At 36.4% G+C, this 124,930-nt stretch overlaps 8 protein-coding genes, 2 long non-coding RNA genes and 2 pseudogenes across 13 annotated transcripts; 7 read left to right on the forward strand and 5 right to left on the reverse strand.

The window, feature by feature from the left end:
- The first annotated feature begins 7,060 nt into the window (after window positions 1-7,060).
- Window positions 7,061-8,320, forward strand: LOC147495597 (F-box/LRR-repeat protein At3g48880-like). The gene is made up of 2 exons (XM_086566769.1): window positions 7,061-7,546; window positions 7,635-8,320. Exons 1-2 carry the CDS (start codon window positions 7,173-7,175, stop codon window positions 8,161-8,163), a joined length of 903 nt encoding a protein of 300 aa, XP_086422895.1. The 5' UTR covers window positions 7,061-7,172; the 3' UTR covers window positions 8,164-8,320.
- A 2,915-nt stretch (window positions 8,321-11,235) lies between these two features.
- On the reverse strand, window positions 11,236-14,744 carry LOC147495598 (uncharacterized). Of its 2 annotated transcripts, XR_015199235.1 has the most exons (5): window positions 14,341-14,744; window positions 12,529-12,919; window positions 12,170-12,258; window positions 11,613-12,091; window positions 11,236-11,543 (listed from the first exon to the last, which is right to left on the reverse strand). It is a non-coding gene; the product is annotated as an uncharacterized LOC147495598 (long non-coding RNA). The 2 variants fall into 2 exon arrangements; XR_015199234.1 differs by lacking the exon at window positions 14,341-14,744 and having other exon boundaries at window positions 12,529-13,942.
- A 16,390-nt stretch (window positions 14,745-31,134) lies between these two features.
- Window positions 31,135-32,815, reverse strand: LOC147495599 (U-box domain-containing protein 44 pseudogene; annotated as a pseudogene). Its single transcript, XR_015199562.1, has 2 exons — window positions 32,578-32,815; window positions 31,135-31,710 (listed from the first exon to the last, which is right to left on the reverse strand). The product of XR_015199562.1 is annotated as a U-box domain-containing protein 44 pseudogene (transcript).
- Window positions 32,816-32,817: 2 nt separating this feature from the next.
- On the reverse strand, window positions 32,818-33,694 carry LOC147495600 (U-box domain-containing protein 44 pseudogene; annotated as a pseudogene).
- An 18,766-nt stretch (window positions 33,695-52,460) lies between these two features.
- LOC147495601 (F-box/LRR-repeat protein At3g48880-like) lies at window positions 52,461-54,200 on the forward strand. Its single transcript, XM_086564208.1, has 2 exons — window positions 52,461-52,934; window positions 53,028-54,200. The coding sequence occupies exons 1-2, from the start codon at window positions 52,543-52,545 to the stop codon at window positions 53,545-53,547; spliced, it is 912 nt and encodes a 303-aa protein (XP_086420334.1). The 5' UTR covers window positions 52,461-52,542; the 3' UTR covers window positions 53,548-54,200.
- A 636-nt stretch (window positions 54,201-54,836) lies between these two features.
- On the forward strand, window positions 54,837-59,430 carry LOC147495602 (3-oxoacyl-[acyl-carrier-protein] synthase I, chloroplastic-like). The gene is made up of 8 exons (XM_086564207.1): window positions 54,837-55,224; window positions 55,784-56,139; window positions 56,235-56,666; window positions 57,260-57,433; window positions 57,676-57,789; window positions 57,978-58,079; window positions 58,164-58,230; window positions 59,086-59,430. The coding sequence occupies exons 1-8, from the start codon at window positions 55,059-55,061 to the stop codon at window positions 59,151-59,153; spliced, it is 1,479 nt and encodes a 492-aa protein (XP_086420333.1). The 5' UTR covers window positions 54,837-55,058; the 3' UTR covers window positions 59,154-59,430.
- Window positions 59,431-60,067: 637 nt separating this feature from the next.
- LOC147495603 (uncharacterized) lies at window positions 60,068-62,409 on the forward strand. Its single transcript, XR_015197613.1, has 3 exons — window positions 60,068-60,506; window positions 61,665-61,930; window positions 62,060-62,409. It is a non-coding gene; the product is annotated as an uncharacterized LOC147495603 (long non-coding RNA).
- A 29,082-nt stretch (window positions 62,410-91,491) lies between these two features.
- LOC147495604 (cytochrome b561 and DOMON domain-containing protein At3g61750-like) lies at window positions 91,492-95,406 on the forward strand. Of its 2 annotated transcripts, none has more exons than XM_086566776.1 (4): window positions 91,492-91,979; window positions 93,197-93,593; window positions 94,551-94,834; window positions 95,083-95,406. In XM_086566776.1, the coding sequence occupies exons 1-4, from the start codon at window positions 91,755-91,757 to the stop codon at window positions 95,353-95,355; spliced, it is 1,179 nt and encodes a 392-aa protein (XP_086422902.1). In that variant the 5' UTR covers window positions 91,492-91,754; the 3' UTR covers window positions 95,356-95,406. The 2 variants fall into 2 exon arrangements, with proteins under 2 accessions (XP_086422902.1, XP_086422903.1); XM_086566777.1 differs by having other exon boundaries at window positions 91,519-91,979; window positions 94,638-94,834.
- Window positions 95,407-97,307: 1,901 nt separating this feature from the next.
- Window positions 97,308-100,625, forward strand: LOC147495605 (cytochrome b561 and DOMON domain-containing protein At3g61750-like). The gene is given in 5 exon segments (XM_086564209.1): window positions 97,308-97,894; window positions 98,598-98,994; window positions 99,658-99,959; window positions 100,144-100,360; window positions 100,363-100,625. Coding segments are annotated over 5 exon segments (1,191 nt in total). The 5' UTR covers window positions 97,308-97,672; the 3' UTR covers window positions 100,416-100,625.
- A 2,739-nt stretch (window positions 100,626-103,364) lies between these two features.
- Window positions 103,365-105,238, forward strand: LOC147495606 (uncharacterized). Its single transcript, XM_086568425.1, has 3 exons — window positions 103,365-103,512; window positions 103,599-103,752; window positions 103,850-105,238. The coding sequence occupies exons 1-3, from the start codon at window positions 103,365-103,367 to the stop codon at window positions 104,736-104,738; spliced, it is 1,191 nt and encodes a 396-aa protein (XP_086424551.1). The 3' UTR covers window positions 104,739-105,238.
- Window positions 105,239-108,926: 3,688 nt separating this feature from the next.
- LOC147495607 (uncharacterized) lies at window positions 108,927-110,293 on the reverse strand. The gene is made up of 2 exons (XM_086568426.1): window positions 109,913-110,293; window positions 108,927-109,322 (listed from the first exon to the last, which is right to left on the reverse strand). Exons 1-2 carry the CDS (start codon window positions 110,291-110,293, stop codon window positions 108,927-108,929), a joined length of 777 nt encoding a protein of 258 aa, XP_086424552.1.
- Window positions 110,294-110,302: 9 nt separating this feature from the next.
- LOC147495608 (uncharacterized) lies at window positions 110,303-110,917 on the reverse strand. Its single transcript, XM_086568427.1, has one exon. It carries the CDS (start codon window positions 110,915-110,917, stop codon window positions 110,303-110,305), a length of 615 nt encoding a protein of 204 aa, XP_086424553.1.
- Between the last annotated feature and the right edge of the window lie 14,013 nt (window positions 110,918-124,930).

The following is a 124,930-nucleotide window of genomic DNA, read 5'->3' on the forward strand; positions in this document are numbered from 1 at the left end:
GAAACGACAGCTCCCATTGAGTGAATCCAATCTCTTCCCAGAATGACATTGTAGGAGGAGTTACAATCCAAGAGAAGAAAATCAATTGTAACTTCTTTGTTCATTAATGTCACCGGAAGAGAGCATCTACCAACCGATGTTCTTTCTTTGTCCCATCGAAGCCAATGATAGGATTTGGATGGGAACTATCATTTTTCGGGGAGGTTGAGTCCTTTGTAACAACGCTTGTAGATCACACTTGCTTAACTACCAGATCGATCATAATTTTCTGCACACCCGATGAATTCCAACAAAAGCTTGTATTACAATGGCATCATAATGAGGATGGTGCACTCCTATCGGTCATTGTCGTCCAACGAGAGGTCCTTCCTCATAAGTTTCGCATACCCGATTCGTGGAGAAAATCATATCCACTATAAACATAGTGGTGGTGAGATCGATGATCTTGGAGTGATTGAAATTTTCATACTGGTGTTAGACATTGAATCAACTGGCATGACCGACTTTGATTACATTTGTGCGGTAACGACTAAAGCTTGTTTCGTTTTACCCAGCACATAATCTGGAGCATACCCTTCTCGATCAAACCTTGGATTCTACCCTTAGAGATCGGCATTGTTCGGGTTTCATGACAAAAAATCATCGTGAAATTTGCACCGCGAGGGGATTTGTCACGTGTAGCCTTGGTATCTTGGAGAGAGGAAAAGGTGGAGATAAGATATTCTTTCCTTTAATCTTCTCATAGATAACAACGACTTTCGTTGAGGGCGTAAGCTTTAACTCTGGAAGTTTCTTTTGTTCTTTGCCGTTCCATTGTTGTGGCCTACCATCACTCTTGGACTTTTGATCGGTTGTTTGTTGAAACTTTGGTTTTGACTCGTTTCTGGCGGCTTGCTTATTCGATCCCTATCTCGGTGAACTCGTGGACGATGATCATCATCTTCAACTCGAATAAACCGTTGAGTTCGAGAGAAAAGTTCATAACGAGTTGTTGGGACGCGTCTTTTACAATAGAGTTGTAAATGCCGTCCCCTATCATAATTAATGCCTCCTTTGAAGGCATAAATGACAAGAATATCGGATGCATCCGGGATTTCAATGACCGCTTTCGAAATCTCGCAACAAACTTCACCGAAGTTTTTCTTCTTTTGTTGTTTAATCTTGAATAGAGAATCAATATGTTTCGGTTCTTTCCGGTTGTGACAAAAATGCTCGGCAAACTTGTAAGCTAGATCAGTAAAATTGTGGATGGATCTTTCTGGAAGCATGTTAAACCATCTCATCGACTCAATTCTAATGAGTGTGGACGGGAATAACTTGCAAAGAAGAGCATCGTCGAAAGTCCATAAGATCATCTTGTTTATGTAATTAACAAGATGCATCAAAGGATCTCCATCAATCTCATCATACTTTTCGAATTCTGGCTGCTTGAAGTCCTTGTGATGAACAATTGTTTGGATCGAGAGAGAAGAAGGAGAATCGATACCACTCTCGATAGCAAGATTTCAGTATTTTATTTTCTCGTGACTCCTTATCATTTCTGACTTCCGGTATCATTTCGTGTAGGCGTCGTTCAGAAAATGGAACATTCTCTTGACGATGGTCCGTACTTAACCGAACTGGGGGCGTTTTGGCCAAGATTTCTTCGGAGGAGGTGGAGTGAGTTCTCGTCGACCCGATCCATGTAGGTGAAGGTGACCAAGCCGATAGAGGAGTTCGGTTCCTTCGCCTCCTATGGTGAACATCGGAGAATACGGACGAGTCTTTGGACGATCCACAACCATTTTCGGACTGATGCAAGTGAGTCTCCATCTCCATGGCTACCATTGTCAACATACTTTGGCCGACAATGAGCTCTTGGATTGGGACTACAACTTGAGCGACTTGGTTGTGAACTGGAACTGCTTGGTGAATAGTGCTGCTGTCGAGATCGGCGTATACTGCTATTGCGACGAGGACTTGCAGTGGCTTGCCTACCCCTTCTATAGCTTGGGGTAGGAACTTCATTGGTTTTTCGCTGGTTAGGTAGTCTATCTTGCTGACCTATATGAATATTTTGCCGATCTCCCTTAGTACGGTTCGAATCGGTAAAACCGGTTTTCGTCATGAGATCTTTTGTGAGTTGGTGATCCCTGATTTGTGGATTCGCTTACGATTACACTGGAAAGTGTAGGCTTTCGGCGTTGCACATTTTGTTTTGCTTGAAGCCTTTAGTTTAGCGACTTCGCACGGTTTCTCTTGGTGCGCGGGAGTTTATACCGGAGTCTTTGATGATGATGCTTCGGTGTTCAAACGATCCCAAATATTTTTGCCGTAGACTCGAATCATCTTCGGAAGTTGTCGCACTGTTTCTTCGATTGTTATTCTTGCTCCAATTGTCGGAGACGACGGCCTACCCGAATTGATGGATCGGATACATGAATATCCACTCTCGGTCGCGAGATGGCGAGGACCATCGGACTTGGAAAGTGAATTCCCGTGAGAAGGTGAATCTTGAACCCAGCGTAAAAGGGATATTTTCACCGTTGTTTGTTTTTCGAGAAGCCATTGACGTAACTTTTGTTTTGTGGTTGAGGGTAGGAGCACAGACGGCGCCAGATATGTTTCAGCAAGATTTGCCAAAACACACCAGTTGAGGGTTGGAAGTAATGTTTTTTTGGAGATGGTGATTGGGGAATGATGAGACTGGACTTCGGTTTTGAAGTTGCCTACGTACCCAAAGATATTGCTTAGGATCAAGTCTCGATTGCGTAGTTCTGGAAAAATGACGAAGGTTGGATTTTATAGGTAGCATTGGTGATAGTTACTTCCTCGTTCTCCAATATTCCAATCGTGGGATGAAGTTGGAGAACTGGGCGGAGAACTTGTCCAATCATGGGATGAAGTTGGAGAGTTGGGCGACAATCGGCTCGATGGGATGAAGTTGGAGAATTGACGGGACAACTGTCAGCTCGTGGGATGAAGTTGGAGAACTGGCGGGACATCTGTCAACTCGTGGGATGAAGTTGGAGAACTGGCGGGAGAACTGTCAGCTCGTGGGATAAAGTTGGAGAACCGGCGGGGACATCCGGCTCGTGGGATGAAGTCGAGAACCGGGCGGGAGAACTGTCAGCTCGTGGGATGAAGTTGGAGAACTGGCGGGAGAACTATCAGTTCGTGGGATGAAGTTGGAGAACTGGCGGGACATCTGCCAGCTCGTGGGATGAAGTTGGAGAATCGGGGGAGAACCGGTCACTCGTGGGATGAAGTTGGGAAAACTGGCGGGACATCCGTCACCGTGGGATGAAGTTGGAGAACCGGTGGGAGAACTATCACCGTGGGATGAAGTTGAGAACTGGCGAGAAGAACTGTCGGTTGTGGGGGATGAAGTCGAGAACTGGCGGGACATCTGCCAGCTCGTGGGATGAAGTTGGAGAACTGGCGGGACATCTGTCATGGGATGTAGGCTTTGAGTGTGGGCTTTTTCATAGATAAGCTCTGAGCGTGGACTTTTTTGTAGATACGCTTTGAGCATGGGCTCTGAGCGTGGGCTTTTTTATAGATGGGCTCTGAGCATGGATTTGTATTGAATTGGGCTTTTATTAGGCCACATTTGTAAGGGCCGGAACAATAGTTATGTGAGGGTATTTTTGACATTGATTAAGTACTTTTTTGTACACATCTCGCTCTGTTTATAGAAAATGAAGATTCGAGTTTTAATTATCCAAGCAATATCTAAGGTAATGTTTCTAATTTTTTTTGAATTGGGGTTTAGTTAATTTGTGCTTATCTTGTTTACATTGCATGTTAGAATTTCAGCATATGATTGTTTGATTTTAGTTATTTGTGAAATAAGACTTGTTTGAATGTTATGATTTTGATGTTTAAAGACCGTTATCTAGACTATGAGTAAACAATAATTAGGAAATTAATATGGAAGGCAAGCACATAAATTAATAAGGGACTGATTGTTCTAACCGATCAAATTAAAGTCATTTTTCGTATCTCGGTATATTCGAATTTAGATTTATCAAGGGGCTAGTGTATTTATTATTTTATAAGGTTATGATGCACGTTAAGGTGTAATGTAGCTATGTGTGTGGTATTGAACGGAAGAAGACCATTTTACTTCATGCTTAGAATTGTCTAAGAATATGTATTCTAGCTTTTCGTTGCTTCAAATGTGATGAACTCGGCAGGTGCCCTTAGATAACATTTTTTGTTCATTAAATATATCATATTTTTAGATCCTTGAATCAAGTTATATCTTATTAAAATAACTTTTGTCGTTGCAGGTTCTTTATATGCTACACAAGGGCTTATTGAGAATATGGTGCAAGTAATGGAAAGCTAAAGACTATAGTTTGTTATGAAGCTTAGTTAACAACTTTTTGTGTTTTTTTTTTTTATATTTGTTTATTTAAATTGTTGATTGAATGAGCCACTTAGCAAGTAATGCTATTTATAAAATGGAGTTAAACTATGTTTTTTAAATTTGGTATGTGACCAATTCTCTAGTTTGTATGTGAACTATTGTGAGATGAGGGTGGGGATCTCCTACGAATCAACTAGTGTAGCAGTTGCAGGTCATTTGGCCTGCACACATTTTTTTTTTAAAATACTTTTTCTGAAATACGATAGTTTTGTTTGTTTTTGACCTTGCGACGGATACATTAGTCGTTTTCTAATTCCATTTACGACGGTCCTTACCCGTCGCAAATATTAACGACAGGGCAATTAGCGACAGGACCTGGGACACTAAAAACTGTCGCAAATTAGAAAAAACGACGGACTTTGACTATCGCAAATCACAAATTCTGGTGTAGTGTCGAGCGGTAAATTCTTCACTATATATATGTATTAAACACGCAACTCGTCAATATTTGTATTTTTATTTTTATTTTTATCCTATGAATGTAGCACTCCAATTCAAAGGACTCAATGAACACAACATTGTGTTGCGTAGTCGAACAATTTAAAATTAAGACTTATAAAGAGAGAATGCACAAAAAAACAATGCAATGTCTTTTTCCAAAATACATTTTTTTTAATGTATGTTAAGAAAATGTTAGAATTTAGTACATGTCCAAATCTCATTTTTAGGATTTACCCCTCCTGTAATTGGGTAAATTAGGTTTTGGTCCTACTTTTATGTAATTTCAAGTCACGTGATAAACATGCTCTAAGGATATTTTGGTCATTTAAGAAAATCGAAGATGGAAGTATGACTAAAACCTAATAATCGACAATTTTAGGACTAAAGCCTAAATACCTCATAAAAAATAGGACTAAAGCCTAAATAACCCTTTAAATATTTGATGAAAGCAAATAATAAAACCAGTTTATGTAAATAACCAATGATTGAAAGAAAATTGAAATAAGAAAAAAAAAAAAAGATTTTGTATTGAATAAAGCTTGAAGCTTGAAATGATAACAATGAAAAATTACGTAAAACAAATAGAAACTATTTAATTAAGTCTACTCCTAACTAGGGGTGGGCAATGGGCCGGGTCGGGCTAGTCCGGTTCTAAACATTTAAAGTCTTTCAGTTATTAGGACCGGGCCAGCCTGGCCCTAAAGTCCCCATAGGGCCGGGTCGGGCCGGGTCATAAGTCTAAATTTCAAGCCCTGACTCTACCCTAAGCCCTCTTAAACAGTTTAGGGCCGGGTCGGGCCGGGCCTATATATTTTATTCTTTTTACTGCATCAATTTTAAAACTCATTTATATTACAAAAAAATTTCAAAGATTTGCAAACTCAAAGTCCCACCACTTTGAAATTTGAATAACAACCAATCTGGTAATAATTCTTAATAAGTCCAACAATTTAAAATGCATATCCACAATATAATAAACTGAAGTACATAGAAGACTCATATTTATATTTCAAAATTACAGTTAAAATGCACAAGACACATTTTGGAATGAGCTTTCACTGACATAAATCCGTTATTTCTTGTATTCAAATCTCACCAAAATTACATTTAACATTGAAGAACACAAAGACAAATAAGAGTATGGAATGAGTTTTTACTGACGTCAACCTATTTTTCATTAGGCTAGTGTCCAATGCTCATTATTGTTCTTGGCGACTAGGTTAGACGGAGAGTTGTGAGGTGTACGTGAGTTATGAGATATAAGCAATTAGGTTTACAAGTTTTTATGATATAAGACAAGTTATTAGAAATACTCATACGGTAAGTGATAAATTACAAGGACAGTGTTATTTTAATTGAAAATATGTAACAAGGAGTTGAATAGTTTTAGTTGTGTATTTTTTAGTGAAATTATAACTAGGGCTTGGTTGGGGTCGGGCCTATGTTTCAGAACCTTAGCCCTGACCCTGCCTTAGAAGGCATTAGGGCCGGGTCGGCTCTGCCCTAAACTCTGTGAGGGCTTTAGTTGTGAGTGCTTTATAGGGCTTAGGGTCGGATCGGTCAGGGCCGGGTTAGGGTCGTTAGGGCCAAATTCCCACCCCTACTCCTAACTCTACTTTAGATTTATACTCTTAGCTAATGCATTCTCACTCTTTATCTTTTTTTTTTTTGTAGAAAATTTTACATGATTACAAATTTGTCCTCTTTCATTCTACTAGTAACAAATAATTATAAAGATATAGATACGTACATTGGCTTTGAGGTGGTTTGATGATTTTTAAACGGATAACATCGTGTAAGGAAAAGGTGGAAGCGTTGTACACTTGTCCCAAATGAGGACTTGTTTGTTTTCTGCTGCAAAGATCCTCCTGTGTTTATTTTCATCAGGACAAAACCAGGTGGGCCGTTTGAAAAATTTTATGCGTTAGGACTTGTACCGAATGGGTCGGGTTTGAGGTCCAATAAGAACGGACTGCTGCTGATACTTATTCCCAAATCCATATTTGATCAGAGATTTGGAACCTAATGTCGATTCAGTAGTCTCATTTGACTTTTTGAGTCATTTCATAGTATCGTAATCAATGCACACGCCTAGCCAAGCCCATGAGTCATTTCAGTGTGTACTTTCCCTGCATAGAAGAATGCAACAGTATCTTGGTTCAGATATTCAAGATAAACGTGGTTAGTTGATTTCCAATGTGATAAGAGTTCTTGGCTTTCTAAATTCCAGAGGTCATCTTAGTATATAAGTACACCAAAACTGAAGGTTAACTCACATTTGAAAGAAGTAGAGTGAAGAAAGGAGCTTAGGGACATAATGAGTGTTGATGTAAGGAAATGGGAAGATATGAACATAGATTGCCTTACTAATGTGTTTGGGAGAGTGGGATGGGAAGCACTGACACTTCATTTGCCTCTTGTTTGCAAGTCATGGTACAAAGTTTCTCTTTATCCCCAGTTCTGGAAAAACCTTGATTTTAAGTCTCTACGCCCTGATTATATTGTATCCACCAAGTGCATAGTAGACGAAAACGTGTTGCTTCCGGAAGATATAATGGATCCCTTGTCCATTGAAACAAGAGATCTTGACTTGCTCATAGTAAAAGTTGCTATTTCTCGTAGTTGTGGGATGGCAACAAAGCTTGTTGTTCCTTTTCGCTTTATGGATGATTTGGTCGACGACTTCTTGAAGTAAGTTACTCTGAAGTCTCACTTTGTATTCATATCTTTAGTTGAGTTGTCAAATGTTTCATATTTACATGAGTTGTTATTTGCATAGGTCTCAAAGCTTTCTTCAGGGAGATGAAAAAGCCTTCATGAAACTTTTCAGTATGTTGAGAAGTTTGGAGTTTCTGGTGTTGGGTCCTTCTGACGATTATTTGAGGGCAATCTTAATTGGGATCAGTCATCACTGCAAGAATTTTCTCGCACTTAGTACCAACAGTTACATATGTGAGGAAGAAGCATCCGCAATTGTTGAACTCCTGCCATCAATCAAGTACTTGAAACTAAGAGGTAGTTTTATTTCCCATAATAGTCTCATGGTGATATTGGATGGTTGCAAAGAACTAGTATTACTTGACGTTAGTGACTGTACTGGTTTTGATGCTGGAGATGAAGAAATACTGAATTTGGCTTCTCGTATCAAGATCTTTATATCAGAAGGGTCGTCCGTCGATGGCTACTTTCGTTTTTTGGATTTTGGGGATAATTATTATGTTGGCGATTACGATAGCTCTGAAGACAACTTTAGCGATTATTATGTTGGCGATTACGAAAGCTGTCTAACAAATTGGCTATCATCATGAATAAATGCTCCAACCCTTTTATTTAACTTTAGGGATTGCAAGTAGTTTTTTGTATAACGCAATGCTAACAAAGTATAATCAAATGCTAAATGAAGTAGCATGCAAAATTTATCCAAAGAGAAGAGGATATAAGGGGCTCTTTGGGCCTATTTATGAACATATTCGCATAATGATGGCGATTTTATTAAGAACACAGATGGTCAAGAAAGAATTTCAAAACTCTAGGAATGGGTGGAGTCGGAACATTGGAAATATGGTAATACCTATTATTTGAAGTTCCCATTAAAATAACTTACTCGTGCAACTACCCGCTAAACAGTGATTTGTGATTTCAGTGTTTTAGGGCCAAATCAAAGATACTGGCCATTTAAGCCCGAGTTGGTGTTTGGAAACAACAAATAGATACATCTGGGCACAAATCCATTTGTAAAGTAGTGATCATAATTCCCAATTCTTCATTTTACTAGCCATTTGGCCCGGCCTATGGCCGGACTTGCTACATAGATAGCTAATGACTCAAAAGCCTAAAGTCCACTTGAATAAATAATATATGTATATTGATAGCTAATGATTCATTGCATACTTTGTTTGCAGGGTTTATGTTTTTCTATTTTTTTTAAGAAATTGCAAGCTCTCAAACCTTGATCTAGTAAGTGTAATGCGTACATTTTTTCTGGATGATGCATAAGCAGTAGCGAAAGACAAATCGATGTCAATTTCAAATCTAGATGAATATCATGATATAGGTGACAATGAATTTTTGTTTGTACACCATATTGCACCATTTGCAATATTGAAGTATTGAGACAAATAATAGTTATCACAACAAAAATGTAATTTCTTTAGATTCCCAAGTCAATTTGATTATTCAGGTTACCTGCTTTGGATATTGACATTTGCCCCATCAATTCCTTGTACTTAGGACTACTTCATAAAACTGTTATACATGACAGTTGAATTCTATAGTCTTTCGAAGTAGATGTAACTTTAAGAGCTTGTCCTTGAGGCAGTTATTTACTTATTTTTGAGACCGGGTTGGGCTAAGATAAGTCACATTCGATGTTATTAGCTATTTAGACCCATCATAACAAAAAAATAAAATAAAACAAACTAAACTTGTGAGCAAGCATTTTTTGCAACACTCTAACGACCTAAGCTCTCTGACAAAATGAATAAGATGGTCCTCATCCCATCCAGAGTAGTGCCCTGCATTCCAATCGAGTATACCGACAATATAACAGGAAGAATGCCATGTTTCAACATAAATACAAACTACATCAACGACTCTTAGGTTGGCTTCTTCAACTCAATACCATCAAATTAACCAATCTGGTTTTCTATTACCGACAGCAACACCTAAGTCAATCAGACTTGATAGTGATTATGTTTACCATTTTGATGATCCAATGTTAATGCAACCAATCAATAAAGAGGAAATCAATGTTGTCATTGCTTAAACTTTGTTATACACTAATTTCATTACCGAGTAAAGCCTCGTTAAAAACATTTACTTGGGAAAAAAATTCAAACTATTTTGAACCATCTAATAGCCGTAATCAAATTAAATTAATGACTGATAATTAGCAGTCATAGTTAAATTAATGAATCGATAGCATGCCCTCAAAGCTACAACTTATTCACTATTTTGAGTAGTTGCCCTTCCCTATCCTAAGTAGCTAGATGGTAGCTCTTCTTCTTTCTTGTCAGTCTAATGTAACTCAAGCTAAGATCAAAATGTATGATACGTTTAGAAGTTGGTGTGCTTCCCCTAGTGTCTTCTAGTCTTAGTAGTTTCCTTTCTTTATCCTATCAGCTAAATGGTATTAGCTCTTCTTTTAAAAGTTGGTATGCAAATTAGGGAGCTGGTTTAGAACTTAGTTGACTGCTTCCCCTAGTGTTTTCTAGTCTGAGTAGTTACCCTTCCCTATCCTAGCAACTACATGGTAGATTTTCTTTCTTCTTGTCAGTCTAATGTAACTACTGGTAGTTGAGTAAGGGTAGAGCAGCTCAGTCCCCCTTTAAAAATAGGTTTCAATCCAGCAGAAGAGAACCAATTAAGTGGCTATCCTAGTTTATTAGTCTGAAAGTAAGGCCCTACTTTGTTGCCCAGTGAGGCAAGCTTTCTTTAAGAAGCTTCTCCTTCATGTGTACAATATAAGTAAGTAGGATTCTCTTGTAGCTTTCTTCCCATCCCGTCAATGAAAATCAATATGAAAGTGGATTGATTGAGTGTTCTATTAGAAAAGGCCATTTGGTAGACACAATATCTATCAGTACTCGTAATCTTGGGAGCAAAAGAGAGTCAAGTGGCTATCCTAGCTTATTAGTCTGAAAGTAAACCCCTACTTTGCTGCTCAGTGAGGCGAGTATTCTTTAAATAGCTTCTCCTTCAGGTGTACAATATAAGTAAATAGGATTCTCTTGTAGCTTTCTTCCCAGCCCGTCAATGAAGCCCGTCAATGAAAGTGGATTGATTGAGTGCTCTATTAGAAAAGGCCATTTGGTAGACCCAATATCTATCAATACTTGCGATATTGGGAGTACCCAGGGAAATCATAAGGCCTCTACATTGAGGAAAACCCTGTTCTCTGTGTCTAGCTCTGTCTATAGGTGCTACTCTTTAGTCTGTCTTGTAATCCCTACTCCTAAGATGGAATAACCTTTAGTCTGTCTTGTGATCCCTACTCCTAGGATGGAATAACTAATGTGGACGAAGGAGGAGCTATACATTATTACTTTTAGCAGTTGGTTTTCATTATATTTATATAATGTCTGATATCTCTTACTGTTTTCAAAGTTTTGAAATTCAATATTGAAATTAATATACGCACAATATAAGTATGAGTTGGTTTAAGGGAAAGACCAAGAGTCTGAAGACTCCACATTTAAAGTTGTGTGCCAATTTATTCATATCCAAAAAGCATAATGACAATGCACTACGGGAAAAAAAAACTGGATATCTATTATAAATGGTTACAGTAAGTTAGTAGGTAACGTGTTTAAATGAAACCAATTTCAGTTCACCAAGGAGCTGCAATGACACGATTAAACTCTGGATTAGTTTTCAATTTCTTCCTCAAGCTCACGAAGTCTCTTTTGTAATGCAGCAATCACAAAGCCTCTGTTCTTCTTTTCCATCTCAACCATTCGTTGTTTCTTGTTAATGTCACTAACGGATTCTTGAAAGACTGTAAGTCTATCACTAATTTCATCTGCTACAGATTTGTTACAATGGTCTGCAATATTGCTATGTGCTTCGAAGCTCTCGGAGCACTTGGCCAAACAAAATGAATGTTGAACTTCTTGGCATTTCATTGATGCTTCTGTCAAGGTGATGTCCATGTTGGACTGGGTTGTAAGGAGGCTATCAGGTGAAATTCCTGTATACATAATTGATCAAACAAAGTGGCTTCGACTAAAAGGAACTCATAAAAGTTACTTTAACTTACTGATATCCATCCTAGTGGGAGATGACTCCTCAAGCAACACAGGTGAAGTTTGCACATCTTCAATAAAGTTGCATGTTTTTTTCACCAGTATCTCAGATTCTTTAGCTGTTTGAGTAACATCAGTAATTTCTTCGCACGAAGCTTTGTGTTTAGGATATATAGAGTGCCAAACATATCAGCTTATAATCATATTTTGCTTTGATTAGGGAGTAACTAAAGACGGAGTGCAAAAGACTGTTAGGAGATAGATTGGGCATAACAGACACGGAAATCACAAAAATGGTGTCCTTTCAACAATTAGAATTTAACCCAGCATTGGTTAGGTCAGGCATGTTACATGCCAAATTGCCAATGTAAGACTCTGAACTACTACATACCTTTTACTGATGTTCCAGAAACCATTTTTTGGATAGCCCACCTGTTCTTTCCAAAGTGGTAGTTGCATCTTTTCCGACCTCTTGTTTCTGTTGGTTGATCTCCTGTGTTGATAAAATTTCTGACATAATGAAAAGGTCATTCTGTTAATGAGAAACTTTTAAAAGGACGGAATGACTTACATCACCAACCAAGCTTGTTATCCAATGTGGTGTGTAGTCCAAATCAGGATTCTTTTGCGAGTTGTTCGGCGAAGCACATTGCTCTCCTCCTTTGATTTTGGAAAGAGATGCAGTGTTAGAGTCAGAAATTTTCAGGACTGTATTTACACATAGGTTTAACATTCATTGGAGATCTTAAACAAACAGGCAATGTACATAAATCAGGACAGTAATTTTCTTTACTCAAATCAAATTCAGACCCATCACCTGAAACTGACTGCATTGATGAAAAAGAATATTTAATCATTGTATCTCCATTATCAAATGCAGCATTGAATTTGATGATTCAATTAGAAGTTATAGTGTACATACACACTTACTGTTTTGGAAGCCGGCCTTAAGCGATTGTTCGTCAGTGTTACTTTCCTCTGCTATCTCTTTGTGGAATGGTTTAAGGAGATGATCAGAAGTATCACCATTGTATCATTCCACTTCATCCTCTGCCATGGTGACCCCCCTTTCTTCCCTCTACGTGGTTCACCATGCCCATCTACACCACCTTTAGTAAAACTGGGTTCATCCTCATCACTTGTCGTTGTCTTTGCCCTCTCCCCTTTATTTATTCCGCTATGGCCATCATCTGTTCACACTCGTGCATCCTCTCAACTGTGAGGGGAAAAGCATTGTGCATTGGTGGGTGAACCATTGATCCCTGCTGAGAATGCGGGTGCTGTTGTTGTTGATGATGAACGTGCATCGGCCCTTGCAAGTCTACAACTCCATAAGAAGAACTCGAAATCAAACTCCCCGTCGATAACTCAATAAACTTAATCACAACACATCTTCCACAATACCCTTTGGCATAAATCTAAAGATTCTGTGTCATTAAACACTTGGATAGTAAAATCTCTAAAATTTCAACTCAACAATAAAAAGGGGTATGCCAAGTCAGTTAATACACCTCACACAAAAGTTTAACTAACAAAATATGGAAACTTTGCTGGCAATAAATAAAAAACCACGCGAATTAACTTATCTGGAATTGATATCTTGACTATGGCGTTGAAGCTAATGCAGACATAAATAAACCCAAAGCTCGCTTCATTGCGAATAACTAACAAAGAATGAGATGAAAACTCACTAAGTAATAAAAGAAATAAAGAAAATGATGAATATCAAACCTGTTCCTTCATCCTGCAACAACAACAGGTGCCGCTTCATAGTAGCAACTTAAGAATTAAGTGTAGGTTTGCGGTAACTCAACTGTGGAAAGACAGAATCAACACTAACATTGGTAAAAATGGCTTCCAATTAGCAGTAAATATGGTTGCTTTCGATTGAGAAAGAATTTTGTTGGAGAGATGTGCGTGAATTTTTAGTCTCAGACTCTCAGTAAGGCTATAGAAGGATTGGCTAATAGTTTTTCGTGTCTTACGTTTGCTCATGTCTGTGCAGAGACACATACAGAAGTAGACACCTAGCTAGTCTTCACTTGAATCAAGACTGTAATTACTTCTTACCTCCTCTTGATGAGCAAGCAACTTTGTAAAGGGGACAAAGAAGGTACAGTCTACCTCTAATTTTAAAGCAGCTGGCCTTCCTAACCCTAACAAACTTGTAGCACTAAAAAGGAAAAGAAATACTTCCTGTCCAAAATTACCAAAGGATTTGGCTCTTGGTGTAGGATTTTACATGCTGGCGGGTTTGCCAATCAGAGATGCACTCGATTATCATATAGTATCCAATTTATTTCTAGTACATAACTGAAAATTGATGCAACAGTTAGTAAACAAACGACTTACCCAATAAGTTCAATCAATATACACTGCTCACAAACTCATTGTTCCGTGACCAAAAAAAAAAAAAACGGTTTAATTTGGCTAATAATGAATTTAGAATAATAACATGTCTTAAAACCATGAAAATGGTAAAAAAAAAAATCATTTAACATGTCTTAAAAACCATGAAAATGGAAAAAAAGATTCATTTAAGAGATGGGGCTCGCGTCTTACGATTGAGTCTAGAAAGGACTTTGAAGGTGCAAGCGATTAAATCAGTTTCAATTACATCTTGGATAAAGCGTTTTTAAGAACATTCAACTCATAGCTAAACTCATTGCGGTGTGCAATTTATGTTCATTCGTCTATAAGTCAACTTTCAAACACTCAAGAATATAAAAAAAATCAACAAACCTGAAATGTAGGTTCACCATTAGCAGAATTCATGATACTCCAGCCTCCCATGAATGCAAAGAGAAATAACCTTCTCATGATTATTACAGGTAACGAAGTAGATTAATACACACTATCAAAAAGTATAGGCTCAGTGACTTCTGCCTGACTTCAGTCTCTTATGGACGAAATGATATAGAAGAGCAAATGATGGTTGGGGTCTAGAAGAACCTGAATTACTTTCAATGGACTCAGAAAGTATAAACTTCAAATTCGCACACTATGTTTTTTATTAGTAGTCGAAGTTTCAATCATGGTCATCACTCATCACGGCTCTGATACTTATTCTAGTGAGGTATGCTATTCCTTTTTTTTTTTGCTTCTCGGACGTGATTGACAGTTCGTCAATTCATCATCTTCGGAAGAGTGAGTGAAGAGGAAATTAATCAAATTGATCTTAATTCTTAAACCATGAAATCTAGAGGGGTAGGTGTGGTTTTTGCTGTAAGAAGAGGAAATTTAAAGAAGCCAGTCTCAAAGCCTTTGATCTGAAACACGGTACTAAAATGAAAAAGAACTTCTTGTTTTGTTTGGAGATAAGATTTAAGAATGGAGTAAGATAAAATTTAAAAATTGAGATAAGATTTAAGAAAAGTTTTTATCTACTTATCTATGGGCTACGAACAATTGAAATCGCAAAAAAAGGGCGTAAAAATGGGCGTAGAATTCATTTTTTTGGGTAAAATCTGATGTGTCATTCTGAGAGTAAAAAAGGGGGCTGACGTGGGTCACTGGGAGCATTCTCAACTACTCAGTATTAATGGTCTTTGATTTTCTATATTTAAATTAATGACTCTTAATGCAATGAAAAATGCATCGGATTCCATTGAATGAATTTGCCAGATCGAAGATACATCTAAAAAATTTTGTAGAAGCGAAAATACTAAGAGGGCAAAGACCTTTGTCACCTAAATGGCTAACAGCCCAATTAATAGTTGCAACGTTGGGTTTATGAAAAAAATGGAAGCAAAACTTGAAAAAGGTCAAAAAATAAAATAATAATAATAGAAAAATAAAAAATCACGGACCAACTTATGGGTTTTACATTCTAAAGTAAAAAATCACGGACTAATTGTGATTCTTTTCTGTTTAATCCTCTAATACTACAAAATGACTTTTGCAACTATACCTATTACTTCATTTTGAGGTCTACCATGAATAGTAGAAAATAACATATTAAAAACTGTTTGACAATTAAAATTTGAAAATAAAATAATCATTTTATTTTAATGCAATTGAAAGAAAAAAAAAACAATCAAATAACATCTCCATAACAACCCCTAATTAGATTGCGTTATTGGCTTATATAAAGTTTTCCTCAATATTATGGTTTCTGATTTTAATCCAGATCCAAATACTCGAACAAGGCCATCAAAATCTATAACCCATCCAAATATCCAAAACCAGTGAAATTAAAAGGACCAATCCCTTGGTTATATTGTTTTTGATATGAAAAATAAAAAGCCACCTGCTAGAAAAGATAGGGTAGATTGGGAGGACAAAGTCATGTATGAGAATCCATACAAACATTAAAAAATCATCATGCCATTTTTCTGTTTCATGTTTTTATTTCAATAAATAATTAATTTTGGTAACTGGTTGAAGGAGTTCCCAGTTTCAGCAAAGTAACGTGGTCATAAATGATGGTATTTGTTACTGACGGACCCCAATTTGTGTTGGGCAGACTAAAAAAAAACGATTATTACAAGTGTGCCATTAGTCTCAAAAAATCTAAAAAAAAGACAATTATTACAAGTATGCTATTGGTCACAAATAATTGGATTCCAAAACCCCAAACTTAAACGACCCGGCTAGGTCGTTTGGACTAAGTCCCAAACAACTTGGCTACACCGTTTGGGACTTAGTCCAAACGATGTGCCCACACCGGTCAAGAGCCCAAAAAACAGAATTTTATATTTTTCAAAATCCAAATCCCAAACGACATGGCCACACCGTTTGGACTGAGTCCAAAATGATGTGGCCATGTCATTTGGGATTTGAACTTAGAAAAATCCCCAACGACATGGCCACATCGTTTTGGACTCAGTCCAAACAGTGTGGCCATGTCGTTTGGAATTTAGACTTCGAAAAATTTAAAATTCTGTTTTTTGGGCTCTTGACCGGTGTGGGCACATCGTTTGGACTAAGTCCCAAACGGTGTGGCCAAGTCGTTTGGGACTTAGTCCAAACAACCTAGCCGGGTCGTTTAAGTTTGGGGTTTTCGAATCCAACTTTTTTTGGAGCAATGATATGCTTGTAATAATTGTGTTTTTTTAGATTTTTTGAAACCAATGACACACTTATAATAACTAGCCATGCAGCCCGACCTGTGGTCGGGCCTGCTATTTTTCAAATCTATTAAGTGGGTCTGTTATTCAATTTTAATTTAACTTTAACGGGCTAATCGTTTTTCATTTTGGGCTTTAGGCCTTAGTCCAATTTTTTTTTTATGTTATTACGGTTATTACCAATCTTACATCTGTAAGAGAAGATACAGCTAAGATAGCACGTGTCCACATTTTGGACAAATGTGATAAAATAGCACGTGTCCACATTTTGGACAAATGTGATAAGATAGCAATGTTTTGAGCAAAACACCTTCAGTTACTCTTATCCCCCATTTTTTATCTCTTTAATGGTGGTTGAACTATTGGAATTTGGAAATCGATGATGAAAGTTTAAGTAACTTTGAAGAACCATATGCTGGAGAAGGATTTCTCAGCTATCTCGCGTTGTTGATGTTAATCCATGTTTGTTACTACTTGATCTAGGGTGGTTTTAATATTGTTGTTGTTGTGAGTTTGATTGGTGATTAATTATGAGTGGGAGTAGTAACCACTTGATCTCTGTTCATCCTGATGACCTCATATTTCAATGTAAGCCTTTCTATTATTCTAGGATCTCATTTCTTATTCATTTGCATTTCAATTTAGAATTTAGAAGATTGGAATAATTGTTTTGTTCAAGGATCTCTGGGAGTTGTTTAGTTTGTATCTTGATTTCCCAATATTTCATTATAAATGATTGATTGATCTTCTTGTGAGGCAGTAGCATCAATCATTATAAAAAAAGAGTAGTTATGGAAGGCGGAGCATTGAATCGAGAAAATCCTTTACGCACCATTACTCGACCTGACCATAATGCGTGAACCTTTCATTACGGTGAGCTCCTAAGTATTACAAAAATTACCAAATCTTTGGTATATGTGAGAGTTATAACGGTCGGACTTCGAGTTCAACGGTTTTCTCCCCACCTTTTCCCTCTATGAAGTCCGGGGAGTATATATATTATAAGTGAATTTTGATTTGAGGCTCTCTCCTTTATATTTCTCCTTCATAGCAAATCTTGAATAAGATTTCAATATGATGTGTTTCTTTCTTCTTATTTCTGCAGAGTAAAAAGAAGTTATTTCAATCGAATAATCAAAAGCTGCAACTCACGGTTGTCTGTCGAAACAAAGAATTACAAAATGAAGATCTTTGGAATGAAAAGAAGTTTATTTGATCCGAAAAGAAATGATTGGACTCGAGCGGATAGGAAATGAAGTTGATTTGCGAAGTCTCGATTGTGAAACCTTTATGTTTCATTGTCTTTTTAGGAAAGGAGAGGAAAATAAAGATCTTTGGAAAGGAAAGAAGATTATTTAATTCCATGGAAAAGAATGGATTTGAACAAATTGGAAAGCGTGAGATTCACTTTTGTGGCTGATAAGAAGATTAATTTACCGAGTTTTGGTTGTCTTAGCATCGGTGACCTATCATATCTACTTCCCGGAGTTCACATCGATTGGATTGATAATGAAAGCGGAATATGACCGGCATTTCGGCAATGACCAAGAAGGGCCCTTGGCTTTTGTTGTCCGATAATCATGATCAAACCATGTCTTTAATTAGGCCTCATCCGTTTTGAGAAGTCGGAAATATCATTGGAGTCATCTTCATCATTTTCTACTCAGGTGTTAAATGCGAGGAAAATGACATTATAATATCACGAAGCGGTGAGGATGAGTCACATTGTATCAATCAAGAACCTAGTGGAAAAGAATCATCAATTAATGATGCCTGTAAGTACTATAATTTTTTCTTCATTTCAGCCATGAACCTTATCGTGCTTGTATTAAGTTGTTGCGTCTTATAGGTTCGCATTCGGGAGGAGGCTGTGCCAACTTCGGAGATGGAAAGATCAATTATAGCAGCTAGGTTCTCCACATACAACAATCCCGTTTGCGTTGATACTATGAGACTCTCATATGTGCTTGGGAAGTTTAAACTGGTAAGCCCTTGGTCTCCAAACTACATAAATTTTAACAAAGTTACACCGTGATTTCAATATGTAAGGATCAGATGTGGTGGAGGTATTTCTTGGTTCGTCGAGATATAGGAGGGTCTTTTTCAGAGTTTGGTAGTGCCAGAGTGGAATCCAGTTCCTTCGCGAAGTCCTTCTTTGTTGGAGTGATGTTGCTCTTTAGTGCTGATAATAGTGGCGGGAACAATGATCCTTTCATTAAGCTTTTGGAAGGGTAGAAGATGAATGTGAGTTTTCCTTTTCTTTCGACTTCATAATGGTTTTAATAGCGGCACCATTTCCATTTCTGGACTACATAGAGGCATAGAGCTCGTTAATGTAAAGAAGAGGAACTTACATCGTGATATTGTTTCTACTTGAAATTTGTAAATTGTGTTATTTTGTTGCGTGAGAGGGATGGTGGAAGTGGCCAATAGTAGGGGTGATTGTCAATAACTTGTTGGAACTTAAATGTATTTTCTATACTTTAAGAATGCTGAGATGTACCGAAACTTGTTCGAGTGGATCGTTTATTCCTTACTTCCATCAATAACTCTTGTTTATTATCTATCAATCCCTCTTATGTGAATTAAATCATTTTCTTATTTATCATCCATGAATAAGAATCTTTGAGATGTACCAAAACTTGTTAATCCTTACTTACATCTATAACTCTTGTTTATTATCGACAATTCTTCTTATGAGTTATGTGAACTAAACCTTTGTCTTATTTGTCTTCATGAATTTGGGATGAGATTTTTACTTGATTGATCATATATCGATTATCTTGCTTGTTGTGTGTGTTTTTGTGTTTGTGAAATCCACAACTTAAAAGTCATGATTGGCTATATCTTTTATTATTTCCATAGGGCACATAGCATAACTAACGTGACCGGCTCTTTCTATCTCTTAGCATTGTGTCTGTCTTTTCTAGTCACAGTGGCTGCTATATACATCTTCAATTTTGGTCTGAACTAAATCCTGTTAATCCTACAGATTTCTTAGTATTTTGATGTTCCTTAGTACTACTTGATCCATATGTTTGATACCAGCAAACATTCTCTTTCCAATTGGTGATGTTGTGTTAAGGGGCAGGGCATGGAATTGAAGTATTTGATTTTACTTTTTGAAGCATCTAGGACTCTGATTTTGGGACCATACGTTTAATTGCGTTACTTCCTAAAGTGAATTCAAATTCGAAGTTTACACAAAGGGCTCATCTGTTTTGGGTGTCCTCTGAATATTTCAAGTTAGGAAGCCTTAGCAGTGAAGAATTGGAGGTGGGTTTGCTCAAAGTCTGATTGACCAAGTGCCCTGTAAGTTTGGTCCCGAACCTTATTTGACTTCGCAAGTGGATGATATGTACTTGTATCTACTCAATCGAATGAGTCATTCCCAAGATTCTTAGCATCCTTCCCTACGAGGGGCTTCTTTCCACGCATATGGGATTCCATAAGCGTGATCAATCAAAAGGTCGACCCGACCTATAGGTTCTCTATTTCTTGGTCTAGGCTCATTCTGGTATGCCCACTATATTCCAATTCCTCAAGTCGAGTACTACTTCATTTCTTTGTTAATTGAATGTATTTTGAACTTTGCTTGTTTGCAATATCCTTTCTTGTAGATGGGCATGGAGTGTCAACCCCAAAGGCCTGAATTATTACAACAATCTCATCGATCAACTTGTCACTCGGTACATTACTTTGAATATCATTGTTTCCCTTTGTATCGGATAAAGAGTCCACAACTATGAAAGTATTAGTGAAATAACAATGATAGGCTTTCATTCATGCCATTTGTGTATGAAAACTTCTCTTCTTTCGATTGATCCTACGAGGGAATTGAACCTCATGTTACGAAAGTTCATGTAATTATTCTATCACTTGCAATGTAATGACGATTGTCGGTTCAAGGGGTAGTCTAAATGTCTTCTCCTTTATTGTTGGTTCTATTGGGTGAGGATTTCACTGCGCATATGTTGATGTATGTTTCAAAGAATTTGGAGACGAGTAAACACTTGGATGACTTTCAATGGACGAACATATGGACAATCGGTGGAAATAGTGTCGGCATGATGCCACGGGGCCGCCGCTCTTACCCATTTGGTGTTAATTGTACAAAAGGAGACTCAACGATTTAACCGTACATTGGTGCTCACATTATCTTATCACGCGATGCAAAGCGGATGCATTTATACAAAACAACGTGCTGGTTTTACTTCTCTCCCCTTCATCCTCTTGTACATCCTTGGACCATGAGAATTACTAAGAATAGTGATTTTGGTGACTCGCTATTGAAGTAAGAAAGTTGGCATTAACAAATTATGCTTCATTTGTAGGAAAAGCAAAGAGGCCGGATAGGAATAACACTTCTAGGATTTTGGTTTGAGCCTATGACTAATTCACCACGGGACATCATTTGCCGCAAAAGAACACTTGATTTTTCGTTGGTTGGTAAGGGAGATATGCATGAACATAAGCGGTTGAGATTAGTCCTTATTATTATTTTCATCTCTCCCTCAATATTAAACCAATCTCCTTACAGTTTGTAAGCAATGATAACCTTATATCTTCTTAAATCATTTTACCAGGTTTCTGGAACCACTTGTATATGGGAGATACCCTGCTGTTATGAGGAAGATTATTGGATCTCGGTTGCCATATTTTAAAGAAAATGAACAGGGGCAGATAAAGGGATCCTTTGCCATATTTTAAAGAAAATGAACAGGAGCAGATAAAGGGATCCTTTGATTTCATTGGTTTAAATCATTATTGTGGATTTTACGTTCAGGACGTTCTTAAATCCTTGGATAAGTATGGCAGGGATTACTTTAGAGACATGTATGCTAAATCAGCATGTAAGTGAATCTATCAGTTACCATTTATTAAAAGAAAAAGAATATCAATCGATGCTTTTGGAGCAAAAAAAATCAAGTGCATTGAAGTACATTGTCTCATCATAGTCATATAGGAACTTGATTTGGTGATTGTCAAATCATGTCCACTTTATCAATCTTTGGCATTCATGCTTATGATGCGATTCTGATGGATGGGCTTCAACTAAGGCTACGAGGAAGGTTGGGCTCGACATGAAACCCGATGGAATGATTGTAGGATGGGGACTACGAAGATTGATGGACTACGTCAAAGTAAACTACAACAATCCTGCCACTTTTATCCATGAGAATGGTACATTAATACACTTTTCCCTTCACAATTTTTAAACCTGGAAATTTTGAGCTTCATCAACCATTACTTCAGTCTTAATCTTAGTTCCCTTGTGTTTCACCTTACAACAAAGCGGGATATCCAATGAATGTGGATGACTCGCCTAGTAATCGCTTCATGAATGACTTTGAAAAAAGAATTGAGTACTTAAAGATATACATCGAAAATTTGCTTCTATCAGTAAGATATTTTTCATCATTCTCTATGATTAAATTCTCAGGTTAGTCTGCTAAACTACTTATTTTTCTTATTTCTCTAATTGTTACTCTTTTTTTTTTCTGATTCTTGTATTCTATATATTTTTTACTCATTTTTTAATGTAATTAGCAACTAACTAAACCACTAATTGAAGTTCCTATATTCGAAGATACACATACTGATATTGGTTTAAAATATAAACTATCTTCAATATTAAACATATAACATTATAACAGTGTCAGATGGTCATGTAGCTACAGATACACATATTGATTGATTAGTAAATGGCATAATAAAATAGAAGATTGATTTATTTTTACAACAATTGGATTTACCAGGTGGACAGCAGTAAAGGGAGGAGATATTGTCCGAACTCCTGGTGGTTTCACGTTCAGATCTTGAAGAAGAACATATGATCGGTATGACATAGGGAATGACGCCATCTTGGCAATTCGGACCAACGGAAGTGAAAAAGTGACTTCGAATAGCACATCCAATTTATTGCTCTCGTGCCTTTGCGGAGTATCAAGGAACTGATCCGATCAGCGTCGGCGATTAGTGGAATGGGCTTGCTCTTGTTCATTTATCCGATGGTTATTGTTTTCTGATCAAGAACCGAATATCTGTTAGCAAATTTATTAGAGAAACAACTGGAAGTAAATGTGCATTGGAATGATGCATCTGCATAAGCATTTCATCGTTGAGAAGTTCAAGTTATCGTAGGTAGCTAGGCTTTATAAGGCTACCTATAGTTAGCTTAAAGTTACCTTGGTTATCTCTGAAGGAAGCACCATAGCCAGCTTTCAAGGGTATAATGCATCAAAAATTGGGCAGAATAACAGCAAGGGATGAGTCGGAAAAATTGTATATGGTAGTTTCGAACAGTGTAAAGAAGAGGAGGAGTTGCTTCCTTGTTTTCGAATTTCTTTTTTCATGCATTATACCCGTACTTTTCTGCCTTATACCCTTGAAAGCTGGCTATCATGATTCTTACCATAACATAAAGAAGAGGAGGAGTTGCTTCTTTCTTTTATGTTCTTAAATTTTTGATAAATTTTTGATATAACAGCAAGGCCGGGTATAATGCACCATGTACTTTTCTTGCTTCTTTCTTTTATGTTCTTACCATATACATGATTCTGCCCAATAATAATAAAGAAGAAGCATCGAGAATTGGGCGACCAAGTCCACAAAGACTAATCTTACCTACATCTTTGATAAAGTCGGGATCATGCTCCATGGGAAGCACAGCTTTTACACCAATATGGAAAAAATTGTCAAGGTTAGCACATACCAGTCGAATCTCTACTTCTCCTTTTCATGTTTTATCTGATACTTCCATTGGTTGTGCAGCATGGAGGTGGTCAGCTATTCAAGACTCTCCAGTGGTTGGTCCACAATCTCAACAACGGAAGGGTCTCTTTGGGAGCTATAGTAATTGAGGATGAGAATGGTGCATGTCGTCACTTTAGGCACAGTAGTAGCTTTTTCCTGTGTGTTATGTGGACTTCCATCCATATCTTCCTCTTGCTCAACCACTTCAACATACACATTCTGCATGAGACGTGTTAACATATGGCGCATAAGGACCGACTTATATGTACAAAGACGAAAAACTCGAGTGACTCCTCAGTTTAGAATCAATATAGCATCTAGCTAAACTCAAAATTATATAAGGACCTTCGATATGTGCGAGTCGTACCCCCCTCTACTATGTAAAGTTTAATCAGAGTATGCTAATAAGGAATTAGCATCTAGCTATCTTCGATATTTTGAGGGTTGGGTTTTCTTTTTTTTATATTTCATAATTACGAAAAGGAAGAGGGTTTTGTTTCTGTCAAGAAAACGAATGAGAAGAAGAATGCGCGTTACGAAGGGTTGGGTTTTCTTTTTTTTATATTTCATAATTACTAAAATAGCCCGGCCAAATAGAAATAACGGGCGTAGAATTGAAATAACGGACGTAGTTTTATTTTATTTTTTTTTCAACATAGATGAAAAGACAATTTTAACTTATATTAAATTAGAGAAGACACCAAATTCAGGGTTAGTTTGGTAAGAAGGAGAGTAATTATTTTCTAAATAGGGACTTTTTAAAAAAATATGCTGGCGTGGCTCACTGTGAGCATATTGGGAGAAACTGATATTAATATAGGTAGGATTGTTTTTTTTTAGAGTATGCCGAAAACAAATTGGGTCCGGCAGTAATAGGACCCATGATGATTGGGCTGTTAGCCAGGTAAAAGACATTAGCTGTCCCCCGATCACTTTTTTGTAGAATGCTCAATGTAATAAGATGTATGTGTATCACACGGTTCCGCCTACTTTCGGGTATAATTAGCTGCTGGTTCAGTAAAGTCATAGTCATTCAATGACCATATATAATCCGCAATTGAAATTATTGTCCCTCGTTAGTCAAGAGCTTAAGGCAATGTTTTTATCAACCTGTGGTGCACAATGGCAGAATGGACGGTGAACAGTATTGTACATTTGTGCATGTACGCATATTTTTATCTTTTGTTGCAACTCTAAAAATGATGTGGGTGCAACCTCGACTATGGAAATGATCATACCAAAACTCTGCTCGTGTCGTGTGAAATCAATTATTCGTTTCTGGTCCTTTATTTTTCATGAAAATCTTTAACCTATTTAGGCCGCAAATTTGTATACACCAATTAATTTGCTTTTATATTCCACCTGCATGGTGGGACTTAATATAAAAATATGTGCACGCCATCCTTTATTTCACACCAAACAAGGCCGCCAATGCAGTTCAAGGCTTCAAGCAAAACAAAAAAAAGCTAACTAATTATTTGATTTCATGGATTCAAAGTGGTCGCTTGGTTTGGTTAAACCGTTGAACCATGAAACTTGACAGAGAGAGAATGGTAAACAGTTGAAAACATCGCCAGCTTGAACTGGGCGGAAACACTAACGGAAAATAGCACTAAAAACTTTCTTTGTTAACTCCTTCCTTTTTTTTCTTCTTCTAACCCGAAGTTTTGTCTCAGCCTCTTTCTTCTTCTTCTGTCTCTATATTTATCAAGCATTACTTCAATATTCAATGATTGAGGGAGCATTGCTATAAGATGTGGAGCAGAGAGATATACCTGCAATATTGGTGGTTGGCTGTGAAATACAAGTTTGGTGTGCCATGGTTAGATGATGTGATGGAGAATACAATTGATTGTTTCACCGAGAGGTAACAATGGTGCAAGTTAGCAAATCCAGTGAATATGCCGAACTCAGTTCCGCATTCAATTATTGTAATATGAGATAGTCCCTCTGAAAATGTATGAAAATGCAACGTTAAAGGTGTAACACCTTTCGCCTCAATTACACCCAATGAAACTTAGGGGCTATTTGTTTTTTTGGGTTAAGTTATAAGAGGGTCTTATAAGACTATGTGTTATAAGAGGGTCTTATAAAGTGGTTTGTTTTTCATTTTAAGTTCCTCTTATAAAGATTTTGTTAAAAATAGAAAAAAAATACATGACATCTTATAGATATTTATTTGACAAATATAACCCTACTTTATATCACATTTAACTTGAATAGATTAATTTGAAACCAACGTATAATTTGATTTTCGGTTTCAAATCAATTTTGATAATTAGAATATCGATTTTAAAAAACTATCTTAATTGGCGGTGGTGGTGGTAGTAGTGGAGGTGATGATATTGGTTTTAATAGCGCGGTGGTGGTGGTGGTAGTAGTAGTAGAAGTAGTGGATGTCTTAATATCACGGTGGTGGTGGTGGTGGTGATGATAGTCTTAATAGTACGGTGGTGGTGGTAGTGGTAGTGGAGGTGATGATATTGGTCTTAATAACACGGTCGTAGTGATGGTGGTGGTGGTGGTAGTGGAAGTGGAAGTGGTGGTGATTTTAATAGCACGGTGGTGGTGGTGGTGATAGTCTTAATAGTACGGTAGTAGTGGTGGGGGAGGTGATGATGGTGGTGGTAGTGGTGGTGGTAGTGGCGGCAGTGGTAGTGGTGGTGGTTTTAATAGTTTGGTGGTGGTGGTGGTAGCCGGTGGTGGCTAGGGCAATGAAGTTATTTGGAGAATAAGATAATGAAAAGGGAATAAGAGATAAATGAGGCTATGGGTATATGGATGGGGGTGTTTGAGTCATTTTTCAAGTTATAAGACTTATAGAATTTAAGTAGATCCAATTTTGATACTTATAGAATTGGAGCTTCTTATAAGACATTTCTAGTAGAATGCCTCTTATAAGAGGCAAAAAACAAACCAAAAAAATGTCTAAAATCACTGGGTCATATCTTATAAGAGGTTATAAGACCTCAACGTCTTATAAGAGGCAAAAACAAATGGCCCCTTAGAGAACTGAACACACAATTTTGCTGTGAAAATTGAGTTGGATTAAAACTGAGAAATTGTCTTCAACCTCAAGTATTTAGCAGAGAGATACGCTGGGACTTCAGCGTTAACACCTTCGACAATGAAAGTTGGAGAAAATAAGCAGATAACAGGAACATGATCATGGAGTTGTTGTGATATGTTAACAATAATTGAACATAGTAGACAATGAGTAGGCAATAAGCCTCACCCCCTAAATCACAGCGGCAACGTAGATAATTAAATCAAAATGAATATAATGAGCAATTTTTTTTTTTTTTTTTTTTTTTTTTAATTTAATGAGCAACTTGGCTCTGATACCATAATAAATTTTGAATGAAAAAGAAAACAAAATTAACTTTTCCATTAATCAATAATTCACATGCAACAATCTCTTTATATACAAGAGTGTAGCCATATCCAATCCTACAAAAATAGAAACAAATATGCATAAATATTCTCCTTATACAATCTTAAGATTCTTTCCTATATGAGATGCAATATCTTGAGAGTAGCATAACTAAAAATATTCTAGAGGATTCTCAATAGTTAGCAAGCGTGATATAATGGATATGATTGGTTGCGTATTATGATATGATGCATATAATTTTTTACGAAGGAATGTGAATATGGTTAGCGTGATATGATGGATATAGTGTTGTGATATGAATGTTAGTTAATATTGGTGATATATTATGATATGATGCATATAACTTTTGTATGAAGGAATGTATGTGAATGTGGTTGACGTGATATGATGAATATGGTGGTGGGAACGTTAATATTGGCGATATATTATGCTAGATTATGTATACTCGTGATGGTTGCAGTGAAAGTGAAATAAATATATACTTTAAAGGATTACGTTTGGTAAATCTAACTTTGTTTTGTAGGAGGGTAGGACTTATTAACTTTTTATGCAGAGACGCTGTCCTATCCTAACACGTAAGCGGTTATAAATAAGATTTTAATTAAGTTAATTTACTAGATATTGAGATTGAAATCTTACTTGGAAAGAAACTACACACCATTTTGAAAAATTGAACTATCTTGTCTTCCAAGTTAAAATGATTGGTAATGTTATATTTATTTATTAGAAGATTGAATGTAGTATTGTATATTTTATTTTAGTCTTACTCATACCATCAAATTCAATTTGCTGACCCATGTTTGCTTTGTTTTGCAATGTATACCTGTGTGTTCTTGGAAATATAGATGGTAGAATACAGTAGATGATGACGTTTGATTTGGATTCGTTTTTGGAGCCTTACTGGTTTAAGTTTTCTGAAGTGGAAAGTTTTGATTTGAAACATATATAATATAGTTGGTTAGTAATTTTTATTTATGAATGAAGAGTTGTTCTTTCGGTTTTAATTTGATCTCATTTTTCTATATCATGTTTAGTAATTGGTTATTAGAGTTTCGTTTTATCCTGGGTTTTCAGAAGATGGAATAAGGTGATAATTGAGATAATTATATCTTGGATAATTCCCTATTTTAATTTTCTGGAAATTTGGGGTGTGACACAAACTTTTAGTGAAATAAGGTTTGGACTGTACCATTAATGTCTCTAATGACTGCATACATAACAAAATAAGATTGTGGACAGGCAATTGTTTGCTGTCTACAAGACCTCAGCTGCTGATTGGTGGAGTGGCTGCTCAAAATAACTGTTTTATCGCCCAAAAAAACTGTTAAACTACCCAAAAATGGATTTTACCAATAGAAAGATGATGTTTGTGGACAAGTCTGTCCACAAATTCGTTCTCCATACATAATCAGCAAGGGGGCGACTTTGATTTAAGTCTGAGAGGTGTTAAAAGTTTGTAATATTATCCCATTGTTATCTAATATATGCAAAAATGAGCATGTAAGTGAGGCACCTCTTTAATATTTGTTGTTAGGCATTACTTGACATCACTTAAAGACTCAGAGGGTGGATTGGGTTTTAGAAAGGCCAAAGAAATGAACCAAGCTATGATCTCCAAACATTGTTGGATATTATTACAAGAGGAAGAGACTATTTGGTCCAAGACTTTCAAGAGTATTTATAAATGGCCGGTTTGGGTTAGTGGTGGTAAAGAAGAAAAAAAGTTGTATTTGTTTTTATTTATGGATAGGAATTAAAAAAACTATGGATGCCATAAGAAGAGGTTTCATATGGAAGTTAGGGGATGGGATGGCTCCAATCTCTTGCAGGTGCCGACTAGCAAAGTCGGTAAAACCTTTGGGTGATGAATACCATAGGTCTGGAGCTCAAACTCCGCCAACATCAAAGAGTTATTGATCTCATTTAAAACAGGCTTACCAATCAAAAAATAAAAAATAAAATAAAAAAATGGCTCCAATCTTGATATATACACTCAGCCTTGGTTCTCTTTCATGAATAAATCTGTTTGTCTTAAAGAGTTGGTAAGCCCTATTTGCAATACAAAACCTAACTACACTCTTGTTAGCTATCTTATAAACCAAGACACCTACAGTTGGGATCAAAATAGGTTAGGAGAATTGTTCCCTTCCTCTGTTGTTAGTAGCATAAACCAAATCATCATCAATCCTAATTTTGCAAATAAAATTGTTTGGTTTAGCAATACTAATTATATCTACACCATAACATGATATTACTAACGACCAAAAACTATAATACTAATTATACTAATTTATTTTTTTTTCCTACACCATTATATCGGGACACCCTGAACCTGCACAAATGACACTCTTGGTTTTATATAGAAGCAAAAATTTGAACTTATCTATTTCCCAATGCCTTTTCATATCATTTGACAAGTAAATGATGGTAAATAAACACAAATAAAAGGCTAAAAAAATACGTTGTTCATTAAACAAAATATATAACCTCAAAAGAGTTTTAAGAGTTTTGAGGGTTACAAATTCAGATTTACTAAGGGTTACAAATTTCCATGCGATTTTCCGAACAATCCCAAATCTTCAAAATGCAATTAGAAGCATTAGTGATGGCTTCACTCAATATAAATCTTAGTGCGGCTCCACAAAGTCCATCTAATTCCAAAAAAAATCACAAAACAAATAATGAACTCATAAATACAATCATACTAATTAAATTCATGCAATTAATTAAATCTTTGAAAGATTTGTTGTCTACTCCCATATCCCAAAGACAAACAATGATTACATAAAATCGGTGCATATATAAAAAAGAAAAATTTATAGTAACAAGTTGAAAAATGAGAAAATTGAGGGTGGGGTTTAAGATTTTACCTCGATGAGGAGCTTGAGGTAAGCATGCCTCTTGCTTTACCCTACACAACACACCAAACGACAAAAAATGATCTATCAAGCTAAGAAAGAACTTGCCCATCGTGAAAAAAGTAATTAATCGAGCTATTCTAGAAGGCTTTAAAATACTTTAGAAACCTATATTACATAGATCGACACGCCATATGAAAAAATATCAGTGTCGGATACGTATCCACGTGTCCATGTCGGACATGTATCAGACACATTTTGTATGTGATTTACTTCAATTTTTGATATTTCGCCATGTCAGACACTTCATATTCATGTCGAAGACACACACCTATCTGTGTCAATGTAACTTAGTTAGAAACAAAAGCACCACTTCTACAAACTTAGGACTGTCCTTGATAACTTCATAGTCATTTATCTCTCATGGACTTGGTGCTACAATAAATAGATACACTATTGGAGAAAAGAAGCTCAACAAATGCTATAAAAATGACTCCATAGCATTTTACAAATGCTATCTATTGGCATGCTATCCACAAGAAACTCACAGAGCACATGCACATCCACACGAACCCGCCCCCCATATGGAAAAAAACTACTTCACATATTATGGCAAAAAAAGCTAGTATTACCTTGTAGAAAAAAGAATACAAGGCAGGCAGTACAAAAAATAAAAAGTATTACGTGACGCCAACCAACAAAGTACAAAAAATAAAAAGTATTACGTGACGCCAACCAACAACTGAATCAAAGTCAACAGAGTATACATTCGGTAGTAAAAATGGGAAGTAAATGTGAACATCCGTTATGAATGGACATTAACAATCAGTAGAATCTTTCCATACATGGATAAAAACAGCATACAATAATCAACAAGTAGCCAAAATAACAATACACAAAAAAGTTCACTGATTAATTATATACAATGTTACCTAAGGTTCTAGAAAAAGGACTTTTGATGTCGGCTTTTAGCCGTCATGAAACAGGTTTAATGACATTTTTTTCGTTTTAAAAACAGCCGTCATTATAGAGCCCGTCATAAAAGTTAACAAAAAACGTCATAAATTTGATGACGGTTCTAGAGAAACTGACATCAAAGCTCGAATTTAATATGACAAAAATTCATTTATAAACGTCATAAGCTGGATCCTTTTGCATAATATGTTTTACTTAACCGTCATAGTTTATTATAAAAAGCGTCAAGAACTAAACCTTCGTTTATGACTGTTTTTATTTAAGCGTCACCCTGAGAAACAAAATCATCAAGAAATTAACACTAAAAATTGTCAAGAATTGGTATGTAGCACGACAATTCTTTGGAAGCCGTCATAACTTTTTTTTTTCCTGTAAATCTGAAAATAAATTCCTGTAATTTTGAAATTCCTGTAAACCAATACATTCAGACACCTAAAGTCCATTACGAAAACAATAATCATACTTTTATTACCAACATAAATCATTCCGAGAACTTGTTCATATTACATGATTTATTCACGGATAAAAAAAATTAAATAACTCAAGCACTTGATTCAAAATCAAGTATCATAATCCAACAACAATGCAATTTACATAACCCATCCAACAAATTGCTAATCAACCGATCCATCTCATACAAACTTAATTGAGCTACTATGTTATCTCACTTATAACTTAAAAAACAATATAAAGAAGAATGTGTTAGTTTGTTTAATAAGTAAACTAAAAATATAATCATATAACGACTTCTACAAGAGAAGATTAGTAAGAATTGTTGTAGAGACCTCTTTCAGCCGCGCGGGAAGCTGATTTGCACCAACAGTGAAAAGGTCCTTGACAAGTGGGGGCAGAATCCCTGCTTCTATTAACACCTTTGCACTTGTATCAGAAGATGATATCTGATTCAAATCCATCAGTGCAGCTTCTCTTGACTGCATGTTGCCACTTCTCATGTCGTTCACCAGTGAAGAACCCACCCTTCTAGCAACAACCTTTACATCATTGCTAAGAACCAGCTCACCAAGATATGCAGCCATTGCTAACTTGGTTTCAGGTGGACCTGCACCAAATTTCAACTGCTAAGACGGGTATAAAAACTTTATGATATATATCAATATAAAAAATTATGTCGTATTAACAAACTAAAATGACATTCAGGATGCTACTGGTGTACCTAAATCATTTAGGCAAAAAAAAAAAAAGGAGTCAACAAGATAAACAAACACAACAAAGTCAAGTCAAGGCCAAGCCACATCTAAACAAGCCATTGACATAAATGTTGAAACAATGTAACTTTTTGATGTTTTATACCCAAGTGTTGAAAAAATCATAGTGGGATATACAACACTGAAAGAGGGAAAAAAATGAAGGAAGCAGTGAAGTGAGATACTTTGATAAACAGATAATAACAAAGTGATTATTACATAACTATGACAAATGTAACCGAAATACTACAAACAACCCAGATACAAGGAAAAAAAAAGATATATATGTATTTTGAAAGTGAACATTGCAACTAAAACCATAGAAAATTCAAAATAGAGATTTTGACAGAAAAGGTGTCATACTATGATATGTGATAAAAAGAGACAAGTTTGAAGAGCATGGAAATTATTTTTGTTCAAGCATTATGATGAGCTTCAGCATAACCTTATTATTGTTGTCGTAGCCACAAGCAAAGAGAAAAACATATTTTAAGAGCTTGTAACCATATAGGGAGAGCATTTAAAGAATCAGCAATATTGTTATGCCAAGGAAGAATATCTTCCTCCATCTTTTACTCTCCCTCCTTTTCATCTAATCGGTTAAAAAAGATTGTTCTTTGCTACCTCCTAGCATGCTCTATAAAATGAGATTATAACTAAGCGCAATTCAGTTTGAAGGAATAACCATGTAAAACAGAAAGTACTGAAGAGGGAAAAAGCACCTTCAAGTAGGAGAGTGAGAAGAGGCTGAAGTCTTCCAATTTCAGCCATATGTTGCACATTTCTTTTGCCTTCTCAACAGTCAAAACATTCTCTGAGTTACTGCTGGTCATCCCAACTAATATAAGGATTGCCCCATTGACAACACCAATCTTTTTTCACACGAGCTTCAGATTTTGAGAGCTCATACAACAATGCCACGGCTTCCTCCATCTCCTTTGATTGCTCATGAGACAAGAATTTCACAATCGCATTATAGTGTCACCTTCAGCTATTACTTCACGCAAAGCAAGAAAAAGTTCGGACACCCTATTAATTTTTTTCTTGTAATGGCGTGCGACTCTTGACAAAGGAAATAAGCAAACCTCGCAAACAACCTTATTATCTACATCTTCTTACGCAACAATGCACAATGTTTCCAGGGTTTTACACCGAACTCTCCTGCTGATGCTCTTTAACATATTAACGATAATTGGTACTAAAATCTGCACTACTGAATAAAATGTCTATTCGATGCTTTTTTCGACATATGTCTTTGGATGTACTTCAACGCCTTTAGAACATCCTGTTCAGAACTTCTTGGAGTCAAGGACCTATGTGCAATATCAAGTTGTGCAGCTTCGTTCCTTGCAATCCATTATTCGATTGTGTTTCTCAGAGCTATACTAGGATTTAGCTCGGTAGCTTTTAGCTCTTTTCGAGGTCGAGCACAAACTAGCTTCCTTCCACTCTTTTTGCATTCCTTAAGCCACTTTTCAATTGCTTCTCACTCGTAACTTTGCCCATTCTCCCAGGTAACAGGATCACGTATTACTTGTTTTGTAAGAGGGCAAACAAATGCATCATAAATAGGTTCAATATGTGTTCTTTTGAGGCAAAAGCTATCATCTGATTGGCTACCGGTGTCAAGACTTCCATCCCAGCTTCCTTCCATCTCTCTATACTAGGAAAGCCTGCTAAGGAAAAAGATATATATGTGTGTTATAATTAGACTAATTCCAAACAAAGAATTGGAGAATGGCGGATAGGGTTGCTATAAGATGAAGAATAATATGTGAAGATGGATAGGCGGTGTACTTTGAAGAGGATAAGGGAGAGGTTGGGTGTTCGATATTTCAAAATTTCGTTGGTTTCCTTACGATATATTCGTCATTTTGCATAAATGAACGAGGAGTTCCTATTTTTCAGTTTAACTGGAATTTTTGGTGGACCACTTTTTGGCCTATTTGGAGACCAATAGAATTGGTTAAGCCAAGTGTCTTTGTATTGATTACTAGACTTGAGTTTTTATTTCTAATCCTTATTCTTGTTGGGCTGCAACCAAACACATTAATTGAAGTAGGTGAAATGATTTTTTTTTATTTTTGTGAATCAAATTCTATTTAAAGATTTTATTCCAATGGTTCAATTAGTTTCTAGAGGTCAACAACTTGTGCTAAAAATTGTGAAATAAGGTGTTGACCGGTTTATTATTCTTTTACCTTGACTAGTTTAGGAAACCCGTGACAAAATCATCATATTTTCTTGACACTTGTGTTACACATGACATAATGTTACAATAGCTGTCATAAAACCATCATATTTTCTTGACGCTTGGGTTATACACGACATAATATTACAACAGCCGTCATAAAACCATCATATTTTCTTGACACTTGTGTTATACACGACATAATGTTACAACAACCATTATAAAATTTTTACCAAAATACATATCATAGATCTAAGTAGTGCGCTATTTCAACAAGGATACTCGAGAAAGAACTTGTTAAATTAGATCTAAGTGCTTATTGAACTTTAAAATGGATGAGAGTCCGCACACTACAAGCTTCTTTAGTAGAAAGCTTACAATGACATACTAATCTACAGATTGGAGTGGGCTACTCACAATTGAATCTAAACCAAAGAACTATTCATTATTCCTTTCAATTTCCATGGAACCTCCATGTTTCATATTTGAATTGGTGTCAACCTACACATCACATAGTAGTCCACTAAATAATCTATCCACTATGAAAAAAATAAGCATTAGAGACATATACCTATCACCTTAGCAAGGTCAAATCACTTTTGTATCGAAAATTGAGCTCAAATCAATCACTTAATTTGCATCTTTAATCGACCTCAAAGTTAGATCACTCTGTATCTATTATCCGACCTAAAAGTTAGATCACTTGGTAGGGAAAAAAGTGCATCTTAAGCTAAGAAACCAAATTCATCTATACAAGTTGTACGGAAAAAAAATCAATATATAGGAAGAACCACGGAAAAAAGAGTAGCAAAGTAGTGAAAAACCATCTATTATTAGTTAGACAGTGTATTAATAACTCATGTGCTTAAATGGTTTAACATACCATGTACATTTCATAGGAACGACCAAACATCACAGGCCATGAGTGTCTCGTATATATGTGTCTTGTAGGAAACTTATTCCAAAAATATACTTATTGTTAAGTAAACAAGAAAATCAAATTGATATAACAAATATATCATGAACAAACCTTTTAGTTCAACTAATGAATTTAATTTACCAATGATTAAATCCGAGCCTAGTGAAGATTTACTATGTCCTTAAGACATATTTTCCCCCTCACGGTGCTTGAAGGTTGATGGGAAACTATCTCCATCCCAAGATAAAACGAATTTTTTTCTATAGAAAGCTAGCACTTCAATTCTATAGACTAAGCGAACACAACATAAATATTTGACTAAGAACAGAGGGAGAAGATAAAGATAAGAACTCTGTGTGATCTGGTGTGTCTTTCTCTCCAAATTCATCCACTATTTATAGGTGAGTGGTGCATCTTTGAAACAACACAGTGACTCTTGGGAAAAAGTAAGCAACTCTTTGAAAAGTCACATGTTTCGAAAGGACACACCATTTCGGCATAAAGCACTGTTTCGAACCGGTGCCTATTTCGAAAGGTCACACCTTTTCGGCATGATGCACTATTTCAAACCACTGTACATTTCGAAAGGTCGCACCTTTTCGGCATAATGCACTGTTTAGAACCAGTGCATCCTTTCGAAAAGGTTTTTCTCACTTTACGTACTGTTTTAAGATAAACCCATTTCATCTCAATTTGGGATAACTTGGGAGACAAATTACTCATTCATATCTCAATGAATTTGTGCAAATCCATTTTTCTAACATACCTTGCGTTTGTAAGGTATTCCTACAAAATCTAGCAACGTTTGGGTTATTCTCAATTTAAATAGCACAAGTGGTACTCTAGGTAAATCTGCCCCACCAAATAAACTTGTAAAGAAATTAAATAACTATTATAACAATTAATTTCAGAAAGTGTAGTGTTGATACCAAAAAATATAGTTAAACGTGAAAGTGTTGATCTTTAGAAAGGGAAAGCAACCCAATTCATTAAAAGTGTCATGGCTACTAAACATTTGAACGGAAAACTACCTTGTTCCTTATGCTAGTTACTTCATGCATGGATCATTTCTACAGGAGTCCCACCACCGGAAAATAACCTAAAAAATTCAATTTTTCACAAAGAAACTTAGATAAATTCAATAATATATGAACGGCCGGTTATTAACCTTGTTTTTAAACAGAAAAAACATTCATAGATTGTGAACATATTATGTGGTCATAGATTATTTATTACTCATGTTAAAACAGACCACACATGCAGAGAGTCATTTTCGCGCGTCAAGACAAATCAATCACTTAAATATCATTGAATGTAAACAAACTTATAATCAAACAAATACAATTTACATAACCACACTCATATACACAATATCGTAAACAAATAGTTCATTAGCCCAAATTCAAGTCCACACACACTAATGTCCAAAACAGATCCACATATACTAAAGTTTATATTCATATACAACTTCTATCTCACACACATATATTTATGTAGTCTCAAAACAACAATAATTTCTAACACAATCGCATAGTTATCACACAAACTAATATATAAATTATAGATATAGTGGCTGCACTTTTGTCCAAAACTGCCTACGTAATCCAAATCTTTCAGGATTGGAATCAAGCCTTCGTAGTTCATAACCAATATTAATAGGCTCGTTTTCTATGCTGCCTCGACAAATAACCTACCGTTGGATTGCTCTGAAATTTTAAAGTATAAAACTAATGTGTGTGATAAATATACAGATCAAATTTTACATCTATCCGACATTGGATTGACTTCCGTCAAATCAGAAGAAAAAGACTACACACTGCAGTTTTTCTGGTATAGAAAAACTACTAACAACCACGCTTGTGCGTGCCTCGACAGAAATCCAACCGTTGGATCTGTCTATAATTTTAATATGTCATACTACCATATGTTATACAACTACATATTAAATATAACCTCCATCCAGTATTTATTCAATCTCTATCTAAGCAAAACTTTACAACTGCACACTGCAGTTTTCTATAGTGAGTTAAACTAGAAACCAGTCTTGCTAATAAAAGCCTCGACACATATCCGACCGTTGGATCTTGCTTAAAATTAAGTATGTCGTACTTCAATGTGTCAGGACACTATGGTTTAAATTTTACAAACATCCGTGGAAGGAAAGATCTCCATCTAAGCAGAAACTAAATACTGCGTCAGAGAAGTTTTGTGGAGTAAAGTTCACTGTACTCTATTCATCTTCTTCAAATATCACTCTACAGTTTATTAATGGCTCATACTACCAATAAAGATTCATATGAACAATACAAATAGTAAGAACACATCATGTTACTACATAAATCATAAAATCTAACTCATAAATTAAATTGACCGAAGTTAAAATTTGCTTCTAACATAACAAGTTGAAATAATGCAAGTATATTACTGCACATATCATGTATCTAGCACCAATGAAAGCATATAAATAAACAAATTAATACCATTTTAATCTTGTGTATAACAATCTTGCTGAGCATGCATAACCAACATAGCTTAGTATAAGTCCTTAATTAGCAATTTAACAAGGCGTGAAACTTTAAAGTTAATTGTGCACCTACCATATATATACCAAGTCCACGTATGAGTATTTACACATTCCTTATTCAATAGAAAGGTTCACGCACATGCATGATCTTTGTACAGAAAGAAAATTTATAAAAGGGTTCAAAACTAAATTTATGCTCATGTCCACTAAAGTTTGACTCATAGTCTGTGTGTAATTATTAGGTGAGGAAATTCAAGGGAGTACGGTATACCTCCTCATGTGTAACCAAACCTATTTCTTGTAACTACATCACATGCATGTCATATATGGTTTCTACTTAGCTTATAGCCTTATAATCATTCGCATATTCAAATTTCGTTATCGAACCTTAGCAAAAACAATAATAATAATTCAACCAATGTCAAACAACTATGAGGTCTGACCACCACTAGCTTAGGTAGGCAGGTCAACACACATGAATATAACAATTGGAAAACTTACGTGTACTATTCATAATAATTTCTACTCAAGAAATCATGTTAAATGATACTCAAGCAATAGTTGTACCTCTGACCATTATCTTAAAGAACGAATTCAAGGATTGAATATACATAAAGAAATAAATATAATAAATCACTCAATATTGTTAGATCTACTCACTTGTGAATTGATCAGAAAAGCAAAAACCAACAAAAAGAAATGAAACCGAAAGTCACACCATTGCGCGTATATGAAGGTTGTCTTCTCCCTCCGGTTTTTTCTCTCTCTCTCTCTCCCTTTTAGAGCACGTCTCTTTTCTTTTTGTTTTCTTTTTTTTTAAAAAAAACTCTACCCCAAAAACAAGAATGAGTGTTTGGTAAAACCAAAACACCTGAAACCCCCATCCCTTATTTCCAGCAACTACTCATCCCACTTCCCACGTTTTTATGATTCTATCTTTATCTTTATCCTTTCTTTTTATTATTATTTAATTATATATATATATATATATATATATATATATATATATATAATTAAAAAGGAGAATAAAAATAGGGTTGTTATAAATTGTGAGATGGATTGTGAAAAAAGAAATTCCATTTACAACCGCCGAATGCCCCGAATTTGAAAAGATGGTACGTAAATCTTTATGTTCTCAATTTGTAAAATTTTCACGTAATACGGTTAGAGCGGATGCTATCAAAACTTTTATAGAGGAAAAAGAGAAATTAAAATCTAATTTAAGAAACTTGAATGGAAAATTTTGTTTGACTTTGGATATGTGGACATCAAACCAAAATATGGGTTATTGTACAATTACGACTCACTATATTGATTTTGAGTGGAAATTGAACAAAAGAATTGTTTGTTTTGCTCAAATAGATTATCCACATACGGGTGAAGAAGTTGCTAGTTATATTGTTGAGAAACTTCATAGTTTGGGCATTCATGATAAAATATTTTCCATTTCTTTAGATAATGCAAGTTCAAATAATAGTGTCGTTAATATTTTGAAACATTCATTGAAATTGCCTTTAGATGGTTCATTTTTCCATGTTCGTTGTAGTTGTCATATTTTAAATTTAATTGTTCAAGATGGTTTAAAAATTCTCGAAATTCATAGAGTAGTAACTTTTATTAGGGATAATTTGCAATTCATTTTCAATGCTCCATCAAGATATCAAGCATTTCGTGAAGTATGTAGTGTTGCAAATCTAATTCCTAAAAGACTTCCTATTGATGTCCAACATAGATGGAATTCTACTCATAAAATGTTAAAAGGGGCTATTCCTTATTATGGCACAATTAAAAAATATTTGAATGATAAAAGATGTCCACAACCCGCATATGATGAGGATTAGAATATGGCTTAAATGATTAGAGATTTTTTAAGTGTGTTTAATGATGCTACTGTTTTCTTTTCTGGTATTTATTATACAACTGTTAACATGGTAATACATCATTTGGCTAGTATTAGTTTGATTTTTGATACTTATAGAGGTATTAGTGGGTTTGAAACCATTGTTGAAACAATGGAAAAAAAATTTGTGAAATATTGGGGGAAAACTCCGACATTATATGGAATTGCTTATATTTTATATCCTAGGGCAAAATATGATGGACTAGATATAATGCAATCAATTATTCTACGTAATTTTCAAAATTCTACTGAAATTGCTAAATGCTTTGATACTAGTACTGTTATTAAAGATGAAATTGTCAAACTCTATGAAGAATATGTTCAATACCATATTGATGCTGACAATGCAAATATTAATACTAGTACAAGTAGTGGTAGGCCTAGTAGTTCTAATTTTGGCCAAAGAGGTACATGGGCTCTTATACAAGGTCATATGAAATCTACTAGTTCAACTGGATCCGAACTAGTACGATATCTATCCGAACCCACTATTACAAAATTTGGAGATGATTTTAATGTTTTGGATTGGTGAAAAATGAACAAACAAAGGTTTCCAATACTCTCAAGAATGGCGCGTGATGTATTAACAGTTCCAATGAGTATAGTTGCATCGAATCGGCATTTTCTACCGGGGGACGAGTTTTTAGTGATTATCGAAGTCGACACTAGTGCCACCATTAGTGGAGTCTCTTGTAAGCCTTGAAGATTGGTTTAGAGCGGAAGATGCCACAATCGTAGAAGAAGATGACGATGGAGAGATTATCGGAAAGGAAATAGAATTTTTAAATCTAGATTAGAAGTCACTCTGTAATTTTGCTTTCCCTTTTGTAATTTTGCTTACCACTTTTGTAATCCGACCGGCGTTTCTGAACAATGGGTCTTGAGTTTTCTTATAATCTTGTAATCCGACAATTTATTTTCTTATAATCTCATGAAATTTTGTTAGTTGTAGACTTGTAGTTGGGAAGTTACAACTTACAAGCAAGTAGACCTGATTAACTCAAGATCAAACATCAAAATAGTTCAATAATCATAAGTTCGGTTAACAATAAAAAAAAAAAAGAGGATTGGTAGCATTCTACCTCCTTAATGGGTAGGATCGTAGGACCATCCTAACTCACATACATAAAAAATAAATGACTTGTTCACCTCTTCAATAAGTTACACCTTAAACCATTTAGAAAACAATGCATCAGTGAGTTAAACCCCAGTCATCTTCTCCAAAGTGTAAACCAAGAACACATCACATGAACCACCTTCTGAAGCACATGGACGACTCTCACCTCAACCAATCAGTTTCCATCTGCTGGAGACTCCAACAACATCAAGCTGAACCAGCCGCAAGTTGCCTATACATTGTCGAAATCTTCATTTTTATGCTATTACATACGTTTTTAATCAATTGTTCATTTTGCTACCTTTAATTTGTTGAATCGGTTCAATTTGATGGTTTCACATGAATTCTTCATGAAATATAAACATTTCACATTTAGTGGATGGTAAATTGGTATCTTGGCGGTTTTTCTCATATCCATTCGTGTTTTTCTATTTTTTTCCCATATTTTTTAAGAAAAATGGGTGGAGAAGGTGTTGTTTATCCATTTTAGAAAATCAGCCCGTTATCCAACCCAAGACCTACCCCAACAGGTTGGGTGACGGTATGGACCTTGACACTTTTTCCCGCCCTGCCGGACCTTCAACCCCCAGACCCGCCCCGTTATTATTTGACCTGCGGATGACCCGACCTGCCCCATTTTACACCCCTAGATCAAAGTGTTAACAAAAAAAGTTAGTTGCCTATTATGTGAAATTGGTCTTAGTTTGATGCCCATAAATTCATTTTTTCCTCCAAATCCCTCTCTTCCCAAGGTTAGAGTTTTCTTATCTTTTCTCTTACTACTTTCTTTTTCTTCAATAACAAACAAATACACTTTAAATTTTGAGAGGTGTGTTGAAATTAATTAATTAATAATAATGGCAGAAGATCTAGTTTTAGACACAACAATTAGAGATTGGGTATTAATCCCACTCTCACTAGTCATGGTACTAATCGGAATCCTCCGTTACTTTGTCTCAAAACTTTTGCGTTCTTCTAAGTTACCAACTGATCCCAAAATCGTCGAAGAAGGGTATTTTTTTTATTATTTAATTCTTTCAATTTTGTTGTTATTAGTCTAAAGTTTTGATTTTTATTGTTGTTTAAGAGACAGATTGTTGTTAGGGCGAGGAATTTAAGAGCTTATGCTAATTTGATACCTGTTAAGTCTTTTCACAATCGGAGAGCTTATTTCAATAACGAGGTTTGTTTTTGTTTATTTATTTTTTCTATATTTAGGATGAAACTATAAATTAGACTTTAATTAGGGGGGTAGTTTTGTTTTATTTGGAGAATTTTCTAGGTTGGTTTTGGTATTATAATTTGTGATAAAGGCTATGAGGGAACTAAAGTGTATTTGTTTTCAAACTTGGTTATTAAAGTTTAAGAGACCAGTGTTCTTAATTTGGTTATTTTTATTAAATCTGTTGGTCGCCACAAGCTGGCTTCATCGGTTGAGGTATGTCTATCGCCCATCTCTCAATTTATAACCATCTTGCTGTTTTAGCTCATTTCTAGTTAATTTGGTTGAGATATTGTGTTATGGATTTTGTTTTCTTTCATAACATTTTCATTGATTATTGTTGAGAAACACAAGGTTTGATTGCTCTTAATTTATGTGAATGTTGATGAACTTTCTACTGCTTTAGTCTAATTAGTGCCGAATTTATTGTTCAATGTGATCTAGAATATCTAGTTTTAGGTTGTAGTGCATAGTGAAATTACTTGGACTTATATTTGAAGAAGCAAATGAATTCAAAATTTTGAGTGTTAGCTTCTGTTTTGAGAGGCTCTAATAACTGCACAATTGAAATATGTATGAATTGTTTTGTAGTGACATTGTGAAAATGTGTTCATAATACTTCATGTCATGCTCTCTTGTCTATCTACTGTTCATGTGAAGAAACAATAAGGTTATCTAATGTAATTAGATGTTTGTATCCATGTGTGCATTGTGGATTTGCTTGAAAGTATGAAGAAACATGTCATATTTGGCTTGGTGAATTGTATTTATATGGTTTATCTTCATATTAAGGTTCCATTAAGCCGTGGTGGTAAATGGTAAAGACCAATAACTTTGTGCTAACTTTGATGTCATACCATAAGCTAGTCTAGCTTGATTAGCTATTGTCTTTCTGTTTTGTCTAGTTCCATAATTAACGAAGTGACTAAAAGTCCCAACTAGAGCTATGGGTGTTAGAATTTATGTTGTTAGTCATAGTGAACATAATTGTCTGCGATAGTACTGAACTACTTAACAGATCTACCTAACCTTAACTTGCTTCATGCACAACACAAAATAATATTCAGTTACATGTTTAAGTTCATGTTATAGTAGTGACTAAGAGCATCTTTAGGTGTGATATCAACCTAGCATAAAACACCAACTTCTCTACAAATTAACCAAGTGAAACGGTGGCAGGATCCAAAATGATATAGAGAAAAAAGATATGATATTATTGTTGGAGTTATCCCTCACATGAGGAGAGGCTGGAGAGAAAAGCGGCGACGAATTCGCGATCGCAAAATGAGGTATAGGCGCCTCACGATAAAGTTTTCGAGTTCAATAACATAGATGCATGACCAAAAACCCTTCGGCTTCAGTCTTAGCGACTCGCCTCGAGTGAGCGCCAGCTAGTCTATTTTTGTGGCTTGCTTTCAACTGATATCCGCGAATTTGGTTTTGGAGATAAAACCAAAAATCAAGGTTTTGGAAAACCTAACCTAACAAAACCAAACAAGTCGGAAGGATTGGAATCCGGACTAAAACAAAAGAGAAACCTTTGAGAGAGACAAACAGAAAAGAGATAATAAAGTGATCTAGTAAGGTGAGAGGACCGTAGGAGAGATTGTAATCTTCCTTCCTACTTTATTAACCGGCTCTTGTGGAAGTAGGCATCATTGGCGAACCACGGTAACTCTTTTGTGTTGTGGTTTGCTTTTCTTTGCTTTACATTATTATCACATTTGTTAATAGTTGTTTAGCGAGTTGGGCATGTTAGTATAGGTTGTAGTTGATATTTGAGATTTATCCGAGTTGAAGTGTGTTCATACAAGTTATCGTGTAGTGGGAACCGATTGGTATTGGTATAATCCCCAACAAGTGGTATCGAGCCTTGGTTAGAATAGCTGGGGTGTTATCGAATCTTAATTCAGGGGAAGGTGTTTGACGAAATTCCCGAGAGAAGATTTGAGGTTAAATAACTTGTAGAGATGGACCATTCAGTGAACACTCATATGATGAGTCCGAATAGGAAGAACTACACCATCCGGAAAGCCAAGATGGAAGACTTGCTATCTTTGCAAGGACTTGGCACTTCCCATTGAGAATGAGGGAGTAAAACCGAAAAAGACCGATGAAATTTGAGTGGAAAAAGCAAAATAAAAAAGACGATTGGATACATTTGGATTGACGCGGTGTGTTTTCACCATGTGGCCCCAAGAGACTAAGCCTTCGGTCATGGAAGAAACTTCAAGACCTTTATGAGAGGAAGTTGGAAACAAGGTGCTGGTCGTTAAGAAGTTTGCGCATGAAGCACCAAGAAGGTTCTTCAATGTCCGAGCATCTTAATGAAGTATGAGAATATCATCAATCGATGCATTTGATGAAGATCAATTTGGGAGGCGAAGTTGAGGCTTTGTTTCTATTAGGCTCTCTACCCGAAAGTTGGGAGACATTAGCGGTTTCTCTACATGGGATAAGGATGGAATTGTTACCATGGAGATGGCTACCACGTCTTTGTTGAATGAGGAGACTAGAAAGGAGTGCAATAAGCAGACTCTTCTAATCAGGAGGTTTTTCACGAGAAACGGGGAGAGGTGGGCAGAAAACCATCTCGTTCTAGAGGTGATGGACAGAAAAAATTAGGGGTGAAGCTAGAACTGCGGAGAGGCAATGTTACTATGTGCCACCAAAGGCCACTTCGTGATATGAGTCTGCGAGAACTTTGAAGAGGGATGAGAAGAATAAGTTTATGTACATGAAGACATGGTGCGGAGGAACGGAAACACAGATATTCATTGAATGATGACCTGAATGAATTGTGTCGAGATTGGTGTGTCTTTTTGATGTCGAGGATCTGAGTGGGTGATTTGAGCATCCTATCACGCCACATCAAGAGGGGATTCTTCACTACCTACGGTTTGTAAAGTGAATATGGTGAAGTGAGGATGGGTAAATGGAGTCTCAAGATTATAGGCATTGGAGATGTTCATGTAGAAACCAATCGGCTACACCTTGACACTCAAGGATGTAAGACATGTCCCGACATACGGCTAAGCCTGAATTTCTAATTTGGGAAATTAGATGATGATGGCTTTGTAAACTCGTTTGGTAACAGGGTATGGAAACCGGAGGAGGTTCCATCATGAGGAAAGAAAACTTGCTCTCTTTACAAAACACGGCTAGTTTGTGTAAAGCGTTTAATATTTTGGGCAAGAAGATTCATCCGAATCTGTGGCAAATTTTGCGTGGTCACATGGGCATAAAAGGGATTTAAGCAAAAGGCCATGCCGGACATTAAAGGTACACATTTAAATACATGTACTCATTGTTTGGTAGGAAAGCAACACAGGTGTCTTTCCAAAGATTCCCGATCTCATTCATCCTTGAACTAGTGTGGACTTATGTGGTCCTATGATGAGTGAAGTCCCAAGGGGAGCCGTACTTCTTGACATTCATTGATGATCGTCCAAGAAAGATATGGGCCTATAGTCTGAAGACCAAGGATGAAGTACTTGGCGTGTTTGAGAAATTCCACAAAGATGGTGGAAAAGAGTTTTGGGAAGTTGTTGAAGTGTATCGGATAATGGGGCGAGTACATTGGGCCATTTGAAGAGTATTGCCGAGTCATGGGATGCATGAGCGCACCGTATGGATGAAAGAATGGAATATTTGAGAGAATGAACCGCACTACCATTGTAGAGGATAAGATGCATGCTATCTCATAAGCTACCTAGAAGCTAATTTGGGTAGAAGCAATGCGCGTCTGGTAGTGCATGTGATCAACTGTCACAATGAAGAAAATGATTACGAATAGTGATTATCCAAAGGAGAGTATGGTGGCAGAGATGTTGATTATGGATACTTGGGGTATTTGGGTGCGGGGGCATTTGTGCATATTCCGAAGGATGAGATTCAAGCTTGATGACAAAGCCAATGCATTTTTTTGGGTTATGGAGATGAAAAGTTTGGTTACAAACTCTATGATCCGATTAACAAGAAGGTAATCCCGAAGTCGAGATGTTGTGTTCTGGAAGACCAAACCATACAAGACTTTTGAGGAGGGTGAGAAGCTACAAGCTTTCACCAATGATCTTGTTGATTGAGAACCGTAAGTTCCTACCGTGGAACGTCGTAAGGCATTGAGAATGAGAACCATGAGTTTGAAGCTCATGATGAGAATCCTATTGCTTTCATGATGGGATAGAACCTATTGGTATAGAAGATGCAGATGAGATGCATGAACCACCACCGAGAAATAAGCAGAAGTACATCCCCGAGGCACGGCCAGATGGGGGCAAGGAGGTCCGAAGAGAGAGACTAGCTTCAACCGGTATCCACCCATAATGCACGCGTCTACTATCGGATGGTGGAGAACCTATGTACTATCAAGAGGCACTTGAAGGTACAGACAAAGAAAAATGGTTGAAGGCCATGCATGACGAGATGGATTCTTTGCATAAGAATCACACTTATGAAGTTAGTTGAGAAACCCATGGGAGAAAAGTTCTCAAGAATAAGTGGATATACAAAGTCAAGCATGGGGAGAACAATCTACCCAAGGCACAATTTTCGCCTTGTTGTGAAGGGATTGGTCAAAGGAAAGGAATTGACTTTGATGAGATTTTTTCCTGTAGTGAAGATGACTTCTATCCAGGGTGGTATTGGGTATGACCATGAAAGTATGAACCTAGAAGCAACTAGATGTGACTTTTCTTCATGGAACCTTGAAGAAGATGTCTACATGGACTAGCCGAGGGTTTGAGGTCAAAGGCAAGGAGCACCTAGTATGCAAGTCGATAAAAGAGCTTGTATGGGTTGAAAGCAAGCACCGAGACATTGGTACATAAAGTTTGATTCCTTTATGAAGCAAGGATACAAGAAGTCCTTCCGATCATTGTGTGTTTGTTCGAGTGGAGATTTCGGATGGGGATTTCATGTGTTATTCTTTGTATGTGGATGATATGTTGATAGTTGGCCCAAACATCAACAAGATATTGAAGAAAGACTTGAGTAAGTCCTTTGAGATGAAGGATTTGGGTCAAGCAAAGCAGATACTTGGGATCACGGATCACCGTGACGTAAAGAGTGGAAAGTTGTGGCTTTCTTACATCGAGAAGGTGTTGAAGAGATTCAACATGGATCGCCGTTCCCGGTCGGTTTATAAATTTTGGTGGCGGTTCCGCATGACCAAAGAGATGTGTCCTAAGGGTGAGCATGAGCGAGTCAGATGGAAAAGATTCCTTATGCATCAGCCGGGTTTTTAATGTATGCCATGGTGTGTACTAGACCGGATATTGCTTTTTGGTTGGGGTTTAAGCGATTTTCAAACCGGGTAAAGAGCATTGGGAAGGTGTTAAGTGGATATTGAGATATCTCAAAGGCACTTCCAAATCATGTTTGTGCTTTGGTGGAAGTAAGCCCCTTACTTGAAGGCTACTGTTCGATGCAGAACATGGCGGTGATGTTGATTTCGATGAAGTCCACCTCGGTTATCCGGTTACTTTTGCGGGGGGGGAGTTTCTTGGCAATCTAAGTTGCAAAGATGAGGTTTAGTATATTAGTGTTGCAAAGAGTTGCTATGGATGAAGAGTTTCTTGACGAACTAGGGCTTTAAGTTTGTAGTTCTATGTGGCGGTGGCGCCATCCATAGCAAGAATCCGAGTTTTCATTCTAGATCCAAGCACATACACGCGTCGTTATCATTGGATTAGAGAAGTGTTTCAAGACAAGCATTTGTGTATCGAGAAGATCCATACCGACAAGAACGGGTCGGATATGATGACCAAAGTCTTACCGAAAGGTAAGTTTGATGTTTGTTGTGCTATTGCGGAATGGCGACACTCCTCCGTTGATTTGGCAATTGCATGGAGGTATCCCCCATTTGTTGGGAGGGGAGATTGTTGGAGTTATCCCCACATGAGGAGAGAAACCGAGTCGATTCAAACGGCGAATTGGCATCGCGACAAGTCGAAGGCCACCAAGATAGATGTATCGAGTTCCAATAACATAGAAAATGACCCTTCAAAGTGGCCGAATTCGGCTTCACTTCTTGAAGAAGCGACTTAAGGTTATCAGAGTAATTAGCGTTTGGCCAGTCTATTTTTCGTGGGCTTGCTACGGTATCCGCGAATTTGGTTTTGGAGATAAAACCAAAAATCAAGGTTTTGGAAAACCTAACCTAACAAAACCAAACAAGTCGGAAGGATTGGAATCCGGACTAAAACAAAGAGAGAACCTTTCTGAGAGACAACCTAGTCAAAAGAGATAAGAGTGATCTAGTAAGGTATGTAAGGAGAGATTGTAATCTTCCTACTTTTTAAGAACCGGCTCTTGTGGAAGTAGGCATCATTGGCGAACCACGGTAACTCTTTGTGTTGTGGTTTGCTTTTACTTGCTTTACATTATTATCATTGTTAATAGTTGTTTCGAGTTGGGCATGTTAGTATAGGTTGTAGTTGATATTTGAGATTTATCTGGAGTTGAAGTGTGTTCATACAAGTTATCTGTGTAGTGGGGGAACCGATTGGTATTGGTATAATCCCCAACAATTATCAGGGTACATATATGCAAAGGTGCAATTATCTATTTCCCTCCTATAAATTTCTTTATATAAATTAACACTAATAGCTTCAACTTAGGTTATCTCTTACAGGTTTATGAAATTTCATAAGGTCGTCAAGTTCACATATTACCTCGTGCAATACTCCTGCTAGTTGGCATAAAAACAATAGGACAATTTTAATCTCGTACACTAAAAAGATACAAGCTTATGAGTTTGGACAAGGGTTAGACCATAGTCTGGACAAGGGGCTGTTTTGATATCCTTTTTTTTAAAAACTCTTTCTTATAATTATAAGTGATAATAATGTTTTAATGTGTCGCCCACATCTTTAGAATTCTCCACGCCTCAGGATTTGGTAATGAGATATTATGACTTGTGATGTCATGTGATAGATGGGTATTCATTGAATATGCCATGAATGACCTGGGTATTCATTGAATGTGCTATGAATGACCCAATAGTTTGGACTACCCTAAAGAGGAACTAAGGTATTCGCCTTGCAGGTTGGTCGTATTCCTTGAATGTACGAGAATGTAGGTTTGGGTATTCCTTGAATGTGGTAGGAATGACTTAGGGCATTCATTGAATGTGCCATGAATGGCCCGTTAGTGTTATGATGGGTATTCCTTGAATGTGGTGGGAATGACCCAAGGTATTCATTGAATGTGCCATGAATGACCTGAGATTTTATGGCCAAAGAGGCTGTGATTATGTGTATGGAAAGCCCAGAGATGGTTGTGATATAGTAATACTCGGTGGGAGAGAGGCACACGTGTATGTGTGATTTGGCAAATGTGTGGAGTGCAAATCGTGGAGTAGGAACTAAAGGTTGGGTTGAGTTTGTTTATAAATGAGTCAACAAGATAATTAATAAGCAAACTGAAATATTGATTTTACGTATGAGTGAGTTAGTGCCTATGAATATTTATGTATTATGATGTATATGCTTTCTTACAAAGAAATATAGAGGTGGTTTGTGTGAGGTTATGGATGTGAAGTGTGACTGAGAATAATATTATTGTATGCTTGTGATATTTTCTGTGATTGTGGAATGACTCTAAAATGATATGTTATTATGAAAGCATTAATGACTTGTAATAGTCTGAGATATATAGTTATGCACTTGGAAACTTTATGACGTAATGATGTCATGTGAATGACTACCCTTGATATAGGTGGTATGATAAGTAGTATTCTCCGAATATGCGGGACGAACTATGTTGTATTAATTAGACTTCAATGTCTTAAATGAGGTTTGATTATGAATGAAAATTTGGATGAGATAAATCCTTTTATAGTGCTGTCTAACTCTGTTTTTGCAGGAGGGTAGGATCTGTTAATCTTTTATGCAGGAACGTAAATATCCTACCCTGAGACATCGTGCTGGCTTAAAGGTAATGTGTATCAAACCAATATTTAATTAAGTTATCATATGTGTATGTAATAAGTGGTATTTCTGTTGTGAGTTATCTTGGAAATGTATATTGGGATTGAAATCTTACTTAGGAAGAAGCTACACGCCGTTTTGGAAAACGGAACTATATTGTCTTCCAAGTTGAAATGGTTGGTAATGTTATATTTATTAATTTGAAAGATTATTATATATATTTTGTTGTTAGTACTCATACCAGCAAATTCAATTTGCTGACCTATGTTTGCTTTGTTTTGCAACATAACTGTGTTCTTGGGAACATAGATGGTGGAATGCAGCGGATGAAGACGCTTGATTGGGATTCGCTCTTGGAGTCTTACTGGTATAAGTTTTATGAAGTATAAAGTCTTGATTTGAAACAAATGTAATAGAGTGGTTTAGTAAATTCTTGAATTTGTACATTAAGAGTTGTTCGTTTGGTTGTAATTTGATCTCATATTTTAATATCGTGGTTGTTAATGGGTTATTAGGGTTTTGTTTCATCCTGGATTTTCAGAAGATGGAATAGGGTGTGGATAATTCCCTATTTTTAATTTTCTGGAAATTTGGGGTGTGACACAATTTTTCTTCTAGCCACATCTTGAGCAAAATTAAAAGCAATAAGTTGACCATTGGGGATCCTAGTTAAACTTGGTTGACTAAGATCAAGTTTTCTTTTTTTAACACAAGCTAATGTATGATCTCTAAGACTACTAGTACCATAATTTGCATTTGCACCCAATAATTTTGCACACATATGACATCTACCTTTTTTGTTCCATACTTTATTTTTATGATCATAAATTTCTAAAAGATCATAATTTTGCCAAACCGGTGATTTTTTTTTTTTTTTGTTCTTCTACTAACTCCCTAGGTTGGAAAGGATCCGCCAACGTTTCAAGACTATTAGGAGTTTGTAATGTAGTCGTTTCACCAATTGAGGAATCAAGATTTGGAAAATACCCCGATTGGTAAGTTGGATCACTCTCATGAATATTATCATTAACACTATCTCCACCTTCCATATTAAAATTTTAGTGAGATAAAGAAAACTTGACTATGAAAATTAAATATTAATACTAATACACATGCATTATATTATAAATAATAATAAAGGGGTTTTTGGAAGAGATATATAATAAATGACAATAGTTATAAAAAAAAAAAAAATGAAGAAATAACTAACCGGAATATAATTGTAACTTATGAAGTCCAAATTAACTTAAGAATATATCTTGAAAGAGTAACTTGATTGTTTGAAACTTGAGTGTTGAGTACTTGAGTGTGAGAGCTTGAGAATAATATTTAAAATTGAGAGAGTTAGAGAGTTTGTGAATTTGTAAGAAAAAAAATACAAACAAGTGGTTATTTATAGTTTTTTTTTCATTGGAAATTGACAATTTTAACATTAAAATATAGTTGTTGGGGGTTCCAACTACCATATATTAAAGCCAAGAGAGTCATTTGCTCAAAATGTAGTTGTTATAGACTTATTGTTTTGAATGTTGAGTAATTTATAATTGTAACCTCAAAATATAGTTGTTTGAGGGTCTAACTGCTATATATTAATGCCTTATAATCATTTACTCAAAATATATTTTTTGAGAGTCCAATTGCCATATATTAAGAATTTAAGACCAAAAAAATCATTTGTGATTTGTGATATCTATTTCACTAAAAGTTGCATTCCTAGACTCCTACTATCCTAGTTTGATGTTTGGACGTCCACATAATTAGTTAAAAATCAAACCATAGTAGTAACCCACGTGTCACATGTGAGGAGATCCTCTTAAACTTATAGTGCGGGATTTCAAAATCGTCCCAAATCGATTTTGGCGACAATTCAAAAAACTGCCGGGTTGGGTCGGGTCAGGTCTTATTTGACCATTGGGGAGGGTCAACGAGGTGGAATAAATATCTTTTGGAACGGTGCAGGTCGGGTTGGAAGACAATATCTACACCCATACCCAGACCGCATAAAAATGGGGGCGGGGGGGGGCAGGTCAATTTTTGGGTTGGTCCGAGTTTGGGTGGTGGGTCAAAGATGGTTTATCTGCTGGGTGATGGGTCAACGGTTTTTTTTTACACCCTACTTTGATCATCTAACTTTTCAATTTTAACAATGTGGGAATTCAGCTAGTTTTCCATCAAAATATACTTAACAGTTGCATTTTTTTTAAAAAAAATCATCACAAATTAATAAATCATTAAAAAATCACCAAAAAATCATCAAAAATTATCCAAACTTACAGCCTCACTTTTTTTTTTTAAGATTTGTGATGATTTTTTTTTAAACGGATAACATCGTGTAAGGACAAAGTAGAAGCGTTGTACACTTCTACCATGAGTCTAACGACATGTTTTCCAACAAATGAGATTTGTTTTGTTTTGTGCTGCAAAGATACTCTTGAGTTTATTTTCATCAGGACAAAACCAGGTGGGCCGTTTGAAAAAATTTATGCGTTACGACTTGTACCGAATGGGTCGGGTTTGAGGTCCAATAAAAACGGACTGCTACTGATACTTAGGCCCAAATCCATATTTGATCAGAGATTTGGAACCTATTGTCGATTCAGTAGTCTCATTTGACTATTTGAGTCATTTCATAATATCGTAATCAATGCACACGCCTAGCCAAGCCCATGAGTCATTTCAGTGTGTACTTTCCCCTGCATAGAAGAATGCAACAGTATCTTGGTTCAGATATTCAAACATAAACGTGGTTAGTTGATTTCCAATGTGATAAGAGTTCTTGGCTTTCTAAATTCCAGAGGTCATCTTAGTATATAAACTACACCAAAACTAAAGGGTTACTCACATTTGAAAGAAGTAGACTGAAATAAGGAGCTTAGGGACATAATGAGTGTTGATGTAAGGAAATGGGAAGATATGAACATAGATTGTCTTACTAATGTGTTTGAGAGAGTAGGATGGGAAGCACTGACACTTCATTTGCCTCTTGTTTGCAAGTCATGGTACAAAGTTTCTCTTTATCCCCAGTTCTGGAAAAACCTTGATTTTAAGTCTCTACACCCTGGTTATATTGTATCCACCAAGTGCATAGTAGACGAAAACGTGTGGCTTCCGGATGATATAATGGATCCCTTGTCGATTGAAACAAGAGATCTTGAATTGTTCGTAGATCCAGATGTTATTATGGTAAAAGTTGCTATTTCTCGTAGCTGTGGGATGGCAACAAAGCTTGTTGTTCCTTTTTGCTTTATGGAAGATTGGGTCGAAGACTTCTTGATGTAAGTTACTCTGAAGTCTCACTTCGTATTGTTGATATATCTTTAGTTGAGTTGTCAAATGCTTCATATTCACATGAGTTGTTATTTGCATAGGTCTCGAAGCTTTCATCAGGGAGATGAAAAAGCCTTCATGAAACTTTTCAGTATGTTGAGAAGTTTGGAGGTTCTGGTGTTGGGACCTTTTGACGGTTATTTTTGGGCAATCTTAGTTGGGATCAGTCATCACTGCAAGAATTTTCTCGCACTTAGTACCAACGGTTACATATATGAGGAAGAAGCATCCGCAATTGTTGAACTCCTGCCATCAATCAAGTACTTGAAACTAAGAGGTAGTCGTATTTCCCATAATAGTCTCATGGTGATATTGGATGGTTGCAAAGAACTAGTATTACTAGACGTTAGTGACTGTACTGGTTTTGATGCTGGAGATGAAGAAATACTGAATTTGGCTTCTCGTATCAAGATCTTTATATCAGAAGGGTCGTCCGTCGGTCGCTATTTTGATTATTTGGATTTTGGGGATGATTATTATTTTGGCGATTACGGAAGCTTTGAAGACAACTTTAGAGATTATGTTGAAGATTACGAAAGCGGTCCAATATATTGGCTATAATCATTAATAAATGCTCCAACCCTTTTATTTAACTTTAGGAATTGCAAGTAGTTTTTTGTATCACGGCAATCCTAACAAAGTATAATCAAATGATAAATGTAGTAGCATTCAAAATTTATCCAAAGAGAAGAGGATACAAGTGGGCCAATTTATGAACATCTGTTCCCATAATGCTGGCCATTTTATTAGGAACACAGATGGTCAAGAAAGAATTTCAAAACTCTAGGAATGGGTGGAGTCGGAACATTGGAAATATGGTAAATCAAATTATTTGAAGTACCCATTAAAATAACTTTTACTCTTCCAACTAAAACATTTTGATGCTCAATTTTCCCTAATTCTACAACTTCAATATGTAGCCGAATTGGACCTCGACTTCCGTTGGTGTTTTGGAAACAACGATAGATGGCCACAAGTCCATTTGTAAAGTAGTGTTAATAATCAAAATAAATTCCCAATTCTTCATTTTTTTTTTCTAATTTTAAATTAGACCCTTAATGAAATGCATTAGATTTCTTTGAATGAATTTGCCAGATCAAAGATACATCTCAAATTTTTAGTAGAATGATCAATGTAATAAAATGTATGTTTATCACACGGATCAGTCAAAGATCTTCCATCTGCTTTTGGGAATAATTAGCTGCTTGTTCAGTGAAGTCATAGTCATTCAATGACCACAAAAAGTTCTTCACATTGGATTTATCGGATCCGCAATTGAAATTATTGTTCCTCGTTAGTCAAGGGCTTAAGGCAATGTTTTTATCAACATGTGGTGCTAGACCTTTCTGGTATTTGACAGTTCCCTTTTGTAAGTACTACCTTTCTACTTGCCTTTTGGAGTTGTATGCACAATAGCATAATGGACGGTGAACAGTATTGTACATTTGTACATGTACGCATATTTTTATCTTTTGTTGCAACTCTAAAAAAGTAAAAATGATGTGGGGTGCAACCTCGACTATGGAAATGATCCTACCAAAACTCTGCTCGTGTCGTGTCAAATCAATTATTTGTTTCTGGTCCTTTATTTTTCATGAAAATCTTTAACCTATTTAGGCCGCAAATTTGTATACACCAATTAATTTGCTTTTATATTCCAACTGCATGGTGGGACTTAATATGCAAAATATGTGCACGCCATCCTTTATTTCATACCAAACAAGGCCGCCAATGCAGTTCAAGGCTTCAAGCAAAACAAAAAAAGCTAACTACTCATTATTTGATTTCATGGATTCAAAGTGGTCGCTTGGTTTGGTTAAACCGTTGAACCATGAAACTTGACAGAGAGAGAATGGTAAACAGTTGAAAACATCGCCAGCTTGAAGTGGGCGGAAACACCAATGGAAAATAACACTAAAAACTTTCTTTGTTAACTCCTTCCTTTTTTTTCTTCTTCTAACCCGAAGTTTTGTCTCAACCTCTTTCTTCTTCTTCTGTCCCTATATTTATCAAGCATTACTTGTTATAGGCAGTAGTTAGTGAAGTGTGTGAAGAGAGAGAGAAGGAGAAATATGGTAGCTATTACTGCTCCTTGTTCTTCTAATCTTGTTATTATAAATGGAGAATTGAGGAGCAACAGTGGAGTTTCTTCTGTTCAATATAATGGACTTAGACCATTGGAAACAAAGCAAATGGTATCAGATAAGAGTAAGCAAACAGGGTTCCTCTGTTCATCAAGTGAGTTTTCTTAAACTCCATTTGTTTTATTATTATTATTGTTTTGTTTTTTTGTGGTTATGTGTCTGATAGGGGTACTGCTTGAAATGATCTGTGCTCTAACACCAATGTGTTTCTTTTTTGGAAAAAAAAAGAACGTGATCTGCTGAGACACTAATGTATATTTTTTTTTCGAAAAAAAGTGTCCCTTAATTTCATGGTTTAAGTCCCTGTCTGTATACGTTTCTGTTGTTTATCATGTGGTGATTTATTTCTTCTGATGAAAAGGGGTAGTTCAGTAGTTGAGAGTTTCATTGTTGATGATATTCTGAACACCTTAAATGATTTCCAAGAATGTAGGAGTGGCTATATAACAAAGTGAATCAATAATAAGAACAAGCATATGTTTATTTTGTAAAGAGATTCTTATTGTCTGCAGTGAATCAAATATTTTAGCGGTAGAAATAAGCTTAAGTGAATGTGGGTAATGCTTTTGAAATTAAAAAGTTTTGAATATGCAATTCAGAAGTTGTGTTGTTTTACAACCATGTATGGTCTCAAGGTGGATTTTCTTATGCAGCTCGAAGAGCTAGGCCAGTCCGAGCTATAAATTCAACAACTTCAGCTCCCAAACGAGAGAAGGATCCCAAGAAACGTGTTGTGATAACGGGGATGGGCCTTGTCTCCGTATTTGGGAATGATGTTACTACATTCTATGATAGGCTTCTTGCAGGAGAGAGTGGTATCAGTCTAATTGATAGGTTCGATGCTTCTACCTTCTCGGTTCGGTTTGCTGGACAGATACGTGATTTCTCCTCAGAAGGATACATTGATGGGAAGAATGACCGTCGCCTTGATGATTGCTGGAGGTACTGCATTGTTGCTGGAAAGAAAGCACTTGAAGATGCTAGCCTTGGGCCAGGAGTCTTGGACACAGTAATTTTACACCTTTTATCAACATTAATTTTGTATTACACTAACACCATACTGATCAAATACTGATACAAATTATTGATTTGTATGGTATTTAGATGGACAAATCGAAAATTGGAGTACTGGTTGGTACAGGCATGGGGGGCTTATCAGCTTTCAGCAGTGGAGTTGAATCCCTTACACTAAAAGGGTTCAAAAAGATCAGTCCTTTCTTCATTCCCTACTCCATCACCAACATGGGATCAGCGCTATTAGCCATTGACACGGGAGTAATGGGTCCTAATTATTCCATCTCAACAGCTTGTGCAACTGCAAATTACTGTTTTTATGCAGCTGCAAATCACATTAGAAGAGGGGAAGCTGATATCATGGTAACAGGGGGGACTGAGGCTGCAGTCATTGCTACTGGGGTTGGTGGGTTCATAGCATGTAGGGCTTTGTCTCAAAGGAATGATGAGCCCCAAAGAGCTTCAAGGCCTTGGGATAAAGATCGCGATGGTTTTGTCATTGGTGAAGGTGCTGGTGTGCTGGTAATAGAATACTTTCATTCTCTGTCTTGAATAATATTGCGTACTAGTGTTGTTTCTATATTTTCTTATGATGGTAATAGCCAGCCCTCTGTTTATCAATTTGTGTTCTAATAGTCACAATATGATTAAATTACGTCCACCTAGAACTCCCCCCTCGCCCAAATTAGAGGCACTAGTACAGTTGCCAGTACACTAGATTATGTATCATCGATTCCGGATTTATAACTTTATAATAGTTATGACATGAAACATGAGATATAAAAGAATAATTGGGATATGGATGAGGTTCACCTTGATAGATCAGTTTTCTTTTCTTATTTTTTTCTCCAAAGAAACACATATAAATTTGGGCAGCTAGATTTTCTTTTGACTCTTATATGCTTCTATCAACTGTATGTGTGCAAAAGCATTTATATCCACTTCATTAGCAAAGTTGGCAATCCGAAGTGCTTTTAATCTGAGGGCCTTGGTGATTTAAATTAAGAAACAAAGGGCATAATCATATTTAGACACAATGTGCATGTTTATGTAGAGTTGTTTTTCAACTAGATGCTCACTAGTTCATGAACTTTTACTCTTGGTTATGAGACAAGATCATGGAGAGCTTGGAGCATGCAATGAAACGGGGAGCAAATATTATAGCAGAATATTTAGGAGGTGCCGTTACTTGTGATGCCCATCACATGACTGATCCTCGCAAAGATGGGCTTGGAGTCTCTTCATGCATTAGCAAGAGCCTTGAAGATGCTGGTGTTTCCCCTGAAGAGGTGAGATATCACACTGTTGGTCTGTTACCTCTTGAACTTTATAATGGTTTAACCAACATTAATCACTTCCTAGTACATAAACTCTCTAAGAGCGATAAGTACTATATTTTTCCTCTAGCAAGACCATGCAAGTTCTTGTCTATTCAATACCATCGTATGAAAATAGGTAAGAATCAACATATTGTATATACCTTCACTTGACCTGGATTCTGATCAATGGCTGAAACTTATGAAACTTGCAGGTGAACTACGTGAATGCTCATGCAACATCCACACTTGCAGGAGATTTAGCAGAGGTTAATGCCATCAAAAAGGTTTTCAAGGACACTTCTGAACTGAAGATGAATGGAACAAAGGCAGGAATTCTAGTTGATATTAATCTTCTTACAGGAAAAATATATTCTTGTTGTAGATAATGTTTCTAATTTGAATTAAGTGTTTGCTTGAAATCCCAGTTCTATTGAAAGATTGCAGAGACCCTGGTTCTTGATTTTTTTTTAATTGGCATTAATAGCTTGAGTTGGATCTTTATTCTTTGTTGCAGTCAATGATTGGACACGGTCTTGGTGCCGCTGGTGGATTGGAAGCGATAGCAACTATTCAGGCAATCAACACTGGCTGGCTGCATCCAACCATAAACCAGGATGTATGAGTTATATCCCATACAGTTTCCTATATGTTTCTTCTAATTGCTTAACTTGTTCCTAATGAATTACAACTTCTTCTACAGAACTTGGAGTCACAAGTTACAATTGATACTGTTCCAAACGTGAAGAAGAAGCATGAAGTCCATGTTGGTAAGTACTAAGTGAAATCTCCTTATGTTACACTAAACAAAAAACGGTGAGTCAATGTTATATAAACTGACTTGAACATGCCAATTTGAAGTACAGTCAAATTGAACTATTCGACGCTGCAAACTGATAGAGAGCTGTTATGTAGCCTGAAATCACCAAACAAATCTAATGGTTGTTCGAAACTTAATCAGAAGTAAAAGTAAAAATCGAGTGGTCTTGTTGTTGTTGTTGCTGTTGCTGTTTTTTAGAATAAAACTCTACTGGTCATGCTGTGATGTTTGCAGTGAGACCCATTGCGAAAGAAACAAAACCCTCTGCTGAACTATAAAGAATCCATATATGCAACGTGACACATCTATCCCACTTGCAACCATCATGCTAGTTAATTAGTTGATTGCACAAGAAAACATTTCCCTGGTAAATTCACATCCTTGGGAGAAAATTTCGTTGTGAGAGCTTCAAAGGAATTTTTCTTCACCCGTAAGGACAATTTTAATGGGAAAATATACAGAGAAAGGCACCTGATTTTTCCTTTGGGCATCTCAAGTAGAACTCTTGAATTTGTTGACCTTTCACTTGTATGCTTCTCTGCCATGAAAATTATATTCTCCACTGAGAACTGTGCTTACCTGAGAAAAAGTTCCATGTATATATTATGAAACACACACTCTTTATGGAATAGCCCTATTAGAAGTTGACAAACTCCAGGGCCGGGGTGGCTTGGTATTTAACTTCACCATTTGAGGTGCTGTCAGAAAAAACAAAAGCATCATTCTTTTGGTAAATGTATTAATATATATGACTTATTGACATTCTATTGTCTTTAACTCTTTTTTGCTTTGGTGTTAATTTCAGGTATATCTAATTCTTTCGGCTTTGGCGGGCACAATTCTGTGGTCGTTTTCGCACCATTCTCCCACTAAACAACGCTCAAGATAATGTTCATCTTTCTTCTATGCATTCAAGCCAAAACTTCTGGAGGGTGATAAAATGAATGTTATGCCAGATGAGGTCAATTGTTGTTATCGGAACTATATTCGTTTTGATGAGCTTTAGGGACAGTGTAGAAGTTGGCATGATATGATCATTTTATCATCTTGGTGCTAATGGATAAATTTGGTCTGCTGGAATCGAATTCTCCTAATTGTATACCAACTTTAAGGCATTGAATAAATTTGGATGCGTTTTGTCTATGGAAAACCCTTATGGTTCTGGAATTATAGGCACTGATTTAACTTGTCTGATCACTGTTGTGGCCTTCCTTTCGTAAATGAAATTCACGGAAAGCTTATGTATGCTATTATGGCATTTTAAGGCAAAGATTAAAATGACCAATTGCATTAACAATTTCAGCTAAATTGAGATATTTAATCAGCCTACAAACTAAAGCATGAAATAGTACAAGATAATAGAGAATTTTTCTTCTTTTATAAATTCCATCTTCCAAAGAGAACACGGAATTGTGTATAAAGGAGACATTTGTTCTATAAAATCATTCTCCCAAAGTCCAGAATCTTTTCAGCATATACAATGGCAAGTTGGAACATCTGTATAGCCCTTGGGATCACAAGTTGGATTTTCATTGCAGCTCCAGTCTACCCATCTAAATCTAAACCCCTTTAAAGGAGCGTGCACAAGCTGTTAAGCCTGGCTTTAGCCGCCGTTACATAGAGGCTTTAACGAGCTAGCCTTCCACCGCCATACCATCTTACCACTTTCGAACACCTGGGCTTTTTAGCCTTCTAAGCCTTTGAGCTGTGATTCCGTTGAACTATCCAACCGGAATGTAACACGTTTTCTCTTAGCTACTTAAGCCTGGAAGCCGTAGTTCTACGCTGTTCTTATCTTCTGTGCTTTTAATCATCGTAATATAATATAGAAACCAAATCTCTTTTCTCGCTAAACTCAAAAAACCCCGAAAAAAAATCAACTATTCTTCTCTTATCAGGAAACCCACAAATCTCCTCCACTCTTCCTTTCCTCGCTAAACCCAAATTACCCAAACTCTATTGTCGATGGATTCATCGCCTACTGTGTGTTTTTTTTTTTTTTTTTGTTCAATAGGTTGTTGCACTATAGCTAAGTGGAACTTTTTTTGTTGTTTTACTCTTTGCTGGATTTCTTTGAAGAAGAACAAACAAAGTCAGAATTTACAACTTGGGTGCTCTGTTCTTTGATTTTTGTGCGATAAATGCAAACCCATCCATTCTGTATCGATCGAACAATTTGTTCTTTTTAAATTACAAAATAAGCAGAAGAAGAAAGCAAGTAACAAGGTAAGAAGACTGTTTCTTTCATTGCTTATTGTTGTGTTCTTATTTGATTCATTATTTGATGTTTGTTGGAATGTTAGTTTTTTTTTTTTTTTTTTTCTTCATTTTTTTTACAAGGAACCATTCCGGACAGTCTATTGAGAATGAGTGATAGAAATGTCAGCTTTTTCCAATTTTTTTGCTGTTGGTTTTGAAACCCACTTCACGGCAATTTGAGCCACTGCTCTCTTGCCACATCCTAACATGTGAGGATTTCGTCTTTGTCGTTAGGGTGTTCTGTCTTTACTGTGCTTACAGCAGGGTAATTAGAATACATAGCTACCAGTTCTAGAATATTCACAAGTTTGATGCAAGGTTAACTTTTTAATCCTTCTTCCATCGGTAGCTGTAGAATTGTTTGTACTGTGGAAATGGACTTTCTAAGTGGTTGGGGGTTCATGAGTGATAATGGTTTTCGGTTGTCATTTTGTAGCACGTGGGTTTTTGATTTTGTCATTGCATCTGACTATTTTGGTTGAGCCAAAGAAGTACATGAATGCTTAAGCTGAATCCCTTCTTAAAATACATTACAATTAAAGTTTTAATCCCCACTGCCTAGAGAGTACCTCCTTTTGTTTAATCATAAGTTTTTAGATTTGTTCTAGAAGTTATTATGCTTCTTATAAGAGGTGTCCGTGTGCAATGCTGCTTATGGTTATTAATAACGTCTGATTTACACTGACTATTTGTGGTGGAACAGGATATTGGCAACTGTGACATTCAAATGTTGGAAATATACTTTTAATTGTTTTTTTTCCCTGCTGAAAGTACATTCCAATTAATTAAAGTTTTCGTCCCAACTGCCTAGAGAGTACCTCCTTTTGTTTAATCATAAATTTTTAGATTTCTTTTGTTGGTAATTAGGCTTTCAACAATTGACCCTTTTATTATTATTATTATCCTCTTTGAATAAAGAACGATATGTTTATTTACTTATGAATGTTTAGTTTATCTAATAAGTTTACATTTGAAAATAAGATACTCGATTCTTGAATTTCACTTTGTGGATTTCGAAATCTGACACTAGAAGTGATTATGCTTCTTATAAGAGGTGTTCGTGTGAAATACTGCTCATGGTTATTTAAAATGTGTAATTTACACTGACTGTTTGTGGTGGAACAGGATATTGGCAACTGTGACATTCAAATGTAGGAAATATCTGAAGCTGTGGAGTTACCTTTGACGTATCATGATCTATACAAGTAGATCGGTATAGATCCTTCTCGAGGCGTGTCGTTGGGTCAGAGGTTGTGCAGAAGTATTTGGGCGAGGTACGATTTTAAGGGTGCAAAAATGGTCTGTCCACCTGTAACTGCTTTTGGCGTACCTCTAAATTCTTTATAAACTTTTGAAGAAAGGCTTGATCAGTTGGAGATCCAGAGTCCCAGGTTAGTCATAACACCCTCAGTTTACTTATCTCATCACATTATTATCAAACTTCATTAAAAAGTAATAATGTTAGAATGTATAACACACATGCAAGGTAATGAACCTGCTCTTTCATTACCTTGGTCCAGGAATTTGCCTGCTTCATCAATTGTCCTTCTCAATGTGCTTACCGGAAATGTGGAATTGATGTTAGTTTATTTATTTATTTCATATATTCATCTTCAAGGCATTGGTGCTCCCAAGCCTCAGAAAAAATCTTCTAGAACTGTACGTACTACCATATGTTGATGTAGTTTGATTGGGAGCTATTTTGTTTGCAAGGTCTATTCATTTCTTGGCCAAAGGACTACTACAAACACAGGATATATTTGTTTTGATTCTCTTTAGATCCACTGAATGGTGTACAGTTTTCTTTTTCTTTTTTGTTTTGTTTTGTAAACACATTAGTATCAATAAACCTATATTCAAGGATACATAAGCATGACAATGCCTTCAAGGCCGATCACCGGAATTTCAATCAGTTACAAACTTACAAAAATACTATCAAGCCTAATGTTCCAACATAAGGTTCATGACACACCCACGCCCAAAGGTTAGCTTTACAATTGCAAATTATTTGCTGGAAAACACAAAATCTGTTTTCAAAAGCTTTGGTTTCTCTCAAACCAGATACACCAAGTGACAGTGGGTGCTATGATTTGGCTGAGAAGCCTACAGTACAATATAAATTAATGGCTTCCAGCTCTGCAACTCAATATAAATCTTCATAGAATCTGAACCATACATGATATTGCAATTCATCATATACAAGCTAACAATAACGTGCGTAGCACGTGCACACACCTAGTTCTTTTAAAACGATCATCGAGTTGCGTCCTTATTGCCTCTACATTCAATGTTAATGATGCAAAAAGCAAAAGAACTAATATGAAATTTAACTTAGTTGAATCCATTTTCTATGTAATGTAGTTTGGAAATTTGGATCTCAAGTATGAGATGTGTTTTTTTGGATTATATTCAAATAGCTTATTTTATTAGAATTAACCCGATTTGGAGAGAACACCACACTAACTTAATACTAACTTAACATGTATTGAATCATTGAGAGAATGAAATAGAGAAAATTCTTATTCATTGAGGTGAGTCTTAATGGGAGGAGGTTACTTTTATATACAAGGTAACCTCCTTTCCAAGATAAATGATTACTAGGATAAACACCAAGATAGAGGATTATCATGATAAACACCAAGATATAAGATTATTAAGATAAACACATATCAATAGTGGGCATCCATATAAGCCCACGGATTTCATAACACTCCCCCTTGGATATCCACCATTCATGTGGAAATTATGGTGGATGCATCTTTTGTAGCATTTTTCTGGATGTTCTATAACTATCCAATGACAGTTGCCTCATTAAAACCTTGCTAAGGAAAACCCAGTGGGAAAAACCAAAGCGATGGGAAAAAGAGTACAACATTACTCAGAATCATTGTGACTTGCTTTATACTGCCTCGTTAAAACCTTTACTTGGAAAACCCAGTGGGATAAAACCTAGATAAGGGAAAAGAGTACAGTGCATATGTCCTTAGACACATTCTTTAGGATGCTCCCCCTGTTCTATTACTCCCCCTGATAAAGACAAGTATTTATATGGCTTGGTGGTGAACTCTGCGCATGCCGATCTCATATGCAAGTTTTTGAAATTTATGTTTGGTAGTGATTTAGTGAAGAAATCAACAAGGTTGTCACTGAAACGAACTTGCTCGACCTTAATTTGCTTCTTCTTCTTAAGCTGATGAGTGTAAAAGAATTTTGGCGCAATGTGTTTTGTCCTGTCTCCTTTTATAAATTCTTCTTGAATCTGGGCTATACAAGCTGCATTATCTTCATAAATAATGCTGGGAACACCTGTTATAGAAGGTAATTGACAAGAATTACGAATATGCCCAATTAATAACCTTAGCCATACACATTCACGACTAGTTTCATGAAGAGCTAAAATTTCAGAGTGGTTAGAGGAAGTTGCCACTAAAACAAATAACAGCATTACCACTAAGAAATACATACTTGTTTGGGAGTGACCCTTCTGAGGGTCAGATAGATAACCAAAGACTGCATAGCCAACTAGATCATAGTCATTAGTGGAACCATAATAATAAAATAGTTTCATACAAGTTATTCCATAAAAATATCTCAATATGTGTTTGACATCATTCCAGTGTCTAAGTATATGTGCACAATTATATCTTGATAAGAAACTAATAGAAAATGCAATGTATGATCTTGTGCATGTATTGTGCTAGATACATAAATTCTTCAATATCACTCAAGTAGAGTATTTTTAAGACCAAGAACTTCCTCATGTTCTTCCTTTAGTCGAAATGGATCTTTATCCAAATCCAAGTTCCGCACAACCATGTGTTTTGTCTATTTCATTTCAAAAATCTATAGTCAGCAATTTTCTCTAATTCCTTAAGAGTCCCAATCAAGTTTATACCAACCAAACTTGCTGCTACTATATTGAATCCAACCTCGGATTTTACTATAGGTCCACACCATGTTTTTCAAAGAGTTTAATTATGCATGAATAGCAAATTCCAGATTGACCAATCTTTCCTTTGTCGACAAAACACGTGGTTCATTTATTTTTCAACATTGTCCTTTGATGTTCCAATAGCTATACCATAGCTAAATATGTTATCTATGACAAGTGCTTTCCTATCCCACAATTCACCTGAACATGCATGAAATATTGAGATCGATCTTTTCATTTTCAGGTACCTGTGCCTCTCCATGGGCAACTATAGACATTTCAGTGAATTTTGGATATTTGAACATTTTCATTATTTGTTTATGGAGCTCCAGCCATTACCTGGTTATTATTTGGACAAGATGGTTCCTCAGTTCTCCTCTCCTAGGAGCATGCTCTTTGGATCCTATATGTTTACCGCACTTTTAGCGTATAGTAGATTTATTTGCCGCCATGTTTGGACCCGTCCAAATGGAACATCAATTCTGGCTGGCACATTCATGGTTACTTTTACCATATCATTAAATGCTTAGGCATTTTCTCTGCAACCACTTGCAAGTATATCATTCTCCTTATCTCATATAGTCACATTCATTGTTTGGATTCTTAATGAGAAAGAGGACGTGATCCAAGTTGCTTCACGTCGTTCCTTAGAGCAACCATTGCATGCTCTTCTCCCCCTAATGACGGGAATATTGTCTCAGTAAATTGACAATTATGTAATACAGACTGTCTAAGTGAGCTTCTTGCTCCCAACGTTAGATATGATACACAATGTCTTCCTCATTTATGGGTATAGTCTACCGGACATATATCCATATATAATACTTTTCTCCATTTATATATACATAAAGCAAAATAAATTTGTAAAGATTTATACTAGCACAAGTATATTAAGAAAAATAAAACTTGAGATTCATAATAAGGAAATTCAAAATATTAGCGACAATTCTGGTCTAGACTTTCCATGAAGAAAACACAATATTAACGGTAAACGTTCTATAAATTGGTAATAAAAATATAATTAACTAAATAAATCATTCCAAGGATGAAAGTTTGCTCATCAAACTTTTCCATTGCTATTTGGATCCTCATACTGAACCTCAAGGAAATCAGAACAATCCAAATGAGTACCATCATTAAAGTGGCCACTCTTCCAATTCTCTATCACATTTGTTTCCATTTTCTAGAGGCTTTATACTTTTCAACCTCTTCTATAGGAGCTCGGCAGTATTTATGTTAGAACTTAAAGTTCTTGAAAACAAAATAACTATAAAAACGAATTGGGCCTACATAAATGACCACTGTAATGGGCCAAAACCGGACCAGTCCTTATGGGTTGAACCTGACCAAGTTGATATAGTCAACCAGACGATCTTGGAACTTCAGGTTCCTAAAAATTGAATCTTTGGAACTTCAAGTTCTTTTAAAAAAAATAGATCTTGGAACTTCAGGTTCCTAAAAATTCAACCTTACAACTTCTGGTTTCTAAAAATTAGATCTTGGAACGTCAGGTTCCTAAAAAAAAAAAAAAAAAAAAAAGATTTTGGAACTTCGGGTTCCTAACAATTTAATTCTTGGAACTTTAGGTTCCTAAAAAAAATAGATCTTGGAACTTCGGGTTCCAAATATATCGTAGAACTTTAGGGTCTACATCATTGTTCAATAGTATACATAAAAAAAAAACAAAATGAAAAGAAAAAAAAATTTCTTTAAATTGAAAACCCTAGCATGTAATTCTATGTTTTAATCCATCTCACAATATAAAACAAAGAATTGCATAGATTTGGTAAGGAATACGATGCCTATCTGATTGAAAAATCAGATTACCACGTTTCTCTATTCAATGAGAAATTGACCCATAAAGAACTGTAAAACTGAATCAGCTCTAGATGAATTAGGCTCCAAGCCATACACCGTTGGAAACATCTCTGAGTTAGCTTTCTAATGCAATAAGCGGATTGCAAAACCGATCACCGAGTAGAAAGTTACAACTGTTTTCGTCAGAAGTGTCTTTCTATTCCAAATTTCGAACTGTTTTTCTTTTCCGGTAATCTGTGAACCTCGAGCTCAGACGTTGCTCACATGCAGGTGAAACCAATTAAGAGAGTTACAAAATAAATAATCATATCATCAAATAAAATAGACAAATTCTACCCCGCATCTCCACCATCCGTGGGCTTTGACCTTTAAAAGTTATTAGGCCTTTTATCCAGCAAAATATAACATGTTGTTATTATCGGTTTGCCAACTGTGTTTTACAGCATCGCATTCGCCTAGCTAAATATCCTACCAAAAATGTCTTGAATAGCAGTACAATGCATAAAATTGGCAATTAATAATCCAGACAACCAAAGTTGAGTGTTGACCTCATTGATTTGATCAACAATATGATATTTGGCCAATATAAAGTGATAAACAACAACATAAGAGTACATGATGTGGTGATGTGGATTACTTTGTGATCCACGTTGTGACTCGAGGCACATTGCACATAGTGATCAGGCTTTCACCGATTGAAGGTTTTACCTGATTGTGTTTGCTCAGATGGCTTGTTCAGATCAACGAAAAGTTTGGGTCAACTCTACTAAGGATTTTCCACATTTGTCCAAGGACTCTTTCAGTTAAATACAATATATTTTGGGAAAGTTTTCAACCATGCACTGTATAGGTGAAAGTTTTCAACCATTATTCTAATAAACACGGTAGGCCTACCTCCTGTCTGATCTTTCTTTCATAACAAAGAAGTCTGATCCATAAACACTTACTCATTTACATCATAGCTAATTAACAAATTACACCTGACTAAAAACTGAAGAAACGAGAAAATTTAGCATTGAAGAATTTAAGCACAACTTATCATGATATATCAGAAAGTATGCACTTAAAACTCGTTCTTTTGTAGTAAAGTTAAATTCGACAGTAACGAATTTAATACCAAAATACGAATTTAAATTCAATAGTATTGATTACGATTCATAATAACAAGTTAAATACATACCATTAATCGTAAGTAAAACACATACCTTTAATCCAAAGCTAGAGACTATCGTGCTGATAATGTATTAGAATTAAACCAATTTGGAGAGAACACCACACTAACTTAACATGTATTGAATCATTGATAGAATGAGGTGGAGAGAATTCTTATTCATTGAGGTGAGTCTTAATGGGAGGAGGTTACCTTTATATATAACTAGGTAACCTCCTTTCCAAGATAAAGGATTACCAGGATAAATATCAAGATAGAGGATTATCAATGATAAACACCAAGATATAAGATTATTAGGATAAACACATATCAAAGGTGGGCATCCATATAAGCCCACGAATTTCATAGCATATTTGACATTTTGAAGATTTCTTATCAGATTTAGTAGAGCTTACAAGGACCACGCAGCTTTGCTATTCAAAACTTTGAAGGCGCGGTTTTGCGGGACTTGCAATGCAATTTGTAGTACGGTTGACATATAAAATCAAATAAAATATATACTTGACTAAAACAAAATTTGAAAAGAAAAGACCATCTCACTTGCAAGATCATCTAATTGAATTGAGGAGATAACCAATTACATAGTTTAATCACTCCAAAAAGCGAAACAAAATAGTACGTATAATATATTAGCTAGCGAACTTTCGTTGGATCTTTTATCAATTCTATATTCAAAAGAGAGTATAAAATTACATAAATAGATAACTATATATTCCAAGAAATCATTCTTCCAACTTTAGGATCTTTTCAACAATCACAATAGCAAACTTTTATATTTGAATAGCACCTAGGGCAACCTTGATTTGCATTGTGGCACCAACCTTCACAATCGTCATACGTCTTACAAAATCCTTTAAGACAATTGATGTCGACTTGCATTATTGCTGTTTCTACATTCACACAATGATGCAATAATCAAAAGTATTACTATACTACGAAATCCAACTTAATGGAATTCATTGATGCTATACTTGTTATAGTTTGGAATTAGGATTCTCTTGAAGTAGGAGAATTATTTTCTAGGATTCTCTTAATGTTTGGAAATTATAAGAGCTTCTATTATAGAATGAAATAAATAATATATATAGTGAGATTTGTTAGAAGTAAATGACACCGTGATATTTGTTGAAGTAAATGATTAGAGAAATATTGGATCATTATTTGATCCAGGTATTAGGTATATATGTTCGAATAGATAATATATACAATTATCTCTCCATAATAGGCATATCAATAAGTATCTCTATAGAATATTTATTGGATCTAAAATATATCCCGATTATAGAATAAAATGTGAGAAATATATATACATATATAAGTTAAGAATAGAATGTGGAAACATGCATCATCAATAAAGTATATCTAGATTATGGAATGTATGTCTCTATATACTAGAATTATTTTACGTTTGTATCTTTACACGATTTATTTCCATGTCAAGGTAATTAATGCAATACTCTATTTTATTATTTTGCAGATTTCTTGTTGAATTTCTTATGAGAGTTAGTAGATTATTTCGTATCAAATTTAATAGGTTTTTAATTTGACACTTCTCGTACTCATAATCTACGTACTATGTAATGTGTTCTAGTGCTGACATGATATGACCAATATATCTGGTTTTCAATATTAAAATTGCACTTCATGAGTTCATATTACTCTATAATGACAATTCTCAAATAAATAACGTGTCGCCAAGGGGATGCATCTCCTACCATTTTATTCAACTAATGAGCAAAAGAACTACTATACAAAATTCAACTTAATGCTCCCCGTTGCCACTGTATATGCTGAAAAATCCTAGACCTGGAAGAATAATAATTTATTAGAACAAGTATCTCTTTTGTACAAGTCTATGTTCTCTCAAAGCATAAGTTGTTTTTTCTTGTATTATTGTTCTTGTAAAGTCTGTAAATTATAAGAGTTTGTTTTATAGGACAAACATTAATATTTTTTTGTTGGTATTTGTTTATTATTTTGTATCAGATTTTATTTTCTAATAAGATTCATTAGATTATTTTGTTAATATATTTAGTAGGTTTGTAATTCTACAATATAATATTCATAACCAGAATTAAATGTAGGTTGTGGTAGGGCAGACTATGCCCAAAACACACTATGTACTGATTCAATAGAGAACCTCGTCATTATTGTGTAATGTTTTGCTTAGCTTAGCTAGCTTGTTCCAATTTTATCAACCTAACCACTCAAATCATGGTTATATATCAACATGCATTTGATAAATATATCGATCTCCTAATAAACTATGTAATTGGTTATACCAACTTAATTAAGCCATTGAATAAATTTGGATATGTTGTTTCTATATGGAAAACCCTTGTTGGTTCTGGAGTTATAGGCACTAATTTACTCCTTTGATCATTGTTGTGGCTCCCTTTCGTAAATGAAATTCATAGAAAGAGTATGTGTGTATGCTATTATGGTAGTTTAAGACAAAGATTAAAATGGCAATTGTATTAGCAATTTCAGCTAAATTGAGATATTTAATCAGCCTACAAACCAAAACAAAAAATACTAGAAGATAATAGAAAATTTTCCTACTTTTATAAATTCTATATATAAAAAAGATGTTTATTCCAAAAAATCATTCTCCGTAAGTTTAGGATATTTTCAACATAAACAATAGCAAGTTGGAACATTTGTATAGCACTTGGGATCACAGTTCCAGCCCGGATTTTCATTGCGGCACCAGTCTATACAATCATCATCCTTAGTACATAATCCTTTCAAACGATCTTCGATTTGCATCTTTGCTATGCCTCTACATTCACTGTCAATGATGCAATTAATGAGCAAAAGAACTACTACAAAATTCAACTTAATTGAATCCATTTTCCTTGTATGTAATAGTTTGGAATTTCAGATCCTCTCAAAGTATAAGTTGTTTTTTCTTATATTCTTGTTCTTGCAAAGTCTGTAAATTATAAAAGCTTGTTTTATAGGACAAACATTAATATTTTTTTCGACATTTGTTTATTTTGTATCAGATTTTATTTTCTAATAAGATTCAGTAGATTATTTTGTTATCATATTTAGTAGGTTTGTAATTCTACAATATAATATTCCTAACCAGAATTAAATGTAGGTTGTGGTAGGGCGGACTATGCCCGAAACACAATATGTACCGATTCAATAGAGAAGCTCGTCATTATTGTGTAATGTTTTGCTTAACTTAGCTAGCTTGCTCCAATTTTATCAACCTAGCCACTCATATTGTGGTTATATATCAGCATGCATTTGATAAATATATCGATCTCCTAATAAACTATGTAATTGGTTATACTAACTTAATTAAGCCATTGAATAAATTTGGTTGTGTTGTTTCTATGGAAAACCCTTGTTGGTTCTAGAGTTATAGGCACTGATTTAACTCGCGCGTCTGATCACTGCTGTGGCTCCCTTTCGTAAATGAAATTCACAGAAAGTGTATGTATGCTAGCTATTATGGCAGTTTAAGCCAAAGATTAAAATGACAATTGTATTAGCAAATTGAGATATTTAATCAACCTACAAACCAAAACACAAAATACTAAAAGATAATAGAAATTTTTACTACTTTTATTTCAATATATAAAAGAGATCTTTATTCCAAGAAATCATTCTCCGAAGTCTAGGATATTTTCAACATAAACAATGGCAAGTTGGACTATTTGTATAGCATTTGGGATCACAGTTCCAGCCCGGATTTTCATTGCGGCACCAGTCTGCACAATCTGCATCCTTTTTACAAATGCCTTTCAAACCATCATCGACTTTCATCCTTATTGCCTCTATATTCACCGTCAATGATGCAACAAACAAAAGAACTACTACAAAATTCAGCTTAACATAATCCATTTTCTTTGTACGTAATAGTTTAGAATTTTGAATCCTCTCAAAGTAGAGGTTGTTTTTCTTGGATTCTTGTTCTTGTAAATTGCAAGAGCTTGTTTTATAAGACAAACATTAATATTTTGTTGATTTCTTGACACATTTGTTTATTTTGTATCAGATTTAGTAGATTATTTTGTTATCATATTTAGTAGGGTCATAATTGCACAATATTCCTAACCAAAATTAAGGATGGCATGACAAACTATTTCCAAAACACACTCTGTATATATAGGCTAATAAATATTTGAATTACTGCCCCTGCACTCTTCCCTGAAAGAAAAAAAAAAAAAAGGTAAATATATCTCTTAATGAATTTTCGAATTAGTAAGCTCCACTCAAATAAACAAATAAAATAGATAGAATTACAACCACTAATGATCAGTGGCTTTCTAGCTCCCACTCGTTGGGGCATTTTATTTTCGTACTCTTGAAAAAAAAGTGTGTCATAATGTTATAACTTGACTCATACCTAGCTAGGTGCATGCATGGGCCCTAAGTGAAGCCTTCTACCATTGTCTTTAAATGATAATCAATGTTATCTAATTATGGAAACAATTCAGTTGATTGGATTCGATAGGCTACATCATTCTGCAGCACGTCATGGTATTATGAGGTGTCGTTTCTTACTAATGCGATGAGAGATGCCTTTTCAATTGGAATACATTATTGTCATGGAGCATATTTAGTTTAACAACCAGGATGGAATGACATGTTTTAAAAGCACGGGGTTTTTTTAATTAACCCCCCAAAGTTTGTACCCCTTGTGTGAATACTCTCCATTTTCAAAAAATTTAGTGATTGCTTCCCATTCTGTCAATTTTCTATGTAACTGACGTTGGTATTTTGTATATTGGCAAATTTGCCCCTATTGTAAAAACTCCCCATTTTTAACAATCAAATTTGTAAAAATTTCCCATTCAAATTTTCTCCATTTTACAATCTCCGCCTCCAGTTCACTCACCTCCACCACCAGTATATTTCCCTCCACCTCTAGTCCACTCACCGCCACCCACCCCCAGTATTCAAACTTTCAAAAGATGTCAAGTTCTGTAACCCATTTTCCGGCAAAGACAACAAGTCATCGTAGGAAGAAATATCCAAATATTTCATATTGGCAAGAGAAGAAGAATTGGGTAAGGAGGAGGTTGGTGCTTTCTTTTCTAGTTCACTTTGAGCAATGACACCATCAGCTTCTCATTACATTTCTCTATTGTCAATTCTTCAAGTGATGGGAGCATTGGCATTGTACTTAATTTGGAGAAATTGCGAACATACAACACAACAACGCTATGAAGGGACACTTCTTCTTCTTATTTTACCCAACTCTCGAGGTTAGGGTTAGCAAAAAGGTAAATTCTTTCAAGTGATGGGAACCATTCTATTTGTCTTCTCACCATGCTACCACCTTCAATGAACTAGAGAGCATCCAATTCCTCCAACTGTACATCCTTAAGAGATGGGAGTTGTTGTAAATAATCAACTGTGGAAACAACGTTATCCACTCCAAATCAATCAACCCCACACAAGGATTGATCATTCTCTCTAGACAAGACTTCAACACCCTCAAAGTACTATCCTAACACTTCTCAATATCAATTAGCTAACATATAAAATAAAGAGACTAATGCAAAAGAAAAAACAAACCACAAGACACGGATATAACATGGTTCAGCAATGTGTCTACGTCCACCGGCGAGTTCCAAGTTTTACTAGATATCCAGAGTAACAGATTACAAGAGCTCTCAATTCACTCACAAAGAATGAACACTCAACTCACTAAGAATTCTCTCTTACAATCTCTTTCTTTTTTCTGGTTTTGGTTAGGTTAAGTTTTTAGAAAAAAAACTTATGTTTATACTGTTTCCGAAAAAGATCGAAGTCTGAGTGAAAACGGTGGAGCGCTGCGTCGCACCTTGAGCCAGGCATAGTAGAGCGCGCGCGCTTGACAAACTTTTCGTGAGAAAAGTCCAATACTATTTTTCTTTCTCTCGACCCGAATTTTGGCTAAGTAAGAAAAATGCAAACACCCTTTTTTCTCCTTTTTTTCTCTACATTCTCTACCTCGGTGATGTTATAACACATAAAACTAAGCCGAACACATCCAGCAAGAAGCACTAGTCTTCAAAGCATATCTCGAAACTCGCCGTCTGCCCCGAAGGGCCATGCCCACAAAGGGCTCTAATCAAACATGTAGGATTTGGAGCAAGTCCAAACAGTGTTGGAACTTAACTCCTGTGACAACCTTCGTCAACATATCAGCAGGATTGTCATGGGTGTCCACTTTCTCAAGTGCTACATCACCATCCTCAATGACATCCCGTACAAAGTGATATCGGACATCAATATGCTTGGTTTGAGCATGATGAACCTAGTTTTTCGCCAAATGAATAGCACTCTGACTATCACAATATAAAGCAACACTGTTCTGCTCAATACCCATATCATCCAGAAGACCTCAAAGCCATATTGCCTCTTTCACTACCTCTGCCACTAACATATACTCTGCCTCTGTAGTAGATAGAGCAACTGTAGCCTATAACATAGACCTCCAACTAACCGGTACACCATGCATCATAAACACATAACCAATAGTCAATCGTCGTCTATCTAGATCACCAGCATAATTTGAATCCACATAACCACTGACATAACAAGTACCTCCACCATAAACTAATCCCACATCCAAGGTACCCTTCAAGTACCTCAATACCCATTTCACTGCCTCTTAATGCTGCTTCCCAGGATTTGTCATATACCTGCTTACTATACTGACTGTCTGTGAAATGTCTAGGCGTGTGCACACCATAGTATACATCAAACTGCCCACTGCACTAACATAAAGAACATGAGCCATATGCTTTTGTTCCTTCACTGAACTAGGAGAGAACTTAGCTGAGAGCCTAAAATGCCCAGCTAAAGGAGTAGAAACTGACTTTGTATTCTCCATACTGAATCGAGAAATTATTTTCTTAAGGTATTTCTTCTGAGATACAACTATCCGTCGCTTCTTCTTATCTATGTCAATCTCTATGCCCAATATCTTCTTGGCTCTACCCAAGTCCTTCATCTCAAACTCAGAGCTAAGTTAAGATTTCAACTTGTCTATCTCCACCATGCTTTTGAAAGCAATAAGCATGTCATCTACATAAAGCAAGAGATAGATTAAGTCATTACCACGAAGCCTACGAAAGTAAACACAACAGTCATACTTACTTTGGGTATACTCATGTTGCATCATGAACGTGTCAAAACGCTTGTACCATACCATTGCCTTGGCGATTGCTTTAAACCATACAATGACCGATTCAACTTGCACACATGATCTTTTTTCTTAGCAACAACAAAACCTTTAGGTTGTCTCATATAGATCTCTTCCTCCAAGGCTCCATGCAAGAAAGTAGTTTTCATATCAAGTTGCTCTAACTCCAAGTCGAAGTGAGCAACTAAACTCAATAACACACGAATGGAAGTATGTTTGACCACCGTGGAAAATGCCTCATTGTAGTCTACTCCTTTCTTCTGTGAGAAACCCTTTGCTACCACTCTTGCATTGTACCCAGTACTGTCAGACTCAGGAAGGACCTCTTTCTTTCTGAACACCCATTTACTGCCAATAGTCCTTTTGCCCTTTGGCAATAAAATAAGGTCCCATGTGTGATTTTTATCAAAAGATTTCATTTCTTCCTGCATAGCAACTAACCAATCTCTGTAATGAGCATCTCTAACAGCTTCTTTGAAGCTATCTGGCTCATCATCTTCAATATTCAGTACATATGCCACTAAATCTACCTGACTATAATGTTTCACCGGCTTATCGTGCCCATCCTTGTGCACTTCCTTAACTTGTCTCTTTGGCCTAGGGTTAGCCACTACAAGTTGCGGATGCTCATGCTCTACTTCCTGTTATTGTATGGTTCCATGATCTAGTACCTCATCATGAACCAACCAGTCATCTGCTGCATCAGACAACTCAAGCTCAGTAGCTTGAACTTCTATAAACTTACCATTTTGCCCAGTTTTTTCTGGCTTACTGAAAGATAACACGGAAGTCTCATCAAAGGTAACATCTCTGCTGACCAGGAACTTGTGGTCTTCTAGACACCACAATCTGTATACCTTTACCTTATTTGCGAAGCCCAAGAATATTGCCTTCTTAGCTCTAGGATCTAGCTTGCTTTCCTTCACATAGTAGTAAGCAGCCGATCCAAACATTCGCAAAATACTATAATCAGCTGGGTTACCTGACCACACCTCATAAAGCGTCTTGCAATCTATAGCTGGAACTGGTGCCCTATTATACATGTAACACGCCATGGACACTACATCTATCCAATACTATTTGCCTAGACTAGCATTAGACAACAAACATCTCGCTCTTTCAAGCAAGGTTTTATTCATTCTCTCTACTATCCCATTCTGTTGAGGCGTGCCCCCGACTATCCAGTGTCTGGCAATACCCTTTCGCATATAAACTCTTGGAAAGGCCCATATAGGTATACTCAGTACCATTGTCAGACCATAGAGTCTTTACCTTCCTATATGTGCGATTCTAAACCCTTGCCTTCCACTTCTTAAATATCTCAAACACTTCATCTTTCGTTTTCATCATATACACCCACACATAACGAGTATGTTCATCATTGAATGAGACATAATAACGGTTACCTCCTTTTGAAGCCACTCTGGATGGTACCCAAACATCCGTATGCACATAATCAAGAATGTCTGTTGTCGTGTGCTTGCTTGAACTGAACTTGACTCTGCATTGCTTCCCATAGACACAATGCTCACAGAAACCCATACTTGGCTTCTTCAAGTCCTTCAAGATCGCTTGCACAACTCAGACAAACTCTTTTCACTCATATATCTTAAACGCATATGCCACATCTTAGTGCACTCAGAATCATCACTACATGCACCCACTGCTACATTACCAATCACCGTACTACCCATCAAAGTATACAAGGTCCTATGTCTTTGACCCTTCATAACAACTAAAGAGCCACTAAAAATCTTTAGGACTCCACCTTCTCCCACAAACTTATGGCCTTTGGAATCCAAAGTACCAAGAGAAATAAAATTCTTCTTTAGCTCAGGAACATGCCTCACATCAATTAAAGTCCTCACTACACCATCATGCATCTTGACCCGTACAGTTCCAATTCCTACCGTCTTACAAGCAACGTCATTACCCATCAAAACGGAACCACCATCAATGCTCTCATAAGAAGTAAACCACTTTCTATTCAGGCACATATGGTAGGAACACCCAATATCAGGAATCCACATTTCGGCCATATAGTCTTGTGTTGACACACAGATACTCACATCGTCTCCTTTAGAGCCTGAAGCAAAACTTGCCTCAACTTTAGCCTTATCTTTTTTCTTACCATTGTTCTTGTTATCTTTCTTCGGCTGAGGACAATTACTTACGTAATGTACCTTTTCATCGCAATTGTAGCACTTCACATGTTTCAACGACTTTTTTGACTTGGACCTAGACCTCTCATTGCTTGTAGATGCCTTTCATACGACCTTCCTCTTGCCACTAATCCTTGTCCTGGATCAATATTATTCTCAACTCGTTTCTTCTTCATCAACTCATAAAAAAGCACACTTTGAACTTCATCAAGATCAACATCTTCTCTGTTCATAAATGTAGTCATTAGATGCTCATAGCTTTCGGGCAAAGAGAATATTAAACATGCCGCTTGATTCTCATCATCCATCTTCATACCAACATTCAAATAATCTGCTAGGCGTCGATGGAACTCACTAACGTACTCTTGTATCGTTGAACCATCTACCATCATGTACCGATAAAGACGCTTCTTAAGGTACATCTTGTTCGTTATGCTCTTGGTCATATACATAGATTCTAGCTTGAGCCAAATACTGGTAGTGGTATTTTCTCCCATCACATTATATATAACCTCATTAGCAAGACACAACCGGATTGATGAACAAGCTGTAGGAACCGTTATGGTTGCATGTAATCGACTACAAACCGTGAAAACCCATGCGCAGCGGAATAAGGGTGTTCACGATTTTAGTTAGGAATCATACCTTTGAACAGCTGTGATATCTCTGAGAATCTAAGCTCTACGAATCAGCAACTTCTTGATCTTCTGTTGTATTCCTAACCTTGGAATGGACATTGTGTGGGCCCTTTCTTTCTCTCTTTGCCTCTCTTGAGCAATCACTGAACTTCGGCCAAGAGAAAAGGGTTTCTTTATATAGGTTACAACAGGGACCATGAGGAGAAATTAGGGCTAGGTCTCCTGATGGGCTTGGGCTTCCCATGTTTGCCCAGAACACACGGCCCAAGTCCTTCAACAAATGGCTTATTCCACTAAAAGCCATTGTTGCACTACCACCCTAATCCCAAATTACATGTATTACGGTTATGGGCTCCATATTATATGCTCGTTGATCTCCCCGTGTTAAGATATCGAATGCCCATTGATTAAGTCAAGTTACTGAAAACTACATTAATCAACTTCTTATGTCCTTGAGTAGTACCACTCAACCTCATTGTCATGTCGGATTAAATCCACCTGTAGGGTTTACATGACAATCCTTATGAGCTTCTCAAGGGGACATCATCAACCCGACTTCTTGCGGGTCACATATTCCTTCTATAATCAACAGGACACCTTACATACAATGTCATTATCCAATCCATCGAGTTTGTTGATTCACAAATGAATCTCACTCATTGATGATTTAAAGCAATGTACAATGTACGTAAGTGCCCATTATTATATCCGGATTAAGAGGACAAACATCCATAATAACAGAGGTGTTTGTTCTCTTATATAGTTAGTATAAAGAAAAACAACCTCACTTGGTCCTATTCAATACACACAAAGTGTACTAGTATAATCCTATAGTCAAGATAGACTAATACCAGATTATACTACAACCATACCAATGGTTTGTCCAAATCCATCTAGGTTGTGAACATTTACTTATACTTTATAAGGTACTGATGATATAATCTTCTATGTGTCACCACACACCATATCATCTACAACATAAAATATTAGACGTATGCATATAACTAATAACATATATAATATGCATAACATTTGCTCATATGATTCTCATTCAAAATATAAAGAATTAGAGTTAATACAAAAGTAATGCTTTTAGTATATAACCCTATCACAAGCCTATAGATCGAACTCTTCCCAATCATCATCACTCATACTCGCCGCCTTTAATTTAATCCCCTTTAAAGCCTTGTGCAAATCTTGTTGGATGAGGACGTCCTTTACTTGGACTTGCCAAATCCCAAAGTTATTCTTTCCTTTAAATTTCTCCATTTCAAACCTAGCATTTGACATCTTGGGAGCCATTTTTCAAGTCACACACAATAACCCAAAAAAATATTTCACTCAGGAATTTTATCGAACACCTTGTCTATAGAAATTTTGAGCACTATGGTTTTTCACCAAAACTCAAAATCCTAGGTCGTATACCTTGCTCCGATACCAATTGTTGTGAATAATCAACTACGGAAACAACGTTATCCACTCCAAATCAATAAACCCTACACAAGGATTAATCATTCTCTCTAGACAAGACTTTAACACCCTCCAAGTACTATCCCAACACTTCTCAATATCAATTAACTAACATATAAAGTAAATAGACTAATGCAAAAGAAAAAACAAACCACAAGACACGGATATAATATGGTTCGACAATATGCCTACATCCACCGGCGAGTTCCAAGCTTTACCAGATGTCCAAGTAACATATTACAAGACCTCTCAATTCACTCACAAATAATGAACACTTAACTCACTAAGAATTCTCTCTTACAATTTTTTTTTTTTTTTTTTTTTTTTGGTTTTGGTTAGATTAAGTTTTTAGAAAAAAAAAAACTTATGTTTATACTGTTTCTGAAAAAAAATCGAAGTCTAAGTGAAAACGGTGGAGTCTTGGCGGCGTCTTTGCTTGAGAGCATAGTAAATGGCGTGCATGACAAACTTTTAGTGAGAAAAGTCCAGTACTGTTTTTCTTTCTCTCGACCCAAATTTTGGCTAAGTAAGAAAAACGCAAACACCCTTTTTTTCTCCCTTTTTCTCTACAGGATTTGACCATGTGCAGGGAGATTTTGACAATTTCTACATTGTACGAGAATAATCGCGACTAAATTTGGGAGCAATGGATCCGTCATCCACCGTGGGAACCTGTTATCTCTGTAACCTTTTATGCCCAACGCTTTAAGATTTCAATGTGGCTCAAGGTTTCCCAGCACATCAAAATCAATTTTCACTCTGTTAGTGCCTTCATCATTTCATACTAATTGTAACCTTACAAGGTTGGGCTAACGTTTTAGATTCGCTTCCACGCAACCTCTAGCACTGCTCACATTTTCAAGATTGAAAATTCTCAACATGCCTTTGAGATGTATTAGTTCATTCAACTCATTCAATTTGCATCCAATCCCATTCCCCACAAAAAAATATTTTTTCTTCATTATCTGGCCATTATTCACCTGGATGTTTCTTCTGGTAACATATTTTTGGATGCTCCGCACGTGATGGTTGTTTTGGAGGTGGAGGTGTGTTGGGGTTTATAACAATATCAATCGATTCCCCCACTGCACAGATTACTTGTATTTGAACTCAATTCAACTCCAGACAAATTCTAAATATCAACTACAACCTATACTAACATGCCCAACTCGCTAAACAATTATTAACAACATATAATAATGTAAAGCAAAATTAAACGCATACCACAACACAAAGATATACCGTGGTTCGACCAATGATGCCTACTTCTACAAGAGCTAGTCCTTTTATTAAGTGGGAAGGAAGATTACAATCTCTCCTGTCAGTCTCTCACCTTACTAGATCACTCATCTCTTTACAGGGTTGTATTTCTGTAAAGGTTATCTCTTAATCTTGATAGCTTTCAAGATTGGGTTTCTCTATTTGTTCTTGTATATTTTCGTGTCTCTTCTGAGTATTAGGTTTTTCCAAAAACTCTAACTCTTATTGCAAACTCGCGGTCCACAAAAATAGATTTCTTCTGAAAATAGACTTGGGTGCGGGGTGCGCCTCGAGCAAGAATAAGATGAGCACGGGTCGCGCTGAAGGTTTTGGAGGTCGACCAAGGCATGAGCGTGGGTCGCGCCTCGAGCAGAACAAACTGAGCGCATGGCGCGTTGAAGTGTTTGGAGGTCGAGCAAGACATGAGCGCGTGCCACGCCTTGTGCAAGACCAAACTAAGCGTATGGCGCACTCAGCCTTCTTCATGCAGACTGAACTTCAGCTTCTCCTCATGTGAGGGATAACTCCAAAAATCTCCCCCTCCCGAATAGTGAGGGGGGATACCTCCATGCAATTTCCAAATCAACAGGAGGAGTCTGCTACCATTCCAGCGGTAGCACAACAAATATCAAACTTACCTTTCGTTAAAACTTTGGTCATCATATCCGACCCGTTCTTGTCGGTATGGATCTTCTCGATACACAAATACTTGTCTTCGAGTACTTCTCTAATCCAATGATAATACACGTGTATGTGCTTGGATCTAGAATGAAAACTCGGATTCTTGCTCAAATGGATGGCGCTCTGACTGTCACATAGAACTACAAACTGTTTCTGCTTTAGCCCTAGTTCGTCGAAGAACCTCTTCATCTATAATATCTCTTTGCAACACTCAGTGGCTGCAATATACTCGGCTTCTGTAGTGGAGAGGGCAACACACTTTTACAACTTTGATTGCCAAGAAACTGCTCCCCCCTGCAAAAGTAACCAGATAACCGGAGGTGGACTTCATTGAGTCAATATCACATGCCATGTCTGCATCAGTGTAGCCTTCAAGTAAGGGCTTACTTCCACCAAAGCACAAATATGATTTGGAAGTTCCCTTGAGATATCTCAATATCCACTTAACACCTTCCCAATGTTCCTTACCCGGATTTGACAGAAAATGACTTACAACGCCCACGGCGAAAGCTATATCCGGTCTTGTACACACCATTGCGTACATCAAGCTGCTCAGTGCGGATGCATAATGAATCTTTTCCATTTGACTCTGCTCATGCTCACCCTTTGGACACATCTTTTTGGTCATGCGAAATTGGCCAACAAGCAGACAACTGACTGGCTTCGCTTGATCCATGTTGAATCTCTTCAACACCTTCTCAATGTAGCTTTCTTGAGAAAGCCACAACTTTCCAATCTTTCTGTCTCAAGTGATCTGCATCCCAAGTATCTGCCTTGCTTGACCCAAATCTTTTATCTCAAAGGACTTACTTAAGTCTTTCTTCAGCTTGGATATCTTGTTGATGTTTGGGCCAACTATCAACATATCATCCACATACAACAAGAGTACTATGAAATCCCCATCTGGAAATCTCTGAACAAACACACAATGATTGGAAGCAGACTTCTTGTAGCCTTGCTTCGCTATAAAGGAATAAAACTTTATGTACCACTGTCTCGGTGCTTGCTTCAACCCATACAAGCTCTTTATCAGCTTGCATACTAGGTGCTCTTTGCCTTTGACCTCAAACCCCTCTGGCTGGTCCATGTAGACATCTTCTTCAAGGTCTCCATGAAGAAAAGTTGTCTTAACATCTAGCTGCTCAACCTCTAGGTTCATACTTGAGGTCATACCCAATACCACCCGGATAGAAGTCATCTTCACTACAGGAGAGAAAATCTCATCAAAGTCAATCCCTTTTCTTTGACCGAATCCCTTCACAATAAGGCGAGCTTTGTGCCTTGGGTGATGATTGTTCTCCTCATGCTTGACTTTGTATATCCACTTATTCTTGAGAATTTTTCGTCCTTGCGGTTTCTTAACTAACTTATAAGTATGATTCTTATGCAAAGAATCCATCTCGTCATGCATGGCCTTCAACCATTTTTCTTTGTCTGTACCTTCAAGTGCCTCTTGATAGTATATAGGTTCTCCACCATCTGATAGTAGCACGTACGTATGTGGTGGATACCTGGTTGAAGCTAGTCTCTATATGTTTGACCTCCTTGCCCCATTGCTCTGGTGGTGGTTCATGCATCTCATCTACATCTTCTATACCAATAGGTTCTATTCCATCAGGAGCAATAGGATTCTCATCATGAGCTTTAAGCCCATGGTTCTCTACATTCTCAATGCCTTCTGCACGATCCACAGTAGAAACTTCTGGTTCTGAATTAACAAGATCATTGGTGAAAGCCTGTAGCTTCTCACCCTCCTCAAAGTCTGCTATGGTTTGGTCTTCCAAGAACACAACATCTCAACTTCGGATTACCTTCTTGTTAATCGGATCATAGAGTTTGTAACCAAACTTTTCATCTCCATAACCCAGAAAAATGCACTGCTTGGCTCTGTCATCAAGCTTGGATCTCTCCTCCTTCGGAATATGCACAAATGCCCTGCACCCAAATACCCTAAAGTATCCATAATCAACATCTCTGCTTAGCCATACTCTTTCTGGATAATTACTATTCAGAGGCTTTAACGGCAATAGATTGATCACATGCATGGCTGTACGCATTGCTTCTACCCAGTAGGTTATAGGTAGCTTAGAGTGAGACAACATGCATCTCATCCTCTCTACAATGGTACGGTTCATTCTTTTTGCTATTCCATTCTATTGTGTGTCTTGGGAACGGTCTGCTCATGACGAATCCCATAACTCTGGCAATACTCTTCAAACAGCCCAATGTACTCACCCCCATTATCTGAGTGAATACACTTCAACAACTTCCCAGTTTCTCTTTCCACCATGCTGTGGAATTTCTCAAACACGCCAAGTACTTCATCCTTGGTCTTCAAATTGTATGCCCATACCTTTCTTCATGCATCATCAATGAAGGTCACAAAGTATAAAGCTCCCCCATGGGACTTCACTTTTATAGGACCACATAAGTCTGTGTGCACTAGTTCAAGGACATTGTCCTTTCTATGAGACAGGGAATCTTTGGAAAGACACCCTGTGTTGCTTTCCTACCAAACAATGAGTACATGTATTTAAATGTGTACCTTTAATATCTGGCAAGGCCTTTTGCTTACCAAGAACTTCCATCCCTTTTAAGCCCATATGACACAGTCTCTTGTGCCACAGTTCGGAGGAAGCTTCTTCTTCTGCCGCATTCACTTTTGCTTTATACAAACTAGCCTGCATTTTGTAAAGAGAGCAAGTTTTCTTTCCTCTGGCTGCTACAATGGAACTTCTGCTCAGTTTCCATACCCCGTTACCGAACGAGTTTACAAAGCCATGTCATCTAATTTCCCAACCGAAATTAGGCATAAGCTGAATGTCAGGGACATGTCTTACATCCTTGAGTGTTAAGGTGTAGCCGACATTGGTTTCTACATGAACATCACCAATGCCTATAATCTTCGAGACACCACTGTTACCCATCTTCACTTTACCATATTCACCACAGCTGTAGGTAGTGAAGAATTCCCTGTGCGGTGTGACGTGATAGGATGCTCCTATATCTATCACCCACTCTGTATCCTGACATGAGGTACTAAGACAGCACTCACCACAATCTGACACAATTCCCACTAGGTTGTTGACTAGTGCGGTAATATCTCTGCCTGTGTTTCCGTTCCTCTGCACCATGTCTTCATCTACACAGTTATTTTTCTCATCCCTCTTCAGTGTTCTGCACTCATATCTGAAGTGGCCCTTGGTGGCACAATAGTAACATTGTCTCTCTGCCTTAGGAGTTCTAGCTTCACCCCTAGATTTACTTCTGTCATCACCTCTAGAACGAGATGGTTTTTTGTATCTACCTCTCCCCCGTTTCTTTGTGACAAGGATCTCTGAGCGAGAGGAGCTGCCTTTTAAACTCCTTCTAGTCTCCTCATTCAACAAAGACGCGGTAGCCATCTCCATGGTAACGATTCCATCCTTGGCTGCTCTGTGTAGAGAGACTACTAATGTCTCCCAACTTTCGGGTAGAGAGCCTAATAGAAATAAAGCCTCAACTTCGTCTCCCAAATTAATCTTCATCAAATGCATCTGATTGATGGTATTCTGTAATTCGTTAAGATGCTCAGACATTGAAGAACCTTCTTGGTACTTCGTGTCGGCAAACTTCTTAACGACCAACACTTTGTTTTCGCTCGACTTCCTTTCATAAAGGTCTTCGAGTTTTTTCCACAAGCCAAAAGTTGTAGTCTCTTGGGATACATGGTAAAAGACACTATCGTCAATCCACTGTCGAATGTACCCAATTACTTTTCTGTCAAGCTTGCTCCACTCAGCCGCAACAACTGTTTCCGGTCTTTCTCCTCCATTCTCAATGGGTTGTGCCAAGTCCTTGCAATAAAGCAAGTCTTCCATCTTGGCTTTCCAAATGGTGTAGTTCTTCCTATTAAGACTCGTCATGCGAGTGTTCATGGAATGGTCCATTTCTACAAGTTATTTAAACTCAAATCTTCTCTCAGGAATTTTGTCTAACACCTTCTGACCAAGATTTGGATAACACCCTAGGCTAATCTAACATAGCTTCGATACCACTTGTTGGGATTTATACCAATACCAATCGATTCCCCCACTACACAGATAATTTGTATTTAAACTCAATTCAACTCCAGACAAATTCTAAATATCAACTACAACATATACTAACATGCCCAACTCGCTAAACAACTATTAACAATAGATAATAATGTAAAACAGAATTAAACGCATACCACAACACAAATATATACCATGGTTCGGCCAATGATGCCGACTTCCACAAGAGCTAGTCCTTTTATAAAGTGGGAAGGAAGATTACAATCTCTCCTGTCAGTCTTTCACCTTACTAGATCACTCCTCTCTCTTTACAGGGTTGTATCTCTGTAAATGTTATCTCTCAATCTTGATAGCTTTCAAGATTGGGTTTCTCTCTTTGTTCTTGTGTATTTTCGTGTCTCTTCTGAGTGTTAGGTTTTGCCAAAAACTCTAACTCTTATTGCAAACTCACGGCCCACAAAAATAGATTTCTTCTGAAAATAGACTTGAGCGCGGGGTGCGCCTCAAGCAAGAACAAGATGAGCGCAGGTCGTGCTGAAGGTTCTGGAGGTCGACCAAGGCATGAGCGCGGGTCGCGCCTCAAGCAGAACAAACTGAGCGCATGGCGCGCTGAAGTGTTTAGAGGTCGAGCAAGGCATGAGCGCGTGCCGTGACTTGTGACTTGTGCAAGACCAAACTGAGCGCATGGTGCGCTCAGCCTTCTTCATGCAAACTGAACTTCAGCTTCTCCTGATGTGAGGGATAACTCCAACAAGGTGAATATACTGGGGGTGGGTGCCGGTGAGTGAATTGGAGGTGGAGGGAAATATATTGATGGTGGAGGTGAGTGAACTGGAGGCGGAGATTGCAAAATGGGGAAAATTTAAATAGGTGGTTTTTAGAAATTTGAATGTTAAAAATGGGGGGGTTTTACAATAGGGGCAAATTTGCCAATATACAAAATACGAACGTCTGTTACACAGGAAATTGACAGAGTGAGGGGCAATCACTAAGGATTTTGAAAATGGGGGGTATTCACAAAAAGGGGTACAAACTTTGGGGGTTAAGTAAAAAAACATCTAAAAACATTGGGTATTTTACATTTTGGTCCTACTATTAATAGTGAATTTAGGGTTTGGACTACAATTAATCGTTTATTACACTTTGGTCCCAAATTGCCATTAAAGTGTGTTGACTATGAGTTGACCGAATGGCCTACGTCTATTGTCACACCCCGAATTTCAACAAAATTGGAAAAATAATATTTGTTCCCGACTCTTCGATTTTTGAGGTGTGATGCACTCTCCACTTCCAAAAACCCATCATCTATTTAATTACGTGGATAATTCAAAATCAATAAAAAATTTTTAAATAAACAAAAGTCCTCTTCATAACCAAAAATTCACAAATAAGATTAAATTACAAATCTCCTTTCAACAACTCTTTAATTATGATTACAACTGAAAATACAAAACAACATTGTCTCCACTAAAATCTATTACACCTTAAGGGAAAAAAAAAACATATCTTAAATGCAACGCTAACGCAAACCACAAGCAGCAACCAACCTTCTTCAACACTAATCCTGTCAAGACTTATCAACTATGTTCATTTAATGAACACACCCGATAATGAACACACCCGATAAGCAAACATGCAAATCGGGTCAGCATTATAAACAATGCTGGTGTGAGCAGCCCTAAAACACAAATTATACTTATACATATATATATACAATCCATAAGGTATTTAGTTCCCCACCGAGGCGCCTTAACTTCCAACGACTAATATAACATTCTTAATTACAAAAATTTAGGCAGGTAGTTCCTCCACTGAGGCGCCTTAACTTCCCACTAACCACACAACAAACCATATACATAATAAATAAGGCATGTAGTTCCTCCATTAAGGCGCCTTAGCTTCCCAACCATAATACAAAGGCATTTAGTTCCTCCACCGAGGCACCTTAGGTTCTAACTAAACTAAAAACCAGCCAAGCATATTTTATACTTATCGCATTTCATGCTCAATTATAGAGTGGGTCGTCTCTGCACAAGTAATTAGTTTGACCCTTCTGCAAAACTATATACAATCTATATCATATATTTAAAGATATATCATTAACCAACATATTACCATAATTATATTATTTAAGGCTTTCTTTGTGTGTCCCTAAAATCACGTCGTATCTATGTCTTACCTAGTTTTCCTAGCTACCACAATCGCTACCCAACGCTGAACATATACATCCACATGCCTCCCCTCACATAATGAACCACTCCGTGCATAGCTACCTTAAGCGGGATATCGCATACCAGGTAACCTTCACACAAAAGCCATTATGTGAGTACTGTCACTATTCGGCATAAAATATCGCGCGTCTCGTTCTAATTTTGTGAACGGAATAATCAAGCCACTATTCAGCTACGCCAAAAAGGCCATTCAGATTCACTGAAACGGCAGAAGGGCCATTCAGATTCACTGAAACGCCTGAAGGGCCATTCAAATTCACTGAAACACCAGAAGGCCAATCATATTACATACGCCCTTCACATGGGCCAATCACATGAGTTGTGGTAGATAGGTTCCAAGATTTTCGTTACGTAATTTATTCAGGTGTCATACATTCATGTCTCATAAAAATTCTTGTTCTATCTCATGCCAGTATACTTAATTGTACTGAAGCTCAACGTTTCTCGTTATAATAAAATCCACATTATCTCGTGCCAATACTATTCATTGCACGATATCCAAGCATCTCTATTTCAAATCTCAAAATTTATTATTTCACGTGCCAATCATATATTGTACTACACCATATGAAATATCTCAAGCCTTCATAAATACTACAATTCATTTAAGTAACAACTCATAATAGTAATCAATCATGTAATGTATTCGTTCAATATGTGAACTCAATTCACCATCAAAGGCAAGCATTATTTCCATTTGTGCACAATAGAAATAATATATAAATAATCAAAATATATGTCCATTCTACCAATGTCAAAATGAAACGACTTTAAAAAGAAAGAACAACTCAGGTCCAAATATCACGTATAATTATTCGAGTCCAAATCACAAGTCAAGTCAAACTGATCAACCGTCAAAAGCCCAATACTAAAGTCCATGAATCTTAGTCCGTATGTAGTTTAATTCTCATAAAAATGTATATATCCAAGTCTTATAAGAATTTCCCCTTGTGTTACGTGCTAATCTTTATATGCGTTACACACTACTCACGTCAAATCTTAATTAGAAAATGATAAACAAGGTTATACAATTTTCGACAACATTTTATTATTACATTTGTCCATAAAATTAAATATGTGAAAAATCTGGAAATAGTCAACATTCCACCGTCAATAGTCAACGGTCAAAGTCAAAGTCAACACGTCATTTCCATGTTCAACAGGTTCATGGCCATAGCCATGGTTCATGGCTAAGGTCATAGTTCATGTCATGGCTAAGGTAAAGGTGCATGACTCATGGGCTCATGGCTAAGGTCATGGTTCGGACCCAACTAGCCAAGCCTATGACTCAACCAAAGATTCAAATAATGTTAGCCGGATCCAACATAAAAGCCAAACCAGAAACCGGCCCAACAATAGATTTAGCCCAACTAGAAATATCTAAAAGAAACAGATCCACTTAAAACAACAATGGCCCAGCCCACAAAAATAAAAGAAAACCGGCCCATGTAAACAAAATTAGAGCTGACCCCAACAAAAAATAGAACCGGCCCAACTTAAAACTAAAGACTTTGGCCCAAAGCCCAAGCCCAACCGCCCAACAGGTCGTCTTCCTCACCAGCTACCACCACCGGATCAGCTCAAGTCCGGCTACCACTTCTCCCTTCCCCATAATATCGGTTTTGCTCCCTGACAAAAACCCAATAACTTTAATAAAAGCCCCAACTCGATTTCCTATATTGCTAAGCCTCCCTTTAAATGGGATCTGGGTCGTCCGCCATTAACAGCTTGCTTCAAGCTTCTAACAACACCCATTTACAGCCCTCACACACACTACACTAGCTACCACCCCATCACCAACAACCCATCCCAATCACAATTTAATAGTTCAAAAGCATATACCAACAGAACAACATAACAGTTCAGAATAAATATACAAGACCGATTTCTAATGGGGCTGGCGCTTCCATTAACGACTTTTTGAGTTTTCCAACAGCACCCACCCAACCATTAATAACCAACATCAAACATATAACCCCCGACATCAAACAACCAATTCAAAACCACAACAAAAGAAGAGGTCAAACAAAACAGCAGTACCTTTTCTTTATCTTGGGCTCGAGACGCCATTAACGGGCCCAATCAAGCTTCGACAGTTCAATTAAGAATTTCAACAGTTTCAATAAAAACTAAAAGATATCGACAGACATAAATAAGTAGAACAAAACTAATCGGAAACATTCGGCAGTAAAGGTTTTTATTCATAGACGTAAGGCTCTAGTTTCGATGAAAAAAAACATAACTACTCACCTTAATTAAAAGCTCCACGAATCCCTCATAGTCCGAATCGTTGGCTCCAACTCTCTAGCAAACGAGTTTCCTTATCTCCGCCTCCATTTTTATTTTATTTTTTTTATCTAAAAATCATATTCTCTAGAAAAATATGAATATATACCTGGGTTTGAAATCTAAGCCCAACATAGACTCGGGCCTGGAAATCAAGCCCACATATCCCAAATCCAATCCAACAAATTTTAAATAAATAAATAATAAATAAATAAATAAATAACTACAAATTACAAATACAGGCGTTACATCTATTCTGTCCATATATTTTCTAAAATGCCCATAATACCTTACACATGTCGTACACGTGACTTATTTGAGGACCAAACTGCAAATATTGCTATTAAAAGTAGGACCAATTACTAAAAACTACACATGATATCATCTCATTCATTCAATCCAACGGTTTTAAACAACTAATATTTTTTTAAAATGGGGGGTTTTTACAATAGGGGCAAATTTGCCAATATACAAAATACCAACATTTGTTACACATGAAATTGACAGAGTGGGGGGCAATCACTAAGGATTTTGAAAATGAGGGGTATTCACAAAAAGGGGTACAAACTTTGGGGGGTTAAGTAAAAAAAACATCTAAAAACATTGGGTATTTTGCATTTTGGTCCTACTATTAATAGTGGATTTAGGGTTTGGTCCACAATTAATCGTTTATTGCACTTTGGTCCCAAATTGCCGTTAAAGTGTGTTGACTGTGAGTTGACCGAACGGCCTACGTTTATTCCGTTCATATATTTTCTAAAATGCCCATAATACCCTACATATGTCGTACACGTGACTTATTTGAGGATCAAACAGCAAATATTGCTATTAAAAGTGGGACCAATTACTAAAAACTATACAAGACATCATCTCATTGATTCAATCCAACAGTTTTAAACAATTAACATTTTTTTCTTGAACACCGCTCCACCACCACCTTCGCCCTCCATAACAATCTGAATCGCCACCACCACCACTATCTAAAAGCAATGGCCGCCATTAACACAATCAACTACCAATCAAAACCCCATTTCTTATATTTTCACTTTACGATCATATTTTCAAGTTTGTCGGCAATCTTTGAACATTCAAGTTTGTTGCTGATCTTTGATACTCAATTTTTTTTGGATTTCGGGTTAAGATAAGGTTTATTAAGATTTTTGTCTCATTTATTAGGGGAGTTTAAGTTGAAATTTCAAATACCCAATATATATATATATTTTTTTTTAATTCAAAATTAATTTTTGTAGTCCTATAGTATTTTAAGTTCAATAGGACAAATGATTTTGATCTTTGTATAAAGTTGAGAAAGCTAGATGACGGTGATTGTAGAATGGTAATAATTGAGTGATGGAGGAGAAGGTGGTGGTAGTTGTGGTAGTAAGATATGAAGAATATAAAATGTAAGTTTGGGGCTTGGTTAGTTGAGATACACATAGTGTAAGACGAGTCGTTGATTAAAATCAAATTATTAAATGATGGCTAATGATTTTAAGGGTAAATATGGTATTATTAAATTTTAGATGGATTGACGAGGCCAAAATGCAATAAACGATTAATTATGGACTAAACCCTAATATCACTATTATCACTAGGACCAAACTGCAAAATACCAGTTAAGTGATGGTCGTTGATTAGTTTCACGTGCAGTACACGTGTTTGGGTAATTTGGGTATTAAGAAAGTATAGACGGAACTCTGTCAATTTGGGCCCAAAATGCAATAAACGATTAATTGTAGACCAAACCCTAAATTTGTTATTAATAGTAAGACCAAAAATGCAGAAGACCCAAAAACATTTGTAACATTAATTTAACTATCTATAGATCAAAATGCCTCTAATTAGATATAAACCAATCACCACCTTTGACAAAACAAAGGCTAAATGAGCAAGTTGTTTGAAAAAAAAAATAGAAAGAGCTAGCTGTTTGCCTATGCTATATTGCTATTTGGAACATTCAATTTTAATCAGTGCTTATCCCATGACTTAAAATGAGTTGTTTGCTTGATTTAGTGATTAAAAACGGTCAGCTATAACCCGATTGACTGGTTCTACCCGAAATAAGCTGTCCCCAATCAACATCGTCAAATATCGGATACGTTTCGTACCAACTTAACTGTAAAAACTGTAAAACTAAAACAAAAGAAAGAAAGAAAATGAAAAAAATGTCATAGATGCAGAATTTGTTGTATAGGATATGGAGATGTAGTGGATATTGGCGGGAGATTCCGTTATCCTGCATTATCGACCACCTCCATATCCTACCACCTCCATCCCTACCCCAACCCTGCACCATCATAATAACTTGGATCCAAAGCAACTGGAACCTTTCGATAACCACTTGGAGACGTACTATAGCATTAGGGAAAAAGATCGAATGGCGGGTTCAAATGAGAGCAATGTGTTTTGTTCAAGGGCTTACTACGTATTTATTACCATTATTCTGTTTTTGCACACATGGAATTTCTCTGTTGTTGCCAAGGCAGAGAATATTGCGGCTATGAATATGTGTGATTCCAATGTATCGAGTATTCTTCCTGTTCCGTATGGCAATATTTTTGATTATAGTTGTCTTCCTGTCTGGAAAACTTTCGCCTTGAGGGTAAGTTTTCGTGTAGTTTTGATTATTTGTGAGCATAATGCACGTTCTCTTAGTTTATTAGTCCTTCTGCGACATTGCATTTCAATTTAATTATAGATTACAATGTATAATGGTAAACTTCACCTCTTTCTTGGGCTGATTGAACCCTTATGAGTAGGCACGTACGCATCTGTCTTGCTCTCTCTCCTCTATTTCTCTCTTCTCTCTCAAATACTAATGATATTTGTAAGAATACGTAAACCATTGCCTCAAATACTAATGATATTTGTAAGAACTCGTAAACCATTGGCGATACCGAAATTGGATATAGTGTTAATCTGTTAGAGCAAGCACGCAATAGGACTTGGGGTTGTTTTGAGTACTGTCTAGGTTAGTCTTACTGAATCAGTGAATTAGCCTTGTCTTAAATTGCTAAATCTTCGTTCGTTTTGCTTTCATGGAACAGAGCACTTTGTGGCATTGATGAAACATATAGTCTACACTAGTAAACAAGCACTTGGAAATGATTTTGATATACTTCTGTCATAATTTTAGTGTGTGGGCAATTATTTTTTTTTGTAAATGCTCCGATGCTCAAGATAATATTCGAGTGAAAAGAGTTACATTTCAATTTTATATTTGGTCGAGGATCTTCCATTGACATGGAAGTACAGGTCATTGACTTTATCAAGTTGGCTGTTGGAGTTTTCCCACAAGCTGTGTTTAAGTGCTTCCAACTTCGCTTTGGGAAAGGAATTTGATGGTGAAAACATGGCTTTCCTGATACAGAATGCAGGGACTGGATACAGTCCTCCATTGAAATAGCATCATTTTGCTAGTGGCCGCGGAAGATATATGGCTGCAAACAGCTAGGACATAGGGGTAGAAAATATTAGGGCTTTTGATTGTCGTACAGATGATAGGAAGAAAATGGAAGTCCACGAATACAAAAAGATATTGAAAACCCAGAAATGATGAGTGCTGGTTTAGTAGCAGTATTCTCCTATGATGAATTTCCTTCCTTTAGCAAAAAAAAAATCCTTCCTGCTCGGGATTCAGTAGGCGGTGTTAAGAGTGTTAGGACCTTTATTTATTCAGGGGATCTGGGCTCTCTAGCAACTTCTTATCATGTCTAAATATGTGTTTGTACTTGGATTTTTTTTTAACCTTTTTTATAATCATTATCATATTTGTCAATTAACCTTAGTTTTCTAATATTCTGCTGTTAGCTTCTGCAGATCTTTCGAAGTAACAATCATGTGATGACCTTTGTACTGTCTGCTGGATATACAAGTGGATGGGTTGGTATGGGATTTTCAAAGGATGGATTGATGGTTGGTTCTAGTGCTATGGTAGGTTGGGTAGACTCAGAAGGCCGAGCAAGTATCAAACAGTACTATTTACGCGGTTTTACTCCAGCAGATGTTTTACCTGATAAAGGAGAATTGCAACTCACTAAAGTTCCACCTGCTGTTGTCCTAAATGGAAAAACCATTTACTTGGCGTTTCAATTGAAGGTTCATGACCTAACCAAGGCTCAACCAATTTTGTTATCTTTTGGAACAAAGTCCCCTGTCCACAATAAGCTATCAATACACGATGATGAAACTACCATTCTTTACGACTTGTCTGCAGGTAAGTTTTTCCCACTTTTCCTTTCTTTAGTGCCGCACGGAAATAATATTCTGACACACTTTTTATACAAATAGTTGACACAGATGGTTGTTATTAATTTATTTTACTTTTTAGAACAATAAAAGCGGCGACATGAAGTTGATTGTTTAAAATTGTATCCAGTAGTGGAGAGTTGTTTAATGACTCCAATGGTTATGTCTATCCTCCAATTAGTAACTCTATGTGAGACCAGAGACCGACAGTCAGTTGATCACGATTTTGAAGTAATAACATGAAAACAATATTTTCCTAACTACTCATGTTCCTTATGCACAATATGAGAGTTTGCCCATCCCCATGAGACTCCTAATCAGTTTCAAAATTTCCCATCATCTAGAATTCAAAACCAATATAATTCAAGTCCCATCTTCAAAGCAACAGATTTAACTTGTAGGTGCTTCCAAATCCCATTAATTTATGGATTGTTGATCACATATTTCTCACTTTAGGAATCCTATAACATTGGAAAGGTTAGTGATTTATAAATTGTCCATCATATATTACACACACCAACACATTATCTTACATGTGATAGGCAAAAGGACCACAATCCTCATAGTAATACCCCATTTATGAACTTGATGATCCCTTCCCCTGGCCTGCTTCAAACTTGCATGTGCTACACCAAAGCACTCTGCTTGCCGAACATTTCCCAGGTGTACCCTGACACTTATGCATGGGGATCACTCCTTTGTCCATTAACCACTACACAAGGCTTGCTGTATGGATACCCATCAACTGGTGCTTTTGCATCTTTTCAAGAGTCGTTCTTTTCGTATCATAGAATCCTGGTGGACTGAACAACCCATGTGGCCTAATGGATATAAGATTATATTTGGGGGCCCAAATTTTATGAATGGCAAATGAATGGCAAATGAAGATGGAAATACAGCTAATGTCAAAATATCAACCTGTCAGGCACTCTGATCTATTCATTTAATAGTATTGATCTGAAGAAGAACCATGGAGTACTAGCAATAACTGGATTTGGTGTCCTCCTTCCAGCTGGAGCGATTGTCGCGAGATATTTGAGGCACCGTGATCCATTATGGATTTATCTTCATGCTTCTATTCAATTTATCGGATTCGTTGTTGGGCTTTCTACTGTGGTGGCTGGGAAGGTTTTATATGAAAGAACGCACGTCATGCTACCAGTACATAGAGACATCGGACTCTTTATTGTAGCACTTTGTATTCTCCAGGTTTTTTGGGTTCTCAATTTGTGTACCTTTTAATGCATATTATGTCGCAATCTTTTAGACTGTGTGCTCTTGTAAGTTTAATATAAGATGGAGGGTAGCAAGCTTGTGTTCCATAGGAAGACCATGGAAGTCTTATCAGTCCACATACGAATCCAATTAGACAGGGAATGCGAGATTATGCATAGGCATGCATTAGATTTTATTGTATCCAAAACTGATCGTATATATGTCTTGTTTTAATGTTTCAGACAATGGCTTTCTTTCTACGGCCTGACAAGGATGCCAAGATACGTAGGTGCTGGAACTTGTACCACAATTGGTTAGGCAGGCTAGTTCTGTTCCTTGCAGCTCTGAATATTTTACTTGGGATAGAAGTTGGAGGCTCTGGCTCTACATGGAAGATTGGCTATGGTTTTATTCTTGCAATCAATCTTTTAACTGTTATCATTTGTGAAGTTTTATTACGGAGAAAAAAATCTGAGGAAACACGTCCATCGGCCTATCAGTTTAATATACTTTGACCATGTGGATCATGTATTATAGTAAAAAGTCTCATCATCTAACCTTTCTTCTACAATGGACTAGACAATTTTAAATAGGTTTTTCTTTTAATTTATTTTCCCTGGGAAACTTAGAAAGCAATTAACTTCATGAAGGTCTTGTTTCAAGTTATCGGTGTACCCAAAAACCGATATATATCGGATATATATTGGATATATCTATTTTTGTTGTGACCGGTCCAAACTATTTAAATTATCGAAAATATCGGAAATATAATATTAGAAATATCGGATTTATATAAAAAAATGGTTAAAAAATCAAATGATATATATCATAAATATCAATTATATCGGCAATATAAAGTTTTATATTGGAAAAAAAGAGTTTAATGTTAAGTGGATATATGTCAAAAATATCGATATCGGTGTACCAAAAAAACGATATATATCGGATATATCGGCGATATTTTGATCCTTGTTCAACACAACCCAGCTTGCTAACACAGGTTCTTGTTTGAAAATTGCGGAAACTTACTCACACATGGCGGGAAGCCAATTTCGGTCTGATGCTGCACCTAGAAGAGGAACCAACTTGAATGAAGGAGAATTAATTTGCAGTGACACTTGACCAGATTTTGTTTGTAGAATAGAAAATCCTCTCATGACCTACTATAGGTTTGAGTAAGAAAAACTTGGTTGTAAATGTCACGTACTCACGTCCATAACTGTAACATTTTTCCTCTAGAATTTTGGTATGGGAATGGTGCCGGAACTCATTTGTTTGTCTAAAATTATTTTGTATTCAATAATTGGATGACTCCATTTGATTACTTGTTATCGTGTTGTATATGCCATTATATTTCTGACCAAAGTACTGCCACGTTGGAGAAGGGATGTGCATCGTTTTTTGTCGTCCTTGTCCCTATAGTTACAACTAACAAGCACAATTGCGCCTTTTGTATTTGCGAGCATTTGTGATTTCCGTGCATTCATTTTTCTTTTTTTTTGTGGTTTGTCTGTGTGTGCATAGCAGACTCCCATGTCGCATATCCAAAGCAAATTGTGCATAACTGCATATACTGTACGTACCGTTCTGCCTGGCGGACAAAAGACGTGGCAACGTGTTTTTAGGCGTTACAGCCGTTCCCCCTCCCCCCTTTTTTTCCCCCAATTTAGTCGTGTCTCTTAGCCTAAATGAGCCGCTCCATAATTAATTTTGACCCATTCTCTACAACTTAAATTTGAAGATTTTGTAGATGTCGTATAAATGTTATGGTACGGCGGACAATTCCAAAATAAAGAGCTGCACATTTGAATGTTGAGATTTTTAGTCCCACATGAAATATGTTAAGCTAGGCGTCAAAATATATAAACCTGACTTGAATTCCCATTTTTGTTCTTTTCGGACTAGCTAGCGGAAGATATATATTAGTTGAAAAATAAAACAAAAAATAAATAAAAAACAAAACACAAAGACAAAAAAAGATCCAAAGAAATTTTCAGTAAGAACATTTTTTTTGTTCTTTTCGAACTAGCTAGCGGAAGATATATATTAGTTGATCTTGAAACAATTCTTTTTTTTTTTTCTTTTTCTGAAAAGAAAAGTAATTGCAATAAAAAAAAAATCAAATTTGAAGAAAACAAGGAAAAAAACAATTTTCTATAATACTTTATTAAGCTGAATAGCATAATTTTCTCGGAGTATTATTTTCAATTTTCATATTCACAAACATCCCTATTGGAAACTCAAATAACCAAATGGCAAAATTTTGAGAAAACATTGGGAGCATAATTTTTCTTTCTCATATTCACAATCTAACCAAATGGCATTTTACCATTGGGAAAATGGCTTTAGTTAGGTATAGATTCACCATCACCTTTGCTAAAACAGAGGCTGTCTTAAAACATATAATTAGTTGTTTGCTTGATTTTCAAGTGACTAAAAACCATCAACCAGAAACAGACATGATATATTGACCTGCTCCAACCAAATTCCTAAACTGAAATGAACTGTCCCCAGTAAATACAAGCCAACTTAGCTGTAACAACTGTCCAACAAATGCAAAACAAAAGAAAGACAAACAAGAAAAAGGTTCTACAGTGGCGGATTTTTTGTGTTGTTGGGACTTGGGACTTGGGGATATGGAGATGTAGTGGTAACTGGCGGGAGATTCCGTTACCCAGCATATATTACCAACTACCTCCACCCCAACCACCATCATTATCATAACTTGGACTCAAAGCAACTGGAACCTTTCAACCATCTAGAAACTCTAGCAATATCATTTCATCTTCCTAGGAAATTCATACACATACAATTAGCTTCTATTGAGAAAGAATGGCAGATTTGAATCGGAGACGTGCCATTGGTTTGAGTGTCTACTATGTCCTTGTTTATATGATTCTTTTTTTGAATACTCGGAGCTTCTCTGTTGTTGGCCAAGGAGAGAATGTCGTTGCACAATTGTGTGCAAATGATTTATCGAGTTTTCTTCCTGTTCCATATAGCAACCTTTCTGATTATAAATGCCGAGCTGTTTGGAATACTTATATTCTGAGGGTAGGTATGACTTAATTATTTGCAGTTGTATTCACTTTGATCTCTTTTTTAGTGTTAATTTGTAAAAAAATTGCAAATAATCTGTTTTATGTGGTTTCCATTATGATTTTAAATTCAGTCAGAGTTTGTTACTTATTCGCTGAGCTACGTCAATCGGGGATAATCTGAGGACAAAAATAAATTTGAAGGTTTATATTTAAGGAATATATTATTATATACATTCTAAAGTTATCATAAGCATTCTACAAAATAACATTTAGATTTAGTGGCCAGGGAAGAAATGTGGCTGCAATGAGGGGTATATGAGATAATCGAACATAATGAAAATTTAGAATTCATTCATGACTTCATGAGTGGGAGTTTAGCAACCTTACCTCTTATCTTGAGTTTCCACGCCTGCTTGCAATCCAGTAGGTGTTCTGAATTAGGACCTTTTCAAGTTAGGCGACATGACTAAATATGTTAATTGCAGGTGCCTGCTAGTCGGTAAAATTTTTGGGTGATGATACCAGAGGTCTGTGGCTCAAATCCCGCCAGCATCAAAGAATTACTGATCTCATTTAAAACAGGCTTGCTAAAAAAAAAAAAAAAAAAAAAAAAAAAAAAAAAAAAAACTAATTAAATATGTTAATTTCGTTGGAATTGCCCTGATTTGTAAACAGTTGGACACAATATTCTTATACTTTGATGTTAGCTTCTGCAGGTCTCTCGGAGTGCCGATAATGTCCTCACCTGTGTACTATCCGCTGCATATACAACTGGATGGGTTGGAATAGGGTTTTCAAAGGATGGAATGATGATTGGTGCTAGTGCTATGGTGGGTTGGATAGGTAAAGAAGGTCGCGCAAATATTAAACAGTACTATTTACGCGGATTTACTCCATCAAATGTTATACCTGATAAGGGAGAATTGCAACTCACTAATGTTCCACCTGCTGTTGTCATAAATGGAGCCACCATTTACTTGGCATTTCAGTTGAAGGTTGAAGAAGTTCAAAAGTCTCAACCAATTTTGTTAGCTTTTGGAACAAAAACCCCTGCCCACCATCAGTTATCAGTACATGATGATAAAACAGCTATCCTTTACGACTTCTCTGGAGGTATTTAACACTTCTCCCTTTAGTACCATATACAATTTACAATGACATGGTGAATTGGTGAGTCACACTCTCGTACAATTAATAGCCACATAAAGTTTTTTTTTTTGTTCAGTTTATAATAAGGGGAACCATGAATGAAGTGACTCTCATGCTCATGATGTCATGATCTATCCTCCAATTTCTAGCCATGTCTGTGAGGCCAGAGACTAGCTACCATTCACTTGTCCATGATTTTGAACTACTAACGTATTGTTACTCTTTATCTACAATACTAGAGTATACACATGCCCATGAGACTCCTAATCAGGTTCAAAATTTTAAACCATCTATGGTTTTGAGAGCAATATACTTTTCAGACAACTACAATTCCTGGATGTTACGCTAATGCAGATAATATATTGGAAAGGGTAGGGACCGGTGATTAGGAGGGAAACAAAGACTCGAACTAATCTAAATTGGGTCATTTTTTATTTATAGAGCTCACAGAAACATAAAGAGTACTGTTATCAACTTATCATGCTAAGACGCATAAAGGGTCCTAGTGGTTATTTTTTATGTATTGATCAGAACTTATATGGATATTGAATCATGAAAACCTACCGTTGTTTTGCGGTTAATGAAGACAGTGGAAATATAACTAACATTGAAATTGTAATCTTGCAGCTTCTTGGGACAATATAAATACACCGTCTTCAGTTGACAATGTTTTATATCTGAGGAGGAACCACGGAGTATTAGCAATTATTGGATGGGGAGTGCTCCTTCCTGCTGGAGCGATTGTAGCGAGATATTTGAGGCATCGTGATCCATTATGGTATTATCTTCATGTTTCTATCCAATTTGTCGGATTCATCATTGGGCTTGCTACTGTGGTGGCTGGGAAGGTTGTATATGAAAGAATGCACGCAATGGTACCAACACATAGAGGCATTGGATTCTTTGTCCTAGTGCTCAGCATTCTCCAGGTTTTTTGAGTTATCGATTTTCTATTATACCTTTTAATACTTGTTTTGAAGAAAGTTTTTTAAATGCTTGCCTACAGGAAGAACTGTATACCACTAAAAGAAGGCAAATATATATGCATATCAGCATATGCACAATATTTAGTTGTATCAAAAGCTGATCATACATCTTGTTTCAATGTATCAGATAATGGCCTTCTTTCTACGGCCAGACAGAGATTCCAAAATTCGTAGGTATTGGAACTTGTACCATCACTGGTTTGGGAGACTTGCTCTGTTCATGGCAGCTCTAAATATTTTACTTGGGATTCAAGCGGGAGGTGGTGTCCGTTCTTGGAATATAGTCTATGCTTTTATTCTTTCGGTCATTCTTGTTACTGTTATTATTCTTGAAGTGTTGTTGCAAAGAGAAAATCTGAGAAACCACATCCACCAGCATTTCAGATGAATACAGTTTGATAGGTGATATGAAGTATAGATAAGAAATTTTATCTATTTGTTTTATTTTATTTTTTTAACTTTTATTTCATAGGTTAATTTGTTTTCTTAGAAGCAACTTATAAAGTCCTTTTTGAAAATTGATTTCTGTGTTCATAGTTCAAAGTCTACAAGCAAAATCATGTCTGTTTGTTAACGTTGTTGGTAAAATATTCTTTCTAGGTTTGTTTCTCCGAATTTCTACATTTTTCTTGAGCTTTTTTAGTATTACTGTATTTTGAAGTACATTGTTGAAGCAAAAACCATGAGTATTGGATCTTGAAAAAGTCAACTTTGGCCTTAAAACGGTTATGGTAGTTGGGTTACAATATAATTACGATTCTCCTTACATAGCTCAAGCGGTTTGAGTCTGCGTTAACGAGTATCGTCCTTGTTCAGGTTACCGTGGGGACATGGTGCACGGACTTATCAATCTGTCGTCTAAAATTCGATACCTGATGAATGGATATTAATCATTGTATTTTGTATTTTGACCTCAATACTACATGGGTCTTACTATTGACACCTCCGGAATTGTGTTGGGTAGACCCCGCCTTAACTCAGCCCAACTTGGGTCTGTAGTTATGTTGGGCACAACACACAAAAACATAACCCACCCACCCCACCCCCAAGAACCGAGAAACCTAAAAACTGGAAAAGCCAGTTACTAGCCCTTACTTGCCAGCCTTCGTCTCCAACCTTCGTCTTCAACTTTCGTCTCTTTCACCTATAATTTCTAGATTACACCACCACATTGCACTTAAATTCACCTCATTATTCTAGATTGCATTCTCCAACATTCTCAAATTGCACTAAAAAAATCGAATTCTCTACAAGACTACATCATCCAATTGCACGCTTCAATACCAATTTCAAAGTGAGTTTCTTTTTTTCATTAAATATTATATGTTTTGATGCATTGTAGTTTGTAAATATTTTACTGTCATTGAATTGTATGAAGTGTTAAGTTTGTATGCGGTATAGGTGAAGTGTTAAGTTTGCATTGTATGTCATGACCAAGTTTGCCAATGAAAAATGAGGTTTCCATGTGTTATATAGTTAGTTCATTTTACCAATAACGATCAATCCTATTTTTGGTTTTGAGTTAGATTTCTTGTTGTTGCAGCAAATTTATTGTATTCTATTATTTTAATTGTATCACTATATTAATTGTAACAATTTTTTAGCGAAATGGAATTATTGATGCATTATAGTTTTGTAAAATTTTAAACAAATATAGATAGTAGAGTACGATATTCATTGGTTTCGTATGCATTGTAGTTTTGGTTTTTAAATTAGATTATCGACTCTCTCTAATTGATTATGTTTGCTTTTCGTTTTCGTTTTGTCGATGAAGCTTGTTTTCATATATTATTATATTGAAATTTTTGGTTACTAATATTTGTTAATTATTAATTTTTTTTTATAGCAATGCCTCCTCAATCAAAGAATGTGAAGAATGTACATAGCGAAAACCATCTACACAGGTACTAAGAAATTGCTTAGTAGCAAGAGTAGTAGTTCGGGTTGCAGTGACCCGCCTGAGAAAAAAGGAGAAAGGGGAATGGGCACCTCGGCATCCGTCCGTAGAGGGGATCGAAAAGTAGATGATGCCAATTGATCCGAATATTGTAGGTGTAGGTGATTTAGAGTTAGTAGAGAGAAAAAAAATGTGGAAAGAGAAAAATGTTCTAATGTTCCGAGTATTGTATATGAGGATGTAGGTTTAGATATGGATATGATATAGATTTAGATGAGGATATAAATTTAGATGAGGATGTGGCCGGATGTAAATATGGTTCTTGGGGAGAATGTAGATGTAGGTGATGGTGGTGATGATGAGGAAGAAGAGGGTGATAGTGAAGGCGAAGAGGAAGAGGAGGATAGTGAAAAAGAAGGTAATGACGATGATGTTGATGATGAGGAAGAGTCGGGTGATGAGGATGAGGAGGATGACGGAAGAAGCGGTGGAGGAAATAGTGGAAGCACCGGTGGAAGTACGTCCAGTGGGAAATATTGTGAGAAAATCTAAGAAAGACAAGAATTACCAACTAGTTGTATATGGTGGTGACCCTTATAGAGTGCATAGACGTGGAACGGAGCAGCTTTTGTATGACTATGGGGTGCACGTGGCTCAGTGTTCTAAAAAAACGGCCTAGGTAGTGCCTAGCTGTACTGTATTTGACTCTAATCGGTTGATAAAATGGTGGACCGTTTAATCGGGCTTAGGTGGTGGATTAATCGGCCTAGGCGAGACTGGACGGTTTAGAAGGTGTAGTTTGTTTGTTTTTTTTTTGGCTCAATTTGTTACAAGCCCAATTTAAATTTAGCTAAAAAGCCCGATAAGGCTTAGAAACAAACAATCGTCCTTTCGTCCTCTCCTGCTCTCTCCTCTCATCGTCTTGTCAAATGCCCAATAGGATTGATAGTAGAAACAAACAATCGGGCATTTGCCTCTCTCTCACTCTGATCTTCTTCAACAAACCTCTCGTCCTCTCTGTTCTCTCTCACTCACCAGCTCGGTCAAGATCAGCCTCTCTCTCTCTCCTGCTCTTCTTCTCTGCTGCTCTCTCCAATTCTGCTCTCTCTCTCTCTCCAGTCTCCAGTTCAAGCAACCATTTCGGTATGTATTTCTTTTCTTAATCTTCTTTTCACCTTTTTTTTCTTCTCTTTTTGCTTATTAATACAAGTACAACTGTGAGCTTTGGTAGGCTGCAATCCAGCAACCAAAATAAATTTATAACATGGACGTTGATGGACGTGGACCACTTCAATCACAAATCATGCATTAAGCTAATCTAGCTCCTAGTTTAGTAGCTTCCACTAGAATACAGTCACTAGAATACTAGACTTTCAGCTTGTAGACTTCATTTATTTTATACATACCTATTTGATTCATTTATTTTATACATACCTATTTTATACAGTTCAATGGCGGGAAATACGGGAAATGTGGCTTCTTCCACGGCGTCCAATGCCACTGAGTCCGATCTCGATAATCTTTTGAAACGGGATTCCAATGATGTTGGTTGGGAGTATGGGAAGTTGTTCAATAAAGATAACCTAGATAAATGGAAGTGTAAGTTGTGTGGAAAAGAATTCAATGGAGGTGTTTATAGAATAAAGCTACACATAACGAACATTGCTCAAAGTCTATTGATGAAGATAAAGTTAAGTGTAAAGCCGCATTAGATGGAGTGAAAAAGAAGAAGAGTAATAAAGAGAAGCAACAACAAGAAGTGAGAGAAGAAGTTCACATTACTAATGAAATAGATGAAGAGGTAGTGTCAAGGAAAAGGCCACACACTCTCGGGCCTATGTATAAGTTTGCTTCTATTATCAGTCCTGGGATCTTCAATTGATGCAAATAAAAAGATGCGACAACAAAATATCAATGATGCACTTTGAAAAGAAAGGACACATGATGTGCATCGATATTTGGCTCGATGGGTATATGAAAATGGTGTTGCATTTCATGCTACGGATAATGATAGCTTCAGAAGATTTGTTGAAGCAGTTGGTCAATTTGGTCTGGGATATCAGCTTCCAAGCCAATACCAATTGAAGGAGCCATTGTTGAAAGAAGAATATGAGCGAACTACAGACACACTCAAGAAGCAAAAGGAGGAGTGGGCTAAGAATGGTTGTTCTGTTATGACCGACGCTTGGATTGATCGAAAAAGAAAAAGCATCATGAACTTATGTGTCAATTGTAAGGAAGGCACGACTTTTCTTTCTTCATATGAAGCTTCGGAGGATGCACACAGCGGAGATTTCATCTTTAAATATGTTGACAAGTGTATTGAAGATATTGGGCCACAATGTGTAGTACAAGTTGTGATGGACAATGCCTCGAACAATATGGCTGCGGCAAATTTGATGAAGATAAAGAGACCTCACATATTTTGGAGTTCATGTGCCACTCACATGTTGAACCTTATGCTTGAAGGAATTGGTAAGCTGCCTAGGTTCAAAGGAGTGATTGATAAAGCAAAGGCCTTCACTATATTTATTTATTCACATCATAACACTTTGTCAATGATGAAGAGAGCTACGAAAAAAAGAGACATAGTGAGGCCAGGAGTCACTAAATTTGCAATTGCATTCCTAACTTTGCAAAGTTTGATGGACAAAAAAGAAAAGTTGAGGAAAATGTTTACTAGTGATGATTGGGAGAAGTCCAAATGGTCCAAGACTGAAGGGGAAAATGGTGTATTCCACTGTTTTAAGTATGGCATTTTGGAATGGAGTAACACTTTGCTTGAAAGTGTTTGCTTCTTTAGTGAAGGTACTTCGCCTTGTTGATGGGGATTGAAAGCCACCAATGCCCTTTTTACATGGTGAATTGTTGCAAGCAAAGGAGGAGATTAAAGAGGCATTCAAGAATGTGGAGGATAACTACAAACCCATTCTTAATATTATTAAGGACAAAAGCAATGGTCGGCTTGATGGTCCATTACATTTGGCGGCCTACTTTTTAAATCCTTACTTCTTCTTCAAAAATTTAGACATTAAAGATGATCCATTTGTCAATGATGCCTTTTTCACATGTGTTGAGAAGTTCTTCGCCGATGACTTTGATATGCAAGATCGTGTCTCCAATGTCAAGTTGATGAAGTATAAGAACAAAGAGGGTGGGTTTGGAAGATCCTTAGCTGCGGTGGGATGTGCCAAGAATGATGATAATTATGATCTAGGTAAGATCGTAAGAGTGTAAGACTATATGTTATTATGCTTATCTAAATAGTATTACCTAGTTATTCATTTGCATTATGTGTTATTAATTATTAATTAATACTAACTTTTACGTGCTATATATATATATATATATATATATATATATATATATATATATATATATATATATATATATATATATATATATATATATATATATATATATATATATATTGTGTGTGCTTATCTACTGACTAGTTGGATGGTGGTCCAACTATGGCACTCTTACACCCAATTTGCAAAAAATGGCTTCAAAGATACTCTCGTTGACTACTAGTTCATCGGGATGCGAGAGAAATTGGAGCACTTTTAAGGGGGTATGTACTGACTATGACATATATAGTGTGGATCACTTAAAAGTGTACTAACATTTTTTCAAACTTCTCTTTTATGTAGATACATACATAAAAAAGGAATAGACTAGATACAGAGAGATTGAACAATCATGTCTATGTCCAATTCAATGCTAGGATCATCAACAAGAATAGAAGGCAAAAGGAAAAAGAGGTAGATGTACTACTAGCTAGTGAAGCTAATACCGCACAAGGATGGATTGTTAATGGTGGGGATGATGATGATGAAGAAATTGCACCTGGTTCGGGGGTTACTTGGGGAATGGTTGGAGAAGCATCCGGAGCGGATGATGTCTTAGAGCCTCGAAGAAGTGCTAGAAATGCTGAAGTTAGAGAGCTCCATGAAGAGGATTTTGTATAAGATGAGGACACTAGGGATGAAGGAGAACAGGACTATGAGTTTGAATCCGATGAAGAGATCGTGTTAGAAAGATATGGAGAGGAAGAGTAGTTAGACAAATAGTGGAATATTTCCACCCTTTTGTTAAAGCATTACTTGCTGCAAGTCCATGAAAGATATTAGATCAAAAACAACATTTGTTTTGCTAAGTGTATTTTCTGTTAACTTGGTTTGTTACTCTGTTTTGCCAAGTTTATTTGACTATTTGAGTATTTCAGATGGTAGACTCTATGAGTCTATGTACAATTTGAATGAAGTATTCAATTTCTTATGTTTGTTAGTTTCAGGTGGTAGTCTCTATGTATTTCAGTGGGAATCGGTGTGTGTTTTGTGAATACAGACGAGGCATTCATGTGGAATTCAACTGGAAAAAGGAAAATATTGATTTCATTAAAAGTAGTTCATCCCATTGCAATCAATTCATGCAGTTTACAATACAATACAATTACATAAAAAACAATCACTTCAACCAAGAGAAACAGATGAAAGAAAGAAGAAAAACGGTTACCCATTTTTCCATTTCGTTTCGCCTTTTCAATTCCAACAACTTTGATATCAAGCTAAGTCTTTCCACGTATCAAATAACTTGTTCTATCCGGAGAAAATAATAATAATTATATATATAATTAATTAATTAAATAAATAAAACCACCTAGTGCCTAGCCCGTTTAGGCGCCGCCTAGAAGGCCTAGGCACTAGGCGCTCCCTTACCGCCCGACTACCGCCTAGCGTTTTTTAGAACATTGCCTAAGGATAGCTGCAAGAGAAGGCTTCCAACTGAGGATGCATAAGAACTTTTCAAAGCGAGATCCATCTGGTTTTGAACATTCCCAACATGAGTATGAATAGTGGGTCTCATCGCAACAATCAGAATGTACGCCAAAGTCCAAGCCTTGTCGTAAACCAACACCATCGAAATCTGATATTCCAAACCCGCCGGTGGAGAAGTCTTCTCCGAAACCACATTTACCACAAAAAACAAACCCACCGACGGAGAAATCTCGGGTAAGAAATATTTGGACGGCATGGTTGGGTCGTTTAGGTGTATACCCAGACGGTCTGAAGAGATTGTTTAGACTATACTGAAGCGATCTGAAGAGGTTGTTGAGGGACCTGAAGTAGTATGACAAGGTCGTTAAGACACAAAACCTCGGGTAGCGACATGGTCATGTCATTTTGGATGGTTTTGTGCTACCTGGCTAGGTCGTCTGGACCAAAATCCAAACATTTTTAATTTTTTTTTTTTTTATTTTGTTCACTTCATATCTAAACCAAATTCAAACGACCAAATAAAAACTAACTATACATCCTAATAAAAACTAATAATTCATATACAAATAACTTCAAATTTCATACATTTATATAGCATTCGCAAACTAGATTTCCACCAAAACCATACACTAAATCCATCAAATTACACAGTAAACCCTAATCCATGCACCAAATCCTAATCCACATATCAAAACCATACACTACGTACCAAATCCATCAAATTACACAATAAACCCTAATCTATACATACAACCTTAATCCATATACCAAATCCATACACCAAATCCATCAGACACAATCACGATGGTAATACCCACCAATAAACTTGCATCAGGTCAACTTTTCCGCATTGAGGAACTCGGTCCTTGCTTCCTCGAGAATCACAGGCCCACCCAATTGCAGACCTCTCTCCCGCATACGACTAGTTTTGTCACCTCATACTCGCGTCCGCAAGTAGTTCTCATCGCGATGGTTGGCTATGAAGGATTGGCGGGTATAAACTGCACGTGACCCAACTGACACAACATCTTACAAACAGCGTTAAGTTCAACGACACCAACGCAAGAAAACATATAAATCCATCAAAATAAGCAATCTCATCTACCGGGCATGTAGCTCTGACATTATTGTAGGGCCACCATTCAACTTGTCATATGAGAAAATCAATCATTAATCACATACTCTAATGATCAATTAATCAATAAAATATTAAACAAATCCATATATACTTACACTTAAACAATTTGTATCATTAAGAAACTTTCGATAACACTGCAATGTATGTTTTGTGTTAGCATAGTGAGGAGCGGTAACTGAGTGCCTACGACATCGAGATTAGGCCAACTCATGCTGGAGGTTTGGGATTGGCCTAAAGCACAAGAAGTACTCGTAGATCCACGCCTAGATTTATATACACATAGTTAAGATACTAATAAATAGATAAAATTAATATTGAAAAGATAAACGAAAATACTAAAGATTGACATGTAAGAGAGTGAAATAACCTAAAATGTCTTTCACTTTGGCACCTGTGGCAGCACTAAGACCGCGGTATAAATATGCAAGTATTGTTGCACCCCACGCATAGTCTTTGATCTTGATCAACTTCAACAACAACTTTAAGTAACAAACAGGCACTGAGTCCCAGACTTGTCGGGGAAAAGCGTACATCCAAAGAAGCTAAGAATAACAAATAACCTCTAACCTTAGTTTTGATATGAAATGGTTGGCTTGCAACTATCATGCACCTTCCCGGCCATGTGATGCTTCAAGAATTCTAACCTTAGTTTTGATATGAAGTGGTTGGCTTGCAACTCCGTCTTAATCCCTCCCAGAAATATATCAAGAGTGCGGTTTACTAGTTTCTTAGTCTGTTTTAACTTCAAATCAATGTTCCCTTGCACGACTCTTCATTTTATCGAGACTCCTAGGATTTGAGAGACTTCATCCAAAGTGATAGTCATTTCCCACTGAAATACATAGAGTCTACCACCTAAAACTAACAAACATCAAAAATTGAATACTTCATTCAAATTGTACATAGACTTATAGACTCTACCATCTGAAATACTCAAATAGTCAAATAAACTTGGCAAAATAGAGTAACAGACCAAATTAACAGAAAATACACTTAACAAAACAAATGATGTTTTTGATCTAGTATCTTTCATGGACTTGCAGCAAGTAGTGCTTTAACAAAAGGGTGGAAATATTTCACTATTTGTCTAACTACTATTCCTCTCCATATCTCTCTAACACGATCTCTTCATCGGATTCAAACTCAGTCATGTTCTCCTTCATCCTCGGTGTCCTCATCTGGTATAAAATCCTCTTCATGCAATGGAGCTCCCTAACTTCAACATTTCTAGCACTTCTTCGAGGCTCTAAGACATCATCCACTCTGGATGCTTCTCCAACCATTCCCCAAGTAACCCCCAAACCGGGTGCAATTTCTTCATCATCATCTTTCCCACCATTAACAATCCATCCTTGTGCGGTACTAACTTCACTAGCTAGTAGTACATCTACCTCTTTTTCCATTTGACTTCTATTCTTGTTGATGATCCTAGCATTGAATTGGACATAGACTAGATTGTTCAATCTCTCTGTATCTAGTATATTCCTTATCTACATAAAAGAGAAGTTTGAAAAAATGTTAGTAAACTTTTAAGTGATCCGATTAGTTAACCACACGTCCATACTACATATGTCATAGTCAGTACATACCCCCTCAAAAGTGCTTCAATTTCTCTCACATCCTGATGAACTAGTAGTCAATGAGAGTATCTTTGAAGCCATTTTTTGCAAGTTGGGTGTAAGAGTGTCATAGTTGGACCACCATCCAACTAGTCAGTAGATAAGCACACACAATATATATATATATATATATATATATATTATATATATATATATATAACACAAGTTAGTATTAAGGGTTAGTTAGACTGACCCCCCCATTACCAGTTGCAATTAGTGTTACTCCCCCCCCGTTTTTCAAAAATATTAGTGATACCCCCCCAATTGCAAGATCCAACGGTTACGAGATGATTTTTTTTTTCAGATGAAGAAATATGACCGTTGGATCACTGAAATGGGGGGGGGGGGGTAAGTCTAACTAACCCTAGTATTAATTAATAATTTAATAACACATAATGCAAATGAATAACTAGGCAATATTATTTAGATAAGCATAATAACATATAGTCTTACACTCTGACGGTCTTACCCATATCATAATTATCATCATTCTTGGCACATCCCGCCGTAGCTAAGGCTCTTCCAAACCCACCCTCTTTGTTCTTATACTTCATCAACTCGACATTAGAGACATGATCTTGCATATCAAAGTCATCGGCGAAGAACTTCTCAACACATGTGAAAAAGGCATCATTGACAAATGGATCATCTTTAATGTTTGAATTTTTGAAGAAGAAATAAGGATTTTTAAAGTAGGCCGCCAAATGTAATAGACCATCAAGCCGACCATCGCCTTTGTCCTTAATAATATTAAGAATGGGTTTGTAGTTATCCTCCACATTCTTGAATGCCTCTTTAATCTCCTCTTTTGCTTGCAACAATTCACCATGTAAAAAGGGCATTGATGGCTTTCAATCCCCATCAACAAGGCGAAGTACCTTCACTAAAGGAGCAAACACTTTCAAGCAAAGTGTTACTCCATTCCAAAATGTCATACTTAAAATAGTGGAATACGCCGTTTTCCCCTTCACAGTCTTGGACCATTTGAACTTCTCCCAATCATCACTAGTAAACATTTTCCTCAACTTTTCTTTTTTATCCATCAAACTTTGCAAAGTTAGTAATGCAGTTGCAAATCTAGTGACTCCTGGCCTCACTATGTCTCTTTTCTTCGTAGCTCTCCTCATCATTGACAAAGTGTTATGATGTGAATAAATAAATATAGTGAAGGCCTTTGCTTTATCAATCACTCCTTTGAACCTAGGCAACTTACTGGTTCCTTCAAGCATAACGTTCAACATGTGAGTGACACATGAACTCCAAAATATGTGAGGTCTCTTTATCTTCATCAAATTTGCCACAACCATATTGTTCAAGGCATTGTCCATCACAACTTGTACTACACATTGTGGCCCAATATCTTCAGTACACTTGTCAACATATTTAAAGATGAAATCTCCGGTGTGTGCATCCTCCGAAGCTTCATATGAAGAAAGAAAAGTCGTGCCTTCCTTGCAATTGAACATAAGTTCATGATGCTTCTTATTTTCCGATCAGTCCAAGCGTCGATCATAACAGAACAACCATTTTTAGCCCACTCCTCCTTTTGCTTCTTGAGTGTGTCTGTAGTTCGCTCATATTCTTCTTTCAACAATGGCTCCTTCAATTGGTATTGGCTTGAGGCTGATATCCCATACCAAATTGACCAACTGCTTCAACAAATCTTATGAAGCTATCATTATCCGTAACATGAAATGCAACACCATTTTCATACACCCATCGAGCCAAATATCGATGCACATCATGTGTCCTTTCTTTCCAAAGTGCATCATTGATATTTTGTTGTCGCATCTTCTTATTTGCATCAATTGAAGATCTAGGACTGATAATAGAAGCAAACTTATCCATAGGCCCGAGAGTGTGTGGCATTTTCCTTGACACTACCTCTTCATCTATTTCATTAGTAATGTGAACTTCTTCTCTCACTTTTTGTTGTTGCTTCTCTTTATTACTATTCTTCTTTTTCACTCCATCCAATGCAGCTTTACATTTAGCTTTATCTTTATCAGTAGACTTTGAGCATGGGGTTATTTGTCCTCTAATGTTCGCTATGTGTAGCTTTATTCTATAAACACCTCCACTGAATTCTTTTCCACACAACTTACACTTCCATTTATCTAGGTTATCTTTCTTCAACAACTTCCCATACTCCCAACCAACATCATTAGAATCCCGTTTCAAAAGATTATCGGGATCGGACTCGGTGGCATTGGACGCCGCAGAAGAAGCCATATTTCTTGTATTTCCCGCCATTGAACTGTATAAAATAGGTATGTATAAAATAAATGAATCAAATAGGTATGTATAAAATAAATGAAGTCTACAAGATGAAAGTCTAGTATTCTAGTGACTGTATTCTAGTGGAAGCTAATAAACTAGGAGCTAGATTAGCTTAATGCATGATTTGTGATTGAAGTGGTCCACGTCCATCAACATCCATGTTATAAATTTATTTTGGTTGCTGGATTGCAGCCTACCAATGCTCACAGTTGGACTTGTATTAATAAGCAAAAAGAGAAGAAAAAAAAGGTGAAAAGAAGATTAAGAAAAGAAATACATACCGAAATGGTTGCTTGAACTAGAGACTGGAGAGAGAGAGAGAGCAAGAGAAGAAGAAGAAGAGAGGAGAGAGAGAGAGCAGCTGATCTTGACCGAGCTGGTGAGTGAGAGAGAAAGCTGGAGAGGACGAGAGGTTTGTTGAAGAAGAGAGAGTGAGAGAGAGGCAAAAGCCCGATTGTTTGTTTCTACTATTAGTCCTATCGGGCATTTGACGAGAGGAGAGAGCAGGAGAGGACGAGAGGACGATTGTTTGTTTCTAAGCCCTATCGGGCTTTTTAACTAAATTTAAATTGGGCTTGTAACAAATTGGGATTTTAAATTTAATTGGGCTTGTAACAAATTGAGCCAAAAAAAAAACAAAATGGACCTTCTAAACCGTCCAGCCCCGCCTAGGCCGATTAATCCGCCGCCTAGGCCCGATTAAACGATCCACCGTTTTATCAACCGATTAATGTGAAATACAGTACGGCTAGGCACCGCCTAGACGGCCACCTAGGCCGTTTTTTTGAACACTGCCCTTTGGTTGACCTTTTGTTTTCGCCTCCTCACGAGGCGGTTTTAGCCATGTACTTTCTTGCACAACAATCTCCATAAGCTTCCTAATCATAACCTTTTGTTGTTCTTTAGAAGCCATTTCATACATTTTCATAAACATATCCAGCGAATGTCTACAATTGAGGCCAACACCCTCTGACACATTTGGAGAAATAGACAAAGTTTTCCAAAAGGGATTAGTAGCATTTAAAGGGATGGGATGCTCTTGTTTTTAAAGAATAATGATTTCGTGAGCACATGAAAATCTATGGCTGGTGCGCAAATAACATCCACAAATGAACTTATAGTCCTTAGCAACACGACTTACACAGATATTCAGTTCTTCGTAAAGCAAGTCCAAACATTTTATAGAGACTAGGTTTCTGAGTTCACGAAATAACAGAATCTGGTGGTGGTGCTTGCTTACAATCAAACTCTTCTCGAACGTACCTCTAATCTAAGACATCTGGATCTCTAAAATCGGGTGGATCAAGTAAAACATACCCAAAAAATCATGCCTATTTGAGTTTCCTAGGACACGTTTCACTTGAGCATAAGACCCTTCAACCCTAATGGTCATTGTACTCCCAAAGCGAAGGTGTTGGTCAATCCAACAATATACGAATCGATCCCTCAAAGACCACCAAGTCTCTCGCAGATAACTGACAAAATTGGAGTAATCAACCCTATAATGCTTTTCCAGGGTAGCAAATCTACGTTTGAAGATTTCCATAGTCCTCGATTTCACTACAATATTCCATGATATGAGAATTGGCCTTTCTCTATAAATTCTGTGGTTGGAAAAAAATTTGGCATTTCACAAGGACGCACATAGCGATATGCCATCTACAGATATGCTTGTGTGCGTCAGGGAACACAATATCAGCGGCACACACTCATCATGGCCAAGTCCCTGTTAGACACGATCACGAATGACCTTTTGTCACCCAGCAAGCTGTTAAAATGATGCAAAACTCACTCATAGTCTTTTGTTGTTTCGGACCGAAATAACACTTGACATTTGGGCAGGGAATTGGGTCGAGTTTGACCTGAATTTGACCCGACCCAAATCCGAATAGTTCGGGTTCTGGTCGATTTTCATATTCTTTTATTTATGAGAGTGAATTTGTGGACAGACTTGTCCACAAATAGCAGCTTCTCATTGGTCCAAACACTTTGTGGGCCAGATAAACAATTTTTTCAAGCAGGTAAATAATTTTTTGGGTAGCCTCTCCACCAATTAGCACATGAGGTATTGTGGACAACAAATAGTTGTATGTCCACAAAATTATTCTCTTTATTGATTTGGGTCAAGTTCGAATTCGGGTCTATCGGATTTGGGTTCGGGTTCGGATATACTTTTTGGGCTTTTTTGAATTTTTAGTGTTATCCGATCAGGTTGGTCGGGTTTGGTTTGGGTTTGGGTCGAAGATGGTTTGATTCATATTCGGGTTCAGGTTTAGATATTGTCAAACTATTCGGATTCGGATATAGCCATATCCGACCCGAACCCGACCCGTTCCCTACCCTACTTGACATACTGTGAAAGACTTTCACAAATTATACGAAAGATCACCGATACCTATTGGTTTTGTAGGTGACATCTATCATGAAAACTTTTGGAAAAGTCTGAGCCAACTTAACACCCTATGGATGGGCCCAAAACAACCTTGTTACCTCATCCGTATTTATATCCTCTCTCACCTCCTCTAAATACTTTTGTTTTGCTAATATCTCACGCAATCTCTACATTTGTGTGCGACCATTCATATCCAACGTCCTCGCCTTGTGCCTCACATTGTAGACTTGTTTTATGCTGGATATGTTATCAGAATACCTATTTTTGATGGACTTTATAACTTCTTTAGGCTTAACTCCATTTTGAGTCAACTCTGACACGTACTCGAATTGTGGAACGGTTAGACAAGTATAATAGCAAATGCATGTCCTTCAAGGGTCTTCAGCAATGGATGATTGTGGAAACCATTAACAACGACAATTTTCCAACTATTGTCAGTGCCACACTGGAAAAAACATCTTAACTGAAATAGACATCCACATTTTCTGCTGCCCGTCTTTCTCTTAGCTTATTAGCTTTCTTTTAACCTACCTTCTTGTGTGACCGATACACACCTAAACACTAGCAATTCAAGCTAAATCCAGCCTTGGTAGTTGGTTCCTATCAACATTCTATGACTTCTTAATTACCACAACCATATTATATTGTTTTCCTCTAGTGGTTGCCCAACCAATTACCTCATTACGTGTATGAAATACCTAAAAACATGAAATAAACCAACAATCAATAAACTAATATATTTTCATTTAGTAAATAAGAACAAATGAAATCAATGCCCACTCCGTACCTCTTCCGTGGTAAATATTTCCCTTGTATCCTTTAAAAGTGGTTGAATATCATCCGCGTCATTTAAGTTTACAGGGTTCTCAGATCGCAGCAAAGGATCCTACAAGAAGATTGATTGGTTAGTGATGTATTATATTCCAAACGACCCAATAACGTTGCGTGCAAAATGTTCTAAACGACCCAACCACGTTGTTTGGTTTATAGCCTGGACGATCTAACGGGGTCGTTTAAGAAATGTTATTAACGACCCAGCAAGATCATTTGGTATAAAGTCGAGACGATCTTGCCAGGTCATTTAAACCAATAATGTATCGGGTGTTTTACTCTTTTTTTGGCGAACTAGAGAGATTCAGTAGTATGGGCAATTTCGAGGGCAATAACAACTTCTAAAAACATAATATAGTAGTAGGTTTACCTTATTAATTGGTTATCTTTGTAATCGACGATTTCTTGGCACCTCATTTTCTTTCTCGTCTACTTATTCAATTTGTGAAAAGACTATTCAAGAAAGAATAAATAAAATGTTAGGATCAATTTTGACAATAATTGTTATATTCTAAATTTTTTGTTATATAAAAAAAAAAATGTTTGTGGGGAGACTATTCAAGAAAGAAAAAAAAAATGTTAGGATCAATTTTTACAATAATTGTTATCTTCTAAATTTTTTGTTATAAAAAAAATGTGTTATAAAAAAAATGTCTGTAGGAGAGACTATTCAAGAAAGAAAAAATAAAATGTTATGATCAATTTTTACAATAATTGTTATATTCTAAATTTTTTGTTAAATAAACTAAACGTTTGCATTCATATGAAATAACGTAAACAAATCATATCGATATATAAGATATAACAATTTTATTGGAACTTTGCTTAGGGCCCCCGATTGCCTTGAGCCTCCCCTGATCATGCAATAAGACTATCTTAATTCATAATCCAACTGTTGAGATATGTGTTCTGTTAGTATGTTGGGTTAGTCCCACATAGGTTAGAAAAGAAGTGTTCCTCTCCTTTTATATGGAGAGAGTTCTTTGTATTATTCATTCAAGTTAATAACATATCAAGTATTTAGACTTTTACATGGTATAATAGTTTTAGGGTTCAAACCTAGGGTTGTACGTTTTCAGGTCACCGGTGACCTGATTTTGGCAACCGATGACCGGTAGGTGGCCGGAATCCAACTAAAAAAATTCCGGTCAGTTTTACTATTCTTTTCCTCTTCTATTTTTTGTGGTCCTGTTTTTGGGTCAAGCTTTCTGGCTACGACTTCTTTAGTAAAGATATGGTGGTATTCTAGTATGTTCTTTATGTTGTGATATGTGATATGTTCTTTCTGTCCTTTTATATGGAGAGAGTCATTTGTATTATTTATTCAAGTTAATAACATATCAAGTATTTAGACTTTTACACCAACTTATTTAATTATGCTTGTTAATTTTTTTTTTAAATCCTTCATCTCCAACAGGTTTTACCTGCTACGGACTACCACCTGTGGTTGGGACCTGTTGGCCCGGATTGGTTTGTGTCTCACACTGATGCGACACACAAGAATGGAGATGGGGGTATCGCAGGTCTTCTACAGACATCCAGCTCCACACTCTGGATTTTCATCCAGAGTGTCCACTTCAAAAATTACACGAAGCAGTACGAGCTTGAGGCTGTATTAACAGGCGTTTGCTTGGCGCTCACGAAGCATCTACCCTCAGGTTTTATATTTACTTCATGTTAAACCATTTTTACATCATTAATATCCAAATGTTTTACAAAACAAAACCATATTATTTGCTTCCTTACAGGGCCGGTTCTACCCTATAGCAAAATAAGCAGCCGCTTAGGGCCCACAATTCAAGGGGCCCAATATATCCTAGCCCACCTACAGTCATAAGTCTATTATTGTTTTATTGTGAAAAAAAAAAACTCACTATTTGTTTTTCATTTATTTTAATCTGTTAGATAAACGGTTTTATATTGGAAAATTGGAAATTAGAAAATCGCATTAAACCCCTTCGTTTCCCTAGCATTTTCGCCTTCTCCAATAAATAAATAGACACGCCTCCATAACTAATTAAACTTCTTCAACACCCTATGACAATTTATCAAATTGAAGCCAACACTTTAATATTATTTATATAATTCTTTTGCCTTATTTGGTTTTTATATATTGTTTAATTTAGTGTAGAATCTCTCTCTCTCTCTCTCTCTCTCTCTCTCTCTCTCTCTCGTGTAATTATTTGTTAAATAAATCTATTGAAATTTCAAGTTTGTAACATTGTTGTTTGGCCATGATCTGCTATGATGTTATAGGCGTAGGATTTTTTTTTCTTCCACTCTTCCTCATGTATTTATGGTGTTTTGTCTTAGATCTCTCTGTATGTGAGGATCTCCCTCACAACACTCCTATGTTTCTACTTCACTTTGTATTTTTGTTTTTTTTTTATCAATAAAATTCAATTAAAAAAAAATTGTGGAGAGACTATTCAAGAAAGAATAAAGAAAATGTTAGGATCAATTTTGACAATAATTGTTATCTTTTAAATTTTTTGTTATAAAAAAAATAATGTTTGTAGGGGAGACTATTCAAAAAAAAAAAAAATGTTGGGATCAATTTTTACAATAATTGTTATCTTCTAAATTTTTTGTTATATAAAAAAAATGTTTGTGGGGGAGACTATTCAAGAAAGAAAAAAAAAAAAGGTGTTAGGATCAATTTTAACAATAATTGTTATCTTCTAAATTTTTTGTTATAAAAAAAAATATATTTGTGGGGTATTCAAGAAAGAAAAAATAAAATGTTAGGATCAATTTTTACAATAATTGTTATCTTCTAAAATTTTTGTTATAAAAAAAATGTTTGTGGGAGAGACTATTCAAGAAAGAAAAAATAAAATGTTAGGATCAATTTTTACAACAATTGTTATCTTCTAAAATTTTTGTTAAATAAACTAAGTGTTTGCATTCATATGAAATAACGTAAACAAATCATATCGATCTATAAGATGTAACAATTTTATTGAGACTTTGCTTAGGGCCCCCGATAGCCTTGAGCCGCCTCTGCTTTCTTACTGGTGAGAAGGATGCACAACCTTGGATATAGATTTCCTGAATTTCTTCATCTGAAGGACTCTATTTCAAGGGCCTCAAGGGGAAGTGAGAACTCACAAAAACTGTATGCTGTCAAAGGTGTAAGGCATGGGGCGGTAAAGCAGTTTTAAGTAGCGTTGGATGCCTTGGCACTACGTTTGACAAGTCAACCATACAGTTTGACCCAACAAAAATCCTACATTTTAGAGCATATACTACATGTTAAACTCCCAAAGAAATACACATTTATGGCAGTTTGTTTTCTAAAAGCTTATGAAATATTGTTCAAGTAATAAATCATACTGAACACTAAAATTGTTGGAATGCCCAAGAAATTAAATTACATAGAGATAAACGATGCAAACTTTCATTAGCTTTCACATAGGAAGTCTTTTTCTTTTCGAGTTCTTGGATTCATTTTGAGCTTCTTTTCTCAAGGTTTTTGGGATTTTAATTTTGGGCATCATGTTTTTGGTTCTTCATATAATGTTTTTAACATTGATTATTTTTAGGTTCCTCTAGTTTTAATTCCGAATATAAGTATTTTTGGTGTCTAAATTTACGAGTTCTTTTAGTCTATATATTGAGTTGTAGGACTTTGGCAGAGTAAATTATCTTTGTATTTGTACAAGAAATGTTTTGTCTTTGTGTGTATGTTTGTTAGTTAGTTTGTTAGTTATATATATATCCATCATTATCTTCCTCACATGGTTTGTATTTTTATATGGGATAGTCTTATTAAACGTTATTTTATTATTATGTGGGCTTTCTTATAAAAAATATTGTGCTTTCCCCTTTAAAAAATACCCAGGGATGCAAATCTTTTCTCCATCCACAGGGGACCCACTGAAGCCCACACATTTATAAAAAAAACTATTTTTAAAATAGCAAAATTACTATTTTATCCCTCCAAAAAAACAAAAAAAATATTAAAAAATTTAAAAACTGCAAAATGACAAAATTGCCCCTGTGACGTACGTGAAACACTATTCATCATACCCCATCTTTTTCTATATAGTAAGATATTGTGCTTTCCCCAAAATCCAGGGATAACACGCCCCAACCTTAACCGCCCTTGGCTTCGCCCACACTTTGGGGATGATCGTGTGGGTTCTTGAAATTTCAAATTCAAGACATGTTTTTAAATAAGAGGAAAATGATAGAAATTCAAGTCAATTTTTTATAAAGGAGTGGAGAATGATGGAGTAATGATAATAGAGACCTAATTTAACTAGAAATTAGTATTCTAATAGGATTTCAGGTGGGGTCAGCCTCATGCCTCATCCCAGCTTAACATTTCAAAAAAAGTAGAGTTTCGTTTAGCCCTAGTTTACTATAGTTGTTCAATTGAAGTTGCGTCCTCTTTTAAGAGCACATAAGATAACTTGTCAAACGAGGAGTTTGTAGAAAGGGCTAATCTCCGCATTAATTCCTTAAAACATAAAAAATTGGTTGAAGCCACAAATTTAGAAGCCAAATGGCCACTTATGGAGAGGACAACACTAACTTTTTACATAGAACTGCGAATATGAGAAATTGGAATAATAGTTTGTCTTGTTTATTGACTGATGGCCACGGGATGAGCAAAGAACAAGGAGCAAATAATGAAGCAATGAAGCAAATAATGAAGGAACAGAATCAAGGAGCATATAATGGGGTTCTACACAAGCTTTATAAAGACCACCATGTCATGCTGGACTTAGATGATTTATACTTTGATGAGCTACACTAGTGTGGGCGAGTTGCTAGAAAAGATTCCTTAAGACAAAAAGTGTTGTTGCCAGTTATATCACAGTTAGATTTTGGAAGGACAGATAGGTAGGAGATTGTGTAGAAGTATTGGGATCATGAAATTGGTGGTCAATTCCTGCAGTTGTAGACTACATATGGGTGAAGCCTTCGGAGAGGTATCCTCGGCCTCCAAATCATTTTCCTTCAAAGGCATTTGACATTGTATTGTGTTGGTACGGGAGAAGATACCATTTCGAATCAACAAATGGTGTGGAGACAACCCGCTTTCGAGAAAATTTCAAAATCTCTATAGGTATACGGTATACCTCTCTCAAAGAAGGAACGGTGAAGGACCACATGTCTATTGTTGCAACACGTCTAATGAAGCCATTCGGATCCACCTATGCGAAAGTGTAATTTCAGGGGAAGTGAAGCTAACTCTCTCAAAGCCCTAGCTAATGTGCAACACGATGATGGTGAACACACTTGGGAATGGAGATGGTCTAAGGAAAATCATTATACTCTTAACATTTTCTACCTTAAACTCATACTTTGCGTAAGGGTAATTATTTTCCCTTTTCCTTATAAGATTGTCCAGTCTATTAAGGTTCCTTCCAAGATCAAGTTCTTCTTCTATTGTACTCTTTCGGGGAAGAATCCTAACTGTGGATATCTTGAGGATCATGGTATGAAAATTTCTGTGGAAAGAAACCATAGAACATTTGTTCATGTCTTGCCTCGTTATTACCCATGTTTGGTCTTAACCTTGGGATCTCACTTCCCTTTGTTTGTGAGCTGCTCAAACAATGACCTGTTACTAATCGTAACGGTTTCATTGCTCACTTGTGGTCTCTCCTACAATATGCTGTAATATGGGGCGTGTGGAACACTAGAAATCTTGCTACCATCAGTAGCGCCGCGATCTTTACTGAAATGGTGCAAGCTATAAAGGGTAAACTCTTGTTCTTGATGGTGGTGCTCAAGGGACAGCAAACTACCGTTTTGCACTTCTGACGGTTAATGGAGCATAATGCTCACAAGAAGATAAGTTGCAAACAGGATACACACATTTGTAATCACCATAGCAGCACAACATTTGAAATCATGTTGATTATATGACATTAGTAAATGAATTCATGCTTATTTCATGACAACATTTGAAATCATGTCGACTATTTGGAATGACATTAGTAAATGATTTCATTCTTATTTCAAATGGTAATTTTCAAGGTGATTTCATAGAAGTACACCTCCTTGTATTAGGACACAGGCACACCGATATTGTCCCCCACTTAACCACCCATGGGCTTGGGCCACATCCACCATGGGTGTGGGGTTTTACAACAAATGGGTACTAGTTCAGTGAACTTCCCAAGCTATCCATGATGAACTCCTTTCTTGTTCAATGTGGGACTATTTCTCTTTTCGGTCCACACACTCTAACAATCTCCACCTTGGACCGAACTCCAAGGGACTCCATTTGTTCATCATCGAGCACGATCCAATGCCAAAGCTCTGGTGTGTCTGGGCCTCTGAGGGAGGTGCCTTTTTTCTCAACCCCAGAGCATACTCCACCTCGAACATCATTCTATGTTATTAGATTCACCTCAAGTTACACCCTCTCAAATCTCCACAACATCGAAGAGACACCAATCTTTGGTGTAACGGGCACGCTTCCCAGAACCTACTCCACCTCGAACATCATTCCATGTTGTTAGATTCACCTCGAGTTACACCCTCTCAAATCTCCACAACATCCAAGAGGCACCAATCTTTGGTGTAACGGGCAAGCTTCGTTAAGCAACTCCACCTGAATTGGCCTTCGCTGGCGCTATAGCTTGAATGATTTCATCTCTTGATTCTCTGCATAATCAGTGCCTTAGTCCCTGCCGAACCATCAGCTCCGATACCAGTTGTTAAGACCTGGGCACACCCACCAGGCCTGGGCCTCCGTGCCCATGGGATAACTAGTACCGATATTGTCCCCCACTTAACCACCAATTGGGCTTGGGCCACATCTTGGCCATGGGTGTGGGCTTTTATCCTAAAAGGCCTCGGTACTAGTTAGTGAACTTCCCACTTTATCAACTCATGATGAGCTCCTTTCTTATTCAATGTGGGACTATTTCTCTTTTCGGTCCACACATTCTAACAGAGAGGTCAACCAGGCGGGGACGGATTATCTTACAAAATTGGCTAAAGGAGGTCCAACCACGGTGACCCACCAAATTGGACAGAGAGATTGGGAGAAAGTGTCTAAAATAATTGAAAAACACTACTATAGGAGGGTGCCCAGATACTACCAGAGATAGAATTAGAGGAGGGTTGAAGAAGTAGAAATAGATTATAGAGGAGGTGAAGAAATTTTGGTGGGGCGGTTGATGTGCATCTATTTTGGATTTTTGGTTTCATTGTATTCTTATGAGGAGATTAGGTATTTGATTTGACAAATTACTTAATTTGGGAGTCGTCTAATTTTTACTGACTTTGGAAGATTTTGTCAGTCTGTAGAAAGCCCATAAATTACTTAATTTGGGAGTCGTCTATTTTTTACTGACTTTGAAGATTTTGTCAGACCGTAGAAAGCCCATAAATCTATAATACAAAACAGCTCAGTTTTTAAGCAAGTTATAAGGGATTAAGTGGTGGTCCTGATTTCCTCGGGATATATGCAAATGCTTGAAGAATCTTCTTTACCTAATACTCTAATGTTTGAAGAGTCATATTTACCTGATACTCTAAAATAGACAAAAACCTCCAAAACATACTTAACCTCCAAAACCCCAAAAAAACTTGACGAAAATCTTCAAGCCAAAAAAAATTCTCCTTTTCTTCACACAAAATCTTCATAGAACCAGAAACTCAACAAGGATTCCCCTTTTCTTCACGCAAAATCTTCAGAGAACCAGAAACTCAACAAGGGTGCTTCTTCAATCTTCATAGAACCAGAAACTCAACAAGGGTGCTGATTTTTAAGGGTGCTTCTTCAATCTTCAGAGAACCAGAAACTCAACAAGGGTGCTTTTTCAATTTTCAGAGAACCAGAAACTCAACAAGGGTGTTTCTTCTTCCCCGCTCCAAGCCTCTTCAACAAGTGTAGTTATTTCACATATTAAATTATATAATTTTTTTATTGTTTACGAAATAAACATTACATGGGGGTCAACTTTTCAACTTTTGAAATTAAGATTAAATAGACACTTTTAATTGCTATGCAATTGCGTACAAGTATTTAGTGGTGTAAAATGGTGTATTTAAACATATGTTTCATTCAATAAATTCACCCATTATAACAATTGAATGGCATCACCACGGGTTATCAGAGAATGTTATAATTGGTATTAATAAAAAATAACTTACTAACGTCAGCCTGAAAATGTCAACCCGTTTTTGTCTAAAACTGTAATTATTGGTCAATTAGGCCTAAAACTGAAATTATTGGTCAATTTATGTGTTTAGACCTAAATTTATGATAAATCTTCAGCTTTTTTAGTCCAATTCGGCCCATCTCTAAATAAGTGAGGGAGTAACTTATTTTAGGCCAGTTACCCAAAAAAAAAACACTTATTTTGGCCCAGCGCTCACTTTTTCAAAAGTTTAAAGGAACACTAATGGGAGTTCTCACACATTTACACTTCATGTGATATGTGCAAGGAGCCGGGGAGAGCAGGCATATAGAACAATTGCAATATTGCATAAAGCCCCTTCTTAAAAAGTGCTAAAAAAAAACTTTAACGACGAGAACTACTTGACATTATTTTTTGCTGTTCTCTTTCTTTCTTTCTTTCTTTTTTTTTTTTTGGCAAGCCTATTTTAAATGAGATCAGTAACTCTTTGATGCTGGCGGGTTCGATCCCCAGACCTCTGGTATCATCACCCAAAAGTTTTACTGACTTTGCTAGTTACTTAATATGGGAGGCGCGACTACAACACAACACATGGCCCACCTCATGGTTTAATCACTTTAATATTGGCATCTGTCGATGAAAGATAAGAGAGAAGTACAAAGATTGTGAAATGGAAAAACTGAAGGGTGAAATGGAAAAGGTTGGCAATGCCTTAGAAGTCGCTAAGAAGGCAAGAAATGACTTGACTGCGAAGATTAATGAAGCACGAGGCTCCCTTTCCGAATCTGACTAGTTATTCTGCTTGGTTATATAAATAGTTCATGCCAGTTGTTTGCTCAATGGCAAGAGAATTTTTATATATATATATATGGTTCCGTTTACAACACTTTTTATACAACATTTTATACAATACCTTTCACCGGACCCTTCAAGATGTTTTAAGGGCTAATGTTTTGTAGATAAGAAGTTCTCACCATGGATATGATCTCCATAAAAAATTGGGTCCTTTGAACATTTCTAAGTTTGCCAAAAAAAAAGTTACAAAATTGATATTTTTGGACCGTTGATAAAAATTTATAGGTTGAGAGCAATTTTTCTCATGGTTAGGAGTTTTCAAATGAGCTGAATTTTTGTGGAGATCATATCTACAAGGAATCAAGGCTTAATTCATATTTTCAAGGGGTATTGTATAAAACGTTGTATAAAAAGTGTTGTAAACGGAACCTACCCCTATATATATAATATATATATATATATATATATATAGTGTGTGTTTAAATCTGTACCATTTTTGTAAGGGAGGGATTCTTGGGACATATCTTATCTTAACACATAAACAAACTCAAAATCGTTAGGGCATTTATAAGTTTTGGATTAGGCTAATTTTTTGTAGATATAATTTCCTAACTATTCTAAACATTGTCACAAATAATCAAAAAAATCAAAAATTTCTAAATTTGCCAAATATAGTATCCAAAATGATGAAAATGAACGGTCTACAATTAGCCAAATTTTGTAAATTGTTAACTACATTTAGCAAGTTTGGAATTTTTTGATTTTTTTTATTATTTGTGACAATGTTTAGAATAGGTAGGAGATCATATCAACAAAAAAATATCCTAATCCAAAACTTATAAATACCCTAACGATTTTGAGTTTGTTTACGTGTTAAGATAAAATGTCCCTAGAACCCCTCCCTTTTTGTAAATGTAGTTTAACCAGTAGATGATCTATTACAGAGTATGATCAAGGTCTCACAGGAAATGTGTGTTCACAAAACCATGAGAAAATGAACAAAATTCTTCTCTTCTCGTTTCTCTCTCCTCATTTTTTCGGTAAAATCAAACCCAAAATTTTCACCCCAA

The sequence above is a fragment of the Coptis chinensis genome, chromosome 6 (assembly GCF_015680905.1).
Source record: "Coptis chinensis isolate HL-2020 chromosome 6, ASM1568090v1, whole genome shotgun sequence".
NCBI classification, from domain to species: Eukaryota; Viridiplantae; Streptophyta; class Magnoliopsida; order Ranunculales; family Ranunculaceae; genus Coptis; species Coptis chinensis.

Bases quoted from the DNA above. Each gene is read 5' to 3' on its own strand.
- LOC147495608 (XM_086568427.1), bottom strand. From the start codon at position 110,917: ATGTTCAATTGCAAGGAAGGCACGACTTTTCTTTCTTCATATGAAGCT.
- LOC147495606 (XM_086568425.1), top strand. From the start codon at position 103,365: ATGGCGGGAAATACGGGAAATGTGGCTTCTTCCACGGCGTCCAATGCC. The intron at 103,513-103,598 runs GTAAGTTGTGTG...CTATTGATGAAG, and splicing joins TAACCTAGATAAATGGAAGT to ATAAAGTTAAGTGTAAAGCC. The intron at 103,753-103,849 runs GTATAAGTTTGC...TTGAAAAGAAAG, and splicing joins CCACACACTCTCGGGCCTAT to GACACATGATGTGCATCGAT.
- LOC147495607 (XM_086568426.1), bottom strand. From the start codon at position 110,293: ATGCCCTTTTTACATGGTGAATTGTTGCAAGCAAAAGAGGAGATTAAA. The intron at 109,323-109,912 runs GTCAGAGTGTAA...TCTTTTATGTAG, and splicing joins ATTATGATATGGGTAAGACC to ATAAGGAATATACTAGATAC.
- LOC147495604 (XM_086566776.1), top strand. From the start codon at position 91,755: ATGGCGGGTTCAAATGAGAGCAATGTGTTTTGTTCAAGGGCTTACTAC. The intron at 91,980-93,196 runs GTAAGTTTTCGT...TAGCTTCTGCAG, and splicing joins GGAAAACTTTCGCCTTGAGG to ATCTTTCGAAGTAACAATCA. The intron at 93,594-94,550 runs GTAAGTTTTTCC...TCAACCTGTCAG, and splicing joins TCTTTACGACTTGTCTGCAG to GCACTCTGATCTATTCATTT.
- LOC147495602 (XM_086564207.1), top strand. From the start codon at position 55,059: ATGGTAGCTATTACTGCTCCTTGTTCTTCTAATCTTGTTATTATAAAT. The intron at 56,140-56,234 runs GTAATTTTACAC...TATGGTATTTAG, and splicing joins GGCCAGGAGTCTTGGACACA to ATGGACAAATCGAAAATTGG. The intron at 56,667-57,259 runs GTAATAGAATAC...TTATGAGACAAG, and splicing joins GTGAAGGTGCTGGTGTGCTG to ATCATGGAGAGCTTGGAGCA.
- LOC147495601 (XM_086564208.1), top strand. From the start codon at position 52,543: ATGAGTGTTGATGTAAGGAAATGGGAAGATATGAACATAGATTGTCTT. The intron at 52,935-53,027 runs GTAAGTTACTCT...TTATTTGCATAG, and splicing joins TGGGTCGAAGACTTCTTGAT to GTCTCGAAGCTTTCATCAGG.
- LOC147495597 (XM_086566769.1), top strand. From the start codon at position 7,173: ATGAGTGTTGATGTAAGGAAATGGGAAGATATGAACATAGATTGCCTT. The intron at 7,547-7,634 runs GTAAGTTACTCT...TTATTTGCATAG, and splicing joins TTGGTCGACGACTTCTTGAA to GTCTCAAAGCTTTCTTCAGG.